The sequence below is a fragment of the Nicotiana tabacum genome, unplaced genomic scaffold (assembly GCF_000715075.1).
Source record: "Nicotiana tabacum cultivar K326 unplaced genomic scaffold, ASM71507v2 Un00045, whole genome shotgun sequence".
Lineage (NCBI taxonomy): Eukaryota > Viridiplantae > Streptophyta > Magnoliopsida > Solanales > Solanaceae > Nicotiana > Nicotiana tabacum.
Window position 1 is genome coordinate 55,045 of NW_027438283.1, and position 144,179 is coordinate 199,223.

The 144,179-nt window shown below is 37.9% G+C and overlaps 1 non-coding gene across 1 annotated transcript; it reads left to right on the top strand.

Moving 5' to 3' along the window:
• The first annotated feature begins 110,559 nt into the window (after nt 1-110,559).
• LOC142178914 (small nucleolar RNA R71) lies at nt 110,560-110,667 on the top strand. Its single transcript, XR_012707095.1, has one exon. It is a non-coding gene; the product is annotated as a small nucleolar RNA R71 (small nucleolar RNA).
• The last annotated feature ends 33,512 nt before the right edge of the window (nt 110,668-144,179 follow it).

Consider the following 144,179-nt stretch of genomic DNA (forward strand, 5'->3'; position numbering starts at 1 on the left):
TCTCTTCATACACAAAACGACCACTGTAGTAGTGTCAACAACCCAAAATTGTTACGATGAACCACCAGCCCAACATCTTGAATTTATGTGGTGTTTCTCCACAACCTTCCTCCTCCAAAACTCCACAAAATAGTAGTAAAACACGCTGCCCAACAGCACCACAAAACAGTCCATAAAATAGTCCACAAAACAGTCCATAAAACAGTCCACAAAACAGTCCGCTACAAGTGAATAACTCAAACTCACGGCTTCCGATCACCGTCCCGTGAGTTCTTACAAGTATAGAACGACTTACAATGAATTTATAGCAGAAAAAATGGATGAAAGAGAGCAGTAAACTCACCTTATTTGTTGGATAACTCAGCTCCTATCTTGGTTCTTCAAACTCTAGGTTTTACCTCCAATTAGAACTTGAAATGGAGAGAAAATCAATTAGGATTTGTGGGAAAGTTTTGGGAGGAATTTTTCAGAGCTTATGTCTGGTTATTATGCTCTATTTTAAGTCTAATATATGAAGAAAATAGGCCTTTAAAAGGTCTCTTTGGACGACCCAGAATGGCCCATTTTTGGGCTCTCATTTAAGCAAGTAGGTGACACACCTACTTGTCACCTAGCAGCTTGCGCAGTATCGGAACAATGACCATATCTCTCTACTCTGATGTCGTATTGACAAACGGTGTAATGCGTTGGAAAATAGACTCATAGATATTTAATTTGATTGGTAGAACACCCCATAACTCTATGTATATTGGGAGAAAATTATATTTATATTTGACCCAAAGTTTCAGTAAAACTTATGAATGTAACTTGTGATGACTTTCATCGACTTTTGCTCCACAACTCGCTTGACTTCAAAACATAACACACGGATGTCATACGACTAATATAAATCATAACATAATCTCCTTATCATGTTAAGCACCCTAGTCTCACCCCAAAGGTACATGTTATAACATTCCCAACTTGTCGACTTTCGAGGAAACATTGTTTTCTTCAATTGCTTTAGCTTCTGAACCGTCCAACCCTCTTTGTACTTGTTGTTCATGATCTTAATTATTTGTAACCTCAGAGGTAATATGATTATCTTACTTTATATACTTTTAAAATATGATTTCATTTCTGAGCTTACATCAATTGACTTACGACGTACTCGTACGTACGAAAACATGGGTTGTTACATCATTCCCCCCTTTGGAACATTCGTCCTCGAATGTTGACTGGTGCACTTATCAGTCTCATAACCCGTAGCTCTCATAAATACTTTATTGCTGGCCTTTCCATCTAGGTAACTATTCTATGAATAAATCCATAGGCCAGGGCATTCCCCACTTTAGGCCTCTTTCTGACACCACGACTTTTGGTCTGAATCCTTCCAACCTCGTAATTATTGCGACATTCTGTCATGCAGCCTGTACGACTTTGTCCTTGTATGTGCGCCTATGCGACTCTTCTGTTCCTTTTCCTCCAGCTTTTAGCCAATCTCTAGGCCTCACTTTGGGAACATATATAGAACTATGACAAGTTGTTCCTCCCGGTATATATAGGTGTAGTTAAGTTCTTTGCTCGGTACTTTGTCAAACTTACGACTGTTGCGATATCTTGTTTCGTAGCCTTATAAATATATCCTTATGGCTTTACTACATCTAGGTAGGTTATACTACACCATCACACTTACTTCATTTTATTATTGTCGAGGTTTGCTACCCAACTCCAAGTTATCTTGCTGCTTATCCTATATGTATAAATCTAAGACCTTTAGTTCTTCCTCATTACTGTTCATCTTAAGAATGACGGCCTAATATCATCTCATACTTTGAAACTTTTATCTGCCTATTGTTGATTCATCTTAATGTTGATCTATAATCTACTACTGATAAATTAAAACCTCTTAGGTAATACATTGTCCTTAGGGATCACGTCTCATTAGAGAACATCTGAAGTTATTTGCTCAATCCACCTAGGGGCGATACTATACTTCAATAACCGTATTTCATCGCATCCCAACGTGATTCATCTTATGAGGGGTATTCTAATCTCATGCAATTCATGAAATCCCTTCTTTTTGAATCATTAACCAATCAATGGCCTTAACGTCATCCTCTTATCTATCACAATTACACCCTTATTCTACTACCAGGGCAACATTTCATCTCTTCAAATTGCTCATAGTCTTAGACTCCTCTAAGTTCATTCAGGCTATACTGAGTTTTTTTTTTTTTTTATAACTTACGGAAACCATCGGCTCTCTTGTTTTGATGGGCTTAATTCTGAGGCCTTAGCTATTTTCGTCAGCTTCTCAATCACCTCTGCTTATCCTTACTCATGTCCACCTAAAACCCTATTGCTCTACCATACTTTATCTTGCGACCTACACATATTTATTTATAGTACTCACAACCTTCCTTTAACTTTCTAGCACCATACATTTCATTATGTTATTCTGGAACTTCAAGCGAGACATCAAACCATCTCTAACTCCTCTTTAATCTCTTAACCAGACCTCTCGGTACTTGGAAACTATAGGCTAGAAGATATGACACTGACAACACCACTATCATTTGTGGATACTGAATCACGGTGCTTTTAGCCCTCTATCTGATGTATAGACTATTCACAACCTCCTACACTTGTGCATCTCATACCGTCTTAACCTTTACCTTACTTAGCTTTTAATCTCGCATTGTATCTTCTGTCTCTTTCATAACCTCTATTCCACATAGGTAGAATTCACATCCACAACCTGAAGCTCTACTATAAACTTGCAGCTCTAGTGTGTACATAATCTGGTGGGAGCTTCATACTTACTCCTTATGAGACTGGTACTTTTTTTTAATCTGGCTTTATAGATACGATATCGAATTTCCTATGCTGGGTTTCACTTCATTTATCTTGCATAATCTACTGATTTATCTGAACCCCTTGTCTAGCCTCTCTTCCTGAATTCCTGAATGAACTACTAACTACTCGCTAGTCCATGCTCATATTTACCTTCTAGGTAACCACTCTTGGGTTATGTCTTCTACCTTAACTTAACTTTTTCACTGGCTCCTAATGCATCAAGTGTTCATTCTCTCTTATTTATCAATAACATCTAGTGTGGGAACCCTTACTGCCTCCCCTCGGTGTCGTGATTGCATAATGTTCTGGACTCGTATCATGTCTCTAGGATCTGAATAAATGCAATATCATTCCTTTCACCATTTACTGCATTCTTCCTTTACTATTCCATAGTTACCTGAACCACTTAACTCTGACTTAATACCATATTACACCATCTTCCCCCTTTTAGGGGAATATTAACATGTAATGCTATGAAAACTTACTTATAAATATTTTACCTCTTCATCTTCGACGTCTTTTCACGTCTTTATTGACTCTTACTTGCCTTATAGTAACCCTTATGTAACAAGGATAATTAAATATCTTACACACGACGGTATAAGATACCTAGTGTAACTGGAACACTTAGTCCCTTAAGATTAACTTTGCTCAAAGTTCTTGCTTTAGGGAAGCGTCTTCCTGAGTGACCTTTAAAGGTTATTCTTCTGTTGTCTATTGTATTATTGCCGGAATGCGATCTTTGAAATTCACTTGATGTCGACTATCATCACCTCATTCGATCCCTAATTGATATTCAGTTTATCTTGTTCACTAGCCCATGCTAATTTCTATTACTCCGGGGGTCTAAATTGTTTTGTCTTGGTAATCACGTTGGACGCACCAACTCATTTCTCAAAATTAGAATATGACTTTTGGCCTATACTCTTTTATTGTCTCAAGACCTCCTATCACCTCTTGTTTTTTTTTTCACTTGACTATAGACTCTGTCATCATATCATATTTTGATTTACCATTATCACATCTTACTCATAATACTTCATTTCTCTCTTCTTATTCTCTTGCTAATACTTCTGTTTATCGCATTATTCTGAAAACTTCAACAAAACATTGTTTCACTTTCAGCTCTCCTGGCTCAATCCACCATTTCGGGTTACTCTAACCCAAGCTGGATCTTGATATCCCATCCTTCTCTTAAACTATATATGTTAGCTCCCATAGGGCATAACTGAGATGGGTGTGGCCAATTGTACATGCCTCTATTTCTGGTGAAGGTAACTTAGAATCCTTTTATTTCTCTGCCTGACGTGGATATTCGAACAGTCTTCATTAACTAGGTACCTCGTACCCTTCTTCACCTTACTTCTGTTATATGTTGAAACTTATAGTTTTACCTTATGATACTCCCATGGCCTGCTATTCACGGGGTATGTTAGATATTCCTGTCTTAGGGTAAATGGGAAATTCACACATATGGTAAGCACAATCTAATAGGGTCTCAAACAGGGCCACGTAGTTAATAATTCTCTCTCTACTAATGCTTTTACTTGTTGTTGTATTAGACCTTTAGCTAGCTATAATTATTCTAATTGAAAGCATCGCTATATCATTAGCAAACATAAGCTTTGGCTCGAACTCTTATGACTCAGCTCTATAGCACGATTTGGATTTGAATGAAGGGTAACAGACTCCTAAATGCCTTGTAGCCTCCTGCTTATAAGTGTGGTGCACAACACATCGATAAACAAGACTCTAACAGACACGGCTTGTAGACTCCCTAGGATAGAACTGCTCTGATACCAAGTTTGTCACACCCCAGACCTGAAGGGATGTGGCCGGCACCCGGTACCATACTCGGCCCGAGCGTACCACATTGTAACTGTGAACTCTAGAGGAATAACCCTCAACCTAGGCCGATGAGGCCATATTCTGAATCATCTGAAAATATCACATGTCTCATCTAAGGGGTAAACATACCCAAAAACTCATATAATGTTATACAAACTATACAGAACTTGTCTACAAGCCTCTAGAGATAGTTGAACTGTATCATGGTCGGGACAGGGCCTCGACCTACCCATCAAACCTGTATATATATAAAACGGACTCCAAGGTCTAGACCTGGTAACTCCGGGGAAGTGGAGCTTACCAACCAAGCTGATATTTGGCTCAGGACCTGCTGTCTGGGAAGGTCTATCCAGCTGTCTATCAGGACCTGCAGGCATGAAATGCAGCGTCCCAAGAAAAGGGACGTCAGTACAAATAATGTACTGAGTATGTAAGGCAACAGAATAACTGAAAGCTAGAACTAAACTGATGATATAATAACTGAATGTAACTGGGAGTCAAAAATAATATGAAGATATGCTTACCTGTTGATACTGACTCAACTCTCTCCATATAGTATGTAAAATAGTTGTCCGGCCCTATAAGGCTCGGTATGTGTAACTGCCCTGCCGTAGTAGGCTCGCTCATAGGCGCTCGGCCCTACTAGGCTCTGTATGTCGGCCATTCTGGGCTCGCTCATAGGCGCTCGGCCACAGTAGGCTCTGTATATAACTTACCATCTGATCAGAGGTTGCCCAATAGGGGCCTGCCCACCGATTATAGCTCGATGGTGGTAAAATTACTGTAACACTGTATATATATACACTCTAAGCTCTATTGGCTGAAATAAGCCAATACTAAACTGAATATGAAGTCCCGATAAGGGAGAATACGATAACTTCCGAGACTAGGATAATGTGAATAAATTCAGGAATACAAACTTCTCTTTATGCTTCGTTATCAAACTCATGTAGTTAAGAGATCATGCCAAAATGAAGAAAGGTTTAGCCTTAACATACCTTATCACAATCTTTCCAATCACCAAGTTGAACTCACCTCTTTGCACCTTAATCTACAATAATGATAATTATGCTATCGTTAAGTTACGAAAGGTACAACTAACGCACAACGAACGATAAGCTTATTTTGTATTAAAACAGACAGCATCTCCCCTATAATCCTTACTTCCTCCAAATTCAAGATAACACCAACAACACCAAAAACAACAATAACAACATATATATATATTATTTTCCAACCTTATGTACATCACACAATACTACAAAACTGCCCAACATAACCCAATCTCTTCATACACAAAACAACCACTGTAGTAGTGTCAACAACCCAAAATTGTTAGGATGAACCACCAGCCCAACATCTTGAATTTATGTGGTGTTTCTCCACAACCTTCCTCCTCCAAAACTCCACAAAACAGTAGTAAAACACGCTGCCCAACAGCACCACAAAACAGTCCACAAAACAGTCCATAAAACAGTCCACAAAACAGTCCGCTACAAGAGAATAACTCAAACTCACGGCTTCCGATCACCGTCCCGTGAGTTCTTACAAGTATAGAACGACTTACCATGAATTTACAGCAGAAAAAATGGATGAAAGAGAGCAGTAAACTCACCTTATTTGTTGGATAACTCAGCTCCTATCTTGGTTCTTCAAACTCTAGGTTTTATCTCCAATTAAAACTTGAAATGGAGAGAAAATCAATTAGGGTTTGTGGGAAAGTTTTGGGAGGAATTTTGCAGAGCTTATGTCTGGTTATTATGCTCTATTTTAAGTCTATTATATGAAGAAAATAGTCCTTTAAAAAGGCCTCTTTGGACGACCCGAAATGGCCCATTTTTGGGCTCTCATTTAAGCAAGTAGGTGACACACCTACTTGTCACCTAGCAGCTTGCGCTGTATCGCAACAATGACCATATCTCTCTACTCCGATGTCGTATTGACAAACGGTGTAATGCGTTGGAAAATAGACTCATAGATATTTAATTTGATTGGTAGAACACCCCATAACTCTATGTATATTGGGAGAAAATTATATTTATATTTGACCCAAAGTTTCAGTAAAACTTATGAATGTAACTTGTGATGACTTTCATCGACTTTTGCTCCACAACTCGCTTGACTTCAAAACATAACACACGGATGTCATACGACTAATATAAATCATAACATAATCTCCTTATCATGTTAAGCACCCTAGTCTCACCCCAAAGGTACATGTTATAACATTCCCAACTTGTCGACTTTCGAGGAAACATTGTTTTCTTCAATTGCTTTAGCTTCTGAACCGTCCAACCCTCTTTGTACTTGTTGTTCATGATCTTAATTATTTGTAACCTCAGAGGTAATATGATTATCTTACTTTATATACTTTTAAAATATGATTTCATTTCTGAGCTTACATCAATTGACTTACGACATACTCGTACGTACGAAAACATGGGTTGTAACAATTACCCACGAATGTTTTTCCATCGGAATATTTTTGGAAGGAAAATCTGTAGTTTCAGGCGGATTTTCTTATATATTCCCTACCAAAATCCCCATGTAATACATGATTTTCTTGTAGTGTAGATTTTGTTCAGGATCGCATTGTTTGTCGATTTGATGTACCTGATTCAAACATTACTGAGAACGCCGCCAATCTCAACAATGATCTGATGAAAGCCATGTGTGAAATACTCAAGATCAAGCATCGGAATTCTACAAAAAATAGACCGCTGATGAATGGAGTTGTAGAAGACACCAATAAGAACATCAAGAAGATATTAAAGGAAGATGGTGGAAAAATACAAGCAATGGCATGAGAAGCTACCATTTTCTTTGCTCGCGTACTGCATCACAGTCCGTACATCAACCGGGGAAACCCCCTATCTAATGGTCTACGGTACTATAGTTGTTATACCTACCGAGGTAGAGATTCCTTCCCTAAGAATCATACAAGAGGCCGAGCTCATCGTTGCGGAATGGATACAGAGCCAGTATGAGCAACTGGCTCTTATTGACAGTAAGAGGATGAACGCAGAGTGTCACTGTCAACTCTACTAGAAAAGAATGTCAAGGGATTTCAACAAAAATGTTAGATAGAGGCAATTCACACCGGGGCAGTTGGTGTTGAAACGGATCTTCCCGTATCAGGACGAAGCAAAAGGAAAATTCTCACCAAATTGGCAAGGCCCTTACATGGTTCACTAAGTACTGACAGGAGGAACGCTTATACTCGCAAATATGGGTGGATAAATATAGAATCCAAGAACAAAGAAATTAATAAAGTCATAAAGCTTACAATGATGATAAGATTCTCTCCTCAAAAGATTCCAAAATAATGGCGTATTCAATGCCCTAGTTATTCTATTTTTAATGGGCTAAAAGTCAAGGTCAAAAAGTGACAAAAATGCCCTGCAGATCAAGTCTACGATCGCAGAATGGGTCGCAGACACCTTCCACGGTCCGCATATCTTCACTTTTCTTTGCAGAGTTGGTTGCCCTGTTCTCCAGTATTCCGTCGCATTTCTGTTATGCGGGCCGCATATCCATTTCGTGACCGCATATCGTACTGTAGAATTATCTTCTCAGAAACCCTTTTTGTAATTTTGCGATCATTATGCAGTCCTCACAAGAGTTATGCAACCGCATAATGGATCGCAGAATCCACTCTCATAACTGGGTTGGACTGCTTCACTCTGTGGTTGGTCTGCGGCCCGCACACCTGCCGCATTTTTGCTCTTCTACTGATTTTTGTCATGTTTTCCATGTTATTGGCTCTTCAAGTCTTGTTGTATGCAAAACACCAAAACTACATAAGAAAATTCCCCAAAGCTCAAGAGCACCAAAGAGCCCTTCCATGGTTCCACTCAAGAGCTACTCCCCAAATCTCTCACTTTACTTCTTTTAGTGACTAAGTGCCTTAGGAGGTAAAGGTTCAACAATCTTAAATTAAGAACAAAATAGGGGTACCGCTTGTAATGTGGGTGCCAAAAGAAAGGTCTATAGGCTCAAGGGGCTAGCAATGGAAAATTGTATTCTTTTATGTGATAAGCACATCTATGATCAAGCAAGAAACGCCTACGTCATCTCCTAGATTAGCACAACTTAACAATTTCGCTTTGATTAACACACGGGGCAAGTAATAGACTACACAGGATAGCACGTGACTCAATCAAGATGGTTCTGTTCAACTCTCAAGTCACGCAAGCACACATAATTGAGAAACTTTAAGCAATAATGCACTATGTGGCATACAAGTCCAACAACTGAGAAAAAGCGTCACAAAATAGGCTATTTACTTTACTTAGGCGTCACAATTCAAACCAAATATACGAGAAGATAGAATGTATGTCATAGCCTAATGTGCCAGCACCAACATGTCACTGAGTAGCTCAGAGCAACTCAGTTTCTTCCTAACCTACTCTAAAAAGGTTAAGTACCCGGTTCGAGCTACACCCTTGGAAAAGAACCGGCGCCCAAATAAAAAACAAGGGATACAACCTAACTATCCTAAAAAACAATCTTTTTGGTGTTTTTAATTGGACTCTATCCCTCAAGAAAATTGTCCAAAAGATCCATCGTCGGGAAAAGTTCGAGCTTTTTCTAAAAATTTTAATTTTTTATTTTTTTATTTTTTAAAACAAACTAGGCTAAAACTAGACTAAGTAAAACAAGTAAAAGAAACAAAGTGATACAATTTATACTAGTACATCACAAGCAGTATTCCTCCTCGGCATGCCCTCCATCCACAGCTCTAGGCACATCATCATCAGGTCCTAGAGGCACCAAATCCAGGGGCCCTGTAACATCATCACCCACCTCGTCCTCTGTGTCTGAACCCTTGATAGTGTTTGCGTCCTCCGACGAGTGAAATGGTCTGCCAGGTGAAACACCCAAAATATCCTTAGATAAGCTCAACAAGTCATTGTGTAAATGTATACGCTCCTCGTCTGAAATACCAGTCCTACTAATGAGTAAATTTAATGATTTATAGAGGTACCTGTTGAAGTTCTCGTCTCGTTCGTTCCGTGCTACCTGAGTGAGCTTAGATGATGTCTCCAACAAGGATATGATGTCCAACAGTCCTGTAGACACCTCCACCACCTCATTATACCCTGGGTACTCCGGCACCCTTCGGGAAAGCATATATTGCGTGAGCAAGTTGCCGAAGAAGAACCTCCTAATCTGCTGCCCAAATTGCGTGCGGGCCATCTCACCGAGAATGATCTCACCCACATTAATGGGTCTGCCAGTCATCAAAAAGAATATGACACACACTCAAGCTCGAGTGCAGTTGTTGTTCTGCTCTACGAGCTTGAGTCTGTCTTGCACAAAATTCTGCCACACTTTGGCAGTCTTGTTGAAATATGAGCGAACCATATAAAGGTAAATATTGCCTTGCTTTCTTGTCTACTTGGCATTTGAATCGACTCCACAAAGAGTGTGACGTATCTTTATGTAGTTTGGGCTTGTGGCAAATTTCTGGAGCCTCATCGGGTCAGCATTCTCAACCTCCAAAATGCACATAATGATCGCCTATCCAGAGGTACGTCCTTCCCACATACATGCGACTTGAACAAGTTTGTATCCCAGTTGGCATAAAGTTCCCAAACCATGCTCAAATTTGTATGCCCGGGGCATTCTATGAGTTCGTCCATGTTCAGTGCACGCAACTGTGGTCACAATCCCTATGCCCATTTTAGAAACGTACTGCCCAGAGGGTACAAAATCCCTATGCCATGCAATTGCCTCATCAGTACTTAAATTCAAGCAAGGTCGCGCTCGCAATGGTGCCTGTTGTGATCCCTCGGCAGCTTGTTTTCCTTTAGCTTGCCTCGAGGATCCATCTCCTTGCTTGCGCTTTTTGGGCGCAGTGGAGGAGGACTATTCTATTCCCTTGCTCTTGCTTGCCATAGCAACCTGCAACACATATAAGCTTTAATGTGAGAACGAATCATCAAATCCGCCTAAGGTTGTCGCGCGGGTGAAAAATGACCCCACACTTAAAACCAAAAGCTCAATGTACAAGACTTCACAATTTTTGATCTAAAATGCACAAGTGTTGCACTCCAAAGCCATGGGTACTCAAGACTTCCCCATGCCACACAATAGATAAAAGGCACTAATGATGCCACAAAAACAAGTGAGTGATCATGGCTAAGTAAATTCACCTTAATGCAAGCAAGTGGGATATGGTACTTTAATGTCCACAACTATTACATATTAGTGAATTGTAATCAAGTTTAAGTCAACGTTAAACAACAATATTCATGGCTAAATCACAACCCAAGAACGAACTATGGGTTTTAGCCACTCATGATAATAGCAAACAATTTCATAAATGTTGGATAATCGAAAATACTAAGATAAGATTAAGAAAACTGAGATATCTTTGCTCCCGAATGCTTCTCCTGTGTATTCTCCCTTCAAAGTGGCGTCCGTCCCTAAAAATAAGCTTAGTCTTGCTTTTATACGTGTTGGGTAGGTTTAGGGCCGATATAACCTTGTCCCGAGCAAAGTTGGACAGAAAACCCGTCACCAGAGTCTAGCCCAGCGCTAGGCACCATCCCTGGCGTTGGTAAATTTCACGTTCTGTCTGGGGAACCACATGTAGTGTGGGACGCTGCCTGTGGCGCTGGAAATTCCCATTTTCCTTTTTTTGTCCGTTTTGGCTCTAATCTCGCACTTTTCGCCCCCAACTACTCCCAAATGATTCCTACACATAAAAACACCTCGCATTAATATAAATCAACACATTTTACATCCTAAATCCACAAAACAAGAGTAAAACATGAGGCGATGTACATAAAAATGTATATACTTTAAGCTAAACATCAAGATTTCAAACAGTTGTACCACCTCATTGTGAAAACAATTAGAGATCATACCAGTAGGACCTGCAATACCTTTAATCTGCCAATGCGTTACTCTAAAGCTGCAATGCTGCGTGTACAATACTGGAAATTAGAATCACATAAAGACCATGTTTATAGGACTTAATGACTTAACGTGTTCTATTTTGAAACTTTCTACCTGCGTGCAATTTGTTGCTTACGTGTGGAGGCCAACTTGAGCCATTTATTGACTTTGTGTGAAGTCCTATATGATTTGAATGCACGCCTAGTTTTATCATTTTGAGCATCCTAAGTAGTGTCTAGAACCTCCCAAATAGTAGGTCCAAAGCCTTCTGGACCATAGGCATAGGACGGGCAGCGCACGCATAGGAGACAATTTAGAATTGAATTAGAGCGCTTTAAGTAAACAACTTTAACATAGTAATCAGGTAGCAGGAGATGATAGTCTGTGCCCTCTGAATAATTTGAGATCTTACCCGATCTTTGGTAACACCGACTAGTTAAAACATAGTTATTTGAAAATAGGTGCCCTAAAGCACCTCAAAATAGTTGGGTGACGACTCTTCTCTTTATATACCCATTTTAAAAAGAGTTGTCACATGTCGAAGTCCGCTTTCACGGAAAAACGGGGAATGACAGTAACAATAAAGTTTGTGTCTTCAATGCCGATTGTGACATTTTAGAGATTTGTTATAGATCCACATTGGAAATTTACTATTAATATTTTATGTGTTTCGTTACTACTTGTTGTACATTCTCCATGTCTACTTTATATATTTTATTACTGTTTGACCATTAGTATGTGTCAAGTCGATCCCTCGACACTACTTCTTCGAGGTTAGACTAGATAATTACTGGATACGCATTGGTTTACGAACTCACGCTACACTTCTACACTGAATGTGCATGTACTGAGATAGGTATTTCCAGTGGACACACGGGCGCATAGACGCACTTCCACGGAGACTTAGTGGTGAGCTGCTTGCCTTGCTTCGATCTGCAGCACTGGATTCTCCTTCTACCTTGTTTACTGTTCCAATCTATTTTACTTTGGACAGTAGTGGTAGTAGTTTGTATATTCTCTAGATTGCTCATGCACTTGTGGCACCGGGCTTTGGGGGCTTCTAGCATTTATGCACTGTTGTACTTATAATTACTGTCATTGTGGTTTATGTATTATTCACACTTAATATTTTTGAGAAAGAAGTATGTACGGTTGCAGAGATTTAGCTTTTATTCGGTGTATTTAAGGAAACTTACGCTTTTAAAAATTAAAAAGAAATAATTAAAGTTGAGGATCATGACTGGGCTTGCCAAGCGGTGGCATTAGGCGCCATCATTACCTATTATAGGTTCTAGATGGTGACAGTTTGGTATCATAGCTTCAGGTTCACATAGGTCTCATGAGTCCTAAGCAAACCTAGTTAGTCTTGCAGAACAGTGCGAAGACGTTCGTACTTATCTTCGAGAGGCTAGGGTGTGTTAGAAAAACTCTCTTTCTTCATCTCCTATCGTACAGTTGATATTGTGCTAAGTATCCTTCTATTATTCTATCACAGACGATGAGAACACACGTACGAGATCTACCCAGCGGTAGCGGGGCTGCTCCCCCCGTTGATAGAGGTCGAGGCAGAGGCTGGGGGAGGATCCCGTTCCTATTAGAGGACGAGAGATTCCTAGAATTCTTCCTATTGTACCACCAGTGGATCGAGTGGAGGATCCTGTTACTGAGGAGTAGGATAAGGCGCCTGCAACTGAGCCGGCCCTGACAAATTTCATGACTTCACCAGGATTTCATGAGCTCATGGGTCGAATGCTGCGATTCATGGATTCTATGTCACAGGCTTGTTTATTTCTGGCGGACCCAACAACATCTCAGGCAGGAGGGGGAGCACAGACCCCTACCGCTTAGGCTCTAGGGCATACTGTTGCCGTATATCAAACCCACGGTGCACTAGCTACAGGCGGGGTCTAGCCAGTTGCCAGTCGCAACCGTTGAGCAGCAGACGTGGTTGGACAGATTGACTAGGCTTCATCCTCCAGTCTTTGAGGGTGAGAGGTCATAGGACCCACAAGATTTCATTGATCATTACAAGTAAAAGATACGTAACATGGGAATATTGGAGTCCAGTAGGGTGGACTTCACCATATTTTATTTTGAGGGCGAGGCCCGCAGATGCTGGCAGGCTTACCTCCATTGCAGGCCAGCAGGTTCACCTCTGTTGACATAGGATCAGTTTATGCATCAGTTCATGGAAACGTACATATTACCTTCAGAGAGAGAGTAGCTTCGGGGTCAATTCGAGTGGCTCTGTTAGGGTCATATTTTTGTGACTGACTACGAAGAGAGATTCACTGACTTGTTTTGCCATGCAACTATTGTGGGATATAGAGAGGCTACATAGGTTTATTAATTGTCTGCACCCTGAGATTCAGGTTTCTATGGCCCGTGAGGTTTATTACAGGTTTCTATGGATCGAGCGTATCCGTAACCCCAGCGGAGAGTTTACATCGAGGGATACGCAACCTCGACATTTTAGTGGATTAAGTGAAGCCCCATTTGGGGGAAGAGGTTAGTTCATGATGGGCCAGTCTAGCAGGCCCATGCATCTAGCACTACAACCTGCTCGGAGTGCTCTAGCACGACCCTACTTTAGTGCTATTTCAGGGAGTACTTACCATCTGCCAGCTATCATGGGTTCCTCCAGTGGGTATTCAGGCCATCAGGGTAAGACTTTGGGTCAGCAGTTCTTTACTCCGAGGGGTTGTTTTAAGTGTGGGGAGTTGGTCCACGTGAAGAGGTTTTGTCCTAGACTACGATGAAAGGCAATGCAGCAGGAATAACGGCCCATGATTACCGCACCAGCTACCACACCGCCCAACAGAACTTTTTATCTACAGACTGATGGGCAGTTAAAGCAGACAGTTCATATTATAGAGGATATGCTTAGAGCATATGCTATAAGATGTCTTAGAGCATATGTACCCGATGCCAGTGGGATCGACTCTTGCATTTGGCCGAGTTTTCTTATAACAACAGTAATCAGTCTAGCAATATGATGCCTCCATTTCATGCTTTATATGGTCTGCAATGCCGTTTCTCCTTTGGGTGTTTTGAGACCGATGAGGCTAGGTCATATGTCACTAATTTATTGAAGGATGCCTTACAGAAGGTAAAGTTGATTCAAGAGTGACTTCGCATAGCACACTCCAATATATAAGAGTTATGCAGATCAGAAAGCGCATGGTTTATCATTTATGGTAGGCGAGAAATTTCTCTTGAATGTCTCGCTCATGAAGGGTATCATGAGGTTTGGAAAGAAGGGAAAGCTGATTCCTAGGTTTGTTGGCCCATTTGAGGTGTTGAGCCGAGTTGGGGAGGTTGCTTATGATCTTGCTTTGCCTCTCAGTCTATCAGGAGTTTATTTGGTTTTCCATGTGTCTATGCTCCGGAAGTACCATGCTGATAGGTCGCATGTGTTATATTATTGCACGGTTTAGGTAGATGAGAGTTTGGGTTATGAGGAGGAGCCTATTGCCATTGTTAACAGGCATTTTGTTGGTTGAGGTCTAAGCAGATTTATGCGGTAAGGGTCCAATGGAGGGGTCAACCAGTTGAGGAAGAGACTTGAGAGGCCGAGGAGGACATAAAGAGGAGATATCCACACTTATTCATCAATCCAGGAATGATTATAGGCCCATTCGAGGATGAACGCTTGTTTAAGTGGTGGAGAATATGACGACGCGGTCATTTTGCTTTCTAGAACCACGTTCCCTATTTGAGATTTCCCATTTGTGATTTTACTGTTGTATGAGTTGCAGGTATGGTTGGTTTGGTTTTGGAAGGCTTCAGGTTGAATTCGGAACGCTTAGTTTCATAGTAGTGGCCTACGGTGACCAAGTTCGACTTAAGTCAACGATTTGAGTAAACGTCCTCGGAGTCGGGATTTGAAGGTTCCAATACGGTTTTATGAAGATTTTGAACTTGGGCGTATGTTCGGATTGTGTTTCGGGTGGGCCGGAAGCGTTTTGGGTGGGCCGGAAGCGTTTCTGCGCTTTTCGCTGAAAGTTGGCATTGTGAAGGTTTTAGAATTTACTAAGTTTGTCTTGAAGTGGATTTCTGTGTTATAGATGTCCGTTTGGGATTCTGAGCCTTAGAATAGTTTCGTATTGTGATTTATGAGTTGTTCATAAATTTTGTGTCATTCCGAGTTATCTAAGTATGGTTCGACGCGTTCGGAGTTGGTTGAATTGAGTTTGAAGCTTAGAAGTTGATAAATGAGGTTTTGAGGTGTGATTCTTGATTCCGGTGTTGTAAATGCATTTGAATGGGGTCCTGGGTGGCTCGGGTGTGTTTTGGACCACACAGAGCATGTTCGAACTTGGGTGAAATTACTGGTGTGCTGGTGTGTTTCACGATTGCGAGGGTTGTCCCGCGATTGCAAAGAGGGCTGATGAGGGGCCCTGACTTTTACTCTTCCCGAACGCAAAAAGGCTAACATAAATGCAGAGAAGGCCCTCGTCCTCCTTCGAGAACGCGAACGCGAATGCGAAGGATGCTGGGAGTGGAATGGGCTGAGAGGCATAAGGCTTTCACGTATGCTAATGTTTGAATGCGAACACGAAGGGCAGGGTCAGCTGGGCATCACGAATGTGACCATAAGGTCGTGAACGTGAAGGGTACCTAGGTATCTAGGAGAAATTGGCCTTCGCGATCGCGAAGAAGAGTGGGCCTGGACAGATTTAATTTTAATACATGATTTGGCTCATTTTCTTTCATTTTAACTTGGGTTGGCTGGTTTTGAGAGCTCTTTTGAGATGATATTCATCAAGCACCACAAGGTAAGTGAATTCTTCTTACACCCCATGTTTTCATACGTGAAAGTACGCCATGAGTAAATTGATGCATGCTTGGAAATGAGATTATTTTGAGGTTACAAGTATTATGCTATTTCAAACAAGGGATAAGTAAATTCGTGAAAGTGAGAGCGTAAGCAAATCGAAGAAAATGAGTTTCTTCAAATTTTGTTATTTTAGGATAAAATACGGCCCGAGCTAAAATATCCGGTATTTATGGACTAGTACCATACAAGGTACCACATGGACATGATAGTAAGGTGTATAAAGTGTATTAAAAATAAGTAGAATTTTAAGTAATTTGAGATAATTCTTAATTATGCGGGTAATTAGTTAATTATCGGGTAGCGGGATATTACCTAATTAATTAATTAATTATAGGATAAGATTAAAATTTCCCCACCCCACCCCCACGTGGCAGTAAGGCCTTGTCCATATTCATTACTCTTACAATGGAATGGAAAGGTGGCAACCTAAGTGATAATGGCAAGACACTTCATTTCTAGGAATTGGGATACAAAACAACATTTCATTCCAAAAAGACTTAAAACCCCTTTTCAATTCGTTTTGGTGTCTCTGAAATTAATGAAAAGGTTCAGCAAGAAGGTTTCCTCCAAGATGATACTTGATAGTAATGTAAGTTACTTAAGTTCATACGAAACTTCTTAGAAAGATTAGCAACGTATTGCTTCAAAATATTTCGTACAGAGACCAATTTTACTATATAGCGTGAGATGTTGCGATTCTAAGGGAGTACGGTGCAATCATTCTCAAAAAAATATAACACAGATTTTTCTCTATATATGTATGTATATGTATATAGGATATGGGAAAGGTTATGGCGTTATATACGTACCACCATCTGATCAGCTGGTATACGTTGATGATTTGCCCATAGTGGCCGAAATGATATGATGGGATGCCCTTAGATGCTTGATGATGTTATGAACGCATATACCAATGCATGGAATGATATTTTATACGCATATGCATGATATTATAAAAATGGAATTATTCACAGAGCTATGGAGACGTACATGTCGAGTCTTTTACTCCATGTTTCTCTCATGTCTATTATTTACTGAATTTCATTCCTTACATACTCGGTACATTATTTGTACTGACGTCCCTTTTGCCTGGGGATGCTGCGTTTCATGCCTGCGGGTCTCGATAGACAGGTCGAGAGTCCTCCAAGTAGGCGATCAACTCAAGGGAAGATGTTGGTACACTCTATTTGTTCTGGAGTTGCTTATGTGGTTAGTATGATTAGGACATGTACTGATTAGTATGGCGGGGCCATGTCCCGACCTTTATGATATTTATATACTCTTAGAGGCTTATAGACGTATGTCGTGTACGTGAAAGATTGTACGGCCTTGTCGGCAAATGTTTTGAGTTTATAAATGATGATGTTGGCCTATTAGGCTCGTATGTCATGTGTATATGATGATGTAATAAGAAAGATACGTTACGTTGGTAATCGGTTGAGTAAGGTACCGGGTGCCCATCGCGGCCCATCGGTTTGTGTCGTGACAAAAGTGGTATCAGAGCAGTTCTGTCCTAGGGAGTCTACAAGACATGTCTAGTAGAGTCTTGTTCATGGGTGTGTCGTGCACCACACTTATAAGCATGAGGCTACATGGCATTTAGGAATGTCAATCTTTCTTCTTACTCTAGATCATGTGGTAGAGCTCAGTTGTAAGAACTCAATTTCCTAAACTCTATCTTATTCGTAATACAACAATGCCTACATCTAGAAAGACGGTTGGTAAGAGATATAGTTGTGGAAGCGTTGAGTGAGAGGAACTCAATTTTTGCATCATGCTTATGATGGATAAATATGAAATATTCAGCAGATCATGTGTATGCTAAGACGTGTAAGCCTCTTGATAAGGAACCTTAAGGCAAGAATATTTATCCACCTTTATTGTGAAAGACAATGAGAGATTCAGAAGATAAATACAAGTTTCAAGAAGTAAAAGAAGCAAGAAGAAGAAGGGTATGAGGTACCCAGTTAATACAAATTATCATTATTTACCATTCAGAGAGGGAGATATAAGCATTTTGAGTTACCTTCAACAGTGACATATGTATGTACAATCGGCCACACCGATCTCAGTTATGCCGTATGGGAGCTAACATGCATAGTTTAAGAGAAGGACGAGTTATCAGGATCCGGCTAGGGATAGAGTAACCCAAAATAGTGGATGGATTGGTAGAGTTGGTTGACATTTCCGAAGGATAGTGCAAACGTGGTAATGGTTCTCCTGGTGAGACACCTCGATGGTGCACCCTAAAATAGTACAGCTAGATATGAGTACTACAAACATAAGCACTGGAAGCCTAGAAAGGATAAATATTATCTTAGTATGGCTCTCGTCCCTAGTAGAGAGAGAATGTTAAGCAACCTGAAGAGCCAGTAGATGGATCAAGGGGAGCTAAAAGCAAGAGAATGTCATGTTGAAGTATTCAAAATAAGGTGATAGACAGAGATGTTAGCAGGGAAATAAGAAGAGAGTTAATGAAGCATTATGAGTAAGATGTCAACATGGATGACAACGGTAGATTAAAACAAAAATGGTAGTATTACAGAGTCTATAGTCAGGGGAAGGAAAATATGAGAGGTGACAAACCTTGAGGCAACAAAAGAATATAGGTCATAACGTCACATCCTCATTTCAAGAAATAAATTTGTGACTCTAACATGATTACCAGAATGAAAAATTTAGATCCTAGAGTAATAGAAATCAGTATGGGCAGGTGAACAAGATAAACTAAACATGAATTAGGGACTGAGTGATAGTTAGCATCATGAAAATTCAGATTGCCTTCCAGCGATAATAGAATGGATAACAAAAGAAGATTCATGAGAAATTTAGAGAATGGTCATTGAGGAAAACGCTTCCCTAAAGTAAGCAATGTGAGAAAAGTTAAGCCTGAGGGACTGTATGTGCCAATTATACTAAGTGTCACCCTCGCGAGCAAGGAATTTTGTTATCCTTGGTACAGAAGCAGTACCACAAGGCGAGTAAGGGTAATCGATTATGTGAAAAGATGCCAAAGATGAAAAGGTAAAACATCTATAGGTAGATTGTCGTAGCTCTAGCTCTTAGTACTTCCCTAAAGGGGGGAATATGGAGTGATGTGGTGTGAAGTCAGAATTTAGTGGTTCTAGTAATCTTGGAGTGGTAAGGGAAGAATGAGGTAAAATTAAAAAGGAATGAGATTGAACTTATTCAAAGCCTACAAATATGCTACGATACCACTGCATTATGCAAATACGATGTCAAGGAAAGGAAGTAAGGGTTCCTGCCCAAAAAGTTATTGATAGATAAGGAGCCAGTGCAAGAGGTAAGTTAAAACAAAGGAAATAACCCAAGAAAGATTACGCAGAACATTGATATGAGAATGGGCCAAAGAGTAGTTGGTAGTTGATTAAGGAAGAGCCTAGTTATGGCTAAACAAGAGGTTACAGACGAGTTAGCAGATCGTGCAAGATAAACATAGTAAAACCAAATATAGTGAATTCAGCCTCGCAGTAATGTCATTGAAATACTTGAGATATATTCAGATAGGAGCTGGGGTAGTTAAAGTTACTGTATGAGTATTACGGGAATAAAAGAGAGTGCCACTGTGAAGACATTCAAGATATTAGTTCAGAAGCAAACCTACAAGCACAAGGGTGTGGAGGTAAGTAACTACGGATAATTATAGGCAAGGTAGGACATCAAAAGGTCCATCGAGTATACAATGTAATAAGCTCACAACTTTACAAGAATCAGAAAATCCTCCCTAAATACTACAATGAAAGACTAGCTGAGGAAGTAAGGAAGAATGCTTCAACCAAAGCACAGTGACCTAAAGAGGAAATGGTTGTGTAACAACAGTCTAACTACAAAATTATATGCACTCCAAAAAAAAGTTGCACCTACCATGGCTAATGAGCTGGGAGTAAAACAAAAAGTAATATTCGAGACTATATGAGTTGCACAAAAACTTCGGCATGCGTGAGAACTCAGATAAGCTAAGTATGCACGCAAAAGAGGGCAAAAAGACCAGAAACGGTAATTACTTACATTTAAAGAAAGCTGAGAAGGAACGACAAGAATTATTCGATTAATGACCCAGAGTTAGTTACGTTATGAATGCACTTAAAAAGTCGTAGTTTTATACATGCAACATATATGTTGGCAATCATACGGACATAGAAGACTCGGGTATAAGTTAAAAGGATTGTATCATGGATATTCCATAGACAAAGGATTGAATTGTTAAAGGATTGTATCATGGATATTCCATAGTGTCCATGAAAGGCTAAAGGAATAACTAATACCATGAGCCGCAGATCAGAATATAGCTTAAGCCTACATGAAGGTTAGTCAGAGGGAGGTGGAAACTAAAGAGTTACACCAACTAAGTAAATCAGGAGCCTGATTATTGGACCAAGAAAATTATAGACCTCGTGATTGAGAACATTATAGGATCACTCTTAAATATCAGAGGTACAAGAGAGATAGTACAGTAGCCATATTCTATAATGGCTCTACGATAAAGCCAGATAGGAGTGTTCCAACCTCATAAGAAGTTAGTATGAAGCTCTCACGAGATTGTGTAAAGAGGTGCATATATTATAATAGAAGTTCAAGTTGGGGATGTGAATTATACCTATGTGGAAGAGAGGTCATGAAAGAGATAGAAGTTATGATGTGAGATTTTAAGGTAAGTAAGGTAAAGATGAACAACGTACGAGATACTCAGGTGCAGAAGATTGTGAATAACCCATACTTCAGATAAAAGGCTAGAAGTGTTAGGATTCAGTATACAGGAATGATAGCGGCATTGTCAGTGGCATATCTTCCAGCTTATGGTTTCTAGGTATCGAGAGGTCTAGTTAAGAGAGATTAAAGAAGAGGTAGAGACAATGTGATGTCTCGCTTGATGTTCCAAAATAGCATAAGGAAATTTATGGCGCAAGCAAGTTGAAGGAAGGTTGCGAGTAGTATAAATAGACATGTATGGGTTGGAAGCTAAAGTATGGTAAAGCGACAAGGTTTTTAGGATGACAAGAGTAAGGACAAGAGAGGGAGAGTGAGAAGGTGACGAGAAATGGAATGCTACCCTGATAGTAGAATGAGGGTGTAATTGTGATAAATAAAGGATGGTTTTTTTTGGGCCTTCGATTGAGTAATGATTTGAAGAAACAAAAAAATAAAAGGGGATTTCACGGACAACACGGGATTAGAATAACCCCCCAAAGATGAATCATGTTGGGATGCTATGAAGTACGACTATGGAAGCATGGTATCACCCCAGGTGGATGTTCCCTGATGAGACTTGAGCCCTAGCGGCAGTGTTACATAAGATGTCAAGTTATCGCTATTAAGGTAAATCAACAAAGGATGGGTAAAACTTACAAAGTATGACATGAGATTAGGCCATCATTTATAAGATGAACGGTAGTGAAGAAGCATTAAAGGACTGAGATTTATACCTATAGGATAAGCAACAAAAGTAACCTGGAATTTGGTAGCATACCTCAGTAACGATGGAATATGGTATAGTATAACCTATCATGATGCAGTAAAGTCATACGGATGAATAACCCGGGCTATGAAACAAGATATAGTAATATTCGCAAGTTCAACAAAGTACCGAGCGAAGAACTTCAGTATACCTATAGGTTGCCAGAAGAGCACCTTGTTATAGTTATGTATATGTTCACAAAGTGAGGCCTAGAGATTGGCTAAAAACTAGAGGAAAAAGGGGAGAAGAGTTGCATAGGCACACTTACAAGGTCAGAGTCATATAGACTACATGATAAAAAGGTAGCAACAATTACGAGATTGAAGGATTCCGACCACAAGTCATGGTGTGAGAAAGAGGCCTAAAGGGGGAAAGCCTTGGCATTTGGAATTATGGAAAGGAAAGTACTAAAGTATTCGGAAGACATAAGCTATGAGAATGATAAGTGCATCAGTCAACATTCGAGGACGAATGTTCCAAAGGGGGGAATGATGTTACACCGCATGTTTTCGTACGTGAAAGTACGCCATAAGTAAATTGATGCAAGCGCGGGAATGAGATTATTTTGAGGTTACAAGTATTATGCTATTTCAAACAAGGGATAAGTAAATTCGTGAAGGTCATAGGGTAAGCAAATCGAAGAAAATGAGTTTCATCGAAATTTGTCATTTTGGGATAAAATACTGCCTGAGCTAAAATACCCGGTATTTATGGACTATAACCATACAAGGTACCACATGGCCATGATAGTAAGGTGTATAAAGTGTATTAAAATTAAGTGGAATTTTAAGTAATTTGAGATAATTCTTAATTATGCGGGTACTTGGTTAATTACCGGGTAGCGGGATATTACCTAATTAATTAGTTGATTATAGGATAACATTAAAATTTCCCCACCCCACCCCCACGTGGAGCAAGGCCTTGTCCATATTCATGACTCTTACAATGGAATGGAAAGGTGGCAACCTAAGTGATAATGGCAAGACACTTCATTTCTAGGAATTGGGATACACAAAAACATTTCATTCCAAAAAGACTTAAAACCCATTTTCAATTCGTTTTGGTGTCTCTGAAATTAATGAAAAGGTTCAGCAAGAAGGTTTCCTCCAAGTTGATACTTGATAGTAACGTAAGTTAATTAAGTTCATACAAAACTTCTTAGAAAAATTAGCAACGTATTGCTTCAAAACATTTCGTACAGAGACCATTTTTACTATATAGCGTGAGATTTTGCGATTGTAAGGGAGTACGGTGCAATCCTTCTCAAAACCAAATATCACGTGGATTTTTCCCTACTCCAGGTATGTTAAGGCTATCCCTACTTTCTTTTTGGCATGATCTATATGACACGAACGAAACGAGCTAATGCACAAATTCCATAAATGACTCTATTAATCGAAATACTAGACATGCTTATGTTCTTGATTTCCCATGTGTTATATTATTTTATCATCTGTTCATGGGTCTCAAAAATACGTAAGTTGGTAATGTTTATTTCATGATATTAATCAGAGGCATAATGGTCTTATGACGTACCGAGAGATTTTATTAGCGTATTTCATATGCATTTCATGCATTTATACATGCACATCGACCCATGATCAGATAGCGTTATATATACGTATATATATGTATGTATATGGGATATGGGAAAGGTTATGATGTTATATACGCACTACCACCTGATCAGCTGGTATACGTTGATGATTTGCCCATAGCGGCCGAAGTGATATGATGGGATGCCCTCAGAGGCTTGATGATGTTATGAACGCATATACCAATGCATGGTATGACATTTATACACATATGCATGATATTATAAAAATGAAATAATTCACAGAGCTATGCAGACATACATGTCGAGTCTTTTACTCCACGTTTCTCTCATGTCTATTATTTATTGAATTTCATTCCTTACATACTCGGTACATTATTTGTATTGACGTCCCTTTTTCCTGGGGATGCTGTGTTTCATTCCTGCAGAGCTTGATAGATAGGTCGAGTGTCCTCCAAGTAGGCGATCAACTCAACGGAAGATGTTGGTGCACTCTATTTGTTTCGGAGTTGCTTATGTGGTCAGTATGATTAGAACATGTACTGATTAGTATGGCGGGGCCCTGTCCCGACCTTTATGACATTTATGTACTTTTAGAGGCTTGTAGACATAGGTCGTGTGCGTGAAAGATTGTACGGCCTTGTCGATACTCGGTTGAGTAAAGTACCGGGTGCCCGTCGCAGCCTATCGGTTTGGGTCGTGAAAATTCTAATAATGTTTGAGTTAAATACATGGATATGGGTAGCTTTTAGCAGAAACATTAGCGAAAATGGTGGGATTTAGTTGGAAACCTAGGGTTTGATAAAAATGGTATTTTACCATGAAATATATTATGGAATTGGGAATAAATTAGATATTTCAGTTTGTTAGGTCATGGGTAATATTTATGTTTGAAAAATTTTGGAATTCGAGTACGTGAGCCCAGGGGTGACTTTTATGGACTTTTCGAATTTGGTTGGAAAATTAGTTTAATAGTTAAATTATAAATTTTTGAGCATATATTGATTAGTTCATATGCATTTTGATTAGTTTCGGATTGCTCGGTGTCGTTTGAGGAGTTCTAGTGAGGTTAAAGAGCAGGATAGTGAACTTGGAAGCGAGGTAAGTCTCTTGATTAACCTTGTAAGAGGGAATTTATCCCATTAGGTGTATTAATTGTTGTGTGCTACTTGTTGTGGGGAGATACGTACGCATGAGGTGATGAGAGTCCGTCCGTAGCTATATTTATTTTATGTCGGGTAGACTTAGATTCACATCATGCTATATTTACCCTGCATACTTGATTTCCTTAATTTAAGACTGGTATTGAGGTTAGAATAAAAATATTTATTAAGCCTCTTACTTTAGAAGATTGTGAAATACTTGTTGAGCTATAGATTCGTGTCTTCTCGACTCACATGTAGTTATGCGAACGAGGTAGTTTCTCTGCTCGTATGGGATCGGGTCGTTCACCTCGGCATTGTTGTAAATTACTTTTATGAGATCGGGTCATTCACCACGGTATTATGGTAACATTATTATTATAGGACCAGGTCGTTCATCTCGACAGTATTGAGTATCACATTTCCTAAAGGATCAGGCCGTTTGCCCCGCCAGGCTCGTGTTTAGTACTTGAGATTAGATATGTTTTTTGGCAATAGCAGAGTTCGTGCCTTCAAGGCCAGTTATGACATTGTAATGATTTGTTATAGATCCACGTTGGAAATTTACTATTAATACATGTGATTCTTCTTTCATGGCACAATGGTTGTATTTCATATTCCACACTTTCATTTCTTCTCTCTCATGGATCATCATCATAAATATCAACAAATAGAATATTTCGGAAATCACAACTTTAGGTTCATTAGTAATGAAGACTTTAAACACAATGGTTTTCTTTCCAAGAAATGGGGTAAACTAATTGGCAATCGAAGCACGAGCTAAAATCATAAACAAGTAACACATCATTTATTATTGAAATACTTTTTCCCGAAAAGGGCAATGTACAATTTCCACTCACGAATATGTAAGAATGCATAACAGATTGAATATACTTTCAAAACATAGCATTAGCTAAAACAATCACATAAGGGCATCACTTCAGTTCATAAGCTTTTAGGCAATTCTATTTTTAAAGTCAATTTTAGAACAGTTGAATCAAATCTTATTTCCTTATCTTTCTCACATCATTTCATTTCATTGGTACCATTGGCCATAAGTATAACTTCCAGTCTTGGCACGTTGGCCACACTTTATGTCCCCAAGTCACTTATTTCACTTCCAACCATCTTTATAGATTATCAACAATAAGATATTTCCAATCAATACTTTAAGTACACATATGAGAAATTAAGAGTCTTAAGCATATTGAGTTTTCTCACACAATTTGGCATCATAACCTTCATTTGAATTACAACCCAAAGACATATCATTTTAATACACATATCATTATTGCATTGGCTCCCTAGGCCATACATGTGATTCTTTTTTCATGGCACAATGGTTGTATTTCATATTCAACACTTTCATTTCTTCTCTCTCATGGATCATCATCATAAATATTAACAAAGAGAATATTTCGAAAATCACAACTTTAGGTTCATTAGTAATGAAGACTTTAAACACAATGGTTTTCTTTCCAAGAAATGGGGTAAAATGATTGGCAATCGAAGCACGAGCTAAAATCATAAACAAGTAACACATCATTTATTCTTGAAATACTTTTCCCAAAAAAGGGCAATGTACAATTTCCACTCACGGATATGTAAGAATGCAAAACACATTGAATATACTTACAAAACATAGCATTAGCTAAAACAACCACATAAGGGCATCACTTGAGTTCATATGCTTTTAGGCAATTCTATTTTTAAAGTCAATTTTAGAACAGTTGAATCAATGTTTATATCATAATCTTTCTCACATAATTTCATTTCATTGGCACCATTGGCCATAAGTATAACTTTCAGTCTTGGCACGTTGGCCACACTTTATGTCCCCAAGTCACTTATTTCACTTCCAACCATCTTTATAGATTATCAACAATAAGACATTTCCAATCAATACTTTAGGTACACATATGAGCAATTAAGAGTCTTAAGCATATTGACTTTTCTCACACAATTTGGCATCATAACCTTCATTTGAATTACAACCCAAAGACATATCATTTTAATACACATATCATTATTGCATTGGCTCCCTAGGCCATACATGTGATTCTTCTTTCATGGCACAAGGGTTGTATTTCATATTCCACACTTTCATTTCTTCTCTCTCATGGATCATCATCATAAATATCAACAAATACAACATTCCGAAAATCACAACTTTAGGTTCATTAGTAATGAAGACTTTAAACACAATGGTTTTCTATCCAAGAAATGGGGTAAAATGATTGGCAATCGAAGCACGAGCTAAAATCATAAACAAGTAACACATCATTTATTCTTGAAATACCTTTCCCCATAAAGGGCAATGCATAATATTCACTCACGAATATGTAAGAATTCAAAACAAATTGAATATACTTACAAAACATAGCATTAGCTAAAACAACCACATATGGGCATCACTTGAGTTCATTAGCTTTTAGGCAATTCTATTTTCAAAGTCAATTTTTGAACAGTTGAATCAAATCTCATTTCATTATCTTTCTCACATCATTTCGTTTCATTGGCACCATTGGCCATAAGTATAACTTCCAGTTTTGGCACGTTGGCCACATTTTATGTCCCCAAGTCACTTATTTCACTTCCAACCATCTTTATAGATTATCAACAATAAGATATTTCCAATCAATACTTTAGGTACACATATGAGAAATTAAGAGTTTTAAGCATATTGAGTTTTCTCACACAATTTGGCATCATAACCTTCATTTGAATTACAACCCAAAGACATATCATTTTAATACACATATCATTATTGCATTGGCTCCCTAGGCCATACATGTGATTCTTCTTTCATGGCACAATGGTTGTATTTCATATTCCACACTTTCATTTCTTCTCTCTCATGGATCATCATCATAAATATCAACAAATACAACATTCCGAAATTCACAACTTTAGGTTCATTAGTAATGAAGACTTTAAACACAATGGTTTTCTTTCCAAGAAACGGGGTAAAATGATTGGCAATCAAAGCACGAGCTAAAATCATAAACAAGTAACACATCATTTATTCTTGAAATACTTTTCCCCAAAAAGGGCAATGTACAATTTCCACTCACGGATATGTAAGAATGCAAAACAGATTGAATATACTTACAAAACATAGCATTAGCTAAAACAATCACATAAGGGCATCACTTGAGTTCATAAGCTTTTAGGCAATTCTATTTTTAAAGTCAATTTTAGAACAGTTGAATCAAATCTCATTTCCTTATCTTTCTCACATCATTTCATTTCATTGGCACCATTGGCCATAAGTATAACTTCCAGTATTGGCACGTTGGCCACACTTTATGTCCCCAAGTCACTTATTTCACTTCCAACCATCTTTATAGATTATCAACAATAAGATATTTCCAATCAATACTTTAGGTACACATATGAGAAATTAAGAGTCTTAAGCATATTGAGTTTTCTCACACAATTTGGCATCATAACCTTCATTTGAATTACAACCCAAAGACATATCATTTTAATACACATATCATTATTGCATTGGCTCCCTAGGCCATACATGTGATTCTTTTTTCATGGCACAATGGTTGTATTTCATATTCAACACTTTCATTTCTTCTCTCTCATGGATCATCATCATAAATATTAACAAAGAGAATATTTCGAAAATCACAACTTTAGGTTCATTAGTAATGAAGACTTTAAACACAATGGTTTTCTTTCCAAGAAATGGGGTAAACTGATTGGCAATCGAAGCACGAGCTAAAATCATAAACAAGTAACACATCATTTATTATTGAAATACTTTTTCTCAAAAAGGGCAATGTACAATTTCCACTCACGGATATGTAAGAATGCAAAACAGATTGAATATACTTACAAAACATAGCATTAGCTAAAACAATCACATAAGGGCATCACTTGAGTTCATAAGCTTTTAGGCAATTCTATTTTTAAAGTCAATTTTAGAACAGTTGAATCAAATCTCATTTCCTTATCTTTCTCACATCATTTCATTTCATTGGCACCATTGGCCATAAGTATAACTTCCAGTATTGGCACGTTGGCCACACTTTATGTCCCCAAGTCACTTATTTCACTTCCAACCATCTTTATAGATTATCAACAATAAGATATTTCCAATCAATACTTTAAGTACACATATGAGAAATTAAGAGTCTTAAGCATATTGAGTTTTCTCACACAATTTGGCATCATAACCTTCATTTGAATTACAACCCAAAGACATATCATTTTAATACACATATCATTATTGCATTGGCTCCCTAGGCCATACATGTGATTCTTTTTTCATGGCACAATGGTTGTATTTCATATTCAACACATTCATTTCTTCTCTCTCATGGATCATCATCATAAATATTAACAAATAGAATATTTTGAAAATCACAACTTTAGGTTCATTAGTAATGAAGACTTTAAACACAATGGTTTTCTTTCCAAGAAATTGGGTAAAATGATTGGCAATCGAAGCACGAGCTAAAATCATAAACAAGTAACACATCATTTATTCTTGAAATACTTTTCCCCAAAAAGGGCAATGTACAATTTCCACTCACGGATATGTAAGAATGCAAAACACATTGAATATACTTACAAAACATAGCATTAGCTAAAACAACCACATATGGGCATCACTTGAGTTCATATGCTTTTAGGCAATTCTATTTCCAAAGTTAATTTTAGAACAGTTGAATCAAATCTCATTTCATAATCTTTCTCACAACATTTCATTTCATTGGCACCATTGGCCATAAGTATAACTTTCAGTCTTGGCACGTTGGCGACACTTTATGTCCCCAAGTCACTTATTTCACTTCCAACCATCTTTATAGATTATCAACAATAAGACATTTCCAATCAATACTTTAGGTACACATATGAGAAATTCAGAGTTTTTAGCATATTGAGTTTTATCACACAATTTGGCATCATAACCTTCATTTGAATTACAACCCAAAGACATATCATTTTAATACACATATCATTATTGCATTGGCTCCCTAGGCCATACATGTGATTCTTCTTTCATGGCACAATGGTTGTATTTCATATTCCACACTTTCATTTCTTCTCTCTCATGGATCATCATCATAAATATCAACAAATAGAACATTCCGAAAATCACAACTTTAGGTTCATTAGTAATGCAGACTTTAAACATAATGGTTTTCTTTCCAAGAAATGGGGTAAAATGAATGGCAAACGAAGCACGAGATAAAATCATAAAGAGGTAACACGTCATTTATTCTTGAAATACTTTTCCCCAAAAAGGGCAATGCACAATTTCCACTCACGAATATGTAAGAATGCAAAACACATTGAATATACTTACAAACCATAACATTAGCTAAAACAATCACATAAGGGCATCACTTGAGTTCATAAGCTTTTAGGCAATTCTATTTTTAAAGTCAATTTTAGAATAGTTGAATCAAAGTTTATATCATAATCTTTCTCACATCATTTCATTTCATTGGCACCATTGGCCATAAGTATAACTTTCAGTCTTTGCACGTTGGCCACACTTTATGTCCCCAAGTCACTTATTTCACTTCCAACCATCTTTATAGATTATCAACAATAAGACATTTCCAATAAATACTTTAGGTACACATATGAGCAATTAAGAGACTTAAGCATATTGACTTTTCTCACACAATTTGGCATCATAATCTTCATTTGAATTACAACCCAAAGACATATAATTTTAATACACATATCATTATTGCATTGGCTCCCTAGGCCATACATGTGATTCTTCTTTCATGGCACAATGGCTGTATTTCATATTCAACACTTTCATTTCTTCTCTTTCATGGATCATCATCATAAATATCAACAAATAGAACATTCCGAAAATCACAACCTTAGGTTCATTAGTAATGAAGACTTTAAACACAATGGTTTTCTTTCCAAGAAATGGGGTAAAATGATTGGCAATCGAAGCACGAGCTAAAATCATAAACAAGTAACACATCATTTATTCTTGAAATACTTTTCCCCAAAAAGGGCAATGTACAATTTCCACTCACGGATATGTAAGAATGCAAAACACATTGAATATACTTACAAAACATAGCATTAGCTAAAACAATCACATAAGGGCATCACTTGAGTTCAAAAGCTTTTAGGCAATTCTATTTTTAAAGTCAATTTTAGAATAGTTGAATCAAAGTTTATATCATAATCTTTCTCACATCATTTCATTTCATTGGCACCATTGGCCATAAGTATAACTTTCAGTCTTGGCACGTTGGCCACACTTTATGTCCCCAAGTCACTTATTTCACTTCCAACCATCTTTATAGATTATCAACAATAAGACATTTCCAATAAATACTTTAGGTACACATATGAGCAATTAAGAGACTTAAGCATATTGACTTTTCTCACACAATTTGGCATCATAACCTTCATTTGAATTACAACCCAAAGACATATCATTTTAATACACATATCATTATTGCATTGGCTCCCTAGGCCATACATGTGATTCTTCTTTCATGGCACAAGGGTTGTATTTCATATTCCACACTTTCATTTCTTCTCTCTCATGGATCATCATCATAAATATCAACAAATACAACATTCCGAAAATCACAACTTTAGGTTCATTAGTAATGAAGACTTTAAACACAATGGTTTTCTTTCCAAGAAATGGGGTAAAATGATTGGCAATCGAAGCACGAGCTAAAATCATAAACAAGTAACACATCATTTATTCTTGAAATACCTTTCCCCATAAAGGGCAATGCATAATATTCACTCACGAATATGTAAGAATGCAAAACAAATTGAATATACTTACAAAACATAGCATTAGCTAAAACAACCACATATGGGCATCACTTGAGTTCATAAGCTTTTAGGCAATTCTATTTTCAAAGTCAATTTTAGAACAGTTGAATCAAATCTCATTTCATTATCTTTCTCACATCATTTCGTTTCATTGGCACCATTGGCCATAAGTATAACTTCCAGTTTTGGCACGTTGGCCACATTTTATGTCCCCAAGTCACTTATTTCACTTCCAACCATCTTTATAGATTATCAACAATAAGATATTTCCAATCAATACTTTAGGTACACATATGAGAAATTAAGAGTTTTAAGCATATTGAGTTTTCTCACACAATTTGGCATCATAACCTTCATTTGAATTACAACCCAAAGACATATCATTTTAATACACATATCATTATTGCATTGGCTCCCTATGTCATACATGTGATTCTTTTTTCATGGCACAATGGTTGTATTTCATATTCAACAGTTTCATTTCTTCTCTCTCATGGATGATCATCTTACATATTAACAAATAGAATATTCCGAAAATCACTACTTTAGGTTCATTAGTAATGAAGACTTTAAACACAATGGTTTTCTTTCCAAGAAATGGGGTAAACTGATTGGCAATCGAAGCACGAGCTAAAATCATAAACAAGTAACACATCATTTATTATTGAAATACTTTTTCTCAAAAAGGGCAATGTACAATTTCCACTCACGGATATGTAAGAATGCAAAACAGATTGAATATACTTACAAAACATAGCATTAGCTAAAACAATCACATAAGGGCATCACTTGAGTTCATAAGCTTTTAGGCAATTCTATTTTTAAAGTCAATTTTAGAATAGTTGAATCAAAGTTTATATCATAATCTTCCTCACATCATTTCATTTCATTGGCACCATTGGCCATACGTATAACTTTCAGTCTTGGCACGTTGGCCACACTTTATGTCCCCAAGTCACTTATTTCACTTCCAACTATCTTTATAGATTATCAACAATAAGACATTTCCAATAAATACTTTAGGTACACATATAAGCAATTAAGGGACTTAAGCATATTGACTTTTCTCACACAATTTGGCATCATAACCTTCATTTGAATTACAACCCAAAGACATATCATTTTAATACACATATCATTATTGCATTGTCTCACTAGGCCATACGTGTGATTCTTCTTTCATGGAACAATGGTTGTATTTCATATTCCACACTTTCATTTCTTCTCTCTCATGGATCATCATCATAAATATCAACAAATAGAACATTCCGAAAATCACAACTTTTTGTTCATTAGTAATGAAGACTTTAAACACAATGGTTTTCTTTCCAAGAAACGGGGTAAAATGATTGGCAATCGAAGCACGAGCTAAAATCATAAACAAGTAACATATCATTTGTAACTCCTCTGTCGTAGCTCGTGCAGCTGTTCTGGTTAAACTACATGCCCCTCCTTGTCCTCTCCCGGACCCTGACCGCGGCCCCAGCCCCGGCCTCTCGCGGCTCTATCAGGGGGCACAATATCTGATCGTCGTATCCAGCGGTGGATGTCCTCACCATCTATGAGAGAATAGAAAGACATAGATTTAGAAATCTAAAGTCAAGAAATTCGCATGATAAGGGATCAAATAAGTGAAGTTTCCTAACAGTTCCATAGCCTCTCGAAGATAAATACAAAAGTTTTTGTACCGATCCGTGAGATTCTACTATTCCTGCTTTTGACACGTAAAACCTATGTACCTAGGGCTTTGATACCAACTTGTCACTGACCAAATTTTCCTCTGTAGGATGTCGTGATGGAACCTAGTCTCTAAGAGTAGGTAAGCCTAACATTCAGGTAGAATTTAACTGAGAAAATGATAAAAACTTTCAAATAACTCAACAACTAACATAAAAGAACTCTGCAACTCAACAGAATAAAACTCCCAACATCGGGTTATACCAAGTCCCAAGCTTTACAACAGTGTACTAAATATCCCTATACAACATTATCTATAAAAATGGAAAATAAAATAGCACTAGGTAGATGGTGATTCTGAGGCCCGCGGACGCCGGCAGGTATACCTTGAAGTCTCCATATCTAACCTCTACTCACCGGTGCCTAGGCTGGTAAGGCTACCTGGATCTGCATAAAAGGATGTGCAAAAGTGTAGAATGAGTAGACTACAACGGTACCCAATAAGTGCTAACCTCGGTAGAGTAGTGATGAGGTCAGGTCAACACCCTACTAGAATAAATAATAAAATTGAACAGGTATATGATAGTGTGATAATGATAAACAACAAAAATGAAACAATGAAGAAAATATACCAAGAATAGATACACTGAATTAAGGCAATTAAGGCATCACGAAAGTAAACAATGAATAATATGCCAAGGAAACAAAGCAACAAAAACACAAGTGATATAATTGAATGGTATTAGCAAGCATCACTACCGAGGTACTGCCTCAAAGTCTCATATCACAAAACAAATCATAATCATTCCTTATATTACTGCGGGAGCCTTGCATTTAGTTTTGAAAATCATTTTTTCGAAATAGCTTCCCGTGTTTTAGCCCACCTTATCACACCGCGTGGCTTAAAGTAGTTCCTCTACTACCAACAAGCATATCAAGACCACCTTATCTCACCATATGCATTTCGACCCCAATCCTTAATCCACCACATACGTATCAATATCACAACATTTAACTTTCTGGTGGACACCACTATATCCACCAGAATCTCGAGGACTCTTGGCCTCCCTGTCATGTCTCCTGGCCTTGCAAACCCTCCAATCTCCATGTGATTTCTACCACCTGCTAGTATGGAGTATCAGTCTCCAACTGTCGAGCCATGCTGAATCTAATACCATAGTTGAGCCTCTTGATAAATCGACGGACTCGATCTCTAATTGTGTAAACCAAGGCAGGTGCATATCTGGACAACTCACTAAACTTCAGAACATACTCTGATACGATCATAGAACCCTGGCACAACTGCTCAAACTGCTCGCGCCATGTATCCCAAAGGCTCCGGGGAACAAAATCTCAATTAAATCTCAAAAAATTGGTCCCATGTGAGTGAAGCTACCTCGGTTGGGCTAGCCTCCTCCCAATCCCACCAAGACTAGTACGCTAGTCCCGATAGCTATAAAGAAGTGAAAGAACCCCCGCTCGTCTTCACTATACCCATGTTATGGAGAATACAGTGGAACTTTTCTAGAAAGCCTTGTGCGTCCTCTGTAGCTAGGCCACTGAAAGAAGGAGGATGGTATTTTTTGTACCACTCGAGCCTAAGCTACTCCTCCTTAGAAGTTGATGCCCTAACCTCGGCCTAAACTAGGACAACCAGCTACACTTGTATAACCTATGGGACCTGCTCAACATGGAATCACTGCTCTGGGGTACGGGCAACTGGAGTTTACGCTCCTACCTTAGCCTGAGATATTGCCGTTGCAAGTGGAATCAACCCCGCCTGAGCTAGATTACCAAATATGCTCAAGAACTGGGCGAGCGTCTCTTGAAGTGCAGGGTTAGCAACAAGCGCTGCAAGTGCCTACCTCCCAACTAGAGCTACCAGTGGCTCCTCTGTCGTAGCTGGTGCAGCTGTTCTGGTTAAACTACATGCCCCTCCTTGTCCTCTCCCGGACCCTGACCGCGGCCCCAGCCCCGGCCTCTTGCGGCTCTATTAGGGGGCACAATATCTGATCGTCGTATCCAGCGGTGGATGTCCTCACCATCTATGAGAGAATAGAAAGACATAGATTTAGAAATCTAAAGTCAAGAAATTCGCATGATAAGGGATCAAATAAGTGAAGTTTCCTAACAGTTCCATAGCCTCTCGAAGATAAATACAAAAGTTTTTGTACCGATCCGTGAGATACTACTATTCCTGCTTTTGACACGTAAAACCTATGTACCTAGGGCTTTGATACCAACTTGTCACTGACCAAATTTTCCTCTGTAGGATGTCGTGATGGAACCTAGTCTCTAAGAGTAGGTAAGCCTAACATTCAGGTAGAATTTAACTGAGAAAATGATAAAAACTTTCAAATAACTCAACAACTAACATAAAAGAACTCTGCAACTCAACAGAATAAAACTCCCAACATCGGGTGATACCAAGTCCCAAGCTCTACAACAGTATTTTAAATATCCCCATACAACATTATCTATAAAAAGGGAAAATGAAATAGAACTAGGTAGAGGGTGACTCCGAGGCCCGCAGACACCGGCAGGTATACGTTGAAGTCTCCATATCTAAACTCTACTTACCGGTGCCTAGGCTGGTAAGGCTACCTGGATCTGCATAAAAGGATGTGCAAAAGTGTAGAATGAGTAGACTACAACGGTACCCAATAAGTGCTAACCTCGGTAGAGTAGTGATGAGGTCAGGTCAACACCCTACTAGAATAAATAAGAAAATTGAACAGGTATATGATAGTGTGATAATGATAAACAACAAAAATGAAACAATGAAGAAAATATACCAAGAATAGATACACTGAATTAAGGCAATTAAGGCATCACGAAAGTAAACAATGAATAATATGCCAAGGAAACAAAGCAACAAAAACACAAGTGATATAATTGAATGGTATTAGCAAGCATCACTACCGAGGTACTGCCTCAAAGTCTCATATCACAAAACAAATCATAATCATTCCTTATATTACTGCGGGAGCCTTGCATTTAGTTTTGAAAATCATTTTTTCGAAATTGCTTCCCGTGTTTTAGCCCACCTTATCACACCGCGTGGCTTAAAGTAGTTCCTCTACTACCAACAAGCATATCAAGACCACCTTATCTCACCATATGCATTTCGACCCCAATCCTTAATCCACCACATACGTATCAATATCACAACATTTAACTTTCTGGTGGACACCACTATATCCACCAGAATCTCGAGGACTCTTGGCCTCCCTGTGATGTTTCCTGGCCTTGCAAACCCTCCAATCTCCATGTGATTTCTACCACCTACTGGTATGGAGTATCAGTCTCCAACTATCGAGCCATGCTGAATCTAATACCATAGTTGAGCCTCTTGATAAATCGACGGACTCGATCTCTAATTGTGTAAACCAAGGTAGGTGCATATCTGGACAACTCACTAAACTTCAGAACATACTCTGATACGATCATAGAACCCTGGCACAACTGCTCAAACTCCTCAAGCCATGTATCCCAAAGGCTCCGGGGAACAAAATCTCAATAACATCTCTAAAAATTGAGCCCATATGAGTGAAGCTGCCTCAGTTGGGCTAGCCTCCTCCCAAGCCCGCCAAGACTAGTATGCTAGTCCCGATAGCTAGAAAGAAGTGAAAGAACCCCCGCTCGTCTTCACTATACCCATGTTATGGAGAATACAGTGGCACTTTTCCAGAAAGCCTTATGCGTCCTCGGTAGCTAGGCCACTGAAAGAAGGAGGATGGTATTTTTTGTACCACTCGAGCCTGAGCTACTCCTCCTTAGAAGTTAATGCCCTAACCTCGGCCTGAACTAGGACAACCAGCTGCACTTGTATAACCTATGGGACCTACTCAACATGGAATCACTGCTCTGGGGTACGGGCCGCTGGAGTTTGCGCTCCTACCCTAGCCTGAGATGTTGTCATTGCAAGTGGAATCAACCCCGCCTGAGCTAGATTACCACATATGCTCAAGAACTGGGTGAGTGTCTCTTGAAGTGCAGGGGTAGCAACAAGCGCCGCAAGTGCCTACCTCCCAACTAGAGCTACCGGTGGCTCCTCTGTCGTAACTCGTGCAGCTGCTCTGGTTACACTACATGCCCCTCCTTGTCCTCTACCGGACCCAGACCTCGGCCCCAGCCCCGGCCTCTCGCGGCTCTATCAGGGGGCGCAGGTATCTGATCGTCGGATCCACCGGTGCATGTACTCACCATCTATGAGAGAATAGAAAGACATAGATTTAGAAATCTAAAGTCAACAAATTCGCATGATAAGGGATCAAATAAGTGAAGTTTCCTAAATGTTCCATAGCCTTTCGAAGATAAGTACAAAATTTTCTGTACCGATCCATGAGATTCTACTAATCCTGCTTTTGACATGTAAAACCTATGTACCTAGGACTCTGATACCAACTTGTCACTGACCAAATTTTCCTCTGTAGGATGTCGTGATGGAACCTAGTCTCTAAGAGTAGGTAAGCCTAACATTCAGGCAGAATTTAACTGAGAAAATGATAAAAACTTTCAAATAACTCAACAACTAACATAAAAGAACTATGCAACTCAACAGAATAAAACTCCCAACATCCGGTGATACCAAGTCCCAAGCTCTACAAAAGTATACTAAATATCCCCATACAACATTATCTATAAAAAGGGAAAATGAAATAGAACTAGGTAAAGGGTGACTCCGAGGCCCGCAGACGCCGGCAGGTATACCTTGAAGTCTCCATATCTAAACTCTACTCACTGGTGCCTAGGCTGGTAAGGCTACCAGGATCTGCATAAAAGGATGTGCAAAAGTGTAGAATGAGTAGACTACAACGGTACCCAATAAGTGCTAACCTCGGTAGAGTAGTGATGAGGTCAGGTCAACACCCTACTAGAATAAATAAGAAAATTGAACAGGTATATGATAGTGTGATAATGATAAACAACAAAAATGATACAATGAAGAAAATATACCAAGAATAGATACACTGAATTAAGGCAATTAAGGCATCACGAAAGTAAACAATGAATAATATGCCAGGGAAACAAAGCAACCAAAACACAAGTGATATAATTGAATGGTATTAGCAAGCATCACTACCGAGGTACTGCCTCAAAGTCTCATATCACAAAACAAATCATAATCATTCCTTATATCACCGCGGGAGCCTTGCATTTAGTTTTATAAATCATTTTTTCGAAATAGCTTCCCGTGTTTTAGCCCACCTTATCACACCGCGTGGCTTAAAGTAGTTCCTCTACTACCAACAAGCATATCAAGACCACTTTATCTCACCATATGCATTTCGACCCCAATCCTTAATCCACCACATGCGTATCAATATCACAACATATAACTTTCTGGTGGACACCACTATATCCACCAGAATCTCGAGGACTCTTGGCCTCCCTGTGATGTCTCCTGGCCTTGCAAACCCTCCAATCTCCATGTGATTTCTACCACCTACTGGTATGGAGTATCAGTCTCCAACTATCGAGCCATGCTGAATCTAATACCATAGTTGAGCCTCTTGATAAATCGACGGACTCGATCTCTAATTGTGTAAACCAAGGTAGGTGCATATCTGGACAACTCACTAAACTTCAGAACATACTCTGATACGATCATAGAACCCAGGCACAACTGCTAAAACTCCTCAAGCCATGTATCCCAAAGGCTTAGGGGAACAAAATCTCAATAACATCTCTAAAAATTGAGCCCATGTGAGAGAAGCTGCCTCGGTTGGGCTAGCCTCCTCCCAAGCCCGCCAGGACTAGTATGCTACTCCCGATAGCTAGAAAGAAGTGAAAGAACCCCCGCTCGTCTTCACTATACCCATGTTATGGAGAACACAGTGGCACTTTTCCAGAAAGCCTTATGCGTCCTCGGTAGTTAGGCCACCGAAAGAAGGAGGATGGTATTTTTTGTACCACTCGAGCCTGAGCTACTCCTCCTTAGAAGTTAATGCCCTAACCTCGGCCTGAACTAGGACAACCAGCTGCACTTGTATAACCTATGGGACCTGCTCAACATGGAATCACTGCTCTGGGTACGGGCCTTTGGAGTTTGCGCTCCTACCCTAGCCTGAGATGTTGTCGTTGCAAGTGGAATCAACCCCGCCTGAGCTAGATTACCAAATATGCTCAAGAACTGGGCGAGCGTCTCTTGAAGTGCAGGGGTAGCAACAAGCGCCGCAAGTGCCTACCTCCCAACTAGAGCTACCAGTGGCTCCTCTGTCGTAGCTCGTGCAGCTGCTTTGGCTATACTACATGCCCCTCCTTGTCCTCTACCGGACCCAGACCTCGCCCCCAGCCCCGGCCTCTCACGGCTCTATCAGGGGGCGCAGGTATCTGATCGTCTGATCCACCGTGCATGTACTCACCATCTCTAAGAGAATAGAAAGACATAGATTTAGAAATCTAAAGTAAACAAATTCGCAAGATAAGGGATCAAATAAGTGAAGTTTCCTAAATGTTCCATAGCCTTTCGAAGATAAGTACAAAAGTTTCTGTACCGATCCATGAGATTCTACTAATCATGCTTTTGACATGTAAAACCTATGTACCTAGGACTCTGATACCAACTTGTCACTGACCAAATTTTCCTCTGTAGGATGTCGTGATGGAACCTAGTCTCTAAGAGTAGGTAAGCCTAACATTCAGGCAGAATTTAAGTGAGAAAATGATAAAATTTTTCAAATAACTCAACAACTAACATAAAAGAACTCTGCAACTCAACAGAACAAAACTCCCAACATCCGGTGATACCAAGTCCCAAGCTTTACAACAGTGTACTAAATATCCCTATACAACATTATCTATAAAAAGGAAAAATGAAATAGAACTAGGTAGAGGGTGACTCTGAGGCCCGCGGACGCCGGCAGGTATACCTTGAAGTCTCCATATCTAAACTCTGCTCACTGGTGCCTAGGCTGGTAAGGATACCTAGATCTGCATAAAAGGATGTGCAAAAGTGTAGAATGAGTAGACTACAACGGTACCCAGTAAGTGCCAAGCCTAACCTCGGTAGAGTAGTGATGAGGTCAGGTTAACACCCTACTATAATAAATAAGAAAATTAAACAGGTATATGATAGTGTGATAATGATAAACAACAAAAATGAAACAATGAAGAAAATGAATAATATGCCAAGGAAACAAAGCAACCAAAACACAAGTGATATAATTGAATGGTATTAGCAAGCATCACTACCGAGGTACTGCCTCACAGTCTCATATCACAAAACAAATCATAATCATTCCTTATATCACCGTGGGAGCCTTGCATTTAGTTTTGAAAATCATTTTTTCGAAATAGCTTCCCGTGTTTTAGCCCACCATATCACACCACGTGGCTTCAAGTAGTTCCTCTACTACCAACAAGCATATCAAGACCACCTTATCTCACCACATGCATTTCGACCCCAATCCTTAATCCACCACATGCGTATCAATATCACAACATATAACTTTCTGGTGGACACCACTATATCCACCAGAATCTCGAGTACTCTTAGCCTCCCTGTCATGTCTCCTGCCCTTGCAAACCCTCCAATCTCCATGTGATTTCTACCACCTGTTGGTATGGAGTATCAGTCTCCAACTATCAAGCCATGCTGAATCTAATACCATAGTTGAGCCTCCTGATAAATCGACGGACTTGATCTCTAATTATGTAAACCAAGGTAGTTGCATATCTGGACAACTCACTAAACTTCAGAACATACTCTGATACGATCATAGAACCCTGGCACAACTGCTCAAACTCCTCAAGCCATGTATCCCAAAGGCTTCGGGGAACAAAATCTCAATAACATCTCTAAAAATTGAGCCCATGTGAGAGAAGCTGCCTCGGTTGGGCTAGCCTCCTCCCAAGCCCGCCAAGACTAGTATGCTAGTCCCGATAGCTAGAAAGAAGTGAAAGAACCCCCGCTCGTCTTCACAATACCCATGTTATGGAGAATACAGTGGCACTTTTCCAGAAAGCCTTATGCGTCCTCGGTAGCTAGGCCACTGAAAGAAGGAGGATGGTATTTTTTGTACCACTCGAGCCTGAGCTACTCCTCCTTAGAAGTTGATGCCCTAACCTCGGCCTGAACTAGGACAACCAGCTGCACTTGTATAACCTATGGGACCTGCTCAACATGGAATCACTGCTCTGGGGTACGGGCCGCTGGAGTTTGCGCTCCTACCCTAGCCTGAGATGTTGCCGTTGCAAGTGGAATCAACCCCGCCTGAGCTAGATTACCAAATATTCTCAAGAACTGGGCGAGCGTCTCTTGAAGTGCAGGGGTAGCAACAAGTGCCGCAAGTGCCTACCTCCCAACTAGAGCTACCGGTGGCTCCTCTGCCGTAGCTCGTGCAGCTGCTTTGGCTATACTACATGCCCCTCCTTGTCCTCTACCGGACCCAGACCTCGGCCCCAGCCCCGGCCTCTCACGGCTCTATTAGGGGGCGCAGGTATCTGATCGTCGGATCCACCGGTGCATGTACTCACCATCTGTGAGAGAATAGAAAGACATAGATTTAGAAATCTAAAGTCAACAAATTCACATGATAAGGGATCAAATAAGTGAAGTTTCCTAAATGTTCCATAGCCTTTCGAAGATAAGTACAAAAGTTTCTGTACCGATCCATGAGATTCTACTAATCCTGCTTTTGACATGTAAAACCTATGTACCTAGGACTCTGATACCAACTTGTCACTGACCAAATTTTCCTCTGTAGGATGTCGTGATGGAACCTAGTCTCTAAGAGTAGGTAAGCCTAACATTCAGGTAGAATTTAAGTGAGATAATGATAAAAACTTTCAAATAACTCAACAACTAACATAAAAGAACTTTGCAACTCAACAGAACAAAACTCCCAACATCTGAAGAAAATATACCAAGAATAGATACACTGAATTAAGGCAATTAAGGCATCACGAAAGTAAACAATGAATAATATGCCAAGGAAACAAAGCAAGCAAAACAAAAGTGATATAATGGAATGGTATTAGCAAGCATCACTACCGAGGTACTGCCTCACAGTCTCATATCAAAAAATATAGCATTAGCTAAAACAAACACATATGGGCATCACTTGAGTTCATAAGCTTTTAGGCAATTCTATTTTTAAAGTCAATTTTAGAATAGTTGAATCAAAGTTTATATCATAATCTTTCTCACATCATTTCATTTCATTGGCACCATTGGCCAAAAGTATAACTTTCAGTCTTGGCACGTTTGCCACACTTTATGTCCCCAAGTCACTTATTTCACTTCCAACTATCTTTATACATTATCAACAATAAGACATTTCCAATAAATACTTTAGGTACACATATGAGCAATTAAGAGACTTAAGAATATTGATTTTCTCACACAATTTGGCATCATAACCTTCATTTCAATTACAACCCAAAGACATATCATTTTATTACACATATCATTATTGCATTGGCTCACTAGGCCATACATGTGATTCTTCTTTCGTGGCACAATGGTTGTATTTCATATTCCACACTTTCATTTCTTCTCTCTCATGGATCATCATCATAAATATCAACAAATAGAACATTCCAAAATTCACAACTTTAGGTTCATTAGTAATGAAGATTTTAAACACAATGGTTTTCTTTCCAAGAAACGGGGTAAAATGATTGGCAATCGAAGCACGAGCTAAAATCATAAACAAGTAACATATCATTTATTCTTGAAATACTTTTTCCCAAAAAGGACAATGCACAATTTTCACTCACGAATATGCAAAAATGCAAAACACATTGAATATACTTACAAAATATAGCATTAGCTAAAACAAACACATATCGGCATCACTTGAGTTTATAAGACTTTAGGCAATTCTATTTTTAAAGTCAATTTTAGAACAGTTGATTCATAGCTCATTTCATAATCTTTCTCACATCATTTTATTTCATTGGCACCATTGGCCATAAGTATTATTTTCAGTCTTGGCACATTGGCCACACTTTATATCCCCAAGTCACTTATTTCACTTCCAACCATCTTTATAGATTATCAACAATAAGACATTTCCAATCAATACTGTAGGTACACATATGAGCAATTAAGAGTCTTAAGCATATTGAGTTTTCTCACACAATTTGGAATCATAACCTTCATTTGAATTATAACCCAAAGACATATCATTTTAATACACATATCATTATTGCATTGGCTCCCTAGGCCATACATGTGATTCTTCTTTCATGGCACAATGGTTGTATTTCATATTCCACACTTTCATTTCTTCTCTCTCATGGATCATCATCATAAATATCAACAAATAGAATATTTCGGAAATCACAACTTTAGGTTCATTAGTAATGAGGACTTTACACACAATGGATTTCTTTCCAAGAAATGGGGTAAAATGATTGGCAATCGAAGCACAAGCGAAAATCATAAACAAGTAACACATCATTTATTATTGAAATACTTTTTCCCATAAAGGGCAGTGCATAATTTTCACTCACAAATATGTAAGAATGCAAAACAAATTGAATATATTTACAAAACATAGCATTAACTAAAACAACCACATATGGGCATCACTTGAGTTCATAAGCTTTTAGGCAATTCTATTTTCAAAGTCAATTTTAGAATAATTGAATCAAATCTCATTTCATTATCTTTCTCACATCATTTCGTTTCATTGGCACCATTGGCCATAAGTATAACTTCCAGTCTTGGCACGTTGGCCACATTTTATGTCCCCAAGTCACTTATTTCACTTCCAACCATCTTTATAGATTTTCAACAATAAGATATTTCCAATCAATACTTTAGGTACACATATGAGAAATTAAGAGTCTTAAGCATATTGAGTTTTCTCACACAATTTGGCATCATAACCTTCATTTGAATTACAACCCAAAGACATATCATTTTAATACACATATCATTATTGCATTGGCTCCCTAGGCCATACATGTGATTCTTTTTTCATGGCACAATGGTTGTATTTCATATTCAACAGTTTCATTTCTTCTCTCTCATGGATCATCATCATAAATATTAACAAATAGAATATTCCGAATATCACAACTTTAGGTTCATTAGTAATGAAGACTTTAAACACAATGGTTTTCTTTCCAAGAATTGGGGTAAACTGATTGGCAATCGAAGCACGAGCTAAAATCATAAACAAGTAACACATCATTTATTCTTGAAATACTTTTCCCCAAAAAGGGCAATGTACAATTTCCACTCACGGATATGTAAGAATGCAAAACACATTGAATATACTTACAAAATATAGCATTAGCTAAAACAATCACATAAGGGCATCACTTGAGTTCATAAGCTTTTAGGCAATTCTATTTTTAAAGTCAATTTTAGAATAGTTGAATCAAAGTTTATATCATAATCTTTCTCACATCATTTCATTTCATTGGCACCATTGGCCATAAGTATAACTTTCAGTCTTGGCACGTTGGCCACACTTTATGTCCCCAAGTCACTTATTTCACTTCCAACCATCTTTATAAATTATCAACAATAAGACATTTCTTATAAATACTTTAGGTACACGTATGAGCAATTAAGAGACTTAAGCATATTGACTTTTCTCACACAATTTGGCATCATAACCTTCATTTGAATTACAACCCAAAGACATATCATTTTAATACACATATCATTATTGCATTGGCTCCCTAGGCCATACATGTGATTCTTCTTTCATGGCACAATGGTTGTATTTCATATTTCACACTTTCATTTCTTCTCTCTCATGGATCATCATCATAAATATCAACAAATACAACATTCCGAAAATCACAACTTTAGGTTCATTAGTAATGAAGACTTTAAACACAATGGTTTTCTTTCCAAGAAATGGTGTAAAATGATTGGCAATCGAAGCACGAGCTAAAATCATAAACAAGTAACACATCATTTATTCTTGAAATACCTTTCCCCATAAAGGGCAATGCATAATATTCACTCACGAATATGTAAGAATGCAAAACAAATTGAATATACTTACAAAACATAGCATTAGCTTAAACAACCACATATCGGCATCACTTGAGTTCATAAGCTTTTAGGCAATTCTATTTTCAAAGTCAATTTTAGAACAGTTGAATCAAATCTCATTTCATTATCTTTCTCACATCATTTCGTTTCATTGGCACCATTGGCCATAAGTATAACTTCTAGTTTTGGCCATTGGCCACATTTTATGTCCCCAAGTCACTTATTTCACTTCCAACCATCTTTATAGATTATCAACAATAAGACATTACCAATAAATACTTTAGGTACACATATGAGCAATTAAGAGTTTTAAGCATATTGAGTTTTCTCACACAATTTGGCATCATAACTTTCATTTGAATTACAACCCAAAGACATATCATTTTAATACACATATCATTATTGCATTGGCTCCCTAGGTCATACATGTGATTCTTCTTTCATGGCACAAGGGTTGTATTTCATATTTCACACTTTCATTTCTTCTCTCTCATGGATCATCATCATAAATATCAACAAATACAACATTCCGAAAATCACAACTTTAGGTTCATTAGTAATGAAGACTTTAAACACAATGGTTTTCTTTCCAAGAAATAGGGTAAACTGATTGGCAATCGAAGCACGAGCTAAAATCATAAACAAGTAACACATCATTTATTATTGAAATACTTTTTCTCAAAAAGGGCAATTTACAATTTCCACTCACGGATATGTAAGAATGCAAAACAGATTGAATATACTTACAAAACATAGCATTAGCTAAAACAATCACATAAGGGCATCACTTGAGTTCATAAGCTTTTAGGCAATTCTATTTTTAAAGTCAATTTTAGAACAGTTGAATCAAATCTCATTTCCTTATCTTTCTCACATCATTTCATTTCATTGGCACCATTGGCCATAAGTATAACTTCCAGTCATGGCACGTTGGCCACACTTTATGTCCCCAAGTCACTTATTTCACTTCAAACCATCTTTATAGATTATCAACAATAAGATATTTCCAATCAATACTTTAAGTACACATATGAGAAATTAAGAGTCTTAAGCATATTGAGGTTTCTCACACAATTTGGCATCATAACCTTCATTTGAATTACAACCCAAAGACATATCATTTTAATACACATATCATTATTGCATTGGCTCCCAAGGCCATACATGTGATTCTTTTTTCATGGCACAATGGTTGTATTTCATATTCAACACTTTCATTTCTTCTCTCTCATGGATCATCATCATAAATATTAACAAATAGAATATTTCGAAAATCACAACTTTAGGTTCATTAGTAATGAAGACTTTAAACACAATGGTTTTCTTTCCAAGAAATTGGGTAAAATGATTGGCAATCGAAGCACGAGCTAAAATTATAAATAAGTAACACATCATTTATTCTTGAAATACTTTTCCCCAAAAAGGGCAATGTACAATTTCCACTCACGGATATGTAAGAATGCAAAACACATTGAATATACTTACAAAACATTGCATTAGCTAAAACAACCACATATGGGCATCACTTGAGTTCATAAGCTTTTAGGCAATTCTATTTCCAAAGTTTCTTTTAGAACAGTTGAATCAAATCTCATTTCATAATCTTTCTCACATCATTTCATTTCATTGGCACCATTGGCCATAAGTATAACTTTCAGTCTTGGCACGTTGGCCACATTTTATGGCCCCAAGTCACTTATTTCACTTCTAACCATCTTTATAGATTATCAACAATAAGATATTTCCAATCAATACTTTAGGTACACATATGAGAAATTAAGAGTCTTAAGCATATTGAGTTTTCTCACACAATTTGGCATCATAACCTTCATTTGAATTACAACCCAAAGACATATCATTTTAATACACATATCATTATTGCATTGGCTCCCTAGGCCATACATGTGATTCTTTTTTCATGGCACAATGGTTGTATTTCATATTCAACTTTCATTTCTTCTCTCTCATGGATCATCATCATAAATATCAACAAATAGAACATTCCGAAAATCACAACTTTAGGTTCATTAGTAATGAAGACTTTAAACACAATGGTTTTCATTCCAAGAAATGGGGTAAACTGATTGGCAATCGAAGCACAAGCTAAAATCATAAACAAGTAACACATCATTTATTCTTGAAATACTTTCCCCCAAAAAGGGAAATTCACAATTTCCACTCACGAATATGTAAGAAGGCAAAACACATTGAATATACTTACAAAACATAGCATTAGCTAAAAGAACCACATATGGGCATCACTTGAGTTCATAAGCTTTTATGCAATTCTATTTTCAAAGTCAATTTTAGAACAGTTGAATCAAAGCTCATTTCATAATCTTTCTCACATCATTTCATTTCATTGGCACCATTGGCCATAAGTATAACTTCCAGTCTTGGCATGTTGGCCACATTTTATGTCCCCAAGTCACTTATTTCACTTCCAACCATCTTTATAGATTATCAACAATAAGATATTTCCAATCAATACTTTAGGTACACATATGAGAAATTAAGAGTCTTAAGCATATTGAGTTTTCTCACACAATTTGGCATCATAACCTTCATTTGAATTACAACCCAAAGACATATCATTTTAATACACATATCATTATTGCATTGGCTCCCTTGGCCATATATGTGATTCTTTTTTCATGGCACAATGGCTGTATTTCATATTCAACAGTTTCTTTTCTTCTCTCTCATGGATCATCATCATAAATATTAACAAATAGAATATTCCAAAAATCACAACTTTAGGTTCATTAGTAATGAAGACTTTAAACATAATGGTTTTCTTTCCAAGAAATGGGGTAAACTGATTGGCAATCGAAGCACGAGCTAAAATCATAAACAAGTAACACATCATTTATTCTTGAAGTACTTTTCCCCAAAAAGGGCAATGTACAATTTCCACTCACGGATATGTAAGAATGCAAAACACATTGAATATACTTACAAAACATAGTATTAGCTAAAACAACCACATATGGGCATCACTTGAGTTCATAAGCTTTTATGCAATTCTATTTTCAAAGTCAATTTTAGAACAGTTGAATCAAATTTTATTTCATAATCTTTCTCACATCATTTCATTTCATTGGCACCATTGGCCATAAGTATAACTTCCAGTCTTGGCATGTTGGCCACATTTTATGTCCCCAAGTCACTTATTTCACTTCCAACCATCTTTATAGATTATCAACAATAAGATATTTCCAATCAATACTTTAGGTACACATATGAGAAATTAAGAGTCTTAAGCATATTGAGTTTTCTCACACAATTTGGCATCATAACCTTCATTTGCATTACAACCCAAAGACATATCATTTTAATACACATATCATTATTGCATTGGCTCCCTTGGCCATATATGTGATTCTTTTTTCATGGCACAATGGTTGTATTTCATATTCAACAATTTCTTTTCTTCTCTCTCATGGATCATCATCATAAATATTAACAAATAGAATATTCCAAAAATCACAACTTTAGGTTCATTAGTAATGAAGACTTTAAACACAATGGTTTTCATTCCAAGAAATGGGGTAAACTGATTGGCAATCGAAGCACGAGCTAAAATCATAAACAAGTAACACATCATTTATTCTTGAAATACTTTTCCCCAAAAAGGGCAATGTACAATTTCCACTCACGGATATGTAAGAATGCAAAACACATTGAATATACTTACAAAATATAGCATTAGCTAAAACAACCACATATGGGCATCACTTGAGTTCAAAAGCTTTTAGGCAATTCTATTTTTAAAGTCAATTTTAGAATAGTTGAATCAAAGTTTATATCATAATCTTTCTCACATCATTTCATTTCATTGGCACCATTGGCCATAAGTATAACTTTCAGTCTTGGCACGTTGGCCACACTTTATGTCCCCAAGTCACTTATTTCACTTCCAACCATCTTTATAGATTATCAACAATAAGACATTTCCAATAAATACTTTAGGTACACATATGAGCAATTAAGAGACTTAAGCATATTGACTTTTCTCACACAATTTGGCATCATAATCTTCATTTGAATTACAACCCAAAGACATATCATTTTAATACACATATCATTATTGCATTGGCTCCCTAGGCCATACATTTGATTCTTCTTTCATGGCACAATGGCTGTATTTCATATTCCACACTTTCATTTCTTCTCTTTCATGGATCATCATCATAAATATCTACAAATAGAACATTCCGAAAAAAACAACTTTAGGTTCATTAGTAATGAAGACTTTAAACACAATGGTTTTCTTTCCAAGAAATGGGGTAAAATGATTGGCAATCGAAGCACGAGCTAAAATCATAAACAAATAACACATCATTTATTCTTGAAATACTTTTCCCCAAAAAGGGCAATGCACAATTTCCTCTCACGAATATGTAAGAATGCAAAACACATTGAATATACTTACAAAACATAGCATTAGCTAAAACAACCACATATGGGCATCACTTGAGTTCATAAGCTTTTATGCAATTCTATTTTCAAAGTCAATTTTAGAACAGTTGAATCAAATCTTATTTCTTAATCTTTCTCACATCATTTCATTTCATTGGCACCATTGGCCATAAGTATTACTTTCAGTCTTGGCACGTTGGCCACACTTTATGTCCCCAAGTCACTTATTTCACTTCCAACCATCTTTATAGATTATTAACAATAAAACATTTTCAATCAATACTTTAGGTACACATATGAGCAATTAAGAGTCTTAAGCATATTGACTTTTCTCACACAATTTAGTATCATAACCTTCATTTGAATTACAATCCAAAGACATATCATTTTAATACACATATCATTATTGCATTGGCTCACTAGGCCATACATATGATTCTTCTTTCATGGCACAATGGCTGTATTTCATATTCCACACTTTCATTTCTTCTCTTTCATGGATCATCATCATAAATATCAACAAATAGAACATTCCGAAAATCACAACTTTAGGTTCATTAGTAATTAAGACTTTAAACACAATGGTTTTCTTTCCAAGAAATGGGGTAAAATGATTGGCAATCGAAGCATGAGCTAAAATCATAAACAAGTAACACATCATTTATTCTTGAAGTACTTTTCCCCAAAAAGGGCAATGTACAATTTCCACTCACGGATATGTAAGAATGCAAAACACATTGAATATACTTACAAAACATAGCATTAGCTAAAACAATCACATAAGGGCATCACTTGAGTTCAAAAGCTTTTAGGCAATTCTATTATTAAAGTCAATTTTAGAATAGTTGAGTCAAAGTTTATATCATAATCTTTCTCACATCATTTCATTTCATTGGCACCATTGACCATAAGTATAACTTTCAGTCTTGGCACGTTGGCCACACTTTATGTCCCCAAGTCACTTATTTCACTTCCAACCATCTTTATAGATTATCAACAATAAGACATTACCAATAAATACTTTAGGTACACATATGAGCAATTAAGAGTCTTAAGCATATTGACTTTTCTCACACAATTTGGTATCATAACCTTCATTTGAATTACAACCCAAAGACATATCATTTTAATACACATATCATTATTGCATTGGCTCACTAGGCCATACATGTGATTCTTCTTTCATGGCACAATGGTTGTATTTCATATTCCACACTTTCATTTCTTCTCTCTCATGGATCATCATCATAAATATCAACAAATAGAACATTCCGAAAATCACAACTTTAGGTTCATTAGTAATGCAGACTTTAAACATAATGGTTTTCTTTCCAAGAAATGGGGTAAAATGAATGGCAAACGAAGCACGAGATAAAATCATAAAGAGGTAACACGTCATTTATTCTTGAAATACTTTTCCCCAAAAAGGGAAATTCATAATTTCCACTCACGAATATGTAAGAATGCAAAACATATTGAATATACTTACAAAACATAGCAATAGCTAAAACAACCACATATGTTGGTGCACTCTATTTGTTTCGGAGTTGCTTATGTGGTCAGTATGATTAGAACATGTACTGATTAGTATGGCGGGGCCCTGTCCCGACCTTTATGAAATTTATGTACTTTTAGAGGCTTGTAGACATAGGTCGTGTGCGTGAAAGATTGTACGGCCTTGTCGATACTCGGTTGAGTAAAGTATCGGGTGCCCGTCGCAGCCTATCGGTTTGAGTCGTGACAATTCTAACAATATTTGAGTTAAATACATTGATATGGGTAGCTTTTAGCATAAAAATTAGCGAAAATGGTGGGATTTAGTTGGAAACCTAGGGTTTGATAAAAATGGGATTTTACCATGAAATATATTATGGAATTGGGAATAAATTAGATATTTCAGTTTGTTAGGTCATGGGTAATATTTATGTTTGAAAAATTTTGGAATTCGAGTACGTGAGCCCAGGGGTGACTTTTATGGACTTTCCGAATTTGGTTGGCAAATTAGTTTAATAGTTAAATTGTAAATTTTTGAGCATATATTGATTAGTTCATATGCATTTTGATTAGTTTCGGATTGCTCGATGTCGTTTGAGGAGTTCTAGTGAGGTTAAAGAGCAGGATAGTGAACTTGGAAGCGAGGTAAGTCTCTTGATTAACCTTGTAAGAGGGAATTTATCCCATTAGGTGTATTAATTGTTGTGTGCTACTTGTTGTGGGGAGATACGTACGCATGAGGTGATAAGAGTCCGTCCGTAGCTATATTTATTTTATGTCGGGTAGACTTAGATTCACATCATGCTATATTTACCCTGCATACTTGATTTCCTTAATTTAAGACTGGAATTGAGGTTAGAATAAAAATATTTATTAAGCCTCTTACTTTAGAAAATTTTGAAATACTTGTTGAGCTATAGATTCGTGTCTTCTCGACTCACATGTAGTTATGCGAGCGAGGTAGTTTCTCTCCTGGTATGGGATCGGGTCGTTCACCTCAACATTGTTGTAAATTACTTTTATGAGATCGGGTCATTCACCACGGTATTATGGTAAAATTATTAATATAGGACCAGGTCGTTCACCTTGACAGTATTGAGTATCACATTTCCTAAAGGATCGGGCCGTTTGCCCCGCCAGGCTCGTGTTTAGTACTTGAGATTAGATGTGTTTTTTGGCAATAGCAGAGTTCGTGCCTTCAAGGCCAGTTATGACATTGTAATGATTTGTTATAAATCCACATTGGAAATTTACTATTAATACATGTGATTCTTCTTTTATGGCACAATGGTTGTATTTCATATTCCACACTTTCAATTCTTCTCTCTCATGGATCATCATCATAAATATCAACAAATAGAATATTTTGGAAATCACAACTTTAGGTTCATTAGTAATGAAGACTTTACACACAATGGATTTTTTTCCAAGAAATGGGGTAAAATGATTGGCAATAGAAGTACAAGCTAAAATCATAAACAAGTAACACATCATTTATTATTGAAATACTTTTCCCCATAAAGGGCAATGCATAATTTTCACTCACGAATATGTAAGAATGCAAAACAAATTGAATATACTTACAAAACATAGCATTAGCGAAAACAACCACATATGGGCGTCACTTGAGTTCATAAGCTTTTATGCAATTCTATTTTCAAAGTCAATTTTAGAACAGTTGAATCAAATCTTATTTCATAATATTTCTCACATCATTTAATTTCATTGGCACCATTGGCCATAAGTATTAATTTCAGTCTTGGCACGTTGGCCACACTTTATGTCCCCAAGTCACTTAATTCACTTCCAACCATCTTTATAGATTATCAACAATAAGACATTTCCAATCAATACTTTAGGTAGACATATGAGCAATTAAGAGTCTTAAGAATATTGAGTTTTCTCACACAATTTGGAATCATAACCTTCATTTGAATTACAACCCAAAGACATATCATTTTAATACACATATCATTATTGCATTGTCTCCCTGGGCCATACATGTGATTCTTCTTTCATGGCACAATGGTTGTATTTCATATTCCACACTTTCATTTCTTCTCTCTCATGGATCATCATCATAAATATCAACAAATAGAATATTTCGGAAATCACAACTTTAGGTTCATTAGTAATGAAGACTTTACACACAATGGATTTCTTTCCAAGAAATGGAGTAAAAATATTGGCAATCGAAGCACGAGCTAAAATCATAAACAAGTAACACATCATTTATTATTGAAATACTTTTCCCCATAAAGGGCAATGCATAATTTTAACTCACAGATATGTAAGAATGCAAAACAAATTGAATATACTTACAAAACATAGCATTAGCTAAATCAACCACATATGTGCATCACTTGAGTTCATAAGCTTTTAGGCAATTCTATTTTCAAAGTCAATTTTAGAACAGTTGAATCAAATCTCATTTCATTATCTTTCTCACATCATTTCGTTTCATTGGCACCATTGGCCATAAGTATAACTTCCAGTCTTGGCACGTTAGCCACATTTTATGTCCCCAAGTCACTTATTTCACTTCCAACCATCGTTATAGATTATCAACAATAAGATATTTCCAATCAATACTTTAGGTACATATATTAGAAATTAAGAGTCTTAAGCATATTGAGTGTTTTCACACAAGTAACACGTCATTTATTCTTGAAATACTTTTCCCCAAAAAGGGAAATTCACAATTTCCAATCACGAATATGTAAGAATGCAAAACACATTGAATACACTTACAAAACATAGCATTAGCTAAAACAACCACTTATTGACATCACTTGAGTTCATAAGCTTTTATGCAATTCTATTTTCAAAGTCAATTTTAGAACAGTTGAATCAAAGTTTATATCATAATCTTTCTCACATCATTTCATTTCATTGGCACCATTGGCCATAAGTATAACTTTCAGTCTTGGCACGTTGGCCACACTTTATGTCCCCAAGTCACTTATTTCACTTCCAACCATCTTTTTAGATTATCAACAATAAGACATTTCCAATCAATACTTTAGGTACACATATGAGCAATTAAGAGACTTAAGAATATTGACTTTTCTCACACAATTTGGCATCATAACCTTCATTTGAATTACAACCCAAAGACATATCATTTTAATACACATATCTTTATTGCTTTGGCTCCCTAGGCCATACATGTGATTCTTCTTTCATGGAACAATGGTTGTATTTCATATTCCACACTATCATTTCTTCTCTCTCATGGATCATCATCATAAATATCAACAAATAGAACATTTCGAAAATCACAACTTTAGGTTCATTAGTAATGCAGACTTTAAACATAATGGTTTTCTTTCCAAGAAATGGGGTAAAATGAATGGCAAACGAAGCACGAGATAAAATCATAAAGAGGTAACACGTCATTTATTCTTGAAATACTTTTCCCCAAAAAGGGAAATTCATAATTTCCACTCACGAATATGTAAGAATGCAAAACATATTGAATATACTTACAAAACATAGCAATAGCTAAAACAACCACATATGTTGGTGCACTCTATTTGTTTCGGAGTTGCTTATGTGGTCAGTATGATTAGAACATGTACTGATTAGTATGGCGGGGCCCTGTCCCGACCTTTATGAAATTTATGTACTTTTAGAGGCTTGTAGACATAGGTCGTGTGCGTGAAAGATTGTACGGCCTTGTCGATACTCGGTTGAGTAAAGTATCGGGTGCCCGTCGCAGCCTATCGGTTTGAGTCGTGACAATTCTAACAATATTTGAGTTAAATACATTGATATGGGTAGCTTTTAGCATAAAAATTAGCGAAAATGGTGGGATTTAGTTGGAAACCTAGGGTTTGATAAAAATGGGATTTTACCATGAAATATATTATGGAATTGGGAATAAATTAGATATTTCAGTTTGTTAGGTCATGGGTAATATTTATGTTTGAAAAATTTTGGAATTCGAGTACGTGAGCCCAGGGGTGACTTTTATGGACTTTTCCGAATTTGGTTGGCAAATTAGTTTAATAGTTAAATTGTAAATTTTTGAGCATATATTGATTAGTTCATATGCATTTTGATTAGTTTCGGATTGCTCGATGTCGTTTGAGGAGTTCTAGTGAGGTTAAAGAGCAGGATAGTGAACTTGGAAGCGAGGTAAGTCTCTTGATTAACCTTGTAAGAGGGAATTTATCCCATTAGGTGTATTAATTGTTGTGTGCTACTTGTTGTGGGGAGATACGTACGCATGAGGTGATAAGAGTCTGTCCGTAGCTATATTTATTTTATGTCGGGTAGACTTAGATTCACATCATGCTATATTTACCCTGCATACTTGATTTCCTTAATTTAAGACTGGAATTGAGGTTAGAATAAAAATATTTATTAAGCCTCTTACTTTAGAAAATTTTGAAATACTTGTTGAGCTATAGATTCGTGTCTTCTCGACTCACATGTAGTTATGCGAGCGAGGTAGTTTCTCTCCTGGTATGGGATCGGGTCGTTCACCTCAACATTGTTGTAAATTACTTTTATGAGATCGGGTCATTCACCACGGTATTATGGTAAAATTATTAATATAGGACCAGGTCGTTCACCTTGACAGTATTGAGTATCACATTTCCTAAAGGATCGGGCCGTTTGCCCCGCCAGGCTCGTGTTTAGTACTTGAGATTAGATGTGTTTTTTGGCAATAGCAGAGTTCGTGCCTTCAAGGCCAGTTATGACATTGTAATGATTTGTTATAAATCCACATTGGAAATTTACTATTAATACATGTGATTCTTCTTTTATGGCACAATGGTTGTATTTCATATTCCACACTTTCAATTCTTCTCTCTCATGGATCATCATCATAAATATCAACAAATAGAATATTTCGGAAATCACAACTTTAGGTTCATTAGTAATGAAGACTTTACACACAATGGATTTTTTTCCAAGAAATGGGGTAAAATGATTGGCAATAGAAGTACAAGCTAAAATCATAAACAAGTAACACATCATTTATTATTGAAATACTTTTCCCTATAAAGGGCAATGCATAATTTTCACTCACGAATATGTAAGAATGCAAAACAAATTAAATATACTTACAAAACATAGCATTAGCTAAAACAACCACATATGGGCATCACTTGAGTTCATAAGCTTTTATGCAATTCTATTTTCAAAGCCAATTTTAGAACAGTTGAATCAAATCTTATTTCATAATATTTCTCACATCATTTAATTTCATTGGCACCATTGGCCATAAGTATTAATTTCAGTCTTGGCACGTTGGCCACACTTTATGTCCCCAAGTCACTTAATTCACTTCCAACCATCTTTATAGATTATCAACAATAAGACATTTCCAATCAATACTTTAGGTAGACATATGAGCAATTAAGAGTCTTAAGAATATTGAGTTTTCTCACACAATTTGGAATCATAACCTTCATTTGAATTACAACCCAAAGACATATCATTTTAATACACATATCATTATTGCATTGTCTCCCTGGGCCATACATGTGATTCTTCTTTCATGGCACAATGGTTGTATTTCATATTCCACACTTTCATTTCTTCTCTCTCATGGATCATCATCATAAATATCAACAAATAGAATATTTCGGAAATCACAACTTTAGGTTCATTAGTAATGAAGACTTTACACACAATGGATTTCTTTCCAAGAAATGGAGTAAAAATATTGGCAATCGAAGCACGAGCTAAAATCATAAACAAGTAACACATCATTTATTATTGAAATACTTTTCCCCATAAAGGGCAATGCATAATTTTAACTCACAGATATGTAAGAATGCAAAACAAATTGAATATACTTACAAAATATAGCATTAGCTAAATCAACCACATATGTGCATCACTTGAGTTCCTAAGCTTTTAGGCAATTCTATTTTCAAAGTCAATTTTAGAACAGTTGAATCAAATCTCATTTCATTATCTTTCTCACATCATTTCGTTTCATTGGCACCATTGGCCATAAGTATAACTTCCAGTCTTGGCACGTTGGCCACATTTTATGTCCCCAAGTCACTTATTTCACTTCCAACCATCGTTATAGATTATCAACAATAAGATATTTCCAATCAATACTTTAGGTACATATATTAGAAATTAAGAGTCTTAAGCATATTGAGTTTTTTCACACAAGTAACACGTCATTTATTCTTGAAATACTTTTCCCCAAAAAGGGAAATTCACAATTTCCAATCACGAATATGTAAGAATGCAAAACACATTGAATACACTTACAAAACATAGCATTAGCTAAAACAACCACTTATTGACATCACTTGAGTTCATAAGCTTTTATGCAATTCTATTTTCAAAGTCAATTTTAGAACAGTTGAATCAAAGTTTATATCATAATCTTTCTCACATCATTTCATTTCATTGGCACCATTGGCCATAAGTATAACTTTCAGTCTTGGCACGTTGGCCACACTTTATGTCCCCAAGTCACTTATTTCACTTCCAACCATCTTTTTAGATTATCAACAATAAGACATTTCCAATCAATACTTTAGGTACACATATGAGCAATTAAGAGACTTAAGAATATTGACTTTTCTCACACAATTTGGCATCATAACCTTCATTTGAATTACAACCCAAAGACATATCATTTTAATACACATATCTTTATTGCTTTGGCTCCCTAGGCCATACATGTGATTCTTCTTTCATGGAACAATGGTTGTATTTCATATTCCACACTTTCATTTCTTCTCTTTCATGGATCATCATCATAAATATCAACAAATAGAACATTCCGAAAATCACAACTTTAGGTTCATTAGTAATGAAGATTTTAAACACAATGGATTTCTTTCCATGAAATGAGGTAAAATGATTGGCAATCAAAGCACGAGCTAAAATCATAAAGAAGTAACACGTCATTTATTCTTGAAATACTTTTCCCCAAAAAAGGGAAATTCACAATTTCCACTCACGAATATGTAAGAATGCAAAACACATATAATATACTTACAAAACATAGCATTAGCTAAAACAACCACATATGGGCATCACTTGAGTTCATAGGCTTTTAGGCAATTCTATTTTCAAAGTCAATTTTAGAACAGTTGTATCAGAGCTCATTTCATAATCTTTCTCACATCATTTTATTTCATTGGCACCATTGGCCATAAGTATTACTTTCAGTCTTGGCACGTTGGCCACACTTTATGTCCCCAAGTCACTTATTTCACTTCCAACCATCTTTATAGATTATTAACAATAAGACATTTCCAAACAATACTTTAGGTACACATATGAGCAATTAAGAGTCTTAAGCATATTGAGTTTTCTCACACAATTTGGCGTCATAACCTTCATTTGAATTACAGCCCAAAGACATATCATTTTAATACATATATCATTATTGCATTGGCTCACTAGGCCATACATGTGATTCTTCTTTCATGGGACAATGGTTCTATTTCATATTCCACACTTTCAATTCTTCTCTCTCATGGATCATCATCATAAATATCAACAAATAGAATATTCCGAAAATCATAACTTTAGGTTAATTAGTAATGAAGACTTTAAACACAATGGATTTCTTTCCAAGAAATGGGGTAAAATGATTGGCAATCAAAGCACGAGCTAAAATCATAAACAAGTAACGCATCATTTATTCTTGAAATATTTTTACCCAAAAAGGGAAATGCACAATTTTCACTCACGAATATGTAAAAAGGCAAAACACATTGAATATACTTACAAAACATAGCATTAGCTAAAACAACCACATATGGGCATCATTTGAGTTCATAAGCTTTTAGGCAATTCTATTTTCAAAGTCAATTTTAGAACAGTTTAATCAAATCTCTTTTCATAATCTTTCTCACATCATTTCATTTCATTGGCACCATTGGCCATAAGTATAACTTCCAGTCTTGGCAAGTTGGCCACATTTTATGTCCCCAAGTCACTTATTTCACTTCCAACCATCTTTATAGATTATCAACAATAACATATTTCCAATCAATACTTTAGGTACACATTTGAGAGATTAAGAGTCTTAAGCATATTGAGTTTTCTCACACAATTTGGCATCATAACCTTCATTTGAATTACAACCAAAAGACATATCATTTTAATACACATATCATTATTGCATTGGCTCCCTAGGTCATACATGTGATTATTTTTTCATGGCATAATGGTTGTATTTCATATTCAACACTTTCATTTCTTCTCTCTCAGGGATCATCATCATAAATATCAACAAATAGAACATTCCGAAAATCACAACTTTAGGTTCATTAGTAATGAAGACTTTAAACATAAGGGTTTTCTTTCCAAGAAATGGGGTAAAATGATTGGCAATCGAAGCACGAGCTAAAATCATAAAGAAGTAACACGTCATTTATTTTTGAAATACTTTTCCCCAAAAAAGGGAAATTCACAATTTCAACTCACGAATATGTAAGAATGCAAAACACATTGAATATACTTACAAAACATAGCATTAGCTAAAACAACCACATATGGGCATCACTTGAGTTCATAGGCTTTTAGGCAATTCTATTTTCAAAGTCAATTTTAGAACAGTTGTATCAGAGCTCATTTCATAATCCTTCTCACATCATTTCATTTCATTGGCACCATTGGCCATAAGTATTACTTTCAGTCTTGGCACTTTGGCCACACTTTATGGCCCCAAGTCACTTATTTCACTTCCAACCTTCTTTATAGATTATTAACAATAAGACATTTCCAATCAATACTTTAGGTACACATATGAGCAATTAAGAGTCTTGAGCATATTGAGTTTTCTCACAAAATTTGGCATCATAACCTTCATTTGAATTACAACCCAAAGACATATCATTTTAATACATATATCATTATTGCATGGAGTCCCTAGGCCATTCATGTGATTCTTCTTTCATTGGACAATGGTTGTATTTCATATTCCACACTTTCATTTCTTCTCTCTCATGGATCATCATCATAAATATCAACAAATAGAATATTCCGAAAATCATAACTTTAGGTTCATTAGTAATGAAGACTTTAAACACAATGGATTTCTTTCCAAGAAATGGGGTAAAATGATTGTCAATCGAAGCACGAGCTAAAATTATAAAGAAGTAACACGTCATTTATTCTTGAAATACTTTTCCCCAAAAAGGAAAATTCACAATTTCCACTCACGAATATGTAAGAATGCAAAACACATTGAATATACTTACAAAACATAGCATTAGCTAAAACAACCACATATGGGCATCACTTGAATTCATAGGCTTTTAGGCAATTCTATTTTCAAAGTCAATTTTAGAACAGTTGTATCAGATCTCATTTCATAATCTTTCTCACATCATTTCATTTCATTGGCTCCATTGGTCATAAGTATAACTTCCAGTCTTGGCACGTTGGCCACACTTTATGTCCCCAAGTCACTTATTTCACTTCCAACCATCTTTATAGATCATCAACAATAAGACATTTCCAATCAATACTTTCGGTACACATATGAGAAATGAAGAGTCTTAAGGATATTGAGTTTTTCTCACACAATTTGGCATCATAACCTTCATTTGAATTACAACCCAAAGACATATCATTTTAATACACATTTCATTATTGCATTGGCTCCCTCGGCCATACATGTGATTCTTCTTTCATGGCACAATGGTTGTATTTCATATTCCACACTTTCAATTCTTCTCTCTCATGGATCATCATCATAAATAACAACAAATAGAATATTCCGAAAATCACAACTTTAGGTTCATTAGTAATGAAGACTTTAAACACAATGGTTTTCTTTCCAAGAAATGGGGTAAAATGATTGGCAATCGAAGCACGAGCTAAAATCATAAACAAGTAACACATCATTTATTCTTGAAATACTTTTCCCCAAAAAGGGCAATGCACAATTTCCACTCACGAATATGTAAGAATGCAAAACACATTGAATATACTTACAAAACATAGCATTAGCTAAAACAACCACATATGGGCATCACTTGAATTCATAGGCTTTTAGGCAATTCTATTTTCAAAGTCAATTTTAGAACAGTTGTATCAGATCTCATTTGATAATCTTTCTCACATCATTTCATTTCATTGGCTCCATTGGTCATAAGTATAACTTCCAGTCTTGGCATGTTGGCCACATTTTATGTCCCCAAGTCACTTATTTCACTTCCAACCATCTTTATAGATTATCAACAATAAGATATTTCCAATCAATACTTTAGGTACACATATGAGAAATTAAGAGTCTTAAGCATATTGAGTTTTCTCACACAATTTGGCATCATAACCTTCATTTGAATTACAACCCAAAGACATATCATTTTAATACACATATCATTATTGCATTGGCTCCCTAGGCCATACATGTGATTCTTTTTTCATGGCACAATGGTTGTATTTCATATTCCACACTTTCATTTCTTCTCTCTCATGGATCATCATCATAAATAACAACAAATAGAATATTCCGGAAATAACAACTTTAGGTTCATTAGTAATGTAGACTTTAAACACAATGGATTTCTTTCCAACAAAATGGGGTAAAATGATTGGCAATCGAAGCACGAGCTAAGATCATAAACAAGTAACACATCATTTATTCTTGAAATACTTTTCCCCAAAAAGGGCAATGCAAAATTTCCACTCACTAATATGTAAGAATGCAAAACACATTGAATATACTTACAAAACATAACATTAGATAAAACAACCACATATGGGCATCACTTGAATTCATAAGCTGTTACGCAATTCTATTTTCAAAGTCAATTTTAGAACAATTGAATCAAATCGTATTTCATAATCTTTCTCACATCATTTAATTTCATTGGCACCATTGGCCATAAGTATAACTTTCAGTCTTGGCACGTTGGCCACACTTTATGTCCCCAAGTCACTTATTTCACTTCCAACCATCTTTATAGATTATCAACAATAAGACATTTCCAATCAATACTTTAGGTACACATATGAGCAATTAAGAGTATTAAGCATATTGAGTTTTCTCACACAATTTGGCATCATAACCTTCATTTTAATTACAACCCAAAGACATATCATTTTAATACACATATCATTATTGCATTGGCTCCCTCGGCCATACATGTGATTCTTCTTTCATGGCACAATGGTTGTATTTCATATTCCAACACTTTCATTTCTTCTCTCTCATGGATCATCATCATAAATATCAACAAATAGAATATTCCGGAAATCACAACTTTAGGTTCATTAGTAATGTAGACTTTAAACACAATGGATTTCTTTCCAAGAAATGGGGTAAAATGATTGGCAATCGAAGCACAAGCTAAAATCATAAACAAGTAACACATCATTTATTCTTGAAATACTTTTCCCCAAAAAGGGCAATGCACAATTTCCACTCACGAATATGTAAGAATGCAAAACACATTGAATATACTTACAAAATATAGCATTATCTAAAACAACCACATATGGGCATCATTTGAGTTCATAAGCTTTTAGGCAATTCTATTTTCAAAGTCAATTTTAGAACAGTTGAATCAAAGCTCATTTCATAATCTTTCTCACATCATTTCATTTCATTGGCACCATTGGCCATAAGTATAACTTTCAGTCTTGGCACGTTGGCCAAACTTTTTGTCCCCAAGTCACTTATTTCACTTCCAACCATCTTTATAGATTATCAACAATAAGACATTTCCAATCAATATTTTCGGTACACATATGAGAAATTAAGAGTCTTAAGCATATTGAGTTTTCTCACACAATTTGGCATCATAACCTTCATTTGAATTACAACCCAAAGACATATCATTTTAATACACATATCATTATTGCATTGGCTCCCTAGGCCATACATGTGATTCTTTTTTCATGGCACAATGGTTGTATTTCATATTCAACACTTTCATTTCTTCTCTCTCATGGATCATCATCATAAATATTAACAAATAGAATATTTCGAAAATCACAACTTTAGGTTCATTAGTAATGAAGACTTTAAACACAATGGTTTTCTTTCCAGGAAATGGGGTAAAATGATTGGCAATCGAAGCACAAGCTAAAATCATAAACAAGTAACACATCATTTATTCTTGAAATACTTTTCCCCAAAAAGGGCAATGCACAATTTCCACTCACGAATATGTAAGAATGCAAAACACATTGAATATACTTACAAAATATAGCATTATCTAAAACAACCACATATGGGCATCATTTGAGTTCATAAGCTTTTAGGCAATTCTATTTTCAAAGTCAATTTTAGAACAGTTGAATCAAAGCTCATTTCATAATCTTTCTCACATCATTTCATTTCATTGGCACCATTGGCCATAAGTATAACTTTCAGTCTTGGCACGTTGGCCACACTTTATGTCCCCAAGTCACTTATTTCACTTCCAACCATCTTTATAGATTATCAACAATAAGACATTTCCAATCAATACTTTAGGTACACATATGAGCAATTAAGAGTATTAAGCATATTGAGTTTTCTCACACAATTTGGCATCATAACCTTCATTTTGAATTATAACCCAAAGACATATCATTTTAATACACATATCATTATTGCATTGGCTCCCTAGGCCATACATGTGATTCTTCTTTCATGGCACAATGGTTGTATTTCATATTCCACACTTTCATTTCTTCTCTCTCATGGATCATCATCATAAATATCAACAAATAGAATATTCCGGAAATCACAACTTTAGGTTCATTAGTAATGTAGACTTTAAACACAATGGATTTCTTTCCAAGAAATGGGGTAAAATGATTGGCAATCGAAGCACAAGCTAAAATCATAAACAAGTAACACATCATTTATTCTTGAAATACTTTTCCCCAAAAAGGGCAATGCACAATTTCCACTCACGAATATGTAAGAATGCAAAACACATTGAATATACTTACAAAATATAGCATTATCTAAAACAACCACATATGGGCATCATTTGAGTTCATAAGCTTTTAGGCAATTCTATTTTCAAAGTCAATTTTAGAACAGTTGAATCAAAGCTCATTTCATAATCTTTCTCACATCATTTCATTTCATTGGCACCATTGGCCATAAGTATAACTTTCAGTCTTGGCACATTGGCCAAACTTTTTGTCCCCAAGTCACTTATTTCACTTCCAACCATCTTTATAGATTATCAACAATAAGACATTTCCAATAAATAATTTAGGTACACATATGAGCAATTAAGAGTATTAAGCATATTGAGTTTTCTCACACAATTTGGCATCATAACCTTCATTTTAATTACAACCCAAAGACATATCATTTTAATACACATATCATTATTGCATTGGCTCCCTAGGCCATACATGTGATTCTTCTTTCATGGCACAATGGTTGTATTTCATATTCCACACTTTCATTTCTTCTCTCTCATGGATCATCATCATAAATATCAACAAATAGAATATTCCGGAAATCACAACTTTAGGTTCATTAGTAATGTAGACTTTAAACACAATTGATTTCTTTCCAAGAAATGGGGTAAAATGATTGGCAATCGAAGCACAAGCTAAGATCATAAACAAGTAACACATCATTTATTCTTGAAATACTTTTCCCCAAAAAGGGCAATGCACAATTTCCACTCACGAATATGTAAGAATGCAAAACACATTGAATATACTTACAAAATATAGCATTATCTAAAACAACCACATATGGGCATCATTTGAGTTCATAAGCTTTTAGGCAATTCTATTTTCAAAGTCAATTTTAGAACAGTTGAATCAAAGCTCATTTCATAATCTTTCTCACATCATTTCATTTCATTGGCACCATTGGCCATAAGTATAACTTTCAGTCTTGGCACGTTGGCCAAACTTTTTGTCCCCAAGTCACTTATTTCACTTCCAACCATCTTTATAGATTATCAACAATAAGACATTTCCAATCAATACTTTAGGTACACATATGAGAAATTCAGAGTTTTTAGCATATTGAGTTTTATCACACAATTTGGCATCATAACCTTCATTTGAATTACAACCCAAAGACATATCATTTTAATACACATATCATTATTGCATTGGCTCCCTAGGCCATACATGTGATTCTTCTTTCATGGCACAATGGTTGTATTTCATATTCCACACTTTCATTTCTTCTCTCTCATGGATCATCATCATAAATATCAACAAATAGAATATTTCGGAAATCACAACTTTAGGTTCATTAGTAATGAAGACTTTAAACACAATGGTTTTCTTTCCAAGAAATGGGGTAAAATGATTGGCAATCGAAGCACAAGCTAAAATCATAAACAAGTAACACATCATTTATTCTTGAAATACTTTTCCCCAAAAAGGGTAATGCGCAATTTCCACTCACGAATATGTAAGAATGCAAAACAAATTGAATATACTTACAAAATATAGCATTATCTAAAACATCCACATATGGGCATCATTTGAGTTCATAAGCTTTTAGGCAATTCTATTTTCAAAGTCAATTTTAGAACAGTTGAATCAAAGCTCATTTCATAATCTTTCTCACATCATTTCATTTCATTGGCACCATTGGCCATAAGTATAACTTTCAGTCTTGGCACGTTGGCCACACTTTATGTCCCCAAGTCACTTATTTCACTTCCAACCATCTTTATAGATTATCAACAATAAGACATTTCCAATCAATACTTTAGGTACACATATGAGAAATTAAGAGTCTTAAGCATATTGAGTTTTCTCACACAATTTGGCATCATAACCTTCATTTGAATTACAACCCAAAGACATATCATTTTAATACACATATCATTATTGCATTGGCTCCCTAGGCCATACATGTGATTCTTTTTTCATGGCACAATGGTTGTATTTCATATTCCACACTTTCATTTCTTCTCTCTCATGGATCATCATCATAAATAACAACAAATAGAATATTCCGAAAATCACAACTTTAGGTTCATTAGTAATGAAGACTTTAAACACAATGGTTTTCTTTCCAAGAAATGGGGTAAAATGATTGGCAATCGAAGCACGAGCTAAAATCATAAACAAGTAACACATCATTTATTCTTGAAATACTTTTCCCCAAAAAGGGCAATGCACAATTTCCACTCACTAATATGTAAGAATGCAAAACACATTGAATATACTTACAAAACATAACATTAGATAAAACAACCACATATGGGCATCACTTGAATTCATAAGCTGTTAGGCAATTCTATTTTCAAAGTTAATTTTAGAACAATTGAATCAAATCGCATTTCATAATCTTTCTCACATCATTTCATTTCATTGGCACCATTGGCCATAAGTATAACTTTCAGTCTTGGCACGTTGGCCACACTTTATGTCCCCAAGTCACTTATTTCACTTCCAACCATCTTTATAGATTATCAACAATAAGACATTTCCAATCAATACTTTAGGTACACATATGAGCAATTAAGAGTATTAAGCTTATTGAGTTTTCTCACACATTTTGGCATCATAACCTTTATTTTAATTACAACCGAAAGACATATCATTTTAATACACATATCATTATTGCATTGGCTCCCTCGGCCATACATGTGATTCTTCTTTCATGGCACAATGGTTGTATTTCATATTCCATACTTTCATTTCTTCTCTCTCATGGATCATCATCATAAATAACAACAAATAGAATATTCCGAAAATCACAACTTTAGGTTCATTAGTAATGAAGACTTTAAACACAATGGTTTTCTTTCCAAGAAATGGGGTAAAATGATTGGCAATCGAAGCACAAGCTAAAATCATAAACAAGTAACACATCATTTATTCTTGAAATACTTTTCCCCAAAAAGGGCAATGCACAATTTCCACTCACTAATATGTAAGAATGCAAAACACATTGAATATACTTACAAAACATAACATTAGATAAAACAACCACATATGGGCATCACTTGAATTCATAAGCTGTTAGGCAATTCTATTTTCAAAGTTAATTTTAGAACAATTGAATCAAATCGCATTTCATAATCTTTCTCACATCATTTCATTTCATTGGCACCATTGGCCATAAGTATAACTTTCAGTCTTGGCACGTTGGCCACACTTTATGTCCCCAAGTCACTTATTTCACTTCCAACCATCTTTATAGATTATCAACAATAAGACATTTCCAATCAATACTTTAGGTACACATATGAGCAATTAAGAGTATTAAGCATATTGAGTTTTCTCACACAATTTGGCATCATAACCTTCATTTTAATTACAACCCAAAGACATATCATTTTAATACACATATCATTATTGCATTGGCTCCCTCGGCCATACATGTGATTCTTCTTTCATGGCACAATGGTTGTATTTCATATTCCACACTTTCATTTCTTCTCTCTCATGGATCATCATCATAAATATCAACAAATAGAATATTCCGGAAATCACAACTTTAGGTTCATTAGTAATGTAGACTTTAAACACAATGGATTTCTTTCCAAGAAATGGGGTAAAATGATTGGCAATCGAAGCACAAGCTAAAATCATAAACAAGTAACACATCATTTATTCTTGAAATACTTTTTCCCAAAAAGGGCAATGCACAATTTCCACTCACGAATATGTAAGAATGCAAAACACATTGAATATACTTACAAAATATAGCATTATCTAAAACAACCACATATGGGCATCATTTGAGTTCATAAGCTTTTAGGCAATTCTATTTTCAAAGTCAATTTTAGAACAGTTGAATCAAAGCTCATTTCATAATCTTTCTCACATCATTTCATTTCATTGGCACCATTGGCCATAAGTATAACTTTCAGTCTTGGCACGCTGGCCACACTTTATGTCCCCAAGTCACTTATTTCACTTCCAACCATCTTTATAGATTATCAACAATAAGACATTTCCAATTAATACTTTCAGTACACATATGAGCAATTAAGAGTATTAAGCATATTGAGTTTTCTCACACAATTTGGCATCATAACCTTCATTTTAATTACAACCCAAAGACATATCATTTTAATACACATATCATTATTGCATTGGCTCCCTCGGCCATACATGTGATTCTTCTTTCATGGCACAATGGTTGTATTTCATATTCCACACTTTCATTTCTTCTCTCTCATGGATCATCATCATAAATATCAACAAATAGAATATTCCGGAAATCACAACTTTAGGTTCATTAGTAATGTAGACTTTAAACACAATGGATTTCTTTCCAAGAAATGGGGTAAAATGATTGGCAATCGAAGCACAAGCTAAAATCATAAACAAGTAACACATCATTTATTCTTGAAATACTTTTTCCCAAAAAGGGCAATGCACAATTTCCACTCACGAATATGTAAGAATGCAAAACACATTGAATATACTTACAAAATATAGCATTATCTAAAACAACCACATATGGGCATCATTTGAGTTCATAAGCTTTTAGGCAATTCTATTTTCAAAGTCAATTTTAGAACAGTTGAATCAAAGCTCATTTCATAATCTTTCTCACATCATTTCATTTCATTGGCACCATTGGCCATAAGTATAACTTTCAGTCTTGGCACGCTGGCCACACTTTATGTCCCCAAGTCACTTATTTCACTTCCAACCATCTTTATAGATTATCAACAATAAGACATTTCCAATCAATACTTTCAGTACACATATGAGCAATTAAGAGTATTAAGCTTATTGAGTTTTCTCACACATTTTGGCATCATAACCTTTATTTTAATTACAACCGAAAGACATATCATTTTAATACACATATCATTATTGCATTGGCTCCCTCGGCCATACATGTGATTCTTCTTTCATGGCACAATGGTTGTATTTCATATTCCATACTTTCATTTCTTCTCTCTCATGGATCATCATCATAAATATCAACAAATAGAATATTTCGGAAATCACAACTTTAGGTTCATTAGTAATGTAGACTTTAAACTCAATGGATTTATTTCCAAGAAATGGGGTAAAATGATTGGCAATCGAAGCACAAGCTAAGATCATAAACAAGTAACACATCATTTATTCTTGAAATACTTTTCCCCAAAAAGGGCAATGCACAATTTCCACTAACGAATATGTAAGAATGCAAAACACATTGAATATACTTAAAAAATATAGCATTATCTAAAACAACCACATATGGGCATCATTTGAGTTAATAAGCGTTTAGGCAATTCTATTTTCAAAGTCAATTTTAGAACAGTTGAATCAAAAGCTCATTTCATAATCTTTCTCACATCATTTCATTTCATTGGCAACATTAGCCATAAGTATAACTTTCAGTCTTGGCACGTTGGCCAAACTTTTTGTCCCCAAGTCACTTATTTCACTTCCAACCATCTTTATAGATTATCAACAATAAGACATTTCCAATCAATATTTTCGGTATACATATGAGAAATTAAGAGTCTTAAGCATATTGAGTTTTCTCATACAATTTGGCATCATAACCTTCATTTGAATTACAACCCAAAGACATATCATTTTAATACACATATCTTTATTGCATTGGCTCCCTAGGCCATACATGTGATTCTTGTTTCATGGCACAATGGTTGTATTTCATATTCAACACTTTCATTTCTTCTCTCTCATGGATCATCATCATAAATATCAACAAATAGAATATTCCGAAAATCACAACTTTAGTTTCATTAGTAAGGTAGACTTTAAACACAATGGATTTCTTTCCAAGAAATGGGGTAAAATGATTGGCAATCGAAGCACAAGCTAAAATCATAAACAAGTAACACATCATTTATTCTTGAAATACTTTTCCCCAAAAAGGGCGATGCACAATTTCCACTCACGAATATGTAAGAATGCAAAACACATTGAATATAATTACAAAATATAACATTAGATAAAACAACCACATATGGGCATCACTTGAATTCATAAGCTGTTAGGCAATTCTATTTTCAAAGTCAATTTTAGAACAATTGAATCAAATCGCATTTCATAATCTTTCTCACATCATTTCATTTCATTGGCACCATTGGCCATAAGTATAACTTTCAGTCTTGGCACGTTGGCCACACTTTATGTCCCCAAGTCACTTATTTCACTTCCAACCATCTTTATAGATTATCAACAATAAGACATTTCCAATCAATACTTTAGGTACACATATGAGCAATTAAGAGTCTTAAGCATATTGAGTTTTCTCACACAATTTGGCATCATAACCTTCATTTGAATTACAACCCAAAGACATATCATTTTAATACACATATCATTATTGCATTGGCTCCCTAGGCCATACATGTGATTCTTCTTTCATGGCACAATGGTTGTATTTCATATTCCACACTTTCATTTCTTCTCTCTCATGGATCATCATCATAAATATCAACAAATAGAATATTCCGGAAATCACAACTTTAGGTTCATTAGTAATGTAGACTTTAAACACAATGGATTTCTTTCCAAGAAATGGGGTAAAATGATTGGCAATCGAAGCACAAGCTAAAATCATAAACAAGTAACACATCATTTATTTTTGAAATACTTTTTCCCAAAAAGGGCAATGCACAATTTCCACTCACGAATATGTAAGAATGCAAAACACATTGAATATACTTACAAAATATAGCATTATCTAAAACAACCACATATGGGCATCATTTGAGTTCATAAGCTTTTAGGCAATTCTATTTTCAAAGTCAATTTTAGAACAGTTGAATCAAAGCTCATTTCATAATCTTTCTCACATCATTTCATTTCATTGGCACCATTGGCCATAAGTATAACTTTCAGTCTTGGCACGCTGTCTACACTTTATGTCCCCAAGTCACTTATTTCACTTCCAACCATCTTTATAGATTATCAACAATAAGACATTTCCAATTAATACTTTCAGTACACATATGAGAAATTAAGAGTCTCAAGCATCTTGAGTTTTCTCACACAATTTGGCATCATAACCTTCATTTGAATTACAACTCAAAGACATATCATTTTAATACATATATCATTATTGCATGGGGTCCCTAGGCCATTCATGTGATTCTTCGTTCATGGCACAATGGTTGTATTTCATATTCCACATTTTCATTTCTTCTCTCTCATGGATCATCATCATAAATATCAACAAATAGAATATTTCGAAAATCACAACTTTAGGTTCATTAGTAATGAAGACTTTAAACACAATGGATTTCTTTCCAAGAAATGGGGTAAGATGATTGGCAATCGAAGTACAAGCTAAAATCATAAACAAGTAACACATCATTTATTCTTGAAATACACGAATATGTAAGAATGCAAAACACATTGAATATACTTACAAAATATAGCATTATCTAAAACAACCACATATGGGCATCATTTGAGGTCATAAGATTTTAGGCAATTCTATTTTTATAGTCAATTTTAGAACAGTTGAATCAAAGCTCATTTCATAATCTTTCTCACATCATTTCATTTCATTTCATTGGCACCATTGGCCATAAGTATAACTTTCAGTCTTGGCACGTTGGCCACACTTTATGTCCCCAAGTAACTTATTTCACTTCCAACCATCTTTATAGATTATCAACAATAAGACATTTCCAATTAATACTTTCAGTACACATATGAGAAATTAAGAGTCTCAAACATCTTGAGTTTTCTCACACAATTTGGCATCATAACCTTCATTTGAATTACAACTCAAAGACATATAATTTTAATACATATATCATTATTGCATGGAGTCCCTAGGCCATTCATGTGATTCTTCTTTCATGGCACAATGGTTGTATTTCATATTCCACATTTTCATTTCTTCTCTCTCATGGATCATCATCATAAATATCAACAAATAGAATATTTCGAAAATCACAACTTTAGGTTCATTAGTAATGAAGACTTTAAACACAATGGATTTCTTTCCAAGAAATGGGGTAAGATGATTGGCAATCGAAGTACAAGCTAAAATCATAAACAAGTAACACATCATTTATTCTTGAAATACACGAATATGTAAGAATGCAAAACACATTGAATATACTTACAAAATATAGCATTATCTAAAACAACCACATATGTGCATCATTTGAGTTCATAAGCTTTTAGGCAATTCTATTTTTAAAGTCAATTTTAGAACAGTTGAATCAAAGCTCATTTCATAATCTTTCTCACATCATTTCATTTCATTTCATTGGCACCATTGGCCATAAGTATAACTTTCAGTCTTGGCACGTTGGCCACACTTTATGTCCCCAAGTCACTTATTTCACTTCCAACCATCTTTATATATCATCAACAATAAGACATTTCAATCAATACTTTCGATACACATATGAGAAATTAAGAGTCTTAAGCATATTGAGTTTTCTCACACAATTTGGTATCATAACCTTCATTTGAATTACAACCCAAAGACATATCATTTTAATACATATATCATTATTGCATGGGGTCCCTAGGCCATTCATGTGATTCTTCTTTCATGGCACAATGGTTGTATTTCATATTCCACACTTTCAGTTCTTCTCTCTCATGGATCATCATCATAAATATCAACAAATAGAATATTCCGAAAATCACAACTTTAGGTTCATTAGTAATGTAGACTTTAAACACAATGGATTTCTTTCCAAGAAATGGGGTAAGATGATTGGCAATCGAAGTACAAGCTAAAATCATAAACAAGTAACAAATCATTTATTCTTGAAATACACGAATATGTAAGAATGCAAAACACATTGAATATACTTACAAAATATAGCATTATCTAAAACAACCACATATGGGCATCATTTGAGTTCATAAGCTTTTAGGCAATTCTATTTTTAAAGTCAATTTTAGAACAGTTGAATCAAAGCTCATTTCATAATCTTTCTCACATCATTTCATTTCATTTCATTGGCATCATTGGCCATAAGTATAACTTTCAGTCTTGGCACGTTGGCCACACTTTATGTCCCTAAGTCACTTATTTCACTTCCAACCATCTTTATAGATTATCAATAATAAGACATTTCCAATCAATACTTTCGGTACACATATGAGAAACTAAGTGTCTTGAGGATATTGAGTTTTCTCACACAATTTGGCATCATAACCTTCATTTGAATTACAACCCAAAGACATATAATTTTAATACATATATCATTATTGCATGGGGTCCCTAGGCCATTCATGTGATTCTTCTTTCATGGCACAATGGTTGTATTTCATATTCCACACTTTCAGTTCTTCTCTCACATGGATCATCATCATAAATATCAACAAATAGAATATTCCGGAAATCACAACTTTAGGTTCATTAGTAATGTAGACTTTAAACACAATGGATTTCTTTCCAAGAAATTGGGTAAAATGATTGGCAATCGAAGCACAAGCTAAAATCATAAACAAGTAACACATCATTTATTATTCATTTACTTTTTCCCAAAAAGGGCAATGCACAATTTACACTCACGAATATGTAGGAATGCAAAACACATTGAATATACTTACAAAACATAGCATTAGCTAAAACAACCACATATGGGTATCACTTGAGTTCATAAGCTTTTAGGCAATTGTATTTTCAAAGTCAATTTTAGAACAGTTGAATCAAAGCTCATTTCATAATCTTTCTCACATCATTTCATTTCATTGGCACCATTGGTCATAAGTATAACTTTCAGTCTTGGCACGTTGGCCACACTTTATGTCCCCAAGTCACTTATTTCACTTCCAACCATCTTTATAGATTATCAACAATAAGACATTTCCAATCAATACTTTAGGTACACATATGAGCAATTAAGATTCTTAAGCATATTGAGTTTTCTCACACAATTTAGCATCATAACCTTCATTTGATTTACAACCCAAAGACATATCATTTTAATACACATGTCATTCTTGAACACATTCCCGTAAGATAACATAATGTGATAGGAACATTCGGAACACGTTTTGAATACATAATTCTCGACACTTTGCTTATTTGGGACAATCGAATTTATTGGGAACAACCCGGAACATTGAATAAGGAACTTGAGACAACCATACTTGAAACTTACGGGAACATCATTGAATTCTATTCTAAGAGAGTACTTTAGCCAACATACCTCACTTTGAGATTTCCTTTAATTACTACAACATTCCGAAAATTCTAGAAATCCCAATCTATTTTGAGACATAAAATTGAACACGAATTATGAAGATATTCATGGTTTCAGCTCATTTGAGCATTTTATCAAACACTAGGTGTGCAAATTTGGCTACAAGGTTCTTCTACGAGATTTGCTTCATTCCACAACCCAATCTTTACTTATTTGTGCTCAAAAATATTCCCACAACCCTTATTGGAACAAGCATATATACATAATACTCTTACACCCAAGAATCATACTCCCAATCACCAATCGTTTACCCCAAACTCGAAATTGAAGACTAGGGGTTTGAATCTTACCTCTTAGATGAAGATCTTGTGATTAGCTTCCTTGATTCCTGAATATTGGTGCAGGATTGGATGATTAGAATGTTTGGTTCCCTCTTCTCCCTCTAAAATGCCCTTACCTCTCTCTAAACTCCTCAGAAAAACACCCCAAAATAAGCCCCAAAGGCTACTTATCAAAATGGGGCCATGTTATGAAAATAGAAAAATTAACCCTCCCAAATTAGGTCTGCGGTCGCATAATGGATCGCAGAATGGGTGTGCAGGTCGCACAATGCACCACAGAATCGATGTCCAAAACCGGGCTACGCTGGCCAGGTATACGATTCGTTTTGCGATCGCATAACCACTTTTGCGATTGCTGAATTGGCCGCAGAATCACCTTATGCCAGCATTTGGTAATTTGGTCATAACTTCTTGTAGGAGTGTTCAAATGACAAACGCTTTGAAGAATTAGAAACTAGACACAAAGAGCTTTCCTTTGATAAGTAATACACCATATAACATTTCATATCATGATAGTTATGCTCGTTTGAAGTTAGGTCTTGTGCGAACTCACTTGAAACTTTATTCCATCATATAAGTTTCAACTTGACCTAGCCTTAGGGCTCTTCTTAGACCATAAACCATTCGTAATGCACCTCATACATATATTATCATGATCAATTGATATCATTCATATAATATTCCTTGTCTGCACACAAAATAATATAATTAGAGCGCATCAACTTTCTTAATATCGCTTAAGTACTTCAAAATTTTTTGGGGTGTTACATTGACTCTTATTAATCCCTTTAGGATTAATACTAAATGAAAACGGCTTGACTGTGATCATTATTCTGGTTACTATATTGGGACTTACATTGTCTTTACTACATCCTTAATTACAATATTTGTTACAGTCTTATTGGGCCTCATATTGGCTCTATCATTGTCACGACCTAGAACTATAATAGGTCGTGATGGCAAGCCCACACGTGATCCTCCACTTTAATTATTCCTTTTTAATTTTTAAAAATAGTAGTTTCCTTAAATACACCAAATAAAAGTAAAATATCATACAACCGTACCTACTTATTTCTCAAAAATATCAAGTATGAATAATACATAAACCACAGTGATAGTAATTATAAGTACAATAATGCATAAAGGCTAGAAGCCCCCAAAACCCGGTGCCACAAATGCATGAGCAATCTAGAAAATATACATACTACTACAACTACTGTTCGAAGTAAAATAGACAGGAACAGTAAACAAGGTACAAGGAGACTCTGGTGCTGTAGATTGAAGCAAGGCAAGCAACTCACCACTAAGTCTTTGTGGTATTGCATCTACGCGCCTGTGTGACCACATGAAGTGCCTATCTCAGTACCTGCACATTCAGTGCAGAATTGTAGCATGAGTATGTAAAACAAGTCGTACCTAGTAAGTATCTAGTCTAACCTCGAAGAAGTAGTAACGAGGTGTCGACTTGACACTTTCTAGTTGTCAAACAATAATAAAATACCTAAAGTAGACATGGAGGGTGTACAAGTAGCAATAAAACAGATAAAATATTAATAGTAATTTTCCAACGTGGATCTATAACAAATCATTATAATGTCATAACTGACCTTGAAGGCACGAACTCAGCTATTACCAAAAACCATATCTGATCTCAAGTATTAAGCATGAGTCTGGCGAGGCAAATAACCTGATCCTATAGGAAATGTGATACTCAATACTGTCGAAGTGAACGACCTGATCCTATAAGAATAATGTTACCATACTGCAGTGGTGAACGACCTGATCCTATAAGAATAATGTTACCATACTGCAGTGGTGAACGACCCGATCTCATAAAAGTAATTTACAACAGTGTCGATGCGAAGGCCCCGATCCCATATGAGTAGAGAAACTACCTCGCTCGCAGAACTACATGTGATTCGAGAAGACACGAATCTATAGCTCAAAAAGTATTTCACAATTTTCCAAAGTAAGAGGCTCAATCAATATTTTTATTCTAACCTCAATACCAGTTTTAAATTAAGGAAATCAAGTACGTAGGGTAAATACAACATGATGTGAATCTAAGTCTACCCGACATAAAATAAATATAGCTACGTACGGACTATCGTCACCTCATGCATACATATCTCCCCACAACAAGTAGCACACAACAATTAATACACCTAATGGGATAAATTCCCTCTTACAAGGTTATTCAAGTTACCTCGCTTCCAAGTTCACTATCCGGCTCTTTAACCTCACTAGAATTCCTAAAATGACGCCGAGCAATCCTAAACTAATCAAAACTCATATGAACTGATCAATATATACTCAAAAGTGCATAATTAAACTATTAAACTAATTTTCCAACCAAATTCGGAAAGTCCATAAAAGTCACCCCTGGGCCAACGTACCCGAATTCTAAATATTTTCAAAGATAATTATTACCCATGACCTCACGAACTGAAATATATAATTTATTCCCAATTCCATAATAAATTTCATGGTAAAATCTCATTTTTACCAAACCCTAGGTTTCCAGCTAAATCCCACAATTTTCACTAATGTTCATGCTAAAATCTACCTATAATTCATGTTTTTAACTAAAAAATGGTTATAATTCACTTACCTTGTGGTGCTTGATGAATATCATCTCAAACGAGCTCTCAAGATGGGCCAAGCCAAGTTAAAATGAAAGAAAATGAGCCAAATCCTGTATTAAAATTAAATCTGCCCAGGATCGCTCTTCTTCGCGATCGCGGAAAAAGCCTCGCGATCGCGAAGGCAAACTTATCCTAGCTACCCAGGTACCCTTCGTGTTCACAAATTTTTTGTTAACATTCATGATGCCCAGCTAACCCTTCCCTTCGCGTTCGCATTCAAATAGTAGTGTACACGAAAGCCTTATGCCTCTCACCCCATTCCACTCCTAGCCTCTTTCGTGTTCGCATTCGCATTCGCGTTCGATTATGCTCCATGTGGTCCAAAATACATCCGAGCAACCCAGGACACCGTCCAAATGCATTTACAAGTCCATAAACATGTTGTGGACTTACTCGAAGCCTCAGAACATATAAAACAACACCAGAATCAAGAATCGCACCTCCAAACCTCATTTATCAACTTCTAAGCTTCAAACTCAATTCAACTAACTCCAAACACGTCGAACCATACTTAGACGACTCGGAATGACACAAAATTTATGAACAACTCATAAGTCACAACACGAACCTATTCTAAGGCTCGGAATCCCAAACTGACATCAATAACACAAAAATCCACTTTAAGTCAATTTTAGTAAATTCTAAAACATTCACAATGCCAACTTTCAACAATAGGCGCCGAAACGCTTCTGGCCCACCCGAACACAATCCGAACATATGCCCAAGTCCAAATTCTTCATAAAAATGTATTGGAACCTTCAAATCCCGACTTGGAGCCATCTCGTTGCTAGACTGATAACTGTTGTTATAAGAAAACTCAGCCAAAGACAAGAATCGATGCCACTGCCCTCCGAAGGTAATAGCCTATGCTCTGAGTATATCCTCTAGAATATGAACTGTGTGCTTCAACTGCCCGTTGATTTGCAGATGAAAAGTTGTGCTGAGCTCTACTCGGGTACCCAACTCACGCTGTACTGCTCTCCAGAAATGTGAAGTGAAGTGAGTGCCTCTCTTAGAAATGGTGGAATTAGGCACACCATGAAGCCGGATAATATCCTAAATATAAATTTGGGCCAACCTCTCTGAAGAGTATGTAGTCACCACCAGAATAAATTGTGCATACTTGTTTAGTCTGTCGATAATGACCCAAATAGCATCGAACTCCTCAACGTCTGCGGCAACCCAACTACGCAATACACAGTGATGCCTCCCACTCCTACTCCGGTGTAACAATTTTATGAAGTAGGCCACCTGGCCTCTAGTGCTCAAACATAACCTGCTGCCTCAAGTCACGATACATTTTCGTAGAACCTGAATGAATAGAATACCGCGAACTGTGTGCCTCTTCTTGAATAACCCCCCTCAGACCATCAACATTAGGAACACATAAACGACCATGGAGTCGTAAAACACCATCATTATCGATAGTAGCCTCTTTGACAGCACCCCATAGCAATGTCTCTCTAAGGACTTGCAAGTGTGGGTCATCATACTGACGATCCTTAATCCGCTTGAATAAAAAAGACTGAGCGACAACACATGCAAGAACTTGACTGGGCTCAGAAATATCCAGCCTCAAAAGTTGGTTGGCTAAGGACTGGATGTCCAAAGCCAATGGCCTCTCCATTGCTGAAATGAAGGCCAAACTGCCCATACTCTCAACTTTCCTACTCAAGGCATCCGCGACCACATTCCCCTTGCCTCGATGATAGAGGATAGTAATATCATAATCCTTCAGTAACTCAAGCTACCTACACTACCTCAGATTAAGATCCCATTACCTAACTGCGATGATCGGTGTAAACATCGCAAGAGACCCCTTCACGATAATACCTCCAAATCTTGAGGGCATGAACTATCGCAGACAACTCCAAATCACGCACGGGGTAATTCTTCTTGTGGGGATTTAGTTGACGTGAAGCATATGCAATAACTCGCCCCTCCTGAATTGATACACAACCCAAGCAAATGCGTGAAGCATCGGAATACACACTATATATCCCTGATTCAGAAGGCAACACTAACACCGACGTTGTAGTCAATGCAGACTTGAGCTTCTGAAAGCTTGCCTCGCAATCACCAGACCATTTGAACGGAGCACCCTTCTAGGTTAATCTAGTCAAAGGAGCTACAATAAATGACAAGATATCCACAAACCAACGATAATAACCTACTAACCCCAAGAAACTCGTAATCTTGGTCGATAACCACAAACCAACGATAATAACCTGAATCTTCCTTGGAACCACCTTAATACTCTCACTAGATACAACATACTCCTCCAATAAAGCTACAAAATCTAACCAGAACTCGCACATGGAGAACTTAGCATATAGCTTGTGTTCTCGAAAGGTCTAAATCACTAACCTTAAATGATTCTCATGCTCCTCTATACTATGCGAGTAGATAAATGTGTCATCAATGAAGACGATGACAAAGGAGTCAAGATATGGCCTGAACACCGGATTCATCAAATCCATAAACGCCGTTGGGGAGTTAGTTAAGACAAAAGACATCACTAAAAATCCATGGGGCCCATATCAGGTCAAGAAAGCCGTCTTCGGAACATCCGAAGCACGAATCTCCAGCTGATGATAACCAAATCTCAAATAGATCTTTGAGGACACTCTAGTACCCTATAACTGATCAAATAAATCATCAATGTGTGGCAATAGGTACTTATTCTTGATGGTGTTTTTGTTCAACTTACTGTGATCCAATGCACATCCGAATACTCTCATCCTTGCTCTTCACAAATAACTCAGGTACGCCATAAGGCGACACTCTTGCCTAGATGAACCATTTCTCGGGAAATTCTCGAAGCTTCTCTTTTAATTGCCTCAACTCCTTTGGAGCCATGCGGTAAGGTGAAGTAGATATAGGCTGGGTGCCTGGCACCAAATCAATGTTGAAATCCATATCTTAATCCGGCGGCATACCTGGTACGTTAGCAGGAAATACATCGAAAAATGCTCGTACCATCGGCACTAAATCTATCACGGGAGTCTTTGTAGTAGTATCCCGAACAAAGGCCAAACTGGCCAAACAACCCTTCTTGGCCATATATCGAGCCTTTAAGAAAGAAATAACCCAACTAGAAGTACCAACAAACGAACCCCTCTACTCTAATCTGGGCAACTCAGGCATCGCCAAGGTAATATTCCTGGCATGGAAATCAAGAATGGCATGTTAAGGAAACAATCCGTTTGTGCCCAAGATAACCTCGAAAACAACCATATCGAGCAAAAGAAGATCTGCTCTGGTCTCGTAACCATAGAAAGTCACTACACATAACAGGTAAACCCGATCTACAATAATAGAATTACCCATTGGCATGGACATATATAGGACCACCCAAGTACTAACGAGAGAAATCCAGATAAGGAGAAAATAAAGAAAAAACATAGGAATAAGTAGACCTTGGATCAAATAGTACCTGTGATCACTTCATCGGAGGAGACTCCATCTGGCCAGGCTAAGAAAGCATAGTATTCAGCTGGAGCGCCACTTGATTGGCCTCCACCTTTAGGGAGACCCCTACCCACCTGCCCTCTACCTTTGGTCGGCCGAGTGGGAAGTGTGGTAGCTAGTTCGGTAATTATGGACCGTTGGTCCTGCTGCATTGCCTTGCCCCGTAGTCTGGGACAAAACCTCTTCACGTGGCTTAACTACCCACAATTAAAACAACCCCTCAAAGTAAAGAACTTCTCACCCAAAGTCTTACCCTGATGGCCTGAATAGCCACTGGAGGAACCCTGGATAGCTGGCGGATGGTAAGTACTCTCTGGAATAGCATTGAAGTAGGGTCGTGCTAGAGCACTCCGAGCAGGTTGTGGTGCTAGATGCATGTGCCTGCTAGACTGGCCCCTTATGAACTGACCTCTTCCCCCAAATGAGGCTTCACTGAATCTACTAAAATGTCGAGTTTGCTTATCCCTCGATGCAAACTCTCCGCTGGGGTTATGGATACGCTAGATCCATCGAGCTTTATCTATAACCCGACGAAAGGAAGTCCCCATATCTGCCTCACAGGCCATAGAAACCTAAATCTCAGGGTGCAGACCTGTAATAAACATCTGCAGCCTCTCTATATCCCACAATAGTTGCATGGAAAAATAAGTCAGTGAATATCTCTTCGTAGTCAGTCACATAAATATGACCCTAACAGAGCCACTCGAACTGACCCCGAAGATACTCTCTCTCTCTGAAGATAGTATGTACCTTTCCAATAACTGATGCATAAACTGATCCTATGTCAAGAGAGGTTAACCTGTTGGCCTGCAATGGAGGTAAGCCTACTAGCATCTGCGGGCCTTTCCCTCAAAATGAAATATGGTGAAGTCTACCCTATTAGACTCCAATAGTCCCATGTTACGTAGCGTTTCCTTGCAATGATCAATGAAATCATGTGGGTCCTATGACCGCTCACCCTCAAAGATTGGAGGATGAAGCTTAGTCCATCTGTCCAACCGCTTCTGCTGCTCAACGGTTGTGGCTGGGAACTAGCTAGACCCTGCCTGTAGGTAGTGCACCGTGTGTTTGATATACGATAGCAGTGTGCCCTGGAGCCTAAGTGGTAGGGGTCTGTGCTCCCCCTCCTGCCTGAGATGTTGCTGGGTCCGCCAGAAATAAACAAGCCTATGACATAGAATCCATGAACAACATCATACGACCCATGACATCATGAAATCCCGGTGAAGTCATGAAATTTGTGAATTCCAGCTCAGCTACAGGCACCTCATCCTGCTCCTCATTAATAGGATCCTCCACTGGATCCACTGGTTGTACAACAGGAACAACTCTAGGACTCCCTCATCCTCTAATAGGAGAGGGATCCTCCCCCAACCTCTGCCTCGACCTCAATCAACAGGGGGAGTAGCCCTTCTACCGCCGGGTACATCTACCGCGTGCGGTTTGACTATCTGTGAGAGAATAATAGAAGGATACTTAGCACAATATCAACTGTACGATAGGAGATGAAGAAAGAGTGTTTTCCTAACACACCCTAGCCTCTCGAAGATAAGTACGAACGTCTTCGCACTATTCCGCAAGACTATCTAGGATTGCTCAGCACTCGTGAGACCTATGTGAACCTGAAGCTCTGATACCAAACTGTCACCATAAAGAACCTATAATAGGTCATGATGGCACCTAACGCAGCTGTTAGGCAAGCCCAGATGTGATCCTCCAATTTAATTATTTCTTTTTAATTTCTAAAAACATAAGTTTCCTTAAATACACCGAATAAAAGCTAAATCTCTGCAACCGTACATACTTGTTTCTCCAAATTATTAAGTGTGAATAATACATAAACCACAGTGATAGTAATTATAAGTACAATAGTGCATAAATTCTAAAAGCCCCCAAAACTCGGTGCCACTGGTGCATGAGCAATCTAGAGAATATACAAACTACTACCACTATTGTCCGAAGTAAAATAGATAGGAACAGTAAACAAGGTAGAAGGAGAATCTGGTGCTGCAGATCGAAGCAAGGCAAGCGGCTCACCACTAAGTCTCTGTGGAAGTGCTTCTACACCCCCGTGTGACCACTGGAAGTACTTGTCTTAGTACCTGCACATTCAATGCATAAGTGTAGCATCAGTACGTAAAACAGCACGTACCTAGTAATTATCTAGTCTAACCTCGAAAAAGTAGTGACGAGGGGGCGACTTGACACTTACTAATGGTCAAACAGTAGTAAAATATATAAAGTAGACATGGAGGATGTACAACAAGTAGTAACGAAACACATAAAATATTAATAGTAATTTTCCAATATGGATCTATAACAAATCTATAAATTGTCACAATCGGCCTTGAAGACACAAACTTTATTGTTACTGTCGTTCCCCTTTTGCTCGCGAAAGCTGACTTCGAGTTTGAATACCGATTCGGAGTCGGATATGAGTGAAATTAGTATGGTTGAACTTGTAATTGGATGGGTTGTCGTATTTTATGAGTTTCGTCGGCTTTCAAGACGTGGGCCCCACGGGTGATTTTTTGGGCGTAATTTCAGATTTTGTGGAAAAGTATTAGTATTTTTATATGTAATTAATTCCTATAAATTTTGTGGACTGAATCAAATTAATTGTGACTAGATTCAAGCCGTTTGGAAGTTGATACACGCATAATGGAATTTCTGAAGCATCGCTTAGCTTGCTTGATATTGGATTTGGCTTGTTCGAGGTAAGTAACTCTTATAATCTTGGAGCTGAGGGTATGAACTCTGAATATATATATTATGAGAATTGTTGGGAGGTGATGCACATACTAAGCGATGGGCGTTCACTATAGAAATTGTAACATAATTGTTTCTATGGAATTTTATAGTTAACTAATCTTGGCATTTTCCATGCGGTTTTATGTGTTAAAGAAATTGAGCTGAAAAGCATATTAAAAATCATGTTGAGGCTATGTGCCAGTATTATGGGGACCCACAAAGGTCATATTGCTGTGAATTATTTGTTTTAAATTGAAAATTCATACTCAGTCATATTCATGTCATTAAATATCATATCTCGGTCTTTGTCGCTATTTATTGATTTATCTTATCATCATTTTGGGCTAGTTTCATGACATTCTGAGCCCGAGAGACTAGAGAGATTGATGACCGAGGGAGGCCGAGGGCCTAATTGTGAGGATATTTTTGGGATCGGACTGCACGCCGCAGCAGGCCATGTTGGCTATATTATATATATTTTGTGGATCGGGGTTGCCCTCCTGCAGCAAGCCTTATAGGCTTTATTATAGAACGTGAGTTGGTCGTGTGGATCCAGATATTATTATAGCATGTGAGTTGGCCGTGCGGATCCAGATATTATTATAACAAGTGAGTTGTCCGTGCGGATTATAGCGCTTGGGCTGAAGGAGCCCATACAGAGTTTGTACACACCCCCAGTGAGTGCAGTACCTATTGAGTGCGAGTGCCGAGTGCCGAGTGCTGAGTGATTGGGAGGCATGAGAGATGGTGAGGTATGCCCGAGGGGCTGTTTAAGAGTGATTGTGAGGTGAGCCCGAGGAGCTGTATACGAGTGATTATGAGGTCTACCCGAGGGGTTGTTTGTGATTTTATCACTGAGTTGCATTGCATTGGTATGCACACATGACATACAGAAATAGAGATGTATTTTCATCATGTTGTACAACATCACATCATTCATGATTTATCAAACATTGTGATAGATGGGCATAGTGATTCATTTGTTTTTACGCCGGTTATCTGGAAGGAAAATGAAACATCTCATTTATTATTAAAAGGATTTTTGGGATAAATTATTGTTTTCAAACTTATTCATATTTTTGGCAACTTCGGTAAATGATTTGGGTTTTCACTGATGTACTTGAAAGGAAGAATCATTACTTTTAAAATCGTGATTTAGCTGATCATTTTATTTCTAAGTTACTTCTTGTATTATTTGTTTTACATTGTTATGGACTGTTGTGGACTATTGGTTTTGGACTCAACCTTGGTGGAAGCTCGTCACTACATTCAACCTAAGTCTGGGTTTGTTACTTCCTCAATACATGTGGTCGGTTGTACTAATACTACACTTCTACACATTGCGTGCAGATGTTGGCTGTTGTTGTTGCTGTGCTCGATGGTTGCGGGATTTGAAGATGTACCTGCATTCCTGTCGTAGCTTCCTCTTGTTCATGGTAGCCTTAGATTTATAAAAGCTCTGTTTATGTACTATTCAAACACACTATGAATTTATTTCATTTCCGCCTTGTAAACTCTATTCTTAGAAGCTCATGATTTGTACTACCAGTTCTTGGGGATTGTATAAAATTAAGACCTTTATTTACTTAAATTGCTTTAATAATTATAATTTGAATTAGATAGTTGGTAATTGGCTTACCTAACGTGTTGGGTTAGGTGCCGTCATGACTAGTTGGATTTTGGGTCGTGACAGATCCGCCGGTATCAGAGCTATAGGTTCATAGGTTCTACAAGTCATGAGCAAGTTTCAAGTAGAGTCTTGCGGATCGGTGTGATGACGTCCATACTTATCTTCGAGAGGCTACATGGCATTTAGGATATATACTTCCCATCTTTCTTTCCTTATCATGCGAGATTAATTCAACTTGAGACATAACTCTTTGAATTCCTTCCACGTATTCGTATGCGCACATGAGCGCTAAATATCAGTTGTGCATCGCCGGCTTGTGATTATGTGAACAAGGTTAGAGATGTGTATTATATGTTTTGGTGATGGGCCACTCTAGAGGACTTGAGGCCAGGTTTGGACCGTAGCTTAAGCTCGGTAGCTTCAGTTATAACTTGTACATTTGGACTCGTATGTCCGGTAATTTTCCTACGAGTGGAATTTGTGGCTCGATGAGCGACATAATGGCGGTGTGATGGGTATGATGTGACCACGGGATGTGTTAAGACGATTGGAATAGGACGAGAAGGGTTTTCTTGAAATGTAAAGGAAGGGCCATTGGGTGCTTGATTTTTAATTTGATGCGATGTACAGTCTCGAGTATGAGTATTTTGAAGAATCTTTCACATTGTTAAATCTTGGGACAAACAAAATTCTCATGTCTTGTTAATAAGTTTGGACTTGGAAAGATTAAGTGATTGCGTAGTAATTGTGACTGTGAAAGGGTATAATAGTATACCAATTTGAGGCTAAGCAGGTGAGTTATCCCTTGTGGAGTAATCTACATAGGTATGTTCCTTATGTGTGAGTGGAGAGTTTCTTTTCTGCCAGCATGGCGTTTGTATGGAGATTTGAATTTGAATCTGGCTAAGAAAGTTGACTTGAGTGTCAAGAGAATGATTGCGAGCTTAGTGTATGGTTTGGGGGTATAATTGTGACTCGGCCGGTCGTTTAGAGTATTACAACCCCATTTCCCCATTTACTGCTCAAATTGTACTTTACAGTTGTTGTGTGAATTGCCGGGGGTAAAATGGTTCGGGTCCGGTTAGGTTTTGGAATGAATTGGAACACTTAGTTCCAAGGTTTAAAGCTTAAGTTAAAATGGTGACCGGATGTCGACTTATGTGTAAACGACCCTGGAATGGAGTTTTGATGATTCCAATAGCTCCGTATGGTGATTTTGGGCTTAGGAGTGTATCCAAAAAATTATTTGGAGGTCCGTAGTGGAATTAGGCTTGAATTGCCGAAAGTTGAATTTTTGGAAAGTTTGACCGGGGGTTGACTTTTTTATATCGGGGTCGGAATCCGATTCTGGAAATTGGAATAGGTCCGTAATGTGAAATGTGACTTGTGTGAAAAATTTGAGGTCAATGGGATGTGATTTGATAGGTTTTGGTGTCGTGTGTAGAATTTGGAAATTTCAAAATTTATTAGGCTTGCATCCGTGTGTAATTGGTATTTTTGAGGTTGTTTGATATGATTTGAGGCCTCGAGTAGGTTTGTGGTGTGTTTTAGAACTTGTTGGTGTATTTGGCTGAGGTCCCGGGGGCCTCAGGTGAGTTTCGGATGGTTAACGGATCAAATTCTGACTTAAGGAAATGCTGCCTACTGGTGTGATCGCACCTGCGAAGCTTTTGATCGCAGGTGCAAAGCCGCACGCGCGCGCAACCAGTCGCAGAATCGGCCAGGAGTGGAACTGGGCAGTGCTCGCAGGTGCGAAGAAATTTTCGCATCTGCGAAGGGGTGTGAGGGCGCTACTGATGCAAGATTTGAGAAGGGTTGCTGTTTTCGCAGGCGCGCATTTTGTCCGCAGAAGCAAGGGTCACAGGTGTGACCCCTTGTCCGCAGATGCGGAAATCGCTGAGGCAGAAGCTTAAATTCGGGGTTTTGTGATATTCACTCATTTTCTGATTTTGGAGAGGATTTTTTTCACAACTTGGGGTAGGTGTTCTTGACTCCCTTGTGGTTATATTTCATGAATTCATCTTCATTTTTGGTGTAAGATTATTGAATCTTCAAAAGAAATAGAAGGAAAATTCTATAATGTCACAAAACAAATGTTTCGAGTTTGAATACCCATTCGGAGTCGGAATTGAGTGAAATTAGTATGGTTGAACTTGTAATTGGATGGGTTGTCATATTTTATGAGTTTTGTTAGATTTCAAGACGTGGGCCTCACGGGTAATTTTTGGGGCGTAATTTCAGCTTTTGTGGAAAAGTATTAGTATTTTGTATGGAATTAATTCCTATAAATTTTGTCGACTGAATCAAATTAATTGTGACTAGATTCGAGCCGTTTGGAAGTTGATACGCGTAGAATGGAATTTCTGGAGCATTGGACATTGGATTTGGCTTGTTCGAGGTAAGTAACTCTTCTAGTCTTGGAACTGAGGGTATGAACTCTGAATATATGTATTATGTGAATTGTTGGGAGGTGATGCACATGCTAGGTGACGGGCATGTGGGCGTGCACTATTGAAATTTTGACATAATTGTTTATATGGAATTTTGTAGTTAAATAATCTTGGCATTTTCCATGCGGTTTTATGTGTTAAAGAAATTGAGCTGAAAAGCATATTAAAATCGTGTTGAGGCTATGTGCCAGTATTATGGGGACCCACAGAGGTCATATTGTTGTGAATTATTTGTTTTAAATTGAAAATTCATACTGAGTCATATTCATGTCATTACATATCATATCTCAGTCTCTGTTGCTATTTATTAATTCATCATATCATGCGATGGATGTAAGCTGGGCAATGATCGCAGGTGCGATGATTTGGTCCGCACCTGAGAGAATGCAGATGCAGAAATAGGTCGCAGGTGCAAAGGGGGCACGTGGAAATAGTCTCCGGAGAAGAGGACGAGACCTCGCAGAAGCACACCCGCAGTTGCGGGGAACTGACCACAAGTGCGCATAGTCGGGGGTTGAGCGGGTATCGTAGAAGCGAAGTTTTTGTCACGCATGCGGGACCACAAGTGCGGGTAAATGGTCCGCAGAAGCGAAGATCTCTAGATAGAATATTAATTCAAGGGTTTCGTGATTTTGAATCATTTTGGACTTTGCAATATCGCGCTATGGCAAGGTTTGAGAGGGATTTCGAGGGGTTTCTTGAGGTAAGTCACTTGTAATCATTTTTATTCAATAATATTGTTTCCCTATTGAATTTCCCACATAGTCTGTGTGTTTTTTGAGGTGGAATTTTGGAGTTTTAGGCTAGGGATTGGAGAGATTTAAATTTGGAGATTTGAGTGACTCGTGGTTGAATGAGTGTTCGAATTTTGTAACTTTTATCGGATTCCAATACGTGGGCCCGAGGGTTGACTTTTGAGTTGACTTATTGACTTTTGATTAAGAAATTAACATTTTCATATGTATTGATTCCTATAGCTTGAGTTTATTGTATCTAATTATTTATGGCTAGATTCGAGGCATTCAGAGGCCGATTCGCTAGGCAAGGGCTTGTTGGAGTAGAGATTTGCACGGTTTGAGGTAAGTAACACTTCTAAACTTTGTTCTGAGGGCAAGAAACCCTGAATTACGTGATATGTGGTTGATGTTGAGGTGACGCACATACTAGGTGACGGGCATGTGGGCGTGCACAGTATAGTTGAATAGCCTTGTTGTTATCCATATATTCTCCATGTGTTAGAGAAATTGGATTCATGTTAGAAATCATGCTTAGACTATATGCTGGTACTGTTGGGACCCTTAGAGGTCGTATTGGTGTTAAATTACTTGCTTAATTTTCAATCATATACTCAGTCATATCTATCATCCTCATATCATGTCTTAGCCTTTGTTGCCATTTATTTATACCTAATATCATCATCGTTTGGGCTGATTTTCATGACATTGTGAGCCTGAGAGACTGGAGAGATTGGTGACTGAGTGAGGCTGAGGGCCTGATTATAAGGATATTTATGTGATCGGGCTGCACGCCTTAGTAGGCTTTACTTATTCAATCCATGATTAGATTATTATAGCGCTTGGGCTGGATTTGCCCCTTCGGAGCGTAGGTACCTACTTAATGCGAGTGTGAGTGCGAGTGCGAGTGCGAGTGCTGAGAGTGAGTGCCAAGTGATTGGGAGGATTGAGTTATTGTGAAGATTGAGTGACTGTGAGGAACGAGTAACTACGAGGATGAAGTTCATGGGAGGACTGAGTGATTGATACCTCTATGGGTATGCATAAGATTTCATCAGTATTTTTTGTATTTCAGTTGGCATACATAACTGACATGTAGATATTGAGACGTATTATTTCTTATTTCAGTTGACATATCTTACCTGTTTGAGCTTTAAATCTTAAACTTGAAAGCATGTCTACATTTTTGTACTGTAGTTTTGTAATTGGTCTGTACCTGTAAGGCTCGTCACTACTTTCAGCCAAAAGGCTAGACTTGTTACTTATTGAGTTGGTTGTACTCATGCTACACCCTGCAGTTTGTGTGCAGATCCAGGTGCTTCTAGGTATGATGGTGGGTGACTTAGAGCTATCATTCACTTCGGAGATCCTCGAGGTAGCTGATTTGGCCTCTACAGTCCTTTACTATCCTCCTTTATCATATAGTTCTATTTGTACTATTCTACTCTCTTAGATAATGTTTTTTCAAACTTTGTTATTGTATAGATGCTCATGTACTCAGTGACAACCGGGTTTTGGGAAATTATGTATTAAGTTGTGATGTTTTCATTCAGTTTTTCAGATTTTGTTACTGTATAGATGCTCATGTACTCAGGCGGTTTTTGTTCAGTCCGCACTAGCCACTTTGCAGGCCAGGGGAGGTACTCAGACTCCCGCAGCCTGCACTCCAGAGCAGGTGGTACAAGGACTTCAGACACCGGGGGTACTACCAGCCCAGCCAGTTGCAGTTGCTCAGGCCCAATTTACTACTATGCACACTTAGACAACATGCCTATATGATGCAATAACACATGCTTTGCTAATCTAGAACATGTCTATAGGGCTTCAACTAATCAATCAATCAGTCACTTGTATTGCTTTTATTGCACTACCCACCCAGATATCATAACTGCAAGATCTTAATCAATTAACTAACTACTTTTGCTTCTTCGTTGCACTGCCGTACTTAGATGACATGCCTATAGGGATGAAGTATTATGAAATCAGATTCGATTGTCAATCATTAGAAATCCCTCCTATTGGATACTGTCACCCGCCTAAGAAACACGTTTATAAAATCAGCGCTGTTAAATCTGATCTTTCAAATAGTTGCACCACCTTATTGTACAAACAATTAGAGATGATGCCAATAGGACATGCAATACCTTTAATCTACCAATGCGTTAGTCTAAAGTTGCAGTGTTGCCTGTACAATTGTGGAAATTAGAATCTCATAGAGACTTAATGAATTTAACGTGTTCTAATTTGAAACTGTCTGCCTGCGTGCAATTTAATGCTTACGTGTGGAGGCCAACTTGAGTCATTTATTGACTTTATGTGAAGGTCCTATATGTTTTGAATGCGCTCCTAGTTTTATCATTTTGGCAAATTTGTCGAGCGCAAAACACACACTTAAATATGCTCACTAGTCGAATATAGTATAATATAATATCGTATCCACATGGATTGGATTTAAACAGCGTTCTTGTAGTTTCTAGCTTGATTTCTATCCAAGATGATCATCGACTGAGATTTATATGATTAAGAACAAAAATTAACTAAGAATCTAAAGCTATTGACTAGTGACAATCGTAACAATGAGTAAGCAAATAAGGTTATCAGCGGGAGAAGATAGGGTTTTGATAGGATAGGTACAAGATAATTGTTTGGGATTTAACTCTAGATAATTCACTTCTAATGTTCAAATGAGTCTCTCGAATTCACTAGATTATTAGTTCAAACATTCATCAAAAACTCCTCTCTCGATTAAGTCTTAACCTCACAAGATGAACCAATTTAAGCACGTGAAGATATGCAAGAATGCGTAATAGATTAGTCTTTAGGAAAACCTCTTCCGATTATTCTCCTAGCTAGGTTTAATAAATAATTCAACTAGCCTCTTCCAATTAATAAGAATAATTTATGAACTTAACCAATAATATAATGTAATGATATCACAAGTTATGCCTCTCTTGATTACATGAACAAGTGAATGTAGATGCAACGATTAAATCATCCAAAAACATTTCAATACATAAAACTAGAGTTATAATCCACAAACAAATATCAATACACCAAATCCATCAAACCCTAAAGGGAACTACTCCATATATATGGGGCAACTCATCACAAATATGTTTAAGTATAGGAAAGCATAAATTGATCCAAACTCGGGTCTTGAGTGGGGATTGAACGATGCAATTCTTGTGATTATGTTTCTCCAACTCCTCCTTAGCCTCCTTAGGTCTAAATTATGTCAAAAGTCCCTAAAATAACATTTTTCCATGTATTTATACCAAGTAGGGTCAGGCATAGTCGAAATTACCTTTACCTAGCCGAAACAGGACATTTACTCTGTGAAAAATATACAAGTGTGCCTGTAACGACCCAACCGGTCGTTTTGAGCATTTGCACTTCGCTCAGTAGTTTAAGGGTATGAGTAGCTCTGTATGATGTATTAGGACTTATGTGAATCATCGGTTTTGATTTTCAGGTTATTCGGAATTGAATTGGAAGAATGGATTTCATTGTTGAAGCTTTAAATTGGGAGAGTTAACCAAGTTTGACTTTTTGGAAATTTGAAATTGGAACGGAGTTCTGATGATTTCAATAGGTCCGTATGGTGATTTTGGACTTTGGAGCGTGTCTGGAAAAAATTATTTGGAGGTCCGTAGTGGAATTAGGCTTGAAATGGCGAAAGTTGAATTTTTGGGAAATTTGACCCGGGGGGTTGTATTTTTGATATCAGGGTCGGAATCTGATTCTTGAAATTGTAATAGCTCTGTTATGTCATTTAGGGCTTGTGTGCAAAATTTTAAGTCATTCCGGATTGATTTGCTATGTTTCGGCACGAGTTATTGAATTTGAAAGTTCAAAGTTCATAGATTTTGATTTGAGGTGTGATTCATCATTTTAATGTTGTTATGTGTGTTTGTAGGCCTCGAGTAAGTCCGTATTGTGTTATGGAACTTGTTGGAATGTTCATACGAGGTCCCTAGGGGCTTGGGTAAGTTTCAGACGAGGTTTGGATCATTTCATTTTATTTTTGGATTTTTGCTAAGCTGTTGGTTCTGGTGTGATTGCACCTGTAGCTGGTTTGCGCAGGTGCGATGGTCGCAGAAGCAACAATTTAGTCACAGAAGTGACAATGCAGTCGCAGAAGTGGGATGAAAGCTGGACGAGGAGGCCCGCAGGCGCGGATGCGCATGTGCGTCGAGTTAAAGCGCAGGTGCGAGGGTCTTCGCAGATGCGGAGTTTCATACCGCAAGTGCGGGGGCTGCTGGGCAAAGCTATTTTTTGCAGGAGCGAAGTTTTTCTGCAAAAGTGGTGGTCGCAGATGTGACGAATTGTACGCAAATGCGAAATTGCTGGGCAGAAGCTATATTATCGAGGGTTTTTGGTTCTTTCTTCATTTTGGGAGCTATGGCGCTCGGATAGAGGCAATTCTTGAAGAGATTTTCATCTTGTGGACTGGTCTAAGTGTACTCTTTTCATTTTTGAATTTATATCACGAATCTACCTTTATTTTTAGTAATTGGTTTGTGAATTTTAAAGAGGAAATTAGGTGTTTTGGCCTAAAGTTTTATAATATGAAATTTTGAGTTTTCAACATCGAATTGGAGTCGGATTTGAGTGAAACTAGTATTGTTGGACTCGTAATTGAATGGGTTGTTCGATTGTAAAGCTTGTAGGGTTCCGAGGTGCGGGCCCGAGTGGGACTTTTGGCCGATTTTGGGCTTTTGATTTAAGATTTGATCTTTTTTTATCGGGATTGGTTCCTTTAGCATTGTTTGATGTACTTGAGTTGTTTTTGTTTAGTTTTGAGCTGTTCAGAGGTCGGAACACACGAGATGGCATATTTTGAGCATCGCTTGGCTTGCTTGGTATTGGTATTGGCTTGTTAGAGGTAAGTAACTCTTCTGATCTTGGAGCTGAGGGTATGAACCCTGAATATACTTGTTATGTGTTTTGTTTTAAGGTGACGCATTGCTAGGTGACGGGTGTATGGGCGTGCACCATGTGAACTGTGATTTTCGTTATTTCTGTTGTACTGTGTAGTTACCTGAACTTGTCTAAAATCATGAAATCTCTATGCACTAGAGTTATCGAGCTGTGATTATGTTAGAAGCCTTGTTTAGGCTACATGTTTATCTTGTTGGGACCCACTGAGGTCATTTCTGTCGTTGAGCAATCTGCTTTCATTTCATTACATCCTCAGTCATACGCATTCACATGCATATCATATCTCAATCTCTGTTGTTTTTTATTGATGCATCATATCATTGTTTTCAGGCTAGTATCATGACACTGTGAGCCTAAGAGACTGGAGAGATTGATGACTGAGTGAGCCCGAGCGGCCTTATTGTGAGGATCATTATGGGATCGGGCTGCACGACTTAGCGGGTCAGAATGGCTTACTATAGCACGTGAGTTATACGTGCGATTCCAGATATTGATATTATGGCACGTGAGTTGTCAGTGCAGCACGTGAGTTATACATGCAAATTATAGCGCTTGGGCTGTAAGAGCCCCTCCGGAGACTGCATACCCCCAGTGAGCGCAGGTACCTACTGAGTGCGAGTGCCGAGTGACTGGGAGGACCGAGTGAATTTGTACACTAAGAGTATGCATATGGTCTTTATCACTGATTTGCATCGCAATTGGAATGCACACTTGACATACATGCATAGAGATGCATTTTTCCTCATGATGTATAATATCACGTCATTTATGACTTCTCATACATTTTGACATATGGGCATAGAGAGACATCTTACACTTGCTATCTGAAAATAACAAAATGAAACATCTTATTGATTGTTGAAAGGATTGTTTTGGGAAAAATCACAGTTTTCAAACTTACTCGTATTTTGGCATTTTCGGTAAAAGATTTGGGTTTTCACTAAGATACTTGAAATGCAATGCCTATTTTTCTGGAACTGTGAACGAACTGAGCATTTTTATTTCTGAGATACTTCTTTGTTACTTATACTACGCTGTTATGAACTATAGTGGAATACTGGTGTTGGACCCGACCTTTGTGTTAGCTCATCACTATTTTTAACCTAAGGTTAGGTTTGTTACTTATTGAGTGCATAAGGTTGGTTGTAATCATACTACACTTCTGCACCTTGCGTGCAGATGTTGGCTGCTGATGTTGTTGTGTTCGAGGGGAGCTGGATTTGAAGATGTACATGCGTCCCGATTGTAGCTGCCTCTTGTTCTTGGTAGCCTTAGATCTATAAAACTCTGTTAATGCATTTTTCAAACAGATGATGTATTTACTTCATTTCAGCTTTGTAAACTCTATTCTTAGAAGCTCATGATTTCTACTACAAGTCCTTGGGGAATGTATAAGATTTAGATATTTCTTTACTTAATCGCTTTATTAATTATTATTGGAATTGGTTAGTGGTTAAATGGTTTACCTAGTGGGTTGGGTTAGGTGCCATCACAACTAATCAGATTTTGGGTCGTGAAAAGGTGGTATCAGAGTTCTAGGTTCATAGGTTCTACAAGGCATGAGCAAGTGTCTAGTAGAGTCTTGCGGATCATTATGATGACGTCCATACCTATCTTCGAGTGGCTACAAGACATTTAGGATATACTTCCCATATTTCTTTTTTCTTATCAGGCGGTATTTATTCAGCGAAGCGTAACTCTTTGAATTCCTTCCACGAATTCGTATGCGTATGTGAGCGCTTGGTATCGGCTGTGCGCCGGCGGCTTGTGATTCCATGGTTGAGGTGCGAGATGTGATTTTGGCGTGCTGATGATGGGCCAATCTAAAGGACTTGAGGTCAGGTATTGAAGGTAGCTTGAACACGGAGATTTCGGTTCTGTGAGCACGTGCTTTTGGGACTTATATGTCCGGTGGTGTCCCTATTAGTTGAATTTGTGATTGGATGACTAAGTGGTGAGAATGATGTGACTGCGAGATGTGTTCAGATTTTTAGAATGTGACGAGAAGAGTTTACTTGAGATGTAGTAAGCACCATTGGGTGTTTGATTTCTGTCTTGATTTGGCGTATGGCCTAGAGTTATGGGTGTGTTGAAGGACCTCTCATGTTGTTTAGTTGTGGAGTGAAGTATATTTTCATGTCGTGTTATGAGTTTCGACTCAGAAAGATTATGTGATTTCATATTAATTGTAACTACAAAAGGGTCTAACAAGATACCTATTTAAGGTTAATCAGGTGGGTTATCCCCTACGGAGTAATCTATGCAGGTGTGTTCGTTATAATGTTAATGGAGAGTTTCTTTTCTGCCAGCGGGGCGTATGTGACGAGATTTGAGTTGAATCTAGTTGAGAAAGTTGACTTGAGTGTTCATAGAATGAATGCGAGCTTAGCGGACGATTGAGGTATGTTATGGTTGGTGTTACATGAGCTTAAGAATAATATTTGTTGAACTGACCATGCTATTATGACAGTAATAGAGTATGGAAATTGTGAGTTATTGAGTGTTTTAATTTATGGCTTTGAGCAAAGTGGGGGAGTCTGCTAATGGCAATTCAATTCATGGTTATGTGTCAAATTTTTGTTTTGGTCTGGGGTATACTTGGGAATCAGTGATGACATGCAGACGTGAAGTTAGAGAATTACTCGATTAAGGAAATTTCTGGATACGGGTTATGTCCCTTTAGGAGTATAGGGAAATCATGTGATGAGTGAGTTGTTATTTCTGAAGGATGTAGTGTGCACAGAGTATGAATTTGATCGGTGGTATTAAGGCATGGTTACTTCTTTGGGTGTTGTTGTTCTAGTGGGGCACATGTCCTTTAGCCCATTTGGGCGGTGCAACTTAGATTTGAGCAAAGTGGATGGTCTCGAGAAGGTACTAATGGATTCAAAAATGTATAAGTTGCAATAGAAAATTTTTTGGATTCGTATATCGCTAGAATTAGTTATTTACATTGCATGGTGTTGGGACTTGCGGTAATTTTGTATGACTATGGATTCTACATTTAAGTACAAGAAAAGGGAAGAGGAACAATTTTAAATTCACATAAGGTCTTTCAGAGTGGATGTCTAGGTTGTGGTGCTTTTGGGGTGCTTAAAACGGAATTCGGCGGCTTATAGACCTTAGGGCGTTGTGGTTCTATGCTAGGTTTCATGGGGGTGAGTTATGGTTAAGGATCGTGATGTTCCACCAAGTATAAATATCAATTTGAAGGAAATTTGGAAGGGACTTGGAGAAATAGGACATCGTGGTAATAGGTTGGATCAGCACAGTAACATATATAATCGGTTTTTTAGGTACTTATGATGTGGCTAGCCTCCCCTGGTGTTTTGTGGCAATGCTCTTGGATTTTGGTGACCTGTGTGGCTGGGTTGAGTTAGAGAGACTTGGTTATGATAGCTTGGTTATGTGTAAATGGATTTCAAAGAGTTCTCAATGGTTTTTGCCACGGTTCGAGAAGTATATTTCCTACTGGCATGAGGAATTTGTTGCATTTTGGGATTTTCTCTCGGATAAGATCAAATGGAAGGTATCTGACTGATCGGGCATGTATTATGATTGTCACTCAGAGTTGATTATGAGATTCTTGTACTCTTTACAAGATGGCATGGTAGATGCGTCGTGTTGTGTGGGATTGAGATTTGCATGTGCAAGGTCACAGTTAAGTTTTGAAGGGAAGGACATAAATTCGTAGGCATCATGGACGATTTCAGATGACCAGGCTAATGATATTACTAATCGGTATGGCTTGATTAGAGAATACATTTCAGAAGGGGTAATGTGTTTTGATTTATGGATACTTCACTAGTACTGCGGCACTCTCCTGGTTGATCGACTACTGATATTAAAATTTTTCTATGTGGCACGGAAGAATATTAGAAGTATTCCTCGTGGGATGATCATGTATAAGAGATGGGTTAGACATTCTGGCAGTGGAGTTGGGATCAGATATGGTGATTCGTGTTTTCTATGGATTTGGAGACTGGGAGTTCTCAAGAGCAGATTGTTTCATAGTTGTGGACTATTAAATCATGGCCGAAGCAAGCTAGACGATAGTATGTGTTATGATTCAGTCATTGTGGGGTTTCGGAGGGTTATTTATCCATTTGTGGGTGCCTGGAGTTGATTTGGGGGGTCCATTGGTAGGCCCAATTAGGATGTGTATTCTACACCAAGCCGGATTGGTTGGCTCCATACTGCTATTATTGAGGGATATGCCATTCAGTTGTTGTTGACCTTATTTGTGTTCTAAAATGATCCGTGAGTTACTCTTCTATGCTACGAAGAGATGTTATTTGTTAGTGATAAGCACACCTGGTGCGGTTCTATTTGGGCTTTATAGCGGAATTTGAGCGAGGTGAGTAATTGGGTATTGCATGGATGATGGCGTATGGGTTATGTTCTTTCGTGTTTTGTGTGGCATTGTGTCATATGCTTCTCCGTGGTTATGGTAATGCACTTTGACTACTTGATGTCTGATTGCGTGTGTTTATTGATTTTGAGCATGATGGCTGAGGTATTTCATATGGATCAGTGTTTAGATGGGGTCACACATTGCAGCGGAGTTATGCTGCGATATGGTCCCTTGTGTTAGATTTGTGTGTTTTGGTTCTACGGTGTGTGATAGGTTCTTAGAATTGCGTTGTGGTGGTACCCGTTGAGCTTGTGGGACGGTTCTCTTGATGGGGTCTTTTTCGCGATTGAGTACATTTCGGTTGTTGGTATTGGTGCATGGATTGCATGGTTTGTGTCTCTAGGTAGTATTGGTGTTGCGTGTTAGTAGGGTAGTTGGTATTCGATAAGATGAAGTCGTCGGATCTAGGATGGGTGCTATCTGATTTGATTGCGGTATATTTGGAAGGATAATATCGGAAGTCAGCTTAGGAATTGGCTATAGTTCTTGTTGAAGGAGAGGGAGCTCCATGGACTATTGATTGGAGGAATGGTTATGCGTTTCTGCGTGTTCTTTCATTATCGGCGGTGTAGGAAGGTTTTAGCGTGAGGTTTTGTTAGATATGAGGTTTATTACCGGAATTGGGTTGTTTTGAGCAGCAACTATGATCGGAAAATTTCCTATGTGTATTTGAGTTATGTGGTATATCATGTGATTGTAACTTGGGTTATGGTTGCGGTTTGGTACAGCTTGTTCGGACTTTTACGGTGTGTAGGTTAAGAGGTTCAGATGTAATAAGAAATTCTCGATTGAATTAAGAAATTTTAGTTATGTTGTGTTATCGTACCTATATGGGATAGGGTGATGTGAGATCACCCCCGAGTGCATGTGTGGTAAGATGGAATAGTGATTTGGTGGCTTGGAAACAACTCTTGGTACATTGGAGGACAAACATATGTTTAAGTGGGGGAGAGTGTAACGACCCAACCGGTCGTTTTGAGCATTTGAACTTCGCTAGGTAGTTTACGGGTATGAGTAACTCCGTGTGATGCATTACGACTTATGTGAATCATCGGTTTTGATTTTCAGGTTATTCGGAATTGAATTGGAAGAATGGATTTCATTGTTGAAGATTTAAATCGAGAGAGTTGACCAAGTTTGACTTTTTATGAATTTGAACCTGGAACGGAGTTATGATTATTCCAATAGCTCCGTATGGTGATTTTGGACTTAGGAGCGTGTCCGGAAAATTATTTGGAGGTCCGTAGTAGAATTAGGCTTGAAATGGTGAAAGTTGAATTTTTGGGAAGTTTGAGGGGGGAGGGGGGTGAAGTTTTGATATCGGGGTCGGAATCCGATTCTGGAAATTGGAATAGCTCTGTTATGTTTTTTAGGACTTGTGTGCAAAATTTAAAGTCATTCCGGAATTATTTGCTATGTTTAGGCACAAGTTATTGAATTTTAAAGTTCAAAGTTCATAGATTTCGATTTGAGGTGTGATTTGTCATTTTTAATATTGTTATGTGTGTTTTGAGGCCTCGAGTTTGTCTGTATTGTTTTATGGAACTTGTTGGAATGTTCGTACGGGGTCCCGAGGGGCTCGGGTGAGTTACGGACGAGGTTCGGATCATTTCATTTCATTTTTGGATTTTTGCTAAGCTGCTGGTTCTGGTGTGATCGCACCTGTAGCTGGTTTGTGCAGGAGCGATGGTCACAGAAGCGACAATGCAGTTGCAGAAGTGACAATGTAGTCACAGAAGTGGGATGAGAGCTGGACGAGGAGGCCCGCAAGAGCGGAGAAAAGGGCGCATGTGCGTCGAGTTGCAGCGCAGGTGCTAGGGTCTTCGCAGATGCAGAGGTTTATACCGCAGTTGTGGGGGTTGCTAGGCAAAGCTATTTTTTGCAGGAGCAAAGTTTTTCTGCAAATGTGGTGGTCGCAGATGCGATGAATAGTACGCAAACGCAGAATTGCTAGGCAGAAGATATATTATCGAGGGTTTTGGTTCTTTCTTTATTTTGGGAGCTATGGAGATCGGATTGAGGCGATTCTTGAAGAGATTTTCATCTTGTGGACTGGGCTAAGTGTCCTCTACTCATTTTTGAATTTATATCTTGAATCTACCTTTATTTTTGGTAATTGGATTGTGTGGCCTAAAGTTTTATAATATGAAATTTTGACTTTTCAACATCGAATTGGAGTCGGATTTGAGTGAAACTAGTATGGTTGGACTCATAATTTAATGGGATGTTCGATTGTAAAGCTTGTTGAAAGTGTTATTTTCCGAAAAATCACAGTTTTCAAAATTACTCGTATTTTGGCATTTTCGGTAAAAGATTTGGGTTTTCACTAAGATACTTGAAAAGCCATACCTATTTTTCTGGAACTGTGAACGAACTGAGCATTTTTATTTCTGAGATACCTCTTTGTTACTTTTACTATGTTGTTATGAACTGTAGTGGAATACTGGTGTTGGACCCGATCTTTGTGTTAGCTCGTCACTACTTTTAACCTAAGGTTAGGTTTGTTACCTATTGAGTACATGGGGTTGGTTGTACTCATACTACACTTATGCACCTTGCGTGCAGATGTTGGCTGCTGATGTTGTTGTGTTCGAGGGGAGCTGGATTTGAAGATGTACCTGCGTTCCGGTTGTAGTTGTCTCTTGTTCATGGTAGCCTTAGATCTATAAAACTCTGTTAATGCATTTTTCACATAGATGATGTATTTACTTCATTTAAGCTTTGTAAACTCTATTCTTAGAAGCTCATGATTTGTACTACCAGTCCTTGGGGAATGTATAGGATTTAGATATTTCTTTACTTAATCGCTTTATTAATTATTATTGGAATTGGTTAGTGGTTAAATGGTTTACCTAGCGGGTTGGGTTAGGTTCCATCACAACTAATCAGATCTTGGGTTGTGAAAAGGTGGTATTAAAGCTCTAGGTTCATAGGTTCTACAAGTCATGAGCAAGTGTTTATTAGAGTCTTGCAGATCATTATGATGACGTCCATACATATCTTTGAGTGGCTACAAGATATTTAGGATATACATCCCATATTTCTTTTTTCTTATCGGGCAGTATTTATTCAGCAAAGCGTAACTCTTTGAATTCCTTCCAAACATTCGTATGCGCATGTGAGCGCTTAGTATCGGTTGTGCGCCGACGGCTTGTGATTCCATGGTTGAGGTACGAGATGTGATTATGGCGTGCCGATGGGCCAGTCTGGAGGACTTGAGGACGAGTTTTGACAGTAGCTTGAGCACGGAGATTTCGGTTCTGTGAGCACGTGCTTTTGGGACTTATATGTCCGGTGGTGTCCCTGTTAGTTGAATTTGTGATTGGATGACTAAGGGGTGAGAATGATGTGACTGCGAGATGTGTTCAGATTGTTAGAATGTGATGAGAAGAGTTTACTTGATATGTAGCAAGCACCATTGGGTGTTTGATTTCTGTCTTAATTTGGCGTATGGCCTAGAGTTATGGGTGTATTGAAGGACCTCTCATGTTGTTTAGTTGTGAGGTGAAGTAGATTTTCATGTCGTGTTATGAGTTTGGACTCAGAAATATTACGTGATTTCATAGTAATTGTAACTACAAAAGGGTATAACAAGATACCAATTTAAGGTTAATCAGGTAGGTTATCCCCTACGGAGTAATCTACGTAGGTGTGTTCCTTATAATGTGAATGGTGAGTTTCTTTTCTGCCAGCGGGGCGTATTTGATGAGATTTGAATTGAATCTGGTTGAGAAAGTTGACTTAAGTGTTCATAGGATGAATGCGAGCTTAGCGGACGATTGAGGTATTTTATGGTTGGTGTTACATGAGCTTAAGAATAAGTTTTGTAGAACTGACCATGGTATTATGACAGTAATAGAGTATGGAAATTGTGAGTTATCGAGTGTTTTAATTTATGGCTTTGAGCCAAGTGGGGGAGTCTGCTAATGGCAATACAATTCATGGTTAGGTGTCAAATTTTTGTTTTGGTCTGGCGTATACTTGGGAATCAGTGATGACTTGCATAGGTGAAGTTCGAGAATGACTCGATTAAGGAAATTTCTGGATATGGGTTATGTCCTTTTAGAAGTATAGGGAAATCATGGGATGAGTGAGCTGTTATTTCTGAAGGATGTAGTGCGCACATAGTACGAATTTAATCGGTGGTATTAAGGCATGGTTACTTCTTTGGGTGTTGTTGTGCTAGTGGCGAACAAGTGCTTCAGCTCATTTTGGCGGTGCAACTTAGATTTGAGCAAAGTGGATAACTCTCGAGAAGGTAATAATGGATTCAAAAATGTATAAGTGGCAATTGAAATTTTTTGGATTCGTATATCGCTAGAATTAGGTATTTACATTGGATGGTGTCGGGACTTGCAGTAATTCTGTATGACTATGGATTCTACATTTCAGTATAAGAAAATGGAAGAGGAACAATTTTAAATTCACATAAGGTCTTTAGGAGTGGATGTCTCGGTTGTGGTTCTTTTGGGGTGCTTAAAATAGAATTCGGCAGCTTATAGACCTTAAGGCGTTGTGGTTCTATGCTAGGTTTCATGGGGTGAGTTATGGTTAAGGATCGTGATGTTCCACCAAGGATAAATATCAATTTGAAGGAAATTTGGAAGGGACTTAGAGAAACAGGACATCGTGGTAATAGGTTGGATCAGCACAGTAATAGATATAAATCGGTTTTTTAGGTACTTATGATGTGGCTAGCCTCCCCAGGTGTTTGTGGCAATGCTCTTGAGTTTTGGTGACCTGTGTGGCTGGGTTGAGTTAGAGAGACTCGGTTCTGATAGCTTGGTTATGTGTAAATGGATTTCAAAGAGTTCTCAATGGTTTTTGCCACGGTTCGAGAAGTATATTTCCTACTGGCGTGAGGAATATGTTGCGTTTTGGGATTTTCTCTGGGATGAGATCAAAAGTAAGGTTTCTGGCTGTTCGGGCATGTATTATGCTTGTGACTTAAAGTTGATTATGAGATTCTTGTACTCTTCACAAGATGGCATGTTCGATGCGTCGTGTTGTGTGGGATTGAGATTTGCATGTGCAAGGTCACAGTTTAGTTTTGAAGGGAAGGACATAAATTCGTAGGCATCATGGACGGTTTCAGATGACTAGGCTAATGATATTACTAATCGATATGGCTTGATTAGAGTATACATTTCAGAAGGGACAATGTGTTTTGACTTATGGATACTTAACTGGTACTGCGGCACTCTCCTAGTTGATCGACTACTGATATTAAAATATTTCTATGTGGCACGGAAGAATTTTATAAGTATTCCTCGTGGGATGATCGTGTATGAGAGATGGGTTAGACATTTTGGCGGTGGAGTTAGGATCAGATATGGTGATTCGTGTGTTCTATGGATTTGGAGACTGGGAGTTCTTAAGAAAAGATTGTTTAATGGTTGTGGACTATTAAATCATGGCAAGCTAGCTAGACGATAGTATGTGTTATAATTCAGTCATTGTGGGCTTTCGGAGGGTTATTTTGTCCATTTGTGGGTGACCGGAGTTGATTTGGGTGGTCCATTAGTAGGCCCAATTAGGATGTGTATTCTACACCGAGCCGGATTGGTTGGCTCCATACTGCTATTGTTGAGGGATATGCCATTCAGTTGTTGTTGAGCTTATTCGTATTCTGAAATGATCCGTGAGTTACTTTTCTATGCTACGAGGAGATGTTATTTGTTGGTTATAAGCACACCTGGTGCGGTTCTATTTCGGCTTTCTAGCGGAATTTGAGCAAGGTGAGTAATTGGGTATTGCATGGTTGATGGCGTATGGGTTATGTTCTTTCATGTTTTGTGTGGCATTGTTTCATATACTTCTCTGTGGTTATGGTAATGCACTATGAGTACTTGATGTCGGATTGCGCGTGCTTATTGATTTTGAGCATGATGGCTGAGGTATTTTATATGGATTAGTGTTTAGATGGGGTCACACATTGCAGCTGAGTTATGCTGAGATATGGTCCCTTGTGTTAGATTCGTGTGTTTTGGTTCTACGGTGTGTGATAGGTTCTTAGCATTGCGTTGTGGTGGTACACGTTGAGCTTGCGGGATGGTTCTATTGATAGGGTCATTTTTGCGATTGGGTACATTTCAATTGTTCATTATTGGTGCATGGATTGCACGGTTTGTGGCTCTGGGTAGTATTGGTGTTGCGTGTTAGTAGAGTAGTTGGTATTCGATAAGATGAAGTCGTCAGATCTAGGATGGGTGCTATCTGGTTTAATTGCAGTATATTTGGAAGGATAATATCGGAAGTCAGCTTAGGAATTGGCTATAGTTCTTGTTGAAGGAGAGGGAGCTCCATGGACTATTGATTGGATGAATGGTTATGCGTTTCTGCGTGTTCATTCATTATCGGCGGTGTAGGAAGGTTTTAGAGTGAGGTTTTGTTAGATATGAGGTTTATTACTGGAATTGGGTGTTTGGAAAATTTTCTATGGGTATTTGAGTTATGTGGTATATCCTGTGATTGTAACTTGGGTTATGGTTGCGGTTTGGTATAACTTGTTCAGACTTATATGGTGTGTAGGTTGAGAGGTTCAGATCTAATAAGAAATTCTGGATTGAAATAAGAAATTTCAGTTATGTTGTGTTATCGGACCTATATGGGATAGAGTGACGTGAGATCACCCCCGAGTGCATCCGTAGTAGAATTAGGCTTTAAATGGTGAAAGTTGAATTTTTGGGAAGTTTGAGGGGGGGGGGTGACATTTTGATATCGGAGTCGGAATCCGATTCTAGAAATTGGAATAGCTCTGTTATGTCGTTTAGGACTTGTGTGCAAAATTTAAAGTCATTCCGGATTGATTTGCTATGTTTCGGCACGGGTTATTGAATTTGAAAGTTCAAAGTTCATAGATTTCTATTTGAGGTGTGATTCATCATTTTAATATTGTTATGTGTGTTTTGAGGCCTCAAGTTGGTCTGTATTGTTTTATGGAACTTGTTGGCATATTCGAACGGGGTCCCGAGGGGCTCGGGTCAGTTTCAGACGAGGTTAGGATCATTTCATTTCATTTTTGGATTTTTGCTAAGCTACTGGTCCTGGTGTGATCCCACCTGCGGCTGGTTTCTGCAGGTGCGATGGTCGAAGAAGTGACAATGCAGTCGTAGAAGCGGTATGAGAGCTGGACGAGGAGGCCCGCAGGAGCGGAGAAAAGTTTGCAAGTGCGGATACGCAGGTGCGTCGAGTGGAAGCGCAAATGAGAGGGGTCATCGCAGATGCGAAGTTTAATACCGTATGTGCGAGGGTTGCTGGGCAAGGCTATTTTTCGCAGGAGCAAAGTTTTTCCGCAAAAGCGGTGGTCGCAGATGCGACGAATTGTCCGCAAATGCGGAATCGCTGGGCAGAAGCTATATTATCGAGGGCTTTGGTTCTTTCTTCATTTTTGGAGCTATGGAGCTTGGATTTAGGCAATTCTTGAAGCAATTTTCATCTTGTGGACTGGATTAAGTATCCTCTACTCATTTTTGACTTTATATCACGAATCTACCTTCAATTTTGGTAATTGGATTGTGAATTGTAAAGAGGAAATTGGGGGTTTTAGCCTAGAGTTTCATATTATGAATTTTTGAGTGTTGAACATCGAATTGGAGTCTGATTTGAGTGAAACTAGTATGATTGGACTCGTAATTGAATGGGTTGTTGGATGTTGTAAATTGTTTCGGGTTCCGAGGTGCGGTCCCGAGTTTCGCTTTTGGATGATTTTGGGCTTTTGATTTAAGATTTGATCTTTTTCGATTGGGATTGGTTCCATTAGAATTGTTTGATGTACTTGAGTTGTTTTTGGTTAGTTTCAAGCCGTTCAGAGGTCGGAACGTGCGGGATGGCATCTTTGGAGCATCTCTTGGCTTGCTCGACATTGGTATTGGCTTGTTAGAGGTAAGGAACTCTTCTAATCTTGGAGTCGGGGGTATCAACCCTGAATATACGTATTATGTGTTTGGTTTTGAGGTGACGCACATGCTAGGTGACGGGTATGTGGGCGTGTGCCATGTGAACTATGATTTCCGTTATTTCTGTGGTACTGTGTAGTTACCTTAACTTGTCTAAAATCATGATATCTCTACGTACTAGAGATATCGAGTTGTGATTATGTTAGAAGCCATTTCTAGGCTACATGCTTATCCTATTGGGACCCACCGAGGTCATTTCTGTCATTGAGTAATCTGCTTTCATTTCATTACAACCTCAGTCATACGCATTCACATGCATATCATATCTCAGTCTCTGTTCTTATTTATTGATGCATCATATCATTGTTTTTGGGCTAGTATCATGACATTGTGAGCCCGAGAGAGTGGAGAGATTGATGACTGAGTGAGGCCGAGGAACTGATTGTGTGGATGATTATGGGATCGGGCTGCACGCCGCTGTGGGTCATATTGGTTTACTATAGCATGTGAGTTGTCTGTGTAACACGTGAGTTGACTGTGCGATTCCAGATATTGATATTATGGACTATGAGTTGTCTGTGCAGGACGTGAGTTGTCCGTGCAGATTATAACGCTTGTGCTGTAGGAGCCCCTCCGGAGTCTACACACCCCCAGTGAGCGCAGATACCTACTGAGTGCTAGTGCCGAGTGCCGAATGACGAGTGACTGGGAGGACCGAGTGAATTGGTACTCTGAGATTATGCATCACTGATTTGCATCGCATTTGGCATGCACACTTGACATACAGGCATAGAGATGCATTTTTCCTCATGCTGCATAGTATAACGTCATTTATGACTTCTCATACATTTTGACATATGGGCATAGAGAGACATCTTACACTTGCTATCTGAAAAGATAAAATGAAATATGTTATTGATTGTTTAAAGGATTCTTTTAGGAAAAATCACAGTTTTCAAACTTACTCGTATTTTGGTATTTTCGGTAAAAGATTTGGGTTTTCAATAAGATACTTGAAAAGCAATACCTATTTTTCTGGAACTGTGAAAGAACTGAGCATTTTTATTTCTGAGATACCTCTTTGTTACTTGTACTGTGCTGTTATGAACTGTTGTGGAATACTGGTGTTGGACCCGACGTTTGTTTTAGCTCGTCACAGCTTTAAACCTAAGGTTAGGTTTGTTACTTATTGAGTACATGGGGTCGGTTGTACTCATACTACACTTCTGCACCTTGCGTGCAGATGTTGGCTATTGATGTTGCTGTATTCGATGGGAGTTGGATTTGAAGATGTACCTGCATCCCGGTTGTAGCTTCCTCTTGTTCATGGTAGCCTTAGATCTAAAAAACTCTGTTAATGTATTTTTCAAATAGATGATGTATTTACTTCATTTAAGCTTTGTAAACTCTATTCTTAGAAGCTCATAATTTATACTATCAGTCCTTGGGGAATGTATAAGATTCAGATATTTCTTTACTTAATCAATTTATAAATTGTTATTGGAATTGGTTAGTGGTTAATTAGCTTACCAAGCAGGTTGGTTTAGGTGCCATCACGAGAAGTCGTGACAGTGCCGCATGGGGCAACGCGCCATGAGGATATTAGTGGACATCTTAAGTGAGCTCAACAATTGACATGTAGCACAAATTGCGCAGCCGCGCCACCCCATGCGCCGCGACAATGGGTTTTTCTTAGAGTACGGATCAAACTTCGATTTTTGATGTCCAGACTTGGTCCTCGACCCATGAACACAATCCTATCTTAATCCCTTGGGCTTTTACTTAGACTTCAAAGCTCCAAATAGCTCGAATGAGCTCTACAACATCTACATAAATCAGAATAAATCTTACAAGGCATAAAACACATAATAAGTGCAAAACATTACCAATTAAAGCTCAAAACAAGTAAAGTGTAGTAAATTAGAGTGCAATAAGCGACAAAGATACGCAATTATAGCCTACCATCAACACCGCACACTTAAACCATTGTTCGTCCTCGAGCAATCAAACTACATTTCACATAGACACAACCTTTTTTAAACAACTCTCATAACTCATCATACTAAGAATATTTAAAATAGACTAAGCACAATTGTGTAACATTTTCACCTCAAGATTTGACTCATAAGTACCACACATTATTCATAACTCGCTCACTTACTCGAACACAGAGGTCAATGACATTATCTTTCCTTCATGAATCAAGTGCCCTCACACAATAATAGAGAGTAGTACTAACACACAATAAAATTCAAGAACAATTAGGAACTCAAGATAGAAAGAATTCGCTCACTCTATGAAGTAACATTCATATGCAACAAAAGACGTACCATAGGCTTGCTCGTAGTGTACTACTCTACTAATTGAGATCATTCAGTCAAGGATCAAGTAGGACTTTATTTGGTTGCTATGTATGTTGTGAGATGGGTAGGATACATTTGGCTATAAGAGTGACTACACCTCACTAAGAACTTTAATACATACAATTAACTGTTCAAAAGCCACACTTGTGTCAAACCATACTCCACCTTCACATCAATATACATCAAATCCCTACTTATTTAAGCACAATTACATCAAGAGTTACAACTTTCAAGGAATATGTTTCACAATCATACAATTATTTTTCTTTCTTTTTCAATTCAAGTAGCTCTTACTTTTTCAAAATAGTGCACCTTTTTCCTTAATTATTTAGTTCTAGTCAAAATACAACCTAACCACCACACACTTCAATTTTTACAAAGTTCATACAAATTCAAGTGCTCAGGAGAGGTAAAAGGTTCAAATATATGGTCAATTCAAATAAATGGTAAGACTCATAATATGGTTTCCAAAGAAATAAGATTACAAACTCAAAGGGATTAACTAAGAAACATAACAATTAGGTGGGTAGAAACATAATTGGCTCGACAAAGAAACCCCTATATCAATTCTATGACTGAATAAAACTACTATTTCGTTGTGCAAACACACGGGGCAAGTTCTAGAAATCAAATGCAATACAATAAACAATACGAAACCTCACACACACATGGCACATAACTCACTCAGGATTGGACTCATCAAGACACTCCAGTCAAAGCAGTTAAGCAAAGATAAGATCATACAGTTTAAGGTACTTATACAATATTCAAAAATAGAGCCTAAGCGTCACAACTAAAGCACTCACTATTCTCAAGGTATAACAAAGTTAAGAGATATTGCTTTCAATTCAAATCATAGAACAAGGTTTCCTACTCTTAACAAAAATAAAAACTAACTATACCCGATTCAAACAAAACCCTTGGAAAAGAACCGCGACATAAAGAAAAAGGGGAAATTATTACACTACCTACAAAAGAAAATATTTTTTTTCCTTCGACTTTAATCCCTCAAGAAACCTGTCAATATGATATCCATCGTCGGAAAAAATCAAAAATTTTAAAATTTGCATTTTGTTTTTCAATTTTTTTTATATCTCTTACTACTACAACTAACAACAAGAAAACTTAAACTAATTTACATACACATATCCCCCATCCACACTTTAAGTTATGGCATGTCCCCATGACAAATAATTAAAAAGCATAAGGTGAAGGAAACTTCCCTGAATATCTAGTCAGATCTGAGTCAAAGTTGGGCTCCATTCTTCATGCCCGAACTAGTACACACATCCATGCAGACAACTTCTTATCAGCCTTCTTGGGGTATAGCCCACACTTATCTTTCTCACTCACCGGAGCCTTCTCTTTCGAACTCTTCACTGTCCACTCAACACTTGTAGCTGGTCTTTCATTTTTCACCCTCGTTGCTACATTCATCTCAAAAGTCAACAGTCTCCTTACCCATTCTAAGCATGAGTTTTCTCTCGTGTATATCTAATACATCTCTACCCATTTCTATGAATGGTCTTCCTAGGATGAGGGGAACCTCCTTTTTTTCTTCCATCTTCACCAATATAAAACCTACAGGAAATACGAACTTATCTACCAGAACCAACACATCTTCCACTATCCCCTCAGGTATTAGAGTTGTTTGGTCTGCCAGTTGCAAAGATATTAGTGCTGACCTTATCTCTCTGATCTCATTCTCCAGTTTCCTGTAAATAGACAAGGGCATTAAGTTAATCGAGGCAGTAGAATCATATGAAGACTTATCAAAATTTATAGTGCCTAAAGATCAAGGTATATTATTACTCCTTGGATCTCCACACTTTTGTGGGAGTTTATTTTGCAAGATTACGTTGCAATGCTCTATGAGCTTGGCCACTGAGGTCTTTTCTATTTTCCTCTTCTTTGTTGGGATCTCCTTCAAGAATTTGGCATAAGCAGGAATTTGTGAGAGCACCCTTGTGAATGGTAAATTTTCATTAACCCGTTTCAGTATATCCAGAAATCTCTCAAACATCCGGTCTAACTTTTCTCTATATATCTTCTGGGGGAAAGGTATAGCAGGCATGTGCTTGATCTCTTCGTGTTCCTCCTTTCTAATTATCTTCCTTCTTCTTTTTCTCATCTCCCTTCTTGCCTTTCTTCTTCTTATCAACTTCATTTTTCAGTTGCTCCCCACTTTCTTTTTCAAGTTCCATATCGTATTGGACTGTGGTAGGATCTTTTCAACATTTGCCCACTTCTCAATGTTATAGCATTCATTGCTTCTTTGGGGTTTATCTCCATATCAGTAGGAAGAGTACCTAGAATTTTTTAAGATAATATTGTTGCAATCTGTCCCACTTGCTTCTCGAGATTTAGAATTGCTTCCCCTTGTACTTCAAATCTTTCATCAGTTTTCACAATAAAAGCCTTCACGAGATCTTCTAGATCGGACTGATTAGGTTGTTGAGGCTGAAACTGCTGCCTCTGCTGATTCACAATACTAGCAGCGCCTTATCCCTGAAATTTGTTGCCATGCATTTGCAGTACCCCCAGGTCAACTCCATGAAAAAATAATGTGCTTCTGACCCATTTCATTGAAGTTATAATTACCCACAACATTCACTCCCTGAGTTGAGGCTTGACACTCATGAGTAGGGTGTCCACCTTCACATATATCACAAACTGCATAAGGTTCACTTTATATTGAAGCTAAGGTCAGCTTCCGTATTCCTTTAGCCATAGAATCCAACTGTACCCGTACAGATGTATTAGCATCAACTTGGTGAACACCAGTTGATCTTCTTCTTTCAGCACTCTCAGAGGGCCACTAATTAGCATCTTCAGATAACTCATCAAGAATTGTAACTATCTCCTCTGGAGTCTTCTTCATCAATGGGCCTCCAACAACATTGATCAATGTTCTATACGCGGCTGATGTCAATCCATCCCAAATGTCCTTGAGTTGGATCCAGTGTTCCATTCCACTATGTTGACACTTGACTTAAAATCTCGTTAAACCTCTTCCATGCTTCAAATATAGTTTCAGTCTCTTTCTGGCAGAAGTTACAAATTTCTTTTCTAAACTTGCATGTCTTAGCTGATGAGAAATATTTATCAAGAAGTTTTCTAGTCATCTAATCCTATGTTCCAATTGATCTCGTAGGCAAGCTTCGAATCCACCGCTTTGCATCATCTTTGAGTGTGAAGAGAAATGCCCTTAAGTATACTACATCTTGTGACACACCATTGTATTGAAAGGTGTTCATAATGTCCTCGAAGTCCATTAGATGGTTGTTTGGATCTTCGTTCATCTTTCCTATGAATACACAACTGTTTGAAGCAACCTTTGCTTCAACTGGAAATTGTCAGCTACAACTGGAGGTGGTCTCCCACTAGATAGGCCTTGATTGTAGACCGGCCTAGAAAAATCGCCAAGTGGTTTCCCAGGCCTGGGAGCAATATTTCCGAACTGTTCTGTAGCCAAGGGATGATTTTAAGCAATTCTCCGACCCCTCTTTTCTTCATAAATAATTTGCGAATCTCTAATAGTTGCTTCCTCATCATCCCGTGCAGCTTTTTGTGGTTAATGGGCTGCCTCTCTTGTAGCTGTTGCGACCAAACACACTCACGCAAGTATACGCGGTCGTCAAGTAATAAAGTGACTAAAAGTCGGATGTCGAACCCACGAGGACTTATGATTAACTATTAACTAAATTAGACTATCCCAATTATCTAAATAAGAATTAAATCTAAAAATATTTTATTCTAACTAATTAAATAAGAAAAATATAAATAATAAACTTTGAACAGAGGAAGAGCAGATTTTAATGATATCAATGTAATGAAAACGATCTAGGGTTATGGGCTATCTAACAATCCTATTGTATTCTTCAATTGAATTGACCGACTAATTTATCTAGCTTATTGGTTGACAGGGTTAATATTGCTCATAAGAATCTGTCGAGTTCTTACTCGCCTATTCAAGCTAACCTAACGCCTATATGTCTATGGAGTTAGAATCAACAAGAACGCATTTATAATTCCTGTAAATCAACCAAGCAAGGCAATTAGGTATATGTCTATCCTAACCACGAATCCGTTCCCCGATGCCCGAGTTCAAGAACTTGCCCTACTCAATCCTATATGCAATATAGAATTCCCACTTTCGAGTTCAATTCTAGATTCGTAGATAATATTCAATTGGTGATCAAGCAATTAAATAATTAAGCGCAAGATTGAATAAATAAACTAATATGATAAATCAAGAAGTCAAAATCAATATCCGAATAACAATAGTCATGAAAGAACCATAACCCTAGAACGTGAAGTTTAGCTCCACATAGACATGGTAGCCAAACAACAAATCATATAAAGAAACATAAAAATTACTAAGTTTGGTGGGAGAAAGATGAAACTTGATGAATTCCGGCCTCCACAGCTTTTTCCTGGCTTTTTCCCTCTTCCCAATATGTTCGATCCCCTAAAAGAGGCGTTTTTAGCTTATATATTGCGTACAAAAGTCGTGGGCCAAAGCTCTCCCGTTCCTAGTCCAATTCGGCTTCAGGGATTGATGCTAAGGTGGATGCGTCGCATCCACCTTATCCTCCATTTCAATTTTTTGCCTGCGAAGGTGGATGCGACGCATCCACCTTGTCCTCTATTTCTCAGCTTCGCATGCGATGGTGGACGCGACGCATCCAGCTTCACTTCTACTTCCCAGTTTCGCACGCGATGGCGGACGCGATGGCACAACTTCACTGCTAAGGTTGCATGCAGGATGATGTTTTCCTAGGTTGGATGCGACGCATCCAACCCTTCTTCCTCTAGCTAAACCACCTTTTCTTCATATTTTGCACTCCGAACACCTTAAATCGTCACACATAACTTAATTAGTCATCAAACCAATAATTACACCATGTTGGGTGTTTTAAAGATTAAATAACATCAAAACGTGGTTAAAGCATGGGTAAAGTAACATTAACACATATCGAAATATGCCAAACATCACTACCCCACACTTAAACCTTTGTTCGTCCTCGAACAAACCATCATATAGTAGACGAAACAAAATTAAACTCTTATCATTCAAAGCACACTGCACCTATGACCGTGGTTATTTGCTACAATTAGGCTCTAGACTATGCATCAACACACTTCCCTTTTCTTATGCCCTTCTTTAAACATATTCGAACAAAGACAACATGCTCACAACAATCCTAACCTCAAAAACCGACTCAATGTCACAATGCACTCATGGCTTGAACAACCAACATCATAGAGAAGTCTAATAACGTTACCTATCCCTCGTGAAACCATGTGCCCTCACAACAAAAGCAAAGAGAGTAGAATCAATCCACACATTCGAATCTCATGCTCACAAAGAAAATCGCTCACTCTCACAAAAGAAGTCGCATGCATGCAGTTGGTACCATAGGCTTGCCCTTAATGTAAATCTCTACTAATGTAAGCTCGCTCGATCTAAAATCAATTAGGACTTTTTTCATGGTTGTAATGTGGGCTAAGGGACGGGTAGGATATATTTTAGGAATAGTGACTCAACTTCCTAAGCACTTTAACACATCATCAAATAACTTAAGCGCAAATTCTTCAACACCACTTCAATTTCACAAATAATATCACCCCAACAATATTTCCTCTTTCTTTAAGCACTACTTTAATTCATACCCACTAGCAAGAATAAGACAACAATTTATTCATTTATATTTTTCTTTCTTTCAATTTCCGCTAGTGGTGTATTATTTTACAAAATAAGTGCACCCTTCTTTCTTTCATTGGTTCCACTCAAAAGTCACCCCACACTTAGTCCCTTCTTACTTCTTTTAGCGCTCATCTAACAATTAAAGTGCTTTAAGAGGTAAAAGGATCAAAACAATGTCAATTAAGAATAAAAAGGGTATAGGCTTGTAATGTGGGTACCAAATAAAAGGTCTACAGGCTCAAAAGGGTTAACTAGGGATAGATTTTATTTGTGATAAGCAATAAGCTCAAAAAGATCAAAGAAAGCCTAAAATCATTTTTCAAACCGAGCATCACCTAAAATTTCGCTTCAACTCACATACCGGGCAAGTTCTAGACACAAGTACAATACATGGACTACACAAAAACCTCACCACACATGGCACATGACTCATTAAGGACGGTTACATTCCGACTCTCAAGTAATGCAAGTATTCACGGAGCCACGAGATATTAAGCATTAAGCGCAAAGTGAACACAAGTCAAGAAAATGAGAAATAGGCGCCACAAAACATGCTATCCATTTTAACAAGGCATCATCAATAATTTCAAATCATACAGAAGATACTACACATGCGAAAGTATAAATATGTTACTATCAAACAAGTCAAGGGCGCCTAGGTTCATCATTCTTGCTCCTTTTATTCCCTAAATTCCTAATCTACTCGGAAAGAAAAAAACTACCCGGTTCAAACTACATCCCATGGAAAAGAACCGAGGCACAAAGAAAAACCACAGGGGATTATTACTACCTAAAGAAAGCTAAAAGATATATTTTGGATTTTTGTTTAGACTTTAATCCCTCAAGAAAACTGTCTAGGAGATCAATCGTCGGGAAAAGTCCAATTTTTCTAATTTTTCATTTTTTTTTCCTTCACAAAAGCTACTACACTTAAGAATGAGTACTACAACTAAGCTAAAATAGCACAGAAACTTATCCAAACGATCTCCTCACCCCACACTTAAAATTTTGCAATGTCCTCAATGCACATTATAAATAATAAGAGGGTAAACGAGACTCCCTGGTAGGCCAAAGGCCGAAGCAATAGCGGCTCACGAGGTACTCAGACTTCCCCCAGGCATCGTCCTTTGTGTGGGCACCCCACACTTAGTCCTCACCATCTAGCTCGCTTTTGCACTCTTCTAATGGCTTTGCTTCCTATGCTCATAATCCTACAAAACAAAAATAAATACTACAAAATAATAAAAATAAAATAAAATAAAAAGTAAACAAAAATAAAAGAAAGCAGTAACGCTGGGTTGCCTCCCAACAAGCGCCTGATTTAACGTAGCGGCACGACGTGAACCACTTTTTGCCTCCACCTCGAACTTATGAATTGAGCCCCTAACATGGCATCCAGTTTGCGGCTATGCTCCAGTGGTGGGGCTACAAAGATAACCAGGCCAAGTAATAAATTTTTCACTCTACACTTCTCGGCCTTTAGATGAGGAATGTATTTTTTGCTTTTTGGCATGATAAATTCAAAAATATAGGCATCATGTTCCTCTTCCATTGACTCCTCCAAAGGCTTAGATGACTCGATTTCCATGTCATCATCCAAATACAATGTCGAAAAATGTTTAGAATGAGGACCAACACGCCCCAACTTTAGAATTGTATTACTATTTATATCCTCATATGTGCACACATTAGAGTCTTCAAATATAACATTATCTGCTACCTCGCATGGCTCTAGTGTACTTTTCTCAACATGGGCATCATCAACAGAAATATGCTCGAATGATTGGCTCTCCACTTTTAGCTCCTCAATTTGGCGTATAAGCTCCTTTTCAGCTTCTGACAACTCATTACTATTTTGTTGGGCGATAGACGCAACAACCTTTGCATTTAATTTATCTTGCAAGTCGTGAATAGTAGTGACAAATTTATAGATCCCTTGTCCCAGTTTAGATCTTCCCTCTTTAAAGTGTCTCATCCCATCAGTAAGTTCCTCATGTTGAGCTTCATATATTTCTAACTTTTCAGCCTGTTCTGCCAGCCAAGTTTGGCTCAAAATCTCCTCTTTTTCAAAAATTTTCTCTTGCTGGTACTCGCTCTCTTCATTCAATTCTTCCATATTGGCCTTCATTCTTGTGATTGCTGCCCTCATTCTTTTCATATCTTTTTTGAGTTCATCCTGTTGCTCTGCTACTTGCCTCAGAATATCCCTAATATATGCATCAGGCTCCATATCCTGCACTTCATTGCCCCTATCAAACTCAGAAATATCATTAGAAAGATCATAATAAGGGCTCAGAGAAGGATGAACAAAATTAGGACAACCATCCCAATGGCCATCTTGACCACCACACATATTACAAATATTCCACTCAAAGGATTGAGATTGTGCGCACAACTCGCTCCTGGGAACATTCTGACAATTTTTCCACCAGTGGGGTCCTCCACAATATGGACAAGGATCATCAAAATAAGAATAACCATCATTCGAACAATTTTTATTCCAAGATGCCATGCTAAAATAAATAAAAAATACTAACTAAAATAAAATAAAATAAAAACATGAATAGATAAAAAAATATCTAATCTAGAAAAATAGCAAATTTCTAAGTCCCCGGCAACGGCGCCAAAAACTTGTTGCGACCAAACACACTCACGCAAGTATACGCGGTCGTCAAGTAATAAAGTGACTAAAAGTCGGATGTCGAACCCACGAGGACTTATGATTAACTATTAACTAAATTAGACTATCCCAATTATCTAAATAAGAATTAAATCTAAAAATATTTTATTCTAACTAATTAAATAAGAAAAATATAAATAATAAACTTTGAACAGAGGAAGAGCAGATTTTAATGATATCAATGTAATGAAAACGATCTAGGGTTATGGGCTATCTAACAATCCTATTGTATTCTTCAATTGAATTGACCGACTAATTTATCTAGCTTATTGGTTGACAGGGTTAATATTGCTTATAAGAATCTGTCGAGTTCTTACTCGCCTATTCAAGCTAACCTAACGCCTATATGTCTATGGAGTTAGAATCAACAAGAACGCATTTATAATTCCTGTAAATCAACCAAGCAAGGCAATTAGGTATATGTCTATCCTAACCACGAATCCGTTCCCCGATGCCCGAGTTCAAGAACTTGCCCTACTCAATCCTATATGCAATATAGAATTCCCACTTTCGAGTTCAATTCTAGATTCGTAGATAATATTCAATTGGTGATCAAGCAATTAAATAATTAAGCGCAAGATTGAATAAATAAACTAATATGATAAATCAAGAAGTCAAAATCAATATCCGAATAACAATAGTCATGAAAGAACCATAACCCTAGAACGTGAAGTTTAGCTCCACATAGACATGGTAGCCAAACAACAAATCATATAAAGAAACATAAAAATTACTAAGTTTGGTGGGAGACAGATGAAACTTGATGAATTCCGGCCTCCACAGCTTTTTCCTGGCTTTTTCCCTCTTCCCAATATGTTCGATCCCCTAAAAGAGGCGTTTTTAGCTTATATATTGCGTACAAAAGTCGTGGGCCAAAGCTCTCCCGTTCCTAGTCCAATTCGGCTTCAGGGATTGATGCTAAGGTGGATGCGTCGCATCCACCTTATCCTCCATTTCAATTTTTTGCCTGCGAAGGTGGATGCGACGCATCCACCTTGTCCTCTATTTCTCAGCTTCGCATGCGATGGTGGACGCGACGCATCCAGCTTCACTTCTACTTCCCAGTTTCGCACGCGATGGCGGACGCGATGGCACAACTTCACTGCTAAGGTTGCATGCAGGATGATGTTTTCCTAGGTTGGATGCGACGCATCCAACCCTTCTTCCTCTAGCTAAACCACCTTTTCTTCATATTTTGCACTCCGAACACCTTAAATCGTCACACATAACTTAATTAGTCATCAAACCAATAATTACACCATGTTGGGTGTTTTAAAGATTAAATAACATCAAAACGTGGTTAAAGCATGGGTAAAGTAACATTAACACATATCGAAATATGCCAAAAACTTGTTGCGACCAAACACACTCACGCAAGTATACGCGGTCGTCAAGTAATAAAGTGACTAAAAGTCGGATGTCGAACCCACGAGGACTTATGATTAACTATTAACTAAATTAGACTATCCCAATTATCTAAATAAGAATTAAATCTAAAAATATTTTATTCTAACTAATTAAATAAGAAAAATATAAATAATAAACTTTGAACAGAGGAAGAGCAGATTTTAATGATATCAATGTAATGAAAACGATCTAGGGTTATGGGCTATCTAACAATCCTATTGTATTCTTCAATTGAATTGACCGACTAATTTATCTAGCTTATTGGTTGACAGGGTTAATATTGCTCATAAGAATCTGTCGAGTTCTTACTCGCCTATTCAAGCTAACCTAACGCCTATATGTCTATGGAGTTAGAATCAACAAGAACGCATTTATAATTCCTGTAAATCAACCAAGCAAGGCAATTAGGTATATGTCTATCCTAACCACGAATCCGTTCCCCGATGCCCGAGTTCAAGAACTTGCCCTACTCAATCCTATATGCAATATAGAATTCCCACTTTCGAGTTCAATTCTAGATTCGTAGATAATATTCAATTGGTGATCAAGCAATTAAATAATTAAGCGCAAGATTGAATAAATAAACTAATATGATAAATCAAGAAGTCAAAATCAATATCCGAATAACAATAGTCATGAAAGAACCATAACCCTAGAACGTGAAGTTTAGCTCCACATAGACATGGTAGCCAAACAACAAATCATATAAAGAAACATAAAAATTACTAAGTTTGGTGGGAGACAGATGAAACTTGATGAATTCCGGCCTCCACAGCTTTTTCCTGGCTTTTTCCCTCTTCCCAATATGTTCGATCCCCTAAAAGAGGCGTTTTTAGCTTATATATTGCGTACAAAAGTCGTGGGCCAAAGCTCTCCCGTTCCTAGTCCAATTCGGCTTCAGGGATTGATGCTAAGGTGGATGCGTCGCATCCACCTTATCCTCCATTTCAATTTTTGCCTGCGAAGGTGGATGCGACGCATCCACCTTGTCCTCTATTTCTCAGCTTCGCATGCGATGGTGGACGCGACGCATCCAGCTTCACTTCTACTTCCCAGTTTCGCACGCGATGGCGGACGCGATGGCACAACTTCACTGCTAAGGTTGCATGCAGGATGATGTTTTCCTAGGTTGGATGCGACGCATCCAACCCTTCTTCCTCTAGCTAAACCACCTTTTCTTCATATTTTGCACTCCGAACACCTTAAATCGTCACACATAACTTAATTAGTCATCAAACCAATAATTACACCATGTTGGGTGTTTTAAAGATTAAATAACATCAAAAAGTGGTTAAAGCATGGGTAAAGTAACATTAACACATATCGAAATATGCCAAACATCACTACCCCACACTTAAACCTTTGTTCGTCCTCGAACAAACCATCATATAGTAGACGAAACAAAATTAAACTCTTATCATTCAAAGCACACTGCACCTATGACCGTGGTTATTTGCTACAATTAGGCTCTAGACTATGCATCAACACACTTCCCTTTTCTTATGCCCTTCTTTAAACATATTCGAGCAAAGACAACATGCTCACAACAATCCTAACCTCAAAAACCGACTCAATGTCACAATGCACTCATGGCTTGAACAACCAACATCATAGAGAAGTCTAATAACGTTACCTATCCCTCGTGAAACCATGTGCCCTCACAACAAAAGCAAAGAGAGTAGAATCAATCCACACATTCGAATCTCATGCTCACAAAGAAAATCGCTCACTCTCACAAAAAGAAGTCGCATGCATGCAGTTGGTACCATAGGCTTGCCCTTAATGTAAATCTCTACTAATGTAAGCTCGCTCGATCTAAAATCAATTAGGACTTTTTTCATGGTTGTAATGTGGGCTAAGGGACGGGTAGGATATATTTTAGGAATAGTGACTCAACTTCCTAAGCACTTTAACACATCATCAAATAACTTAAGCGCAAATTCTTCAACACCACTTCAATTTCACAAATAATATCACCCCAACAATATTTCCTCTTTATTTAAGCACTACTTTAATTCATACCCACTAGCAAGAATAAGACAACAATTTATTCATTTATATTTTTCTTTCTTTCAATTTCAGCTAGTGGTGTATTATTTTACAAAATAAGTGCACCCTTCTTTCTTTCATTGGTTCCACTCAAAAGTCACCCCACACTTAGTCCCTTCTTACTTCTTTCAGCGCTCATCTAACAATTAAAGTGCTTTAAGAGGTAAAAGGATCAAAACAATGTCAATTAAGAATAAAAAGGGTATAGGCTTGTAATGTGGGTACCAAATAAAAGGTCTACAGGCTCAAAAGGGTTAACTAGGGATAGATTTTATTTGTGATAAGCAATAAGCTCAAAAAGATCAAAGAAAGCCTAAAATCATTTTTCAAACCGAGCATCACCTAAAATTTCGCTTCAACTCACATACCGGGCAAGTTCTAGACACAAGTACATTACATGGACTACACAAAAACCTCACCACACATGGCACATGACTCGCTAAGGACGGTCACATTCCGACTCTCAAACAATGCAAGTATTCACGGAGCAACGAGATATTAAGCATTAAACGCAAAGTGAACACAAGTCAAGAAAAATGAGAAATAGGCTGCAACAAAACATGCTATCCGTTTTAACAAGGCATCATCAATAATTTCAGAGTGAGAAGGGAAGATATTACATATGTAAAAGCTTAAATATGCCAGTATCAACCAAGTCAAGGTCACCTAGGTTCATCATTCTTCCTCCTTTTATTCCCTACATTCCTACTCTACTCTAAAAAGAAAACAAAATTACCCGGTTCAAACTACATCCCATGGAAAAGAACCGAGGCACAAAGAAAAACCACAGGGGATTATTACTATCTACAAAGATACTTTTTTTTTTTTTTTTTTTGATAAACTAATAGATAAACTGATAGTTACTCCATATAGATGAATTTACTGTTATTTTATGCCATTAATCCAGTGAATATATTAGTACATTCATCCATACATCAAACATAAATCACCCCCACCCCACACTTAGGGTTGTGCGTTGTCCCCAACGCATACAAACAAGGTAAAGTAGGGTGAGAAGGACTCCCTGAAGTCAAGGTGGAGGAGCATCTGCATCCATAGCATTCCTATCATCAACAACTGGTGCTGATTCTGTATCAGGTGTTACAGCAACCTCAATAGGCCTGTTGAGTGGAGCCTCGGTGACTATGGGAGGAACAGGAGTGGATGGTCCGGCAGTGGATGATGCAATCAGCTGGGAGATGTCTGTACCTGCACATTGAACCAGAGCTCTGAGGAGTAATGATATCTCCTTCATCATCGTGGCCTGCTCGGTCTGAACTCGGCTTAGATCCGCACGAGTCTGTCTCAACTCATCCCTGGTGGCACTCAACTCGACACGAGTCGCTATCAGCTCAGCCCTGTTCTCTTGCATATCTGCTTGCATATGCTCAAATAATTGTTGGACGGTGAGCTTAGAAGACCTTCCCTTGTTCGGCTCTAGAACATGAGTGACATCATATGGTCCTGGAGCTTTAGCCTCAATGTCATCATTCTCCTTGTCCCATAGTACTCCCCTCTCTGTTAACAAAGCCGTTAGGGTATTAGCAAAGAACAGCCTCCACTTGTAATTCATCCTGGTTCGCTGCATTTGATCATGCATGATGGCTCCGAAGTTGAGTGGTATCCCCTCTAATAAAGCATATAATACGAGTGCGCGGTAACGAGGGACATCAGTTTTATGTTGGCATGGCAGCAGTCGGTTACAAATGAAATTTAGAGCCACACGTGCTAACGCACTCATGAATTCCTTTGCTATAGAGTGGTACTCCATACTCCCATGCTTCCATTCTGCATCCTTCCTGGTAGGGCATAGGACAGACTTAATGTGTGCATAATCTGGTGTTTTGCATATGGCGTCAAACCTGTCAGTGAGTGTGTGTGGCACCCTTAAGAAGTTATTCAGAGCTTCAGCTGACACATTAATATCTATCCCTCTCACTCGCACAATGTTTCCCCGTGCGTGACGCCAATTGGCGTAGAGCTCTCTAACAATGGTGAGGTTGGCTTTGCCATGACCTTTCAGAATGGGTCCCCATTTTTGCACCTCTCGAATTGACTGGAGAAACTCTGAGTACTTTGTCTTAAGTGGTCCGATGTTTATCGGCTTTTCCGGAATGTACTTCTTTGAAACCAATATCTTCTTATAGGCTCGGAATGCCTTCTCATTAACAAAGTATTTCTCCCAATCAACTCGGTCTATGGGTTCACCTTCGTCTTCATCACTCATGTTGATCTGTAGGTGGTCATTGTCCGAATCGGAATCGGATTCAGATTCTGTAGTAATCTTCTCCTTCCCTTTATCAGTTGGAGCACTCATTCTCGAAGCTTTTCTTTGGTATGTCACAGGCTCTCGTATCTCTATTCCTTTGCTCGGTGTAATACCCTTCTTCACTATCCTCCGGACCAATGTTTCCTCCTCCTCTTGCTCTGAATCATCACTTAACTGCCTAGGCAGCAGTTCCATTTCCTTCTCCGTCCGCTTCCTCTTTTTCTGTGGATTTGGACCGCCCGCTGCCCTTCCGGTAGGCTTTTTGGGCGGTTGTTTGTTACCATCTTTGTCTTGTTTCTTGGATGGTTTACTCGCTGCTGTCATTTTACGAATCTAAGTACCTGCAATGCAAAGAATTCAACAATTAGCAGATGAAACAGCGAAGTTCAGCCTGAAAGCAATTGCGACAGCTTGCAGACTTCAATTTATTTGTAAAGTCATGCCATTCACTCTTCATGGAATTGTAGCTCATGACTGTCAGCAAGTATGTGATAACTTTCTTCAAAAACTCAATTTCACATAGCCCCTCACTCGACCCCACACTTATTCTCAAGCATACACCAATGTTGCTCGGTTACTCAGACTTCACCGACGCCTAAATTTTTCTCAGGGACAATTCGTCGAACATGTGGTATGCAACAAGTGTGCCTAGTTCATTCTATCAGTTGAGCAGTGCCACTACCCTCCCAAAGTTGGACGAGATGAAGGGAATTATAGTTTATCATCTCTCAACCATTACAACTACCAAGAACGACAGCCCTAAAAATCTTGAAATTGCAAAACCTACTTGTTGCTACCACTGAAGGAGGGAGGAGAGACGAATTTGGAGAGAAGCCAACGGAAGAACGAAGAGGATGATGCGTACCTGTCGCGTTTGATCTTATTGCGATACAATTTCGATGAGAGAATTCTGTTCTGCGTTCGTAGGCGTCGCCAAAACGAGACGAGTGGATGCGTCGCAAGAAACGTTTTTGTTCGAATAGGTTATCTTAAGATGTGTTAAAATATATATTATTTACCTGTGCGTGCGAGCTTTGACGCGACGCATCCCCTTGTCTTCCTTCAAAAATTTTGGGACGCGATACGGGCGCGATAGGCAGACTTCACTGCCTTGTCTGCCTTAAAAAATATTTTTTTTTTTTTTTTTGCTGAGGGGGACGCGACGCATCCGCCTCGTTTTCTTGAATAAAATCTATGTCCTACGAAAAAAAAACTAACTAACTTGGGTGGCCTCCCAAGAAGCGCCTGATTTAACGTCGCGGCACGACGCAACATGTTCTTCATGCCTCCACTAAGTCCATTGTGGTCTTGTGACGTGCAATGTCACCACCCCAATAGTGTTTTACTCTTTGGCCATTTACCAAGAATGTCGTATTGGACCCCTTTTCACACAATTCTATCGCACCATGAGGTTTCACACTAACCACTTCAAACGGACCCGACCATCGAGATTTAAGCTTTCCTGGAAAAAGCTTTAGCCTTGAATTAAACAGTAGAATTTGTTGACCTGGTTCAAACTCACGATGTTGGATATGCTTATCATGCCATCTTTTTGTCTTCTCTTTATACAATTTGGCATTTTCATACGCATGCAATCGAAACTCATCAAGCTCGTCGAGTTGTAGCAATCTCTTTTCACCGGCCAAGTCCATCTCCATATTTAGCTTTTTAATCGCCCAATAAGCTTTGTGCTACAATCTTTGAGTGTGAAGAGAAATGCCCTTAAGTATACTACATCTTGTGACACACCATTGTATTGAAAGGTGTTCATAATGTCCTCGAAGTCCATTAGATGGTTGTTTGGATCTTCGTTCATCTTTCCTATGAATACACAACTGTTTGAAGCAACCTTTGCTTCAACTGGAAATTGTCAGCTACAACTGGAGGTGGTCTCCCACTAGATAGGCCTTGATTGTAGACCGGCCTAGAAAAATCGCCAAGTGGTTTCCCAGGCCTGGGAGCAATATTTCCGAACTGTTCTGTAGCCAAGGGATGATTTTAAGCAATTCTCTGACCCCCTTTTCTTCATAAATAATTTGCGAATCTCTAATAGTTGCTTCCTCATCATCCCGTGCAGCTTTTTGTGGTTAATGGGCTGCCTCTCTTGTAGCCAAATCTACAGTATCATCATCGACTCCAACCATAATTTCTTTGGTTGAGTATTGCCCAACCTTTTCTAACCTCTTAGTGATATTTCTTTCCTTCCTTAATTGTGGTAGTTGTTTTTCTATCTCTGGAACATATGGTTGCACTTCTTTCATAGGGGCTCGAGTCATGCACCAATCTAAACCTGTAGCTTGGAGCACCAACCGTAAAAAGGGAAAAAAATAGAATATTTTTCTAAATTAGCACAACAAACTATTTGAAATACTATTGATTTCCAATCCCCAGCAAGGACACCAAAATTTGACGAGCGCAGTATAATATAGTATCGTATCCACAGGGATCAGATTTAAACAGCGTTCTTGTAGTTTCTAGCTTGGTTGTTGTGCAAGATGATCAACAATTGAGATTTATATGATTAAGATCTAAAATTAACTAAGAATATAAAGTTATTAACTAGTGACAATCGTGACAATGAGTAAGAAAATAAGGTTATCGGTGGGAGAAGATAGGGTTTTGATATGATAGTTGCAAAATAATTGTTTGGGATCTAACTCTAGATAATTTTCTTCTAATGTTCAAGTGAGTCTCTTGAATTCACTCGATAATTAGTTTAAACGTTCAGCAAAAACTCTTGTTCCAATTACTAAGAAGAATTAATGAACTAAACCATTAAATATAGATGCACAAGTGAATATAGATGCAACCATTAAATCACCCAAGAACGCTTCAATACATAAAATTAGAGTTATAATCCACAAACAAATATCAATACACCAAATCCATAAAACTGTAAAGGGAACTACTCCATAGATATGGAGCATGTCACGCCCCGAACTTAGGAGCGAAACCAGCACCCGGTGCCTCACCTAATCTGGCGTACCATATTGCGACTAAGGGACCCTGAACATATAATGTCATACTTTGGCCATGGGGCCACCTTGCAAGACAATTTGCGAAGCAAAATATAAAAATGAATGGAAACTAGCGCTAACTAAACATCAATATAAAGCTAGGCCGACAAGGCCGTCATAGCTACTACAGCTGACAAACCACCAATTTATACAAACCCAACATACAACACTAACCAACAGGATATGTCTACAAGCCTCTACTGATAGATTTACTGTGATCGGAACAGGGCCCCGACCTACCCATAACATATATACAGATATACATAAGATGTACACAAAACTCTAGACCTGGCAACTCCGAAAGACATGGAGCTTACCAATCAGGTGGAACTCGGGAAACACCTACTGAGGAGGTCTACCCGTCTGTCTGTCTGAACCTGCATGCATGAAATGCAGTGCCTCCAGAAAAGGGACGTCAGTACGAAATAATATACCGAGTATGTAAGGCAATAAAATAACTGAAAGCTGAAGCTGAACTGATAATATGATAACTGAAATTAACTGGGAGTCAAAAATGGTCTGGAGATATACTTTACGTGCTGATACTGACTCAACTCTCTCAATATATTAAGTAAAATAAATGTCCGGCCCTATAAGGTTCGGTACGTGTAACTGCTCAGCCGTAGTAGGCTCCTCATAAGCGCTCGGCCATACTGGGCATCTGTACCTCGGCCATCTTGGGCTCGCTCATAGGCGCTCGGCCACAGTAGGCTCGGTATATATAACTTACCATTTGATCAGAGGTTGCCCAATAGGGGCCTGCCCACCGATTATAGCTCGATGGTGGTGCAAATACTATAATATTGTGTGTATATATATATATATATAGAGACCCTCTGCTCTCTTGACTGAGTAAAGACAAAACTAAACTGAATATGAAGTCTCGATAAGGAATAATATTGTAACTTATGAGACTAGAATAATGTGAATAAATTCATGAATACGAACTTCTCTTTATGTCTCATTATTAACACATGTAGCTACGAGATCATGCCAAAATGAAGGAAGGGATTAGCCTTAACATACCTTATCACAATCTTCCCAATCACCAAGTTGAACTCACCTCTTTGCACCTTAATCTACAAGAATGATAATAATACTATCGTTAAGTTACGAGAGGTACAACTATCGCACAACGAACGACAAACTTATTTTGTATTAAAACGGGCAGCATCTCCCCTATAATCCTTATTCCTCCAAATTCAAGATAACACCAACAATACAAGAACAGAACAATAACAACATAAATACATCATTTTCCAGCCCTATATACGCCATCAAACACTACAAAACAGCCCAACACACCCCAATCTCTTCATACTCAAAACGACCACCGTAGTAGTGTCAAACGACCCGGAAATGTTATGACGAACGACCAGCCAACCACCCTACATTTATATGGTGTTTCTACACCCCCTTCCTCCTCCAAAACTCCACAAAACAGTAGTAAAACACGCAGCCCAACAGCAACACAAAACAGTCCACAAAACAGTCCGCTACAAGTGAATAACTCGAACTCACGGCTTCCGATCACCGTCCCGTGAGTTCTTACAAGTATAGAACGACTTGCCATGAATTTATAGAAGAACAAATGGATGAAAGAGAGCAGTAAACTCACCTTATTTGTTGGATAACTCAGCTCCTATCTTGGTCCTTCAAACTTTAGGTTTTACCTCTTATTAGAACTTGAAAGGGAGAGAAAATCAATTAGGGTTTGTGGGAAATTTTTGGGAGGATTCTTTGCAGAGCTTATGTCTGGTTATTATGCTCTATTTTAAGTCTAATATATGAAGAAAATGGGCCTTTAAAAGGCCTCTTTGGACGACCTGAAATGGTCCATTTTTGGGCTTTCATTTAAGCAAGTAGGTGACACACCTACTTGTCACCTAGCAGCTTGTGCAGTATCGCAAAAATTCCCATATCTCTCTCTACTCCGATGTCATATTGACAAACGGTTTAATGCGTTGGAAAATAGACTCATAGATCTTTAATTTGATGGGTGGAACACCCCATAACTCTAAGTATATTGGGAGAAAATTGCAGTTACATTTGACCCAAAGTTTCAGTAAAACTTATGAATGTAACTTGTGATGACTTTCATCGACTTTTGTTCCACAACTCGCTTGACTTAAAAACATAACACACGGATGTCATACGACTAATATAAATCATAACATAATCTCTTTATCATGTTAATCACCCTAGTCTCACCCCAAAGGTACATGTTATAACATTCCCAACTTGTCGACTTTCGACGAAACATTGTTTTATTCAATTGCTTTAGCTTCTGAACTGTCCAACCCTCTTTGTACTTGTTGTTCATGATCTTCAATATTTGTAACCTCGTAGGTAACATGATTAACTTACTTTATATACTTTTAAATATTATCTCATTTTTGGTCCTACATTAGTTTGCTTACGACGCATTTTTACGTACAAAAATATAGGGTGTAACAGAGCAATTCATCACAAATATGTTTAAAGTATAGGAAAATATAAAATGATCCAAACTCGGGTCTTGAGTGAGGATTGAATGATGAAATCCTTGTGTTTTTGCTTCTCCAACTCTTACTTAGCCTCCTTAGGTCTAAATAATGTCAAAAGTCACTAAAATAATGTTTTTCTATGTATTTATACCACGTAGGGTTTGTCTTAGATGAAATCACCTTTTCCTAACCGAAAATAAAACATTTACATTGTAAAACATACACAGGTGCTGCATGGGGCGACGCACCATGCGGGGCATTAATGGACATCTTCAGAGAGCTCAACAATTGACAGGCAGGATAAATTGGGCAGCCACGGCGGCCCACGTGCCACGGTAGTGGGGTTTTCTCTGAGTACGAATCAAACTTCAATTTTTGATGTCCAGACTTGGTCCTCGACCCCCGAAAATGATTCCGGCTTAATCCCTTGGACTTTTACTTTGACTTAAAACCTCCAAATAGCTCGAATTAGCTCCTCAACATCTACATAACTCAAAATCTATCTTACAATGCATAAAACATACAATAAGTTCAAAACACTACCAATTAAAGCTCAAAACAAGTAAACTGTAGTAAATTAGAGCGAATTAAGCGACTAAAATATGATTTAAGCCAACCATCAAGAATCCTAAGTATATCTACAACCACGAATATAATAGGTCCAAAGCCTCATGGACCATAGGCATGGGACGAGTAGTGCACGCACAGGAGACGACTTAGAATTGAATTAGAACGATTTAAGTAAACAACTTTAACATAGTAATCGGGTAGCATGAGATGATAGTCTATTCCTGCTGAATAATATGAGCAACACTTACCCTGAAGGAGTTGCGAAGTATTATTTATGTTTCACGGAGTGATCCTTTAGGCCAAAAAACTTAGGACCCCCATCCTTTACATGTTTATTGTTCATAGTTAGTCATTGTATATAGAATAATTAAGTTGTACCTTCTAACCTCTAAAGACTTGTATTGATTATCTATAAAGTTTAATATTTGACATGATTTTCTTTACACTTGTTCATAATAGAACCTTTAAACTCCCTGTCTTCCAACACTTATATGATCACTTAGGACAATTGCAATCCGATAATCCCATAGTGTAAAATTCAGCCAGGACTCACAGTTGTGGACCTCAAAGAGCGCCTAACACGTTCTCTTTGAGGTAATTTAAGCCTATACCAGATCTTTGGTAAAACGTACTAGTTAAAATAGAGTTATTTGCAAATAGGTGCTCTAACGCACCTCAAAATCGTTAGGTGGAGACTCTTCTCTTTTAGTACCCATTTAAAAGAGTTGTCACATGTCGAAGTCTGCTTTCACAAGAAAAAGAGGCATGATAGCATGGTAACTCTGCTGGGGATTTACACTTAGGCTCTTACCATAATGAAGTTGACTTATGTGGATTAACGGATTATTTGATGACATGCAAATCCTTTCCCTTATTTTCCCTTATTTGTTTAAATTGCTATGACAAGTACACCCCCTCCCCATTTTTCCCTATATTTGCTATGACATTCACATGCTCTCTCCATTGCTTTCATCTTGTTTAAGACTACTATATCACGACTTTCCAGTCCTTATCTCCCTATATGCTTCATTTAGTTAAGATCTCACATGTTTTCATGAGTTAAACTGACTTCTCTCTTTTGTCTTTCTCTTTTTCTTTCCTTTCTCATGTTTATATTTTTTACTATTTTTATGCACAGTCATCATGTTAATATTTGGCAACGTGTTACTATTTTTGCATAAAGCATGCTCGCAGCTTCATACTCCACTCGTGCATATAATCAACATAGCAGCGCATGATGAGTGTCCAAGCTTTCCTAAAATAATACCCTTTTAAATTGAAAAGGCTTAATTACGGTGACTAGTCGATAAGTGGTGGAATCGACGATCATGTGCCTTTCCCTCTCCAGTTGTCCACTTGAGAGTACCAATAGAACTTTCTAGAAACCACGCACTGATTTGAAACATACATACATCATACTAAACATACTAAGGATTGCAATGTCATTTACATATCAACCTGCTTAGATGAACCCTGTCCAAAGTCCAACGAGATTTCCATAATCCCAAAGGACAATGTCACGCTATGTGCATTACTTGGAGAAACCATGCCAGTATGTTGATCATTATTGCATAAATTGTTGAATCTAGAGAGGGAAGGGATAACTTTTATTTGTATGTAGAAAATGAAGCACGAAATCCCTAGGTTCGGTAACGTCCAGAATATCCCGCATTTGCTAATTACCTGGTGGAACGTCCTTGCACCCTGTGACAGAAACCATGTGAGGAGGGTAACAGGTAGACTATCATCTTTGCTGAACATTCAACTAAATAGGGGAGTGATCGATGCTGCTACCATGTTCTGGGATGAGAGCAAAGTTGTTTTTTAATTTGGCAATATAGAAATGACTCCTCTCCTAAAAGAAATATGGGGTTTTTCCAAGTTACCAAGGGATAGTCCAGGACCATTGGTGCCAGAAAATCATGCTCCATGCGGTTTTCTGAAAATGCTAGGTTTCAAGAAGAAGGGCGAAAGGGTCTGTCTGAGGAAATCATACATCCCCTTTGAATTTCTATATGAGCATTATGGGCATAGAAAATCATATCGTCTTCATCATGAGGAGTGAGCCATTACCTTTATGGGATGGGTGCACTACCGAGTCTATGTCTTCATAGTCTATTTGTTGGGTTTGTTGATCTTTACAATGCAAGGGGGAAGAATTCATACTCGCTTAGCCATGGTCGTCGGGACCTTAATGGAGGGTATTGAGGGGCAGAAGTACACTATCATCCAGATGATCCTAGCCAAGATGTACCGTGCTGTGGATCGGTGCAAGCATGGGTTTCGACACTTTGAGGGTTATAGTCTCTTGCTATATATTTTGGTTGCTGGAACACTTTCAGGGGGGTGATTATCGCCAGGAGCTTTTGCGAAGGCCATCAAATTACTACATAGCAAGCCATCATCTAAAGAAGATGACATTCATTCAAGACAGGTTTGCAAAGCCTGGAAATACTGTAGGCTAGCTGCGTTTCTTCAGCAATCCGACAGACGAGCAAGTGCATTGGAAGTTTGAGTGATTTCCTAGTAGTGAGTTAATCATCAGGTCCAAAGGAACTACTCACCTAGTGCTGATCAGGATGCGAGGTATCTACCTTTACGCTCTTATAAGGGTAGTGAGGCAAGCTGGGAGGAAATAAGTCATACCTTGGGTTTCCAACATGGTTTAGTATAAAGATGTTTTGAAAGGAGATGTCATCCCATTCAGGTTTGAAGCCCGACACATGTGGAACCAAAAGATCATCGTGGAGGGAGAGACTATTGAGACAGACAAGTATCATGCCAGTCAAATGTACTACTGTCTCTCGTGGTTGGAGGACGACATAGCCGGTATCACGCCAGTCAAATGTACTACTATCCGTGCATGAGACTAAGCACTGTCTCCATTACATTGCATGAGGTTAAACACTTCCGCCTTTACTGCATAATGCTAATCACTTCCTTCCTTTGTATGAGACTAAGAATTGTCTCCATCACATTGCATGGGGTAGAGCACCGACCTCATTATTGCATAAGGCTAAACACTCTCGTTCTCTGCATAGTGCTAAGCACCGCCTTCATTCTTCGCATAAGGCTAGATACACTTAAATTACACCTAAATAAATGGTTTAAGGAGGTCGATGTCAAATATAATAACCCAAGTAGGTTGGGCTGAATCCCTCAGGGAATAGGTGTGAAATGATTATTCGAGTAGTGTAAAACATGACTTAAGTCGTAATCCTACTCCGTTAGTTTAAAAAGAGAGTGTTGTGATTGTGAATTATCAGGAAAACTATTTTGTTACGAGAATGTAATTAATTCAATTAAGGAAACCAATGTTGTATCCCCATCAATGGAATGTAATGCTATCGCTATTAATATGATATATTTCTATTGGAAGGTCCTTTGATATGCAGATGGTTCATAAATGACTACCCAATATTTCCCAATAATTAGGTAGTATTTTCCATGTATGATTTTCTCAAATATAAAAGAGGTAAAGATGAGAACAACCAATATTTTACAAATAGAACCCACTTACTCCTAAGCGATTCTATTAAACAAGGTTTTAAAACATTGAGTTTTTGCTATTCAATTCTACCAAACCCTAACACACTTTTCCAAGTAAAGATAGAGTAAAATGGCATTAGTCAATGTTTGCAACCATCTACAATAAATGAAGCGTGAGAAATGAATAGATATCAACCAAACATTATATATATATTCAATGGTAAATACCCATTAACATTACACCCATTTAGGGTCCACAACCTTATTATTTAAAACTAGCTACTCATACTAGAATCCAAGAACAAAGCAATAAATAAAGCCATAAAGCTTACAAAGATGACAAGATTCTCTCTTCAAAAGATTCCAAAATAATGGTGTATTCAATGCTCTAATTGTAGCCGATTTTTCAAACAAGATGTCCCACAAAAACCCTAGTCATTCTACTTATAATGGGCTAAAATTTGTGGTCAAAAAGTGACAACAATGCCCTGCAGATCAAGTCTACGATTGCAGAATGAGTCGCAGACAGCTTTCACGGTCCGTATATCTTCCCTTTCCTTTGTAGAGTTGGTTGCCTAGTTCTCTAGCATTCCGTCGCATTTATGTTATGCGGCCCGCATATCCTACCGTAGAATCACCTTCTCAGAAACCCTTTTTGCATTTGTGCGATCATTATGTGTCCGCACAAGAGTTATACGACCGCATAATGGATCGCAGAGTCCACTCTCACAACTGGGTTGGACTGCTTCACTATGCGGTTAGTCTGCGGCCTGCACATCATTTATACGGTCATAAACCTGCTGCATTTCAGATCTTCTACTGGTTTTTGTCATCTTTTCCATGTTCTTGGCTCTTCAAGTCTTGTTGTCTGCAAAACACCAAAACTACATAAGAAATGACTTACAATGCTTTAAAAATGAGCTAAAGTCTATGTAGCTTGTATAAAAAATGCCGAAATGCTACGGCATATCAACACCCCCAACTTAGACCCTTGCTTCCCCTCAAGCAACTAAAACAAAGTTAACCTACCAAACACAAATCTACTTCCGCCTGAGTACAAAGTAGCAGTGAATATGGATGGTGCTGACTGTTAGCTAACAAGTATGTAACTTATTTTATTCACCCTTTTTTTGAAGACAAAGATCATTTAACAGTTCGAATAATCAGTTTGTAAACTTTGAGCTTCAAGAGGAATGACAGAGTGCTACCCACAGCTAGATATGCACTTGTATCCTACTTCAAGAAACCTAACTTCTGCTAAATTTTGCAATTCATGCGTGCTCACATAAAAAACAAACCCCAACTCAACAAATATGTACAAGGGATACAATCAAACACTCTTGAATTCAGAAAGAAGGCTACGTGCTACAAGTATCAGTCCATATTCTTTACCTTATTTTAACGCATTGCTATCTCATGAATAATTGGTTGTACATCACAAAGGACTTTTTAAGAGTTGTAGTGTAGGCTTCGGGACGGGTTGAACGAATATTTGGGAATATAGTGACTATACCCTCCTTGAATGTTGCATACACTTTGCTTCTTTTTAAACCACATAGCCCTTATTGACCTCTAGTTACCGGCATATAACTACCTCAAAATATCTCTTCAGTTTTCACAAGACTCCAAAGACATTTTTTTTATATAGATGTTTTCTTTGGTTTTTCTTTTGGAGCTTGCATATAATCATATACACAACTTTGAGGTATTTGCTTCTACCCACAATATACAACCTTACCAGTCTTCAATTATCACCAATACCCCTAGCTTAGGGTTTTAGCCTCATTCTTGATCATTCAAGGAGGGACGGGCTCAAGAGAGGGAATAATTTCACAAAAGGGTAAAGGTTTGTAATGTGGTAGCCAAATAAAAGGTTAAAGGCTCAACGGGGGAAAACTAGGATAATAACTGCACCAGGGAGGTCAATTTGGTCAAACATTAGTTAGCAATAATAAATAGATCCTAAGATCATTTCAACACCTAATCATCAACCCGAGATTTGCATTGAGAAACCAACAGGGCAAGTTCTAGACATTACAAGTTGAGCACATGCATTATTTACACAAATTCTCACCTACTCACAACGCATGAACTGTTCGAATCAGCATAATTTCAGCCCTCAAGTGGATACAAGGTGACTCAAAGCTTCATCACATGATATTTGAGATTCTAAGTAAGCATAAAGTCAAATAGCGAGCCTCGATTTCACAAGAATGACTAACCGTTTATTTACAAAATTTGAAGGGTGCTATTTATTCAACAAAAACTTATCACATGCTTGAAACTGGAACAAAAGCACCAAACAAGTCAAAATGTTTTGTGCTACTGCCATGGTTCTACTATTACACCCTTGGAAAAGAACCCGACAAATAAAATTCAAGGAGAATTCATTTCTATATACAAATCTACACTATTAAGATTAAGAGTTTATATACAAGTTGCAAAAGGTTGACTACCACACCCCCAACTAAATAGCATGAATTGTCCCCAAGGAATTGTGAAAGTAAGAGCAAAGTTTAGGTTCTTCATGGGGTGCACTAGGCCCTTGGAGGGTTTGGAACATCCGAGGCGGCCGTGGGGCTGGAGGCTAACAATGTGGAGGTAGTGGGTGGAACCTCTGATTGGATAGTGGTGTCTGCAACTAAAGTAGGAAGCTCCGCCAGTTGCGAAGCTGGGTCTTGGACCTGGGAGCTGCTAGCTTCACCCAATGATGGTTTAGTGATCATGGTAGTAGCTCTGGTGACCATATCTACAAGGGAGTGTGCAATGGCTGTCTATATATCTTCCTCATCCTCCTTATCCAGTGCAACTATAGAAGAAGCAACCCATTTTCCTCTATTGTATCTTTGATCATCACCCTCCTAAAGTATCCCCTCCTTTTCACTTTCCTCTTCATCAGTTCTCATATCAGACTTACTAGATTCCTCAGCTGAAGGATCATTGGTGTGTGCAATGAAACTCGGACCTTGTGAGACCTCAGCACCATGGTCCACCTCAACGTACATGAGGTTTGTAAAATCAAGGTCAACCTCAGTACCATGGTCCACCTCAACTCCGGTGTATACATCTTATGTAGCTCTGACTTGAACTCAGCTACATCCTTTTTGAGTTGAGGCATGTCCCAAGCTTCGCCTCAATCAACCATCACAAGGCGCACTTCAAAGTGCTTGATTTGATCCTCATAAGATAGATGTTGTTTTTGAAGAGCACTTACTAAGGTTTGAATCGGGGCTAGTGCTTGCCGGATGAGAGATGGATGTTCTTTCATCAATTTTTCTACTTTCGCATTTGCATGTTGTGCCAGTAGAAAAAGCTTGGAAAGTGCAGGCAGTGAGACATGTGGTGTCACATAGGTTGGTCTGGGAGTGGATGTTGAGGTGGCTGGTGCAGAAGAAGTGTTTGGAAGAGGCAACAGGTGCTACTAAGGCTGGATGATGAGTGAGTGAAGGCTCCGGTGGATCTTCGACCACTTTATCCACATCATCATTGATCCAAGTGATGTCAATGTCTTGAACAGCGTTTTCTATGCGGTCATATTTGGGGAAAGGAGGAACTTCCCTAGCTTTATACAAAGCATGGATTAAGCATGGGAATGGGAGAGAGGTTTCTTTCTGGTTTGCCCGGATCCCAATCTCATAGAATATAAGCTCTCCCACATCAACCTTGATATCGGACATGATGCAAGCAAGCTCTCCCAAACTGATCCAACCTTGATATCGGACATGATGCAACCTTGATATCGGACATGATGCAAGCTCTCCAAACTGATCCAATAGTGGCATTCTTAAGTAATATCCCTCTTGTTAATCTTCTAGCACGGAGCGATCCAAGATGGAGTTCCCTTGGCTATGACGGAGGCTACCCAAGCACGCTCGGATTCCTTATTTGCAATATTTGTATCAAATTCTACCGTGCCTGTCTCCAATTCCTCAAAATATATATCATTTATTGATGAGGCATCATATAGTATTTCAACCACTCGAACTAAGAAATATTTCAAGAATATACGGTTTTTCTTCTGTTCAGCATTCCAGGATGCAGCGTATGCATCATAGAATTCCCTAATGAGCGTCTCATTGTAGTCTCCCAGAACCGGAGTGAGAACTCACATACCCTCTTTATGATGTTTTCTAGCACATGGGGATAGTGTTATTATAGCCCGTTCAAGCCTAGCTACTTTTCTTCGAGGATCTTTCTTTTTGTCGAGCCATCTCTGTACAGAGTCCAAGAACCAGAGATCCCAAACCTCAGATCCTCACCACTCTTTCAGCGTGCTTCGGCATGGAGGTCAACTAGTGGCACAAGGTAAATCTATGCCTCATCCTCTTCAGACTGGGAGGAATTCTCGGATAAAGTTCTGGATGTGTCAGGTCGTGTGCATTGGAATTGCTGAGATTGCAGGCTTGTAGCAGCTGCCTATCTCTTTCTTCGAGTTCTGGGATTGCAGGCTTATAGCAGCTGCCTGTAGACTATCACTTTGGAGCACAACAAATAGGCCCAGAACTTTTCAAAAGCATAGACAATAGCAAGCAGTTCTTGCTCCGCCACAGTGTAATTCATTTGTGCGCCATTGAGTGTCTTCCTTGCATAGTAGACAGGGTGAAGAATCTTGTTATGTCGTTGAACAAGTACCGCTCCAATAGCTACACCACTAGAGTCACACATGAGTTCAAATGGAAGATACCAATCGGGTGTGACAATAATAGGTGTCGTGGTGAGCCTTGCCTTCAATTCCTCAAAAGCTTTGAGGCACTTCTCAATGAAATCAAACTTTGCATCCTTTTGGAAGATTCCGAGGTGCGGGCCTGTGTTGGAAGTTTTGGCCAATTTTGGGCTTTTGATTAAAGATTCAACATTTATCGATGGGTTTGTTTCCTTTGGCATTATTTGATGTATTTGAGTTGCTTTTGGCTAGTTTTGAGCCATTTGGAGGTCGCTACCCATGAGACGGCTTTTTTGGAGCATCGCCTGGCTTGCTCGGTATTGGAATTGGCTTGTTCGAGGTAAGTAACGCTTCTAAACTTGGTGCTGAGGGTATGAAACCCCGAATTATGTGCTATGTGATTGGTGGTAAGGTGACGCACATGCTAGGTGACGGGCGTGTGGGCGTGCACCGTGCGAATTGTGACTCTGTTATTTCTGTGGTACTGTGTTGTTACCTGATCTTATCTGTAACCATAAAACTTCTACATACTGGAGCTATTGAGCTGTGATCCATGTTAGAAACCATGTCTAGGCTACATGCTTATCCTGTTGGGATCCACTGAGGTCATTTCTGTTGTTGAGTTATCTTCTTTAATTTATATTACGTACTCAGTCATACGCATTCGTATGCATATCATATCTCAGTCTCTGTTACCATTTATTTGACATATCATATCATCATTTTGGGCTAGTTTTGTTACACCCCATGTTTTTGTATGTGAAAGTAAGTCGTAAGTCAATTGATGTAAGATCGGAAATGAGATCCTCTTTGAAAGTATATGAAGTCATTTAATATTGTTACACCCCATACTTTAAACGTCACTGTCATTATAGGATTATCTAATGTAAGCTCAAAAAGGACGAAATCTTTCTACAAGGATAAGAAAGGTTTACCGAAGTCTTAAGTAAGTTAAGATGAATAAGAGACTTGTTAATCAGGATTTAAATGAGTTTAAAGTCATTATATGACTATATATGATGTTTGGATATAAAATATAAAGTTTGGAAAAAATCGGATTTAGGTTGCGGAAAGATCGAGCTAAGATTTGCCTTGTAACGAGCCATTTTGAGAAATTAAATTCGTAAGCTTTATGATGTCATTTTTGGACATATATCATACCAAAATGAAGGTATTTGAACCTAGTTTCCGATGGTCCAAACCATTTATTAATACAATATCGGGGTAGAGAAATAGGGATTTTTAAAGTAGGGTCGCCAAGTCACGTCGCCGCACTTCGGAGAAACTGGAAGGTTTATAGGCCAGGTTGCGAGGCAATTTTATCCCAATATATTGAGAGTTACAGGGATATATTTATCTTGAATTAAAGCCCATGTATCTAGTTTCTAACGCTGTAAACCGTTCATTGATACAATGGCGGAGTAGAGAGATATCCGCATTTTCGCGCGACTGCGCAAGCAGCTCTGTTGGAACCCACTTGAGATGGCCACTGACCATACGTCTTTTAAAAGATGTTTCAGCCTCGTTTCGGGTCATTTCTCACCCAAATTTCGTCCAAAAGCTCTCCAAGACTCTCCCTAACATATCCCAAGATAGCAAGAACCAAACTCAAGGGAAATCAATTCAAATCATCACCAAAGGTGTTAAAGACTACAAGAGAATGCTTCTATGATGTTGTGGTGTGATTGAGGGCTATTGTGAGCTAAGTTGAGATAGGGTTTCGAGTTGTAGATGCTTTACAAGATATGAATAACAGCTTCTTGATTGTGCCTAAGGTTAAACTTGTGTTGGTTGTGTTGTTTGAGTGAAAAACTATAAGATAGCACTTAAAAGAACATGGGATATAATTGTCTTTTTGGTTGGACAGTTTTGTGGCTAAATATATGGTTTGTGGTGGCTGGAAATTGTGTGAAATAATTTGATAATGTTGTGGCTGCTGCCGTAAATATTTTCTAGGTGTTAATTAAGTTGATTGAAGAAGAAAAGATGAAAAACAAGTGATTGAGGATAAAAATTAAGGTGCTAGACGTATGGGGCTGTTTTGGAAGGCATTTTGTGGATGTTTTGAACTAGAAATAATATAGTACATATACGTATGATGTTCTGAAGGTTGTTAACTAATTTATGAAATAAGATTTGGATTCAATTTATATCTTGTTATGAGTAAAAACGAGCTTGCCGCTCAATATGATTGTTAAGATAATCAAAGAAACTCATATTGGATTATATTGTTCTTGTTGCTATTGTTGGTTATAGTTGTTGTTATTGGGATGTCGATGACCCTTGGTGGTCTTTGGGATGTATTATAAATAGGAGAGTTTCTGCCCGATTTCCTTAAGCCATACGACTAGCCAAATACAATGGTACGTCATTATATGTTAACAGCAATATCATATCACTTGTTGTAGATGCAAGAAGTTTGTGTTGAGCTTAGTTGAGTAATAAGGAAGAGATCATACAGGTATGTTAAGGCTATCCCTTCTTTCCTTTGGCATGATCCATATGATGCAATGAAACGAGCAAGCACACAACTTTCACAAATGATTCTATTCATAGAAGTACTAGGGTTGCCTATGTTCTTGATTCCCCATATGTCCTACTATCATATTGTCCGTTCATGGGCCTCATGACATTCCGAGAGTTATTATTGACTTACTTCATTATGCATTGCATTAATTTATACATTTATATTGACCCATGAGCAGATGGCATTATATACGCGTATAGTATATGTATATGGGGTATGGGGAAAGGTTATGGCGTTATATACGCACCAGCACCTGATCAGTTGGTATACGTTGATGATTTTTCCCAAAGAGGCCGAGATGATATGATGGGATGCCCTTAGAGGCTTGATGATGTTATGTACACATATACCTATGTGTGATATGACATTTACATGCACATGCATGATATTATAAATATTTTATGATTCACAGAGCTATTCAAACTTACAGGTTGAGTACTTTACTAAATATTTCTGTCATGTCTTTTATATACTACTTTCATGCCTTACATACTCGGTACTTTATTTGTACTAACGTCCATTTTTCCTGGGGACGTTGTGTTTCATGCTCGCAGGTCCCAATATATAGGTTGAGAGTTCTCCTAGTAGCCTATAATCTCAGTGGAAGGTGTTGGTGCACTCCATCTGCTCCAGAGTTTCTTATTTGGTCAGTATGATTTGGACATGCATTGATTGATATGTCGGGGCCTTGTCCCGATCTTTATGATTTTTATGTACAATTAGAGGCTTGTAGACATATGTCATGTGTATGTATACTTGTATGGCCTTCTTGGCCTATGTTTTGAGTGTACAAATATTCATTTCGGCCTTATAGACCCATATGTGACATGTATAAGTTTCTATATCATGTTGGCTCGTCATATGTCTAGTATTCCCTTATGTTTTACTCTGTTTATCTCATGACGACCCTTCTGGCCCATTTACCCCTGATGGTGTGATAAGAAAGATACGTTACATTGGTACTCGGTTGGGTAAGGCACTGGGTGCCTGCCGTGGCCCATCGGTTTGTGATGTTTTAACTTCAATACTATACAGGGCGGGGGTGATTTGTATGGTGTCCAATTTTTCGCTTAAACTGACTATGGAAGGACCTGGTTCTTCAAAATGTTCCTTAACCTACTATTGCTGAAATAGTAAATGCGGTAAGTAAAGAACACAAGTATTTTACTTGGAAACCACCTGGCTCAAAATGTGAAAAACCCACGACCTACTTCCCAGTAGGATTTTCCCAAACTCTTCCACTAAATCACTGAGCCAAAAACTGCATTTACAAAACACTTTTGTAAACCTAGGATTAACTCTAATCCCGTTGTGGCAAACAACCTTTAACTATTGTGACAACTTCAAGTTAACTCTAACTTGAATACTTTGAGTACCTATTACAATTGCCTCTAGATAAAGATGAAAGGTACAATATGAAAACACCTACTACAATTGATCTAGAATAAAAGACAGACACTTGCGGCTGGTTCTTTTATCTGGTTCATGTAGCTTCAGATTTGCACACTTGAATCTCACACGAACTGCTTGCAAAATGCCTTGCTATTTTACTCTCAATTCACGTTTTTCTTCTACTTTTGTGCAGTTTTTGTAGAATGAGAACATTCTGCGATTTATAGAGTTAGTAGAATAGAAAATAACTAGAGTTTTAATGCTACTCTTCCTTGGTGGAAGAGTTCTAGTTGATTTCAACTTCTAAGTCCTCCCTTATATTGGATAGTATTCTCTTTGAGTAAGGAGTCGTTCTCCTTCTCAATTATCCAACCTTTTCGATCAAGAGATATCAATTATACCAAGTTAAGCCTATCTCCTTCACGTGCATCCCACATACTCGAATCTGCCCGTGTCTATGCATACAAGGGATGGACCTGGTTCATGCCTGAGCTTCCTTTGTCAATCTTCCAAACTAACCTTTACTTAGGCTAACAGTTTGGGTCGTGACAAGTTTCATGGCATTGTGAGCCGAGAGACTGGAGATATCGATGACTGAGTGAGGCTGAGGGCCTCAGTGTGAGTGATATTATGAGATCGGGCTACACACCACAGAATGTTATATTGATTATATTTATGGGATCGGGCAGCATGCCACAACACATTTTACTTATTTATGATAGCCCTTGGGCTGAGGGAGTCCCTCCGGAGTTTGCACACACCCCTAGTGAGGGCAATTGATTTATATTGAGGGATGAATCTTCCTTGGACATGGATCTTTTCCGAAGAATTTATACCCGGGGATGGATCTTACCTACGGGCTGGATTGGCCATACTCAGTAATGAGTGACTGATGGTCAGTTGCTGTATATATTCCGAGATGGATCTTCCCTCGGTCGGATTGGCCATCTACAGAACTGAGTGATTGATCATGATGAGTGGAAAGTGTGAGATTGAGTTCTCTGAGAGTGTGAGTACACGAGTTCATCTTTGAGATACATTGCATTGACATGCACACATGACATACATGCATAAAGATGTATTTTCCTCATGCTGTACGATATCACGTCATATATGGCTTCTCACATATGTTGACATATGGTCATAGAGTTGTATTTTACACTTCCTATCTTGAAAGGAAATTTACACCTTATTTATTGTTGAAAGGATTTTTGAAAAACAAATTGAACTTTTCAAACTTACTCATATTTTTGGCAACTTCGGTAAACGACTTGGGTTTTCACTAATATACTAGAAAGGCAGAACTATTTTCAGGTTAATAATTTAGCTAAGCATTCTATCTCAGAGTTACTTCTTTAATTACTTGCTTTACTTTGTTATGGACAGTTGTTGTCTATTGGTGTGTGACCCGACCTTTGTTCTAGCTCGTCACTACTTTCAACCTAATGTTAGGTTTGGTACTTATTGAGTACATGGGTCGGTTGTTCTCATACTACACTTTTGCACCTTGCGTGCAGATGTTAGTTGTTGTTGTTGCTGTGATCGACGAGAGCTGGAATTGAAGACGTATCTGCGTTCCAGTTGTAGCTGCCTCTTGTTCATGGTAGCCTTATATTCATAAAAACTTATTTATGTACATTTTGAATAAATGATGTATTTATTTTACACCAGCTTTGTAAATTCTAATCTTAGAAGCTCATGATTTGTACTACCAGTCCATAGGGAACGTATCAGTTTCAGATGTTTTCTTTTATTTAATTGTCTTATTAATTTTATTGGAGTTGGTTAGTTGTTAATTGGCTTACCTAGCGGGTTGTGTTAGGTGCCATAACGACTAGCTGGATTTTAGGTCATGATAGATTGGTATCAGAGCTATAGGTTCATAGGTTCTACAAGTCATGAGCAAGTGTCTAGTAGCGTCTTAGAGATCGGTATGATGACATCCATACCTATCTTTGAGAGGCCCCAATACATTTAGGATATACTTCCCATGTTTTTTCCTTATCGTGCGACATTGATTCAACTTGAAGCGTAACTCTTTGAATTCCTTCCACGCATTCATATGCGCATGTGAGAGCTCGGTATCAGTTGTGCATCAACGACTTATGAATTCAAGGATGATGTGCAAGATGTGATTTCTGTGTGCTAATAATAGGCCAGTCTGGAGGACTTGAGGCTGGGTTTTGACTATAGATGGAGCACAGAGGTTTCGGTTGTGTGAGCACGTGCTTTTGGACTTATAAGTCCGGTAGTGTCCCTATTAGTAGAATTTGTGGCTCAATGAGTGATTGGATGGCTATATGATGAGTATGATGTGACTGCGGGATATATTCAGATTGATTGAATGTGACGAGAAGAGTTTCTTGAGATGTAAAAAGGACTATTGGGTGCTTGATTTATGTCTTGATGTGACGTATAGTCTTGAGTTATGAGTGTATTGGAATATTTTTCATAATTGTCTAATTATGGAACGAAGTAGATTTTTATGTCTTGTTGATGGGTTCAGACTCACGAAGATTAAGTGATTGCGTAGTAGTTGTGGCTATGAAAGGGTATAAAGAGATGTCAGTTGAGGCTAAGCAGGTAGGCTATAACCTGCAAGGAAATCTACGGACGTGTGATTTTTATGATGTTGTGTGGAGGCTTTCTTTTCTACTAGTGGGTTATATTTGTATGATTTGAGTTTGAATTGGTTGTTATAGTTGACCTGACCATCACGAGAATGAATTCGAGATTTGTAGATGAAATGAGGTATTAGATGGTTGGTGTTACATGAGCTTATAAAGTATTTAATTGAATCTCACTACGGTATTATGGTAGTAATGACGTATAGTTATTGTAAGTTATCAGATGTTTTATTCCATGGCTTTGAGCCAAGTGGGGGAGTCTGCTATCGATGAGTTGATTGCACGATTAAGTGTTGTATTGGTTTCGGTTTGTGGTATACTAGTGAATCAGTTATGACCTACAAAGGTTGAGATTGAGGATGACTCGAGTAAGGGAATTTCTGGATACATGTTGTATTACACTCTATGGGTATATGGGAATCATGGAATGATTGAGTGGTTATCCGTGAAGGATGTAGTGTGCACGGCGTAGGAATTTGCTTGGTTGCTTTAGGGTGGGGTTACTTATTTTGGTATCATCGTGCTAATGGGGCACAAGTCATTTGGCCCGTTTGGGGCTGAGTAATTGAGATTTGAGCAGAGTGGATGAATTTTGCGAATGGTTCTAATGGATTCAAGATTTATATGTAGCAATTGAGAATTTCGAATTGGTATACGGCTAGGATCTGATATTTGCATTAGATGGTGTTGAGACTCGTGGTATTTCTATATCCTTATGGATTCTACATATCAGTATCAGGAGGTGAAGGAAAACAGTTTTGGGTTCGCAGAATGCCTCTTCAGAGTGGGTATCTTGGTTGTGGTACTTTTGGTGTGCTTGAGAGAGAATTCAGCATCTTATGGGCCTTAGGGCGGTGTGGTTTTATCTTAGAGTTCGTGGGGTGAGTTTTGGCTAAGGATCATGGTGTTCTAGCACAGAGAACTATCAATTTGAAGGCAATTTGGAAGGAACTCGGAGAAATAGGACAGCTTGGTTGTATGTCGGATCAGCACGGTAATGGATATGATCTGTTCTTTAGGTACTATGATGTGGTGAGTTTCTACAGGTGTTTTGTTGCAAAGCTCTTGGGTTTTGGCGACCTGCAAGCCTTGGTTGAGTTAGAGGGATTCAGTTCTGATGGCTTAGTTACGTGTTAATGGGTTTCGAAGAGTTTTCTATAGTGTCTACCACGGTTGAGATGGATATCTCTGACCGGCGTGGGGAGCATGTTGAGTATTGTTATTTTCTTCTAGATGAGATTAAATGGAAGGTTCCTAGCTAACTGAGTATGTAGTTTTGCTTGTGACTTGGAGGGGATTATGAGATTCTCTTACTTTTCATATGATGGCATGATAGATGTAGTTTGTTGTGTGGGATCGAGATTTGCATGTGCAAGGTCACATGTCAGTTTTGAAGGGGAGGACATAAATTTTTAGTCAGCATGGATGGTTTCAGATGACTAGGTCAGTGATATTACTACTTGGTATTGCTTGAGAAGGGTGCGCATTTCAGAAGGCATATTGTGTTTTGACTTATGGATGCTTTATTGGTATTGCAGTGCTTGCCGGGTTGATCTATTATTGATATTCAAACTTTGCTATATGGCACGGAAGAATTATAGAGGTATTCTTCATGGGGTGATCGTGTATGAGAGATGTGTTAGACATTCGTGCAGTGGAGTTGGGATCAGATATCGTGATTCATGTGTTCTATGGCTTTGGAG